Source organism: Ochlerotatus camptorhynchus, unplaced genomic scaffold (genome assembly GCF_037179485.1).
Source record: "Ochlerotatus camptorhynchus isolate MF236.1 unplaced genomic scaffold, CSIRO-AGI_Acam_v1.1 ptg000391l, whole genome shotgun sequence".
In the NCBI taxonomy this organism is placed as follows: domain Eukaryota; kingdom Metazoa; phylum Arthropoda; class Insecta; order Diptera; family Culicidae; genus Ochlerotatus; species Ochlerotatus camptorhynchus.
The window spans coordinates 1,793,543-1,927,551 of NW_027040878.1; the positions used below are offsets into that span (position 1 = coordinate 1,793,543).

Sequence of the window (134,009 nt, forward strand, 5' to 3'; positions counted from 1 at the left end):
GAATGACTCGAAAACTGCTTCCTTCGTTTTTTCCACTTTCACCTCAATTCGAGCTCATTCGACTTGTCACGCATCACGTAGTCAAGCAACAAAATATAGTATCCGCACAATATCGGTTGCCGATAGGGATGGCATCCGGATTATGTATAGTAATCTATATATATCTATATATATAAAAATGAATTTCTGTCTATCTGTCTGTCTGTCTGGGGTCAGGGGTTTTTGGGGCCGTGGAAGATTCTTATGATGGTTCGAGACCCCTCCCCCTTCTGTAAGGGGCGGCTCCCATAGAAATGAAACAGAAATTTCTGCATAACTCGAGAACTAATCAAGCAAATGGAACCAAATTAGGCATGTGGGGGCGAGTGTGGGGGTATAAGGAGATAATCATAGGGGGTAGCCCCTTAGATAATAGGGGGGGGCTACGTACAATATAGCATGCTTTTTTTTTAAATCGGCGCATAAACTCAAGCTAATATTGAATCCCGAGCAAGACCGGGCACACTCAGCTAGTAATTTATAATTTTATGTTAAACGAAAATTAAATTAACGAGGCCATTCTGGACTCCAAGATGGCGGCCATCGGGGTCAGGAAAAGTCTCAAATACCCTACAATATGGGTATTTTCGGAACGGGGACGACGCGAAGGTGCCGAAAATCGATACCCGACGCCATTTTGGAATCCGAAATGGCGGCCATCGGGTTTCAAAAAAAGTGTTAAATACCCTCCAATAGGATATTTTCGGAACGGGGACGGCGCGTAGATGCTGAAAATCGATACTCGACGCCATTTTGGAATTCAAAATAGTGACAATTGGTTTTCGGAAGTGTCAAATATCCTAAGATATGGGTATTTTAGGAACGGGCACAATGCGGAGATGTCAAAAATTGATAGTGTCAAATACAATATGGGTATTTTCGGAACGGGGACGTCGCGTAGATGTCAAACATCGATATGCGATATGTTGAAATCCAAGATGGTGGCCATAAAGTTTCATAAAACGTTTCAAATCCCCTAAGATATGGGTATTTTTGAAACGGGGAAACCGCGTGGATGCCGAAAATCGATATCCGACGCTATGTTGGACTCCAATATGGCAGCCATCGGGTTTCAGAAGAAGTGTCAGGTACCCTAATATCAGGGTATTTATCGGAACGGGGACCTTTCCGATTCCCACGGCGCGTTGATGCTGCAAATCGATAGCCGATGCCATTTGCAGGCCATTTGACACTTCTTCTGAAATCGGAAGCCACCATCGTGTATTTCAAGGTGGCGTCGGACATCTACTTCTGGCTTCTAGCTTCCAAAAAAACCCACATTGATCGGTATTTGACAGTAGTTCACTGTTTTTTGTAAACCAAAGCCGCCATCTTGGATTTAAAGACGGCGTGACATCAATTTTCGTCATCTACGTCTCATTCCCATTCTGAAAATAACCATATTGTAAGGTATTTGACATTTTTCCGCAAATCGGAAGTCGCCGTCTTGGATTTCAAAATGGCGTCGGATATCGATTTCCGACCTCTAGACGCCATCCCGTTTCCAAAAATATCTATATTGATGGGTATTTGACAATATTTCCCATTTGTTCTGAAATCGCAAGCCGCCATCTTGGATTTCTAAATGGCATCGCATATAAATTTTCGATCTGTAGACTTCATAGGGACTGTTCATAAACTACGTAGACAGTTTAGGGGGGGGGGGGGTGCTGAAAATTTTTCACGGCCCATACAAATTTTAAAAAAATTGTATGGACAATTGTCTACGCAGGGGGAGGGGGGTCAATAATCCCAAAAAAATGTCTACGTAGTTTATGAACAGCCCCATACTGATTACAATAATATCAATATTGATGGGTATTTGATAGTATTTCCCACTTTTTTTTAAACTGGAAGCCGCCATCTTGGATTTCAAAATGGCGTCGGATATCGATTTTCAGCCTCTAGACATCATCCCGATTCCAAAAATACCTTTATTGATAGGTATTTGATAGTATTTCCCACTTTTTATTAAACTGGAAGCCGCCATCTATGATTTCAATTTTCGATCTCTAGACGTCACCCCGATTCAAAAAATGCCCATATTGATGGGTAAACAAACCATCCAACAATGATAAATTTGACATCCACGTGCACAGACGGGGCCTTCCTTAGCTCAGTCGGTAAATGCGCAGCTACAAAGCAAGACCATGCTGGAGGTGGCTGGGTTCGATTCCCGGTTCGGTCTAGGAATATTTCGGGTTGGAAATTTTCTCGACTTCCCTGGGCTTGTATGATTGGACTTGCCACACAATCATATCAATGCAAAAATGGTACAGGCATCGAAAGCTCTCAATTAATAACTGTGGAAGTGCATCTAGAACACTAAGTTGATAGCACGCAATAAGCTAATATGCGATATGCCATAAGCTTGAAATGCGAAGAAGAAGAAGAAGACGTGCACAGATCTATGCGCGTACGCTTAAATGAACCGAGTGAATAATCAACTATGCTTAAATGAACCGAGTGAATAATCAACAATGCTTCAATGAACCGAGTGAATAAAAGTCATAACAAAACTGCGCGAATTTGGATCGAACAGCTTCCCTTCAATGCAAAAGTAAGTTCATTTGACAATGAAAGAAGAAATGAACACGAGTCAAGCCAAAAGAAACAGCATGAAAACTGATCGAAAGTGGTTCTGTTGATGTTGACGGGGATCTGCTCGAAGAGAAGACAGAATGACTTTCAATTGAAAGTGATGGTTTACAGCTTCATCGTCACTTGATGATTTTCGATTGAAAGTGACTTTGTGGGGCCCTGCTCGGAACATACCTGAAAAGAATAAACGGTTAACTGGACTTTTGTGAAATTCCCGAAACTTTTGAAGCTCATGGACAGTACCAGAATTTATAAAATTTAACATTTACAGATCTTAGCACTACTTAGTATCAGATGATTTATTGACAACTCTGAAGTTTCCTGGATATCCATGAAGTCATAACACTTCTTAAAAGTTGCTGCAGTTTCCTTGAAGCTGGTTGATCCGCCTTGAAGTTGAAGATGATAAACCCAAAATTTTACAAAAGTTCCTTACTATACCGCAGTCTATTCATGAAACTTCCCCGGAATCCTCGGTATTTTCTTCCATTCCCCGGAACTTCTTCGTACAGTTTTTGTGCACCCTCTTGAAGTTCTCGCTGCCCTGAAATCAATAAAACTGTTCTAAAGATCTCTTAACTTCCGGACAATTTCTTAATCTCCGTGAATTTATACAATTTCAGTGATGTTCCTGAAATTTTTCTTAGGACCTCTCCCAAGCAACAATTTTTGTTTTATTTAAGTTTTATAGCAGTTGATATAACCAAATTATAAAACCTTCACTGACGACCACATTGCTTTAACAATCTCCTGAGAACCGCAATACAGCCATGTCATGGCCAATTGGCCCAGTTTTAATGCAGTCATTAAAACTTGATATGCGAACTACTTTAGGAGCATAGAATTTATGTCAGTTTTATCACACTCTAGACGTGATTGTTAAAAATGAAAACATAAAACCTCCTCCAGGTCAGAAAGTTTTAACAGCCTTCTAATGACTACCATAAAACTATATTACAACCGCATAAATCGCTCCTGAAGAAGTTGATAAAACATGATACGCAAAACATTTTGACAACTTTGAAGGTTTTAAGTTGGGGTTTTTGGATGATAGTTAATATTGAGAAATATTTTATTGTGGTTTTATTCTTTCGATGTTTGATGTGAAATCATGATCCTTGTCATTTGGTAATAATGGCTGATATTATTGTACATTGAAAATAAGACGACTTTATTATAATTTTAAACCAATCTGTATATGCTTCACAGCATGCCGTGCAATATTTATGGTGATTATTATACCAAATAGGAGCATAACTTTAGTGCGCCATATGAATACTAAAATATAGGGATATTTTTAATTTGTCTGCATTAGCACCATGCATTAAAGAGTCATTCAAAGATTATCTATTTAGTACAAAACTGTTACTACTGTTGAGCAATAACCAAACACATATTATTTAATTATACATAGATGTATGAAAGTGTTTTATTGCCTATCAATTAAAGCGTAATTATTCATACTGTGTGAAATTTGTTCATACGGCGACATTTTTTTTCGTTATAACTTGCTACTCCTTAAAAATACCTCAATATAACATATTCTCCTAGATTGGAATTCTATAGCATAACATAAACCTAATGGTTGTATCTTAGCATTTCGTAGTCCAAATTGAGAGCGTTAAGTTATATTTAAGCTATATAACTAGCTTGCTGGTTTTATTCGGTACAGCGAATCAAAACAAAACAAAAACCATGACCACCTGTCAAAAAGTCAACATTCCAAGCGATCCTCCTATTTTCGCTTGTATCCAAGATGTAAGAAATGCTTATTGGATCCACTAAAAGCTTTTTCAATACAAGGTTTAAAGCCGTGATGTCAATACTGGCCATCTCCAAACGGATTTAGTGAAACTGTCGGCGTTGCTTTAAGAAGGGTTCGTGGATCTTTCGGAAGTGTATCGGAAAGCCGCTTGTTCAATATTTTTAAGAGCTCCTTCACCGCACTGTGCCTTATGTAGGGATCGTATAACTGTAGTTCCTCCAGGAGTTTCATATTGTCGATCGTCTCGTCTTCATCGTGTTCAGAAGCACTGAAGGGGTTTTCATTTCATATATCTGAATAGATTTGTTTTTTATAATGACAAAACATTTCAGAGTATTTATTGTTGTAGCAGTATATTTCTTATCTGTGAATCTTAGGCCTCTGATAAAGATGATAGTTGTAATGAAGCTTTAATGAAGGTCTAAGACTGCTTCAAGTTTTATATCGGTCATAAAAAGTGTACCATAAAACATAATTGTGTGTTTTGTTTTGGTTTTATTCTTCAGTTATAAGTAGTGATGCAGAACCACCTTACAGCTACCGTTAAAACTATGAAGTCTGAGTTTTAATTTAGTAGTCATAAAACAGTTTTATAGACGACTTGACGGCCTGATTTTATGACAAGCACACAAAACCGTAATACAACCACAGGCTGGAAGGGATGCTATGATAAAACAATGATAAAATAAGAATAAATCTTCCAAGCATTTAGATTGTTACTTGGGCTAAGCTTACCTTTTGTTCTCAGTAATTTTTAAAAATTTCTACGTTCCCACTGGCTTTCTGAATTCAATGGAACTGCTCTAAAGTTCTCGAAATTTACCTGGAGTTCTCAGAACTTCCCTAAAATTCAAGCAAAATTTCTCGGAACTACTCGAAGCTCCTTTAAGATCTCTTAACACGACTGCCCTGAAACTCCTCGATCTCCATTGAATCCAAAGAAATTTTCCTCAAATCTAAGCTATCGGAACTTATCTGATCTTTGATTTTAAAATTTGCCCGTAGTGTTGGCTGTTCTTGAAGTTTTCGGAACTACCCTTTATTTTTCAAAACTTCCTTTAAGTTCATATAAATTCCAAGAAATTCTCATTCTTGCAGGTTCCCGCTTTATTTCTGATGTTCATGGAACTAACATAAAGTTCGAAATTTTGTACATGTACATGAACATTCCCATTTGTGTGTGGGAAAAATATAAATTTAGATAGAATTGTAATATACTGCAAAATTGTAATATACTGTGAAATGCGCAGAATTATGGCAAAAACTCTATAAAATTCTTATCAAGATTTTCTTGGAAAACTTTTCCAAATTATTTGGGAACTCTTGTCGGAATTTCCTTCAAACTTTCCTAAGAATTGACTAGGAATTTCTTTTGAGTTATCCTTACAATTACTTTTGAATTGAATTCTGATATTCCTTGAAACTCTCCTAAAAATATCTCATCGCTCCAGACTTTAGATTATCTCTGATTTCTGCATAGCTTTCCTTTAATTCATTCACAGAATCGAATATATATTCGTCCATGAATCCCTTATCAATTCTCTTCATAAGACCATTAAAATTCGTCTGAAAGTGTAATCACAATTCAAATTTTCTTTCGTTCTCAGTATTTTTAAAAAATTTCTACGTTCCTACTGGCTTTCGGAATTCAATGAAACTGCTCTAAAGTTTTCGACATTTACATGGAGTTCTCAGAACTTCCCTAAATTTCAAGCAAATTTCTCAGAACTGCTCGAAGCTCCTTTAAGATCTCTGAACACGACTGCCCTGAAACTCCTTGATCTCCATTGAATCCAAAGAAATTTTCCTCAAATCTAAGCTATCGGAACTTATCTGATCTTCGATTTTAAAACTTGCCGTAGTGTTGCCTGTTCTTGAAGTTTTCGGAACTACCCTCAACTTTTCAAAACTTCCTTTAAGTTCATTGGAATTCCAAGAAATTCCCATTATTGCGGGTGCCCGCTTTATTTCTGATGTTCATGGAACTATCATAAAGTTTTTAAAAAAAAACTTCCTGCCTCTCCTGGAACTTTTTCTGACCTTCATTGGACTCCCAACTTCTTTGAAGTTTTCTGGACTTTTTACTTGGAAAGTCTACAACATTGTTTCCTGAAGTTAATTTAAGTTATATTTTACCTAAAGCTTTCGGAGCTTCCCTAAAGTTTCCACAATTCTAAAGTTCCTGAAATTTTCTTGACGTTAATAGAATTGTCGTGATGTTCTCTATTGTTCATGTTAGTTCATGAAATTTTTTTGAAGTCCATATAACAGCCATGTAATTTTTATAATTCACCCTTAAGTATCTTAAAGTTCAGAACTTTCCTCAAGTTCTCGAAACTAACCTGATGATTTCAAAAATTTCTTTGAATGTTTCGGATATTCCCTTAAGTTCTTGGAACATCCCTGAAGTTTTCTAAATTGGCCTAATAAGCTCCTACTTACTTACTTTGACTTCTGCGTGAAGTCAACGATTTACATAGTTCTTCTTTCCTTTATTTAACGTCGGTCTCTGTTCCGCAATCTAGTGCCAATCACCGACGGACATCGATTGCCATCCATTGACGGCAATCGAATGTGCAGGAAGGCAGCTTCCACACCTGCGTAGGATATCGCACCCATTCAATTCAACACGCATATGGGCCGGGACCAACTGCTTTACTTCCCTTCCGAAGGAAGAAGTGACCAGAGATTTTTATGCCTCAGAAAAATCCCACCGACCTCGGCTGGGATTGAACCCAGACCCATTGGGGTGTTAGAAAGCAGTCACGCTTACCACTACACCACTGGCGCCGGCTGACGATTTACATAGTCGAAGATGCTAATTTCAAATAACAGACTGTAGTGGTAATTTTTATACGATAGATGGAGGAGATGAAAGCATAGAGTTGATAGTTCCGTTAGAGTACGGCAGTGTGAAAATTGCATATAGATAGTAGATAGCGAGCTAGGACAACTTTTAAGGAAGGTACAAATCGGTTTTTCCATCCCTCTTTACCAAACTCCCCCTTTGGAGAGGGGACACCATCCCTCTCCAAAGGGGGAGTTTGGTAAAGAAAGATGAAAAAACCGATTTGTACCTTCCTTAAAAGTTGTCCTAGCTCGCTATTCGCTAAATTAGCATCTTCAACTATCCTACTTACTTGTTTTTAAGGTGATACTCTAAGGAAATCATACAATTCTGAAATTGCTACTCTCGGTTTGTTGTAGCGCAGCAATTAAGGAGTAGCAATAAACATATTTGTATATCTTGTGGAAGCTGACATTTATGCATTTCAAGTTTCACGCTAAGGCTATGACCTTAAGATCTCAAATCTTCCCAGAAGTTTTCGGAACTTCCCAGCATGGTCTTCCTTCATAGCTCCGGCTTTACCGACTGAGGCAAGGGAAGGCCCCTATTTTCACTAAAGTACTTAAAAGCGATTCCCTTCCTCCGTTGCGCAGATCTCGGGCCTCTTTTCACCGTCAAGCAATATGTCGATCGCCACCTACGAAGAAGTCCTGGACCTCCCGAACCATCCGGAGAAGCTTCTGATCGACGTTCGCGGTGCCGATGAACTAGCTGCCACCGGTCAAATCCCAACCAGCATCAACATTCCCCGTAAGTATTCCGATAATAGCTGGAGCCTGTCGTAGACAAGATAGCTTTAACATTCCACAATCCAGTTGAGCAAGTAGCGAAAGCATTCTCACCGAAGACCAACACAGAAGACTTTCAGCAGTTGTATGGAGTTCCGAAGCCCGCTCCCGATCACTACATCATAATTTTCTGCCGGACAGGAAGACGAAGTCAGATGGCAATCGATACCATCAACACCCTTGGGTACTCAAAGTAAGGCAGCAAACATCGTGTGGTGGTGCTTAGAGTCATCGCGTATTGTTCATTTATAACCCCATCATCCACAGCAACAGGCACAGAAAATCGCGATTTGGACAACCGCAGAATGTTACACCTAACCTAACCACAACTAATATTTATCATTAGTCATCAATCAAAATTAAGGGTTATTCGGCATGATAGGAGCTTTCCCTTTTTTTCCCTATTTCTGTTTCAGTTCCCACCCTGGAAAGGGCGTTAAACCTGCCGGCTGATGAATTCAAGGCCAAGTACGGCCACGATAAGCCCCAACCGGACCAGGAGGTGATCTTCCACTGCAAGCTCGGTGGAAGGGCCCAGACGGCCGCCGATCTGGCTACCCGCCTCGGATACACAAAGTACGTCTCGATGTGGTCGGTCGATGTTGAACCGCACCCCGATGTCGTAGTCGTTGTGTTCTGTCGCTTGTCTATCTAGGCATAACTCTTCTGTTCTATCTCGCTGTATCTATTTAATCTGTGTGCAAATAGTGTTTCTGAACTGGTGCCGGTTTCAGCATTCTCATTCGTATTAATTATGTTGGAATTGCAAATTTGCAGAGATTGATTTACACTTTCTTACGCCAATTTTAGCGCCAGGAACTACAAGGGATCGTGGACCGACTGGGCTGCCAAGCAGGGCAAGTAGGCTGAATAATCGTTTTTTACCACCACGCACCTCTAAATCTATAAGCTATGTTTACGATCGATGAAGTTGATTTGAAATAAATTCGTAATGTTATTTAAGTGTAGAATGTGTTTTAATTTTCCGGGAATGACACCACCCTTATTAGGTTAGTTTACGTTACTTTATTTTCCTGATTATCATCAGGGCGACTGGTTCGAGATGTGGGTTCAATCCCAGGCCCTGCAAACTCAGTTAAATACTACCTACTAAAGGAGCCATCTCCACATTTAATTTTCCTCCCCAATATTCATTTAAGATAAAAAAGCCGTCTCGTGATTAGTTTCGAAGAGTGTCTTTCCCTTTCAAAACGAAATCAAACTAGGGGAAACGCTCCTATAGTTGCGGTACGTTTGTAGCGTTAGAAGCCTATTGCTGTGTATGGAGGTCTCCATACACAACAATAGGCTCCTACCGCTTCTAACTTAACGCAACAATAGGACTGTTTCCCCTACGTTAAAAGCGTTAGGTTCCTATAGTTGTGCATGAAGACTCAATGCACAACTATAGGAACCTAACGCTTCTAACGAACCGCAACCATAGGAGCGTTTACCCTATATGTATCAAAATAAAATAAGAATGACTTGCGGCCAAACCCAAAGTCAGTGCCCTTGCATAAGCGTGCTGCGACATGGCTATCAAATAAAATATACAGGGGAAACAGTCCTATTGTTGCGATACGTTAGAAGCGTTAGGAGCCTATTGTTGTGTATGGAGACCTCCATACACAGCAATAGGCTGCTAACGTTACAAACGTACCGCAACAATAGGACTGTTTCCCTTACAGGTGATACTGTTCCTAGCGTCTAGAACTTAGGTTCTCTCAAGCCATGGTTCATCAGAGACGGAAGGCTCACTAATCCACAACGACCGTCCATGACAATTCACTGCCACGATATGAGCTAGAGATGCCGGCCATAAACCCACCGTCTCCAACGCTCCATTATGACATGTGATTACCCCCCCACCAACGTCAAGGTGCAAAAACTAGCCTTCATCCACATAACAGTTCTCACTTCGAAATGTAGGTGGCTAAAGCTCGCAAAAGTTTCACTGCAAGACGCCACAATTCTCTTTAAACTCTCACAAGAAATTGATTAATTTTCTCTTCAAAATTTTGTATAAAATATCCTACGGAAACCTGTACTGTACTACGGAAAACTTTCCTTAGAGTTGACATGGGAGAAGGGTCCTGAAATAAAACTTAGATTTGTCCCCAAGTTTCCCTAGAAGTTCTGGTGAACATTATCTTCGAATAAATCATAAAGTGCCATAATGCGGAGAATTATGGTAAAAAATCTATGAAATTCTCCTCAGGATTTTCTTGGAAAACTTTTTCAAATTTTTTGGGAACTCTTGTCGGAATTTCCTTGAAACTTTCCTAAGAATTGCCTAGGAATTTCTTTTGAGTTATCCTTACAATTACTTTTGAATTGAATTCTGAAATTCCTTGAAACTCTCCTGAAAATATCTCATCGCTCCAGAATTTCGGTTATCTCTGATTTCTGCATAACTTTCCTTTAATTTATCCACAGAATCCGATATATATTCGTTCATAAATCCCTTATCAATTCACTTCAGAAGACCATTAAAATTCGTCTGGAAGTGTTATCACAATTCAAATTTTCTTTAGGAAATTGGAATGTCAAATATTATAAACTCTTAATAATTTAAGAAGGTATTCCGTATTCCAATTTCAAAATCCAATCTATCACTTTCCACATTTCACATTTCTGTCGGTAGGTGGGATTGGGAAAACTTTGATTCTGTAACATTGGAAATGTCCAATTTAAAAAAAAATAATGATGATGATGATGATGATCCTTGCCTCTTCCCTGAAATTCCATCTAGCGACAGGAAGAATCTATGGCCAGCCGCTTAGAATATGTTTAAACTCTGAAACATTTGAAATTTTGAAGTTTTTTGATTTTTGAATTTGATTTTGCAAGACAGAAGGGGGTCTTATGAAGACCAAATCTCAAGTCTCAAGGCCACATTCCAGAACATGAGTGGAACATGGCTGGTAAACGGCTGGACAATGCGTACCATCGATACTTCGCGTATCCGCTGGTATAAAATAGATTCTAACACCTCTGTGCGCGTGGTCACTTGGTCACTTACTCCTATCCCTACATCCCCGCGGTGCCGGCTGGGGTACGAGTAACCATAGGAAAGATCTGGTAACCAACCCCGGTGGGACCTTGGTCGTATGCTGACAGGAAAGGGGGGACTTCTCTCTCCGGAGAGTGCAGTCTTCGAGCGTCTGTGCTCCATGTTAGGAGCGACTGATCAACGTCCTGGTGCCAGCGTGGTATTCTAAACAGTGCTGTGCACGATGGTCCTCCAGCGAGACAATGGGGGTTGCAGGCCCTACAAGCCAGCCGTAAAAAAAACTAAAGTACTGGAAGCAAGCAATGTAAATACGGACCGGAACAATCGGCATAGACCCAGGCAACGAAAACGGACTAACGACTGGAAACTGGAATGGAACATGGAACTGCACACACTTAGATTTTTTTGCCGAGATTGGCACCACCGAGCATGCTCGGCATTTATTTTTACTGAGATCTCAGCAAAGTTTATGTTTGTTAGCCGAGATGTCGGCAAAATTCCCGTTTGTTAACTGAATCTCGGAAAAAATTTCACCGAGATCCAGCAAAATAGATTGCCCAGCAAAAAAATCTAAGTGTGCAATTCTCTCAATTTCTTAGGAAGTACCCGCAATCTTTCCGATTTATTGAGGGTCCACAAGTTCGATACTGTAGCGCTGCCGGAGGTTTACTGGAAGGGATCGTCGGTACGGCGTTGTAGAATGTGCAAGTTGAAGATCAAAGGCCGTTTCTTCACTGTCAACATAATCAACGTGCACAGCCCTCACTTAGCAAGTGACGATGACGATAAAGACGCTTTTTACGCGCAGTTGGAACGGGAATACGACAGCTGCCCAAGCCATGACGTCAAAATCGTTATCGGAGATCTTAACGTTCAGGTCGGCCAGGAGGAGGAATTCAGGGTTATAGGAAAGTTCAGCGCTCACCAGCTAACGAACGCCAACGGCCTTAGACTCATCGATTTCGCCGCCTTCAAAGACATGCCCATACGTAGTACCTACTTCCATCGGTACACCTGGAGATCACCGCAGCAGACAGAATCGCAAATCCACCACATTTTGATCGACGGAAGACACTTCTCGGACATTATCGACGTCAGGACCTATCGCACGCGCAAACATCGATTTGGATCACTACCTTCTAATGGTACATTCGGTACCGACGCCCACCACGGTACAATTTGGAGCGACTGAAGCTGCCCGAAGTCGCAACTGATTAAGCGCAATGCCTCGACGCAGCGTGGCCGGATGAAGGAGGACTGCTGGAACAACGCGAAAGCAGACATTAACGGCGCTGCTGAAGGTGCCATTGGGTTTGTGGAGCGGAGGAGGAGTCAGAAGGTTTTGCACGAGAACAACGCAGCGCAGATGAGGATGCTGCACCAAGGAACCCGTCAAAATGTGGAGCGATACAAACAGAAACGAAGACAGCAAAACCATCTTTTCCGGGAAGAGCTGGAGTGCGAAGAAATGCAGCAGCTGTATCGTTCTCACGAAACGCGCAAGTTCTACGAGAAACTCAACGTATCCCGCAAAGGCTTTGTGCCGCGAGCCGAAATGTGTCGGGATAAGGAAGGGGGTATCTTCACGGACGAACGTGAGGTGATTGAAAGGTGGAAGCAGCACTACGATGAACATCTGAATGGCGCGGAGGCAGAGGACCAAGACAGCAGGATGAATGGCTTTGTCGGTACAGCGGATGAGGGGGACATGCCAGCTCCCACGATAGGTGAAGTTAAGGATGCTATCCGACAGCTTAATAGTAATTAAAATGGGCCCGGATAAGTTGACCACTTGTCTGCACCGTCTTATAGTCAGGATCTGGGAAACAGAACAGCTACCGGAGTAGTGGAAGGAGCGAATAATATGCCCAATATATAAAAAAGACGACAAGCTAGAATGTGAGAACTATCGAGCGATCACTATTCTCAACGCGACCTACAAAGTGCTTTCCTAGATCATCTTTCGCCGCTAGCAAGCAGATTTGTGGGAAGATATCAAACCGGTTTTGTGGACGGGCGATCTTATTTTACTTTTGACCGTGAAGAGCGATGGAAGATTATGGACGAGAACGGTTTTCCCGGGAAGCTGACCAGACTGATCAGGGCTACGATGGAAAGGCGATGGTCTTTCGTGCCTCCTGTTCAACATTGCGCTAGAAGGTGTTAAGAAACGTGTGGGCTTTAACATGCGGGGCACGCTACAGTCCAGTCAGTTGATCTGCTCCGCTGACGACGTGGAGATTGTCCGAAGAACGTTTCGGGCCGTGGTGGAGCAATACACCAGGATGAAACGTGAAACAGAGAAGGTTGGAATAAAGGTGAATACGTCGAAGACAAAGTATCTGTTAGTTGGAGGAACCGAGCGCGATAGGGCTCGCATAGGCAGAAGCGTGACAATCGACGGAGATTAGACGTCGGATATCAACTGCAGCAGAGAAAATCGTATAAGCAAAATTGCCAGAAGTCGTGCTTACTACGGACTCCACAAGACCCTGAGGTCACATAAACTTCACCCCGTACTAAATGTACCATGTACAAGACGCTGATAAGACCGGTAGTTCCCTACGGACACGAGACGTGGACGATGCTCGAGGAGAACCTGCAAGCACTGGGTGTTTTCGAACGACGAGTGCTTAGGACCATCTTTGGCGGGGTTTATGAGAACGGTGTATGGAGGTGAAGGATGAACCACGAGCTGGCGCAACTCTATGGCGAACCCAGTATCCAGAAAGTCGCGAAAGCTGGACGGGACACGTTTTAACAATACCGGACAACAATCCCGCAAAAATGGTGTTTACCTCGAATCCGGTCGGTGCAAGACGCAGAGGAGCACAGCGAGCAAAGTGGTTAGACCAAGTGGAGCAAGATTTAGGAAGTGTGGGACGGACAAGAAATTGGAGGCAAGCAGCCACGGACCGAGTTAGTTGGTGTAACATTGTGACGCAGGTGCAATCCTGAGGGACGTCGGACCAAGAAAAGTAAAGTAAGAGTGGAACATGGTGATCACGTCAATCTTTAATGTCTAAAATGAACCACAAAATACAAATGCAAAATAATAACCCAATGCAGGTCAATTGAATATGCCTAAATGAATTAGTTGCAATGATAGTATGGGGGTAGTTAACATCCATACCTCTCACGCCAAAGTCACGAGTTCAAATCTCACCTCCGGACAAGTCACGAATAACCCAAGAGGGTTAAAGTGACTATAATAATAATAATAATAATAATAAAGTATGAACAGTAAGGACAGAATAATATACTAATTGAATAAAATGAATCCTGTTAATAAAGATCAAGATTGATAAAAAAAAGTACGGGAAGTTGTTGATGATTTTACATCACAGAGTTTGACAATAGCGCGATGGTATGCTATTACAGGACTGGTAGCGATCAATGCTATCAAAACTAGTGATTTTAGTGACCATGTTGAAGAAATAAGTGACCAAATAGTAACTAAAAAGTGACCTAAGGGAAGAAAATTAGTCGTTCTTTTTTTTTTTCCTTCGGTTTGTTTTATCCGTCGATCTTGTTTTCCGTGTTGAGCACCAATGCTACCGACGTGCCAGGAAGGCAGCTCCCACACCTGGACCCTACCTATCGACCCATCAACTCATGAACCGGGGACCAACGGCAACGGCGAACATTTCAATAGAAAGTTTATGACTAAACCTTAAAAACCGGCAATTCTCAGGAAATTCTATAATTTTCTTACTAAGGATATTCCAAAAAAAATAATGCATTTTAAAATAAAAACGTTCAATATTCCTAATTATTTTCATTCACATATTGAACTTTATAGCCCCTTAATGGTTCTAGAATATGCATTATTTTTCATTAAATTCTATAAATTCTATACTGAGTCAAATACCTTGCACAATTTTAACGCTCATGGAATTTTATTATAATTTCTAAGGACCTCATTCCACGGGAGTTCTGGGAAAAAATCCATGAGAAAAATATCAAGTGCAATCTGCTTTCATGGTAGTTCTGAAGAATTTTAGATTTCATGTGAAGCCTGAGATAGTTTTGAAAAGAATTTCAAGAAAACCCGGAAGTGAATTCAAAGTATATTTTAATGAATATTCATAGGAATTTCTCCTCCTCTGAACTTCAGACGAAAACTCCAAGGGCATTCTGAGGATAATACCATGAAGTTTGTTAAAGACAACGAAATCGGAGCATAAGTCCTCGTATATATTTTTTTGGTAAATACTTAGGTGGTGAAGGGGATTCAATGTGAGTAGAATAACAATGGAAGGAGTGAGATTAAAATGGAAATCTGAAATGAATTCAATGAAAAATCTGAGAATCTTTCTATAAGATTTCTTACTGAGGAGAATTTCAAGGCAATTCCTAGGAAAATTCAAAGAAAATTTAATTCGGAGGATAGTTTCAACGACATTTTGAGGAATATTTCAATGAAATTGCGAGAAGTATTTTAACTATATTCATGTGGTATTCTTTTTAGATAATTCAGAGAAGCGTTCCAAGTGTATTTCTGAAATAATTCCATGAGTGTTTCGGAAGAATACGAGCGTAAGATTAGGAGAGCTTAATGGACTATTCTGAGGTCTTCTGAACAGCTTGAAAGTTCCCAAAATATACCTGAAGTTAATGAAGCTTCCTTGAAGTTCTTTTGAAGTTTGAGAAACTAACCTGAAGCTCGCAATACTTCTCATCAATGTTTTCAACTTCTCTAAACTTTTTCGGACTTCGTAAAGTTTCCACAATTTTCCGAACGACCATGAATCGTCTCTAAAGTTTTAACAATTCACTGAATTTATCAACTTTTTTTTTAAAATTTATGTTATTTCGCTGCTCTGGAATATCTCTGCTCTGAGGATATCTCCGGAGTGATTTGAGATTTGGGCGTAATTGCATTTGTAAACAAACACGTCAATCACTGATTTCTAGCGAATTAAAGCTCAATCTCGAAAAATAATAACGCTATAAGGTAGAGGAGTGATCCCTCTATCATTTGGTATAGTTTGTTTATGAGATTGAACTTTAATTCAAGAAAAATCGGCAATTGACGTCTTTGTTTACAAAAGCAATTACGCCCAAATCTCAAATCACTCCGACTGCTCTTTCTTGAAGTTGTTGGAGCTTTATTAGCGAGATCAATATCTTTCTTGAAGTTCTCGAAACTTCCCTAAAGTGTTTGCAGTTCTCATGAAGCTTGTTGTACTACCCTGAATTTAATTGAACTATTATAAAAATGTTTAAGCTTCCGTGAACTTCTGGACTAATGTGAAAACCTCAATAATTTTCTTAACATCTCTAAAGTTCTCTGAAAATTTGGGACCTTCTTGAAATTTCCCGCTAATTTAGTGAAACTAATGGAATTGAACTCTCTGAAATTCGCCTTTTTTGGAGCTTTACTAAACTTATTTGAAATGCTCCCGAAATGTCCATATAAGTTTCTGAAGTTCTCGGAATTTCCCTTAAGTTCCATAGACTTTTATGAAGTTCTCGAAATGTTTCTGACGATCTCGGTACTTCTGTGAAGTTCTCGAAGTTATTCTGAAATTTCTGGAACCTATTTAAGCTCCCGCAACGAAATAATTAAAGTACAAATTATCAAAACTAATTCATAACTTCTTTCACAGTCTAGAGTTTCGTGATTTTTTTGAAACTGGCCAAATATTTCTTAAAATTTTCTATACTGCCCTGAATATCTTAGTCCCACCATTTTACTGGAGTTGACTGAATTGCCTTTAAGTTCTACAATTTTCCTTAAGTTTACAAACGCTCACGCAACTTTGCATTAAATCATTAATTTTCCCTGGAAAGTCCAGTCCTGAAGTTTTCTATGCTTACCTTAATTTCTCTAAATTGTATAAAGGGTGATACGGTCAAAATTTGGTCAATGGAAAACGCGTGTAAATCGGTGAAATCGTTTATTTAAAAAATCAAATTAAATTTCTTTTTCAAGTTCAATTAGTATAAAATTCAGGAAAAATATTCAGTTAGGCTTCGGCTTTTCCAAATCCGAATTGCCGGGCCTTACGCTTGACCCCTGCCATCAGATTTTGTACAGCCACCTTGTCCACCTTCTTCGCCGCAGAAAGCCAGTTTGCCTTGAACTGCTGCTCGCCCTTAGCAGTTTTTTTGGTCTTCTTTAGGTTCCGCTTGACAATAGCCCAGTATTTCTCAATTGGGCGGAGCTCTGGCGTGTTGGGAGGGTTCTTGTCCTTGGGAACCACCTGCACGTTGTTGGCGGCGTACCACTCCATGGCCTTTTACCGTAATGGCAAGATGCCAAATCCGGCCAAAACAGTACGGAACAACCGTGTTTCTTCAGGAAAGGCAGCAGACGTTTATTCAAACACTCTTTCACGTAAATTTCTTGGTTGACAGTCCCGGAAGCTATGAAAATGCTGCTTTTCAAGCCACATGTACAGATGGCTTGCCAACCCAGATATTTCTTTGCGAACTTTGACAGTTTCATGTGCTTGAAAACATCTGCTACCTTTCCCCTTCCTTTTGCCGTATAAAACTCCTGTCCCGGAAGCTGCTTGTAGTCGGCTTTGACGTAGGTTTCGTCGTCCATTACCACGCAGTCAAACTTCGTCAGCATCGTCGTGTACAGCCTCCGGGATCGCGCTTTGGCCGTCGTATTTTGTTTATCATCGCGATTTGGAGTCACTACCTTCTTGTAAGTCGATAGTCCGGCTCGTTTTTTGGCTCGATGCACGGTTGTAGACGATACACCCAGCTTATTTGCGGCATCTCGGAGAGAGAGGTTAGGGTTTCGCTTGAAACTACCGGCAACTCTCTTTGTCGTCTCAGCGGCTTCCGGTTTTCGATTTCCCCCCGATCCAGACTTCCTGGCTGTCGACAAACGTTCCCCAAACACTTTAATTACATTTGTAACGGTTGATTTGGCAACTTTTAGCGATTTTGCCAACTTTGCGTGCGAGTAGCTCGGACTTTCACGATGCGCGAGCAAAATTTTGATACGCTGCTCTTCTTGCTTGGACGGCATTTTGACAACTGAAAAGTGAATTCCAAAATCAAAATAGGAGCAACATTCTACACACACACACCTTCAAAATGAGGGGTGTTCAGGTTTTTTAAATGCAAAATTGAAAGAAATACTTCAAGTTGATATTGACCAAATTTTGACCGTATCACCCTTTAAAACATATTTTTTGAAATTTCCAGAGTGGACTACCTCCTTAATCATAGAATTCTCGGAACATCCCATAATTCCAAGGAACTCTTTGGAAGTCACTGCAAATTTCCTTAAGTTAATGGGATTTTTCTGATGTTATCTCATCGTCCTCGAAATACTCGGAATCTAAAAATATCTAAATTTATTGGAAGTTCTCTGGCATTTCTTGAAAATATCGGTGCTTGCTAAAAGTTATCTTTTTTTTTATTAATGGAACTTCATTGATGTTCTCCAATCAACTTAGCTCAATTTTCGACTTTTTTTTAGATCTTGAAATTTCCATGTAACTCTCACATTTTCCGGATGTCCATATAATTTTTATTACGTTCCAGAAATTTTCTCTAAGTAAACCGAAGTTTCCGGAAATTCCTGGAAATTTTCTGGAAATTTTGTTAGCTGCCCTTTAATTCTATGAGCTGTCTTGATGTTTTCGGAGTTTCCCTAAATCTCTCAATTCAAATGAAGATTTCTGCTTTAAAATAAATGAAATTCTCGTGAACACCTCAAACTTCCCTGGGATTCTCTGGATTTCTGTGAAGTTCCTGAAATATTTCTAATGTTTTCATAAATACTGAATCTCTCGGAACATCTTAAGGGTTCTCGATTTAATTTCAGCACATCATAGAACTATCCTGAATTTGTCTAAACTAACGCTTATAGATTTTAAAACCAATCCAAAAGTCTGAGCTAAAGTTTCGGGGACTTCTCCTTAAGATCTCTGGAATTCTCGAAAGATCTCTAGATCTAGCTTTCCTGAGATAAATAAAACTTCTTAAAAGTTTCCAAATGTTGTGATCTTAGACTTACTAAAATGAAGTAAAGCTGTTTCTTTAAAACTGATTGTCATGGCTTAAAAACGCTTGCGTTAATTGTTGTTGTTGCTCTTTAACAAAAAAAAAACATATTTTTTAACGCATTTCATAAATAGCTTTACTATTATAAACCTAGAAATTATCCACCAAAGTTATGGAAAAATCTGGAAAACTCAGGGAATTTTATTTAGCCAAATGAGTGGACACCCTGTAGATAGAGAAAGACGATTAAACGTCAAAAAACTCTATACAAGGTCGTCAACTTCAAATTGTTCAAAAATTTGAACAAAATGTAGGTCTATCCTACACACTGCAAGAAAAAATCACTCTTGAAATAAATTCACGTTACAAGAAAAAGTGACTTTACTGACTTGGCCTTAAAAAAGGAGACTTTTTAGTGACTGACTTGAAAAAAGTGACTCGCTACCTGCCCTTCTATTATTACGTTGATTAGGCGAATCCTGGGAAGGCATCATCCTCGTCGTTAGAGAAACCTCTCAAATCCGGGATGTTCAGTTGATCATCGCTACTTGAATCACTGAGAGTATCTTCCGAGTCTTCGTATTCTGATTCTACCATTTCTGTGAATAATCTTCTCGTGGTTGCTTTAAACTCGCTTCAGTTATAAGCCACCTCTTGCCAATAATCCGCCGATCCTCCGCTTCATTCTACATCGTGCCTTGCGCTGGTATTCTATGTGAAGCATGGTCTTCCAATTTTCTTCTTCTCCGGGATCCCATACTAATCTGTTATGATGGTTCTGTTTTTATGAAAATAAAATGATGTTATATCCAACTATCATGGATCATGGCTATATGTTGATCCAGCGTGCAGATAGTTAATATCGTTGTCACTTCGTCGTCTTGATCTAGAAAAGAAAATCGCCATTCGATCAAGCCAAATTCAAAGGTAGTAGGTACCTGTGTTTTGTCGCATTCCAAAGATTTGAACCAAATAAATAATAATAAAAAATGCCGCCATTAGACTCAATGGTTTAGAAAAACAATTCAAAGCTAAAATCATAATTCTAAACTACACAATTATTTAATTTGACTTGTAGTTAAATCCCAACAGACTTATTGTCCGATACATCACAACTGGCATCACTAGTGTGCTTCTGTTCAAAATGTAAAGATACAGACAAGCCCTTCGACCTGGTTGCAGTTATGCAATCCTAAAGGTTATACCAATGCCCAGTGAACATTTGAAGTTGAAACAATTTTCTGAATTTAGAGATTTCGTATATTTGTTTAGGGGCCTCATAGCCTAGTTCGGGTTGGAAATTTTTTCGACTTCCCTGGGCATAGAATATCATTGTGCTTGCCACACAATATATAAATTCATACATTGGTATTGGCATTGAAAGCTCTCAATTAATAACTGTGGAAGTGCATTTAGAACACTAAGTTGAGAGCCCGCAATAAAGCTAATATGCGCTAAGCAATAAGCTTGAAAATGAGCTTGTTCAGCCTTGGGGTTTACAATATTTTCAAATTTCTAAAATTACCAACATATTTGAAAATTAGGAAAAATTATATTTCACTGAATTTTTGCAATTGAATACCGCGGTTGAGAAGCATGTAAGTGGATCGCTTGTTATCAACTAATGTAAAAGGGTTGAAGTATACTTTTACGTTTTGAGTTAACTGCTTATTCCAAGGTTTATTATTTTATAATTTTTTTTATTGTCCCTCCCCTCGCCAGATTCGAATGTGGTGTGACAAAAATAAAATTATTCATTTGTTCAGGCTTTATTGATAACTGCCGCAAGGGAAAAAAAAACTATGCTGCTGCATCACGATGACGCGTAGGAATTGGCGACACATGTCCTAAGGTTGAAAATAAGATATGGATTTGCTATAAAAAATGTAAGGTATTTGGAAACTCATACTATTCAAGCAATGAAAAAAAAAATATTACATCATCCATTCGATGACCGATGATCTTGCATTCAGATTTTCAATTACCCATCGATCTAAGTTATCTAGAGGTATCGGTCGTCATACTGCTCCTAAGAGCCTTAACCCTTTCCTTTCCAGAAAGTGTTTCGTTTTTTTTTAGATGCAAAAATGTGGTTTTGAAAAAATGCTAGAACAAGAGATCCTCCATATTGCTCTGTTTCAATAGTTGTTCAGTTGAGTTCTCGGGAGTACACATGGAAGAAAGCAATCAGCACACAGAGAAGCTTAAATAAGTACTGACAAACATGAGATGGACCAAAAAGTTCTGAATCTACCATGTGCTACCATGCGAAGGAGAGGGTTAATCTAGCTCTCAAGCATCACCGAAAATGTTACCAAAGGGTAATCAATCCCTAGTAATTTGCATAACGGTATACAATTGATAATGTATTCCCATCCCAACGCGCACCTGCACAGATACCGAAGACACCTAAAGCCAAAAACGACTGCCAAAATGGCCTTATCGCTTATCGCGCAAGCACACAGCCACACAACGGATAACGCGAATTGTATTTATTCGGCCTACCGCGCGCATCGTTAGCAGATTCCGATTCGTACCTTCAACCCTTGCACAGTTCTAGAGCCATTTATCACCGGCAAGCAGCATGTCGATCGCTACCTACGAAGAAATCCTAGACCTTCCGAACCACCCGGAGAAGGTTCTGGTCGACGTGCGTGGTGCCGATGAGGTCGCCAAAACTGGTAAAATTCCATCCAGCATCAACATTCCCCGTAAGTACCTATCTTGAATTCTGAAAAAAGTTTGTGGACAATGTTGTTTTAACGTACAAATCCAGTGGAGCAAGTTGCGAAAGCATTCTCACCGGAAACCAGCACGGAAGAGTTCCAAAGATTGTACGCAGTTCCGAAGCCAGCTTTCGACAACAACATCATAATGAGCTGCCGCACGGGACAGCGGAGTCAGACGGCAATCGATACCATTACCGCCCTCGGGTACACAAAGTAAGAAATTATCTGCGCTCTGCTACCTGGTACCTGGGCCAACTTAAAAAAAATTGCGCTTAGTCATCGGGTGTGGCTTTCAATATGTGTTCCCCTGCTATGCTGCAACCCAATCGTCCATTACCATCCTTCCTTGCACCCTCCGTGATAGGAGCTTTGTATGTTTCGTGTTCCATTTCAGTGCCTATCCTGGAGCAGGACTTGAATCTCCCGGTCGATGAATTCAAGGCCAAATATGGTCGCGATAAGCCGACCTTGGACACCGAAGTGATTTTCCACTGCAATCGCGGCGGAAGGGCTCAGAAGGGCACCGACCTGGCCGTCAGTCTCGGATTTATGAAGTAGGTCCCCGGATGATATGATCGTTAATTGCTTTATTTTTCATCCCAATATACTCATTTTCCGTTATCTATGTATTACTTTGAACGATTTAAGCTTGCCTTATTATCTGTATTGAGTTTGTTGATTGGAAGAGCACAGAGATTAAATTTCATGTTTATTCTATTTTAGCGCTAGAAACTACAAGGGATCCTGGACCGAGTGGGCTGAAAAGCAGGGCAAGTAAAGTGGTACGCTAATTTCGCAGCAAGTTCAAGTATTTCGATGAGGATAGGTAGGAACTAACGTGGAGTAAAGGCCTTTTAGGCAATAATCAATAACGGTTGTTATATAAATTAGAAACGATGACAGACCATTACCAACTGTTGATGAATTCAAAAGTTACCTGACCTATAACAAATATAGCATTTGCAATGCAAAATTAGACGAGTTCATCTTCCCTCGGGTGCAACGTATGTTCGTTATGAGTCAGGTGAGACAGTAGTGTGGTTCAAAATAACGATTTTGCTTCACCCAGTTGAAGCGATTTTAAATCTGGTGCTGATATTTCTTCGAAAATTTGAGCTTATTTGGTTCCGAACTTATTGTGCGCTGGCCCTTTGAAATTTTTATGGGGAAAGCTAAAGGGAAAAGTGAACTTTTTGTTGTCATTATCCTAGCTTTTCGCCATAAGGATTTGCGGGTTGGCTTTTGGAGAGCTAATGTTCTCGTGCCATAACGTTTCCAAAAGCTTGCAGATAGTTGCAACGAATGCTCTCTATGAAGCTTCAGTCTCCAAAAGACGCCGTTAAGACTCTTAACTTAACCTAAGAGTTCCAACGACGAGAGCCTCACTCCGTACTCTTCGTCGGCGATCTTATTCACGAATACCGTGAACACCTGGTAATCTGACCGTTTTAATTTGAATCCCGCTAATCTGCACGCCGAGCCAGGCATGGAAAATCATTTGCATTCATTTCATACATTCATTTGCCTCTAACTTTTTTCATCAACAGCATTCCGCAAAATGATGTATAGAGCTTTTGTAGGTTTTGTTATTGGCTAAAACTTTTGCTCATAATTCAAATCTGTATCTCTTATGCATCACGAACTAGAGCGGGCAGAACTTGTTACTGTTTTTCAGTGAATGTAAAATACATTCACTGAAAAACAGTAGGGGCTTCTGTTCGCTCTGGTTCGTCATGCATAAGAGATACGGATTTGGTTTTTAACAAAAGTTATTATAAGCTATAATAACTCATAACAAAACCTACAAAAGCTCTGTACATCATTTTGCGGAATGCTGTTGAAGAAAAAAGTTAGAGGCAAATGAATGTAAATGAATGCACGCAATGAATGCAAATGATTTTTCATGCCTGCGTCGTGCAAATAAAATGGCTCCAACGTTATTTAGATCAAGGAATGACGAAAAGCGAAATGAAGCATTGTTACAGCAAATAAAGCTACCAGAAACACGCTTTTCTGATGCTCATAGCATTACTAGAAGTTCAAATTAAAAATCAATACTGTTAATATGAATGAAGTGTCGTTCAGATAAGCCGGAATCTCCACGCAGATTGTTCGTCGCACACGGTACCGGTTTTAAATTACAAGTCATCGCAAAAGTGACAGCCAAAACAAGGCTTTCGGAAAGAAGCTAAAAGCTCAACAACTAATTTTTCAAACAGTGAAGTCAGTCTCAACTCATTTCATATATGTACATACCTACTATCACACTTGAATCTCCTCCATTTCACCCCAGCTGTGACCCATTTTCACCTTAACCTTCAGCGGCAAACTGAGCTTCGCACAGTTCTCCATGCTGGACTTGAGAATCTTCGCCACCTTTCGCACCTGATCCCGTGGCACTTCGAAAATCAGTTCATCGTGCATGTGCAACACCAGCTCGACCTGTTCCAGCTTAAACGTCTGCCGATACTTGCGCAAATTTCTCATCATTCGTAATATAGCATTCTTCAAAATATCCGCAGCCGAACCCTGAACCGTGGTGCACACGGCTTGCCGTTCCGCTTCGGAACGCTTTTTCGCATCGCTACTGTGAATCGCCGGAAGATAGCGTCTCCTACCGGTCAGCGTTTCGATGTAGCCTCGATCGCTCGTTATCTGAACCACCTTGTCCGCGTAGCGTCGAATGTCCGGATAGGTCCCATGAAACTGCTCCATCAACGTTCGGGCCGTATCTTCATCGACGTTAAGCTCCGCGGACATGGATTTAGCGCCCATTCCGTAGATTACTCCGTACACGATCGCCTTGGTGTAGTTCCGCAGCTCGTCGGAGACTAGACTTTCGTCTTCGATGTGATTCCACTTGGCAGCAATGCCTCGGAAGACGTCCTTCCCACCGTGCATTACTGCCAGGAGCTTCCGATCCTGCGATAAATGAGCTAGAACGCACAGTTCCAGCTGACAGAAGTCCGCCGACAGAAGAATGCGATCTGCACTGGAACAGGCGAATGTACTTCGACAGCTGAACAGCTCCACCTGGCCGGGATCGATTTCTACCTGGAACAGTATGAGGCATTTTTAAGAATATCCAAGTCTAAACAGACTACCTTTCTAACCTTGAAATCTTTAACGACTGACTGCAAATTCGGTTCGTGCATCGAAATCCTTCCGGTAGACGTGAAGCAATAACTGTTCCCGTAGATTCTCCTTCCATCGCGAATCGCTCGGCACAACGGTTCAATCGTTCGACTGAGATTACTCTCAATCTTCCGAAAGGCAATCACCAGCGCTGCCAGCGGGGAGTCGATCTTCTCCAAGACCTGACGGGTGGTTTTCACTCTACCGTTGCGTTCCCGTGGAACCTTCAGTGCCGCTGCCACTTCACTGGCTGAACCAAAGTCCAGCTTTCGCCCTCCATTCAGCGTACGAACCCGTTCCGAGATTCGATCCTTTGCCAACTTGAGCCGATTGATCAGGTGACCGAGCTTGATCGCATCGGCCGGGAATCCGACCAGTTCCATTCGTGCCAGCGCACCGTGAATGGGCATTTCCCGGTTGGTGAAGGTGCCGAGCATGTCCTGCGCCCGGTCAAGCTGATCGAATTGAGCCACTTGCGATTGAGTTAGGTGCGATACGAGGAAACTCTCCACTGTGCATCTGAAAGGGGGTTTTCAATTAAGTATTTAGTTAGGGTACATGTATGAAGGTGATTTACCTGATTTTCGCATCTATGGTGCTCATGTAGTTCAAACTCGGGCCGGAGGATCCTGGACAGCGACCGGCTAGTTGGCACAAGGAAGTGAGTTCCGGACAGTGTTGCTGGATCTGGTGATGTGCAAGAAAATACAGCTTAATCCCGCTAGCGGCAACACGTGATTTCGATCTGTCTAAGACGCATCTAGCCAGCTAGCTATTTAGCCACCTAGCCATTTTCCCCATTAACCCAGCCCATGGTAGCCATCTAATCAGATAGACATGGGGAGCTATCCATATAGCCAACTAGCCATCTGTCTATCAGCGATGTTCAACAATGGCCCTCTACCAGATAGCGCTGCCAGGGAACAAAAAACCAACCAACTCACCATTGCCAACAAAGGAATGACCTTATCTTCGGCTTGCAGCAGCCAGCAAGCCACCTTCGGATCGCGTAAATTTGCCATCAACTCCTGCTGCAGCGAGAGCAATCCACTTCGATAGGCCATTTTCAGCTGCTCCTTGGCGTCGAACATTTCCACCGTTGCTCCTTCACGCCCGAACAAACGCCTTATCGCACTTTGCTTCAATTCACACTTGATACTGTGATTTCTACGTAAATTCAAATAATACACTGCATTGACCGATTCCGACTCCGACACCTCGCCCACCTCCGGAAACCTGAACGCCACTCCGCTCAGGTAAAGATTTTCTCCGAAAACGTACGGATAGTTCCTCATAATCTCATCCTGTTCGCTTCGGACCTGCTGGTTGATCAGCAGATTACCACCGATAACCGATTTCGCCCGGTCGAATTTGCTCACAGCAAACGAAACACTGACCGAACGGCACTGATCCAACATTTCCACGAATTTTTGGAACAACCCTGAATCGGCACACAAATCGACCACATTTACACTGTCATACTTACCGCCTCCTCCTTGGGCGGACGATACCTTATCATCGTTCATCACGTGCGAAAAGTTCATCAGCAGAGAATTGTGGAATTGTTCGATTTCCCTATTGCTGTTCGCATCGGACACTTCGAATGATGTCGCCGATGGCGGAGATGGTAGCGCCTCTGCCACCGGAGAAAACAGATTCTCACTTTCACCGTTTCTCGCCAGGGGTGGTTCAATCACTTCGGCCTCCTCGGCCCTTTCCTCCCATTCCGGATTTCGCACCCCCATTTCCAGCTGGATGTACTCCCGAGCTTCCTTAACCAGCAGCTTGGCCGCCTCTTGCACCGTCAGGCCTGCCCTTCCCGTTACGTACAGATTACGCTGATTCAGTCTCCGTTGCGCGTCGAATTCGGCTTCCCCATCCCGCCGTTGTTCCGTTTCGAAGCTTACACAATTGTACAGGATCCGTTCGATGTCCAGGTGATTACTGTTGGCCAACTCCAGCAGTCCTGCAATGCCGGCATTGAACAACAGCCGTGCCCGTTGGCTATTCAGACTGGCTATCCGCATCAGATCCAGTAGGTCCGGTTGTACTCCAAAGTAGAGCCGTTCCCGAAACTGCTTGATGATCATCGCCAATAAGTTCCAGTTGAGCGAGGTGCAGAACGCAGTTACGATGCCTGAAGTGTTCAAGTTTCCTATGATTATTCGATTAAAAATTGCACTAATACGCACCTGCAAATGTGGACGCCACCTGCTGCAAGCCCTGCAGCACTCCCCGAGAGCAGTGGAATTTCTGCGCCACTCTGCTCAGCGGTTCCTCATCGACCAACTGTTTCAATGCGAGCGCCGTATAGAACCGTTTGTGAGTCAACAGAGCATCACGGTCCGCATCTCCGATCTTCCCTCGCAACCCTTTGACCAGGAAGGCATCCCGAATCCCGACCAACTCACCAACCCGTCTCATCGCAGCGTCCATGTTTTCCCACCGTTCAAGAAAATCCACCCAGCTGATGTCCTGCCACTGGTAGCTAACGGAATACGGTGTCACCAGATAGATGGCATGCAGTTCCGATTCCAGCACAAAACACTGGCGCGACTTTTGCAGCTCGCCAAACAGCAGAAACCCATCCCGAGGTGCCATCGAAGCCGACAGGCAAGCATTCCCCAGCGGGGTGGAAACCAGAAGCGATTCACCACTTTCCGCACTGTTCTGCAGCCGGATGAATTCATACTCCAGCAGGAATCGAACACAGCTAGCCACTGGATCGGCTTCGTCTAGCTGCTGCTGCTGCTGCTGCTGATGGTTCTGGACATTGGAGTCGGCTTTCTTGGGCCATGCCGTACGGCGGTGACTTTGTTCCAGCGAGTCCATACTGAAGGTGAACCGACACTTCTTTTCGCAGCTGAACAACGTACAATTGACGAACGTTTCCAGATCGACGGTGCTGCTAGCCACGCCGGATGCGATGATCTCCAGGATGGCTCGTTTCAGGTGGCTCTGGAAAGGGTACCGGAGAAAAAAAATTGCATGCGTCATTGAAATTTAAATGTGGCAGGAGTTTGACACGAGGGATTTAAAAACAACTGTTTTCGGTGCGAATTTCAAGTTCAATATAAATTTAAGCTGCTGATTTAGATGTCATTTTTTATGCATCATCTGGAGCACAATGTTATTTATTTCGAGCCAATTGGGTTGATTAGTTTCGAAAAACATACCGGTTTTTCTACAGCATCAGAAACAGCTGCGTTTCCTGAGCACAACGATATTGTTATCGATCCTATAGACATTCAGCTCGTTTTTTAAATCAAGATTTAAATTTTTAATGTTTGACACTTAATCTGTTAGTTGACAGCTTACTCCCATAGAAAGTCCCACAGAGGGGCTGTTGGCGCGTTTACCGTGGCCAACTCCGGTGGATTGGAAGTGAACTGTATTTCTTTTCGATTGAAAGATTCTACACACTAATCAAATTATCACCTTAACACTACTTTTATTCTAACTAGTTCACTATTTCTCTACAGATTGCTTTCTTACTTCACTGGATGTAACTTTGATGGCGGTCGGCATCGTGCTCAAAAAACGTTGGCTGGCTGGGGTCGCTTTTATAGCAGTCGTCCTATCGTATTTTGCTACTACGTGCGCTACGGCGAGCAGCAGCACGTTGAAGAGAAGTATATAGTGCTTCTCCCTTCTCGTCCAGTGTCCTTCAAATTCTACCTGGAGTGCGTTGTTGGCACGATGGGTGTTTTGGGTGACGATCGTTTGCGTTGTGTTTTTTGGGAGCTACTATGGCTTGTTTCGCACGGAACATACTCCGCCCGGTTGACTCGTAGATTCAACATCCACTCAGGGTTGGTGGCTCGTTGTCCTCAATCGGCAAAACTGCGATCCGGTGGATCGGTCGTCGGTAGGTAGCTCCGTTAGACGATACACCGATGGCACGGACCAATCCATCTGGCCCTGGGAATACCTGCATGATGCGGCCTAGCTTCCAGTTAAGTGTCGGTTGATTTTTGTCCTCCAGTAGAACTACCATTCCTGGGCGAAGGTTGCATGTCGTCTTGGTATTCTTTGACCTCGGTTGAAGGCTGCACAAATAATCTCTGGACCAAGATTTCCAAAAATTCTCACGCATCTTCTGTAAATGTTACCATCGTTTCAGACGATTTACTTGGATGTCTTCAAGGGATGGTTCCGGAACGGCTGTAAGTGGTCTACCAATCAAGTAATGAGCTGGCGTAATTACCTCTATGTCGGCTGGATCGGCTTCGATTTCGGTGAGTATGGTTGTTAGCTCTTCAAATGACAATTTGGAATAACCAACCACTCTGACCAAATGCCTCTTTGTCGATTTTACAGCGGTCTCCCGCAAGCCACCGAACTCGGGTCCGTTCGGTGGTATGAAATGCCACTCGATCTTCTTCGGCTGACAGAAGGACTGGTTACGTCCTGCGAACTGCTGATCCTGGAACTGTTGATATAGCTGGTGCAACTCGTGTTGTGCTCCTCGGAAGTTGGTGGCATTGTCAGAATGCAACTGTTGCACCATTCCTCTTCGGCTGATGAACCGTTGTAGCGCAGCTATGAAGGCGTCGGATATGAGATCAGACACGACCTCGAGATGCACTGCTTTTGTTACCATGCAAACAAATACTGCCACGTAAGCCTTGATGAGCCTGGATCGGTAATTTCCCATCTTGATCCAAAATGGGCCGGCGTAGTCGACACCAGTCACTGCAAACGGAGGTGCTGGATTTATCCTCGGTTTAGGAAGATTGCCCATCAGCTGCGTTGACATATTTGGATTTGTGCGGAAACATCTTACACAATTGCGGGTCACTTGCCGGATGGTTGAACGGGCGCTCAGCAACCAATACCTCTGGCGCATAGCAGCAATCAAGTCATTTTGCCCAAGGTGCAAATGCTCGATGTGCATTGTGGGGATTAGCTGCTTCGTCAGTGGATGCCTGTTCGGAAGGATAACCGGGTTCTTCGTCTCGGCTCGTAGATTCGAATGTTGCAGACGACCAGCAACTCGAAGCAATCCATCGACGAACACTGGATTCAAGCCTCCTAGCTTGCGGCACGGTTTGTTGGTTTGGACACGACGTATTTCGTCAGCTAGCTCTGACTGTTGAACCATCCTCATACTGGTGTAATTCGATCGAGTTCGGAAATAGTAACGTACCGGTTGAAGATACGTTGTGACCTGTTCTTGGTGCGGATGTTGGCGATGAATCGAAGCACCAATGTCATGATGCGTTCCTTCCTGAAGTCGCTGAAGCGGGAAAACAGTGGAAACTGTTCAACCACAGCCGAAGCGACAGTTTCGGTGCTTGTCATTTCGGGAAGCTGTTGGTTGGGGATATCGACTAACTCCTCTTCGTCCGGTTCGGTCCAGTCCAGTCCAGTCCACCAAAGATTGTTTCTGCGCAAATTGTGTGGTAGCTGACCTCTGGACACGATGTCTGCCAGATTATCACCAGATCGGATGTAGCACCAGCGATATCCTGCAGTGTTGGTATTGATTTCGTGAATTCGGTTTCGAACAAAAATCTTGAGGCGATCGGCTGATCGTTTCATCCACGCCAAGACGATTTGACTGTCCGACCAGAGGACCACGTCACGGAATTCCATTTGCATGGCTGGGATAATCCTCTGAATGAGTCGAGTTAGTAGCAATGCGGCACACAATTCCTTTCGAGGCGTTGAAATATCATGTAGCGGAGCAACCTTGGACTTGCTACTCAGCAACTTCATCTTGGCGGAACCGTTGGAGAACAGGCTTCGAACATAAACACATGCACCATACGCCAATGATGATGCGTCGGCAAAACCGTGGATTGCGTAGGACACGGCGTCTTTTTTTGTCGAGTGCTGGCAAGTTATTTGCGAATTCAACCCATCGCTCCTGCATCAGCCAATCTTGTGCTTCCACAGCTATTGCACTAGTAGATTTGCGACGACAATTCTCTGGTGACACAAGTCCTAACGGGTCAAAAAGCTTGGCCACATCGGAGTAGATGATACGCTTCGTTGATCGTTGATTCAAATCACATTGTGCCGGCCTTGCGATGAGGAAAAGATCGGCTTTTGGTTCCCAAAGCAAGCCTAGCACTTTGATGACTCCATTCGGTCCGTATTCTTCCAATGGAACGGGCTGTTCTAGTCGATCGTTCGGAATGTGGTCCAAAAACTCTTTTGAGTTGGAACACCACTTGTGCAGCGAAAACCCTCCTCTCTTCAGTAAGCCTTCCAGCTGCCTTGCTGCTTCGATGGCCTCCGGAAGTGAATTTGCACCGGAAAGTGCATCGTCGACGTAAAAATCCTCCTTGGCGATTTGCGCATCGATCGCAAAATCGGTTGATTCATCATCGGCGAGCTGCTGCCAGCACCTTGTAGCTTGGAACGGAGCCGATGCTGTTCCATATGTAACCGTCGTGAGCTCCAAGACTCACTCTGAGTCAACTCGAGGCACTGACGGCTGCTCACACCAAAAGACACGGAGATAGTGTGTGTCCCTTGGATGCATCTTGATTTGTCGATACATCTTTGGCACGTCGGCTGTGAATGAAACTGGGTACTTGCAGAACCTGAGTATGACGTCATAGAGTTCTTTCTGTACCACTGCACCGACTTGTAGAACCTCATTGAGTGAACGGTTGTTCGCTGTTTGTTTGGCGCTGGCATCAAATACCACCCTGCACTTGGTGGTCGAACTTGATGAGCGAAGTACCGCATGGTGCGGGAGGTAGTAGTTTTGCTGGTGCGGTAGATCGTCTTCTTCTCGTACTTCGTGGCAGTGTCCCAGCTCTTCATACTCACGCATGAACTCCAATACATTTCAATGTGGGAATCATTAATAATGTACTGGAACTTTCTACCAAGCTCATTGCTTGATTGACGCGTATTTAATGAGTTGGAAATGTTTGTAGTATCACTAGTACTCGGGAATTAAGTATGAAACTATTAAAAAGGACAAAATGGAACGAACTCACCAAATCTGACCAAGTAAACCCAACAAGCTGGCCTGACGTGTTAGAGGGAAAGGCGCACTTGTAGACGGTTCGCTTTACGGGGTAATCCAGTTTGTGGCAGAGTTTGCACGGAATGTCCCGAATGTAGTCTTGAAACACCTCTTGGCCGTCCGACACAATCCGCACACTGTGGAACTCGATTCAGGAAGTTCAAGTATCAGTTCGTCAATCCAAAAATTTGACGTGAGGAAAAATTTTCACTTCCATCTACAAGCACAGCACGATCTTTTTCACACTTATTCAGAATAGTGACAGTGTACCTAAATTGATGAAACTTTGGATTTCTGTTCCATGTTTAATGCAGATTACAAATATGCATTTACTTTAATACCCCTAAATAACCCAATTGGATACCCGTTAAACAAATTCAAAGTGAGCACCATTTAAATGCAATTTTAGTAATTCAACGGGGTAATATCAACCGGTGGAAACTAACGATTTTAAATTGGCTCACTACTTGACTAGCCTATTTGTCCCAAGCAAATCGATTAACGTATCCCATTCTAGTGGAAATTCTAGTACTACACTATGTTTGTTTTGATTCGCTATGAAAGTTTGACAGATAAAATGAGGGGTTATTGGTTTTTCCTATGTTTCGAGGGGTGCATCGATTAGCTTGGGACCGAAGAGAGTACCAGAGCTGAGCCAAAAAGTTGAGCACGTTCAGTGGGACCTACTAGTCTTAGAGTTACCTCTATGGTTCTACGGAATTAAAAAAAAATTCCTAGAAAATCGAAGAAATTTTTTTTGCAAATTCGACTAAATTTTCAGTTAATCTAATTGGCCGTGTACTATGAGACACATTCCTAGACGACCGGACGTCTCTCTCTGTTCTCTCAATAGTGATAGCAAGCGAGCACGTGATTGATTGAGGCCTAAAAGTTTGATCAATTTTCAATAGTTCACTAATGATAAATTACTGAAATCTTACATCAATTCTGAATCAGAGGGTGCGACAAGAATTTAAATCCATCAATAAATGGTCAAGTTATAAACGTTTAAAACCTAAAACTATTTCATTACACATTTTTTTATTCACATCCCAGTATAGTCCACAAGTACGTATTCCTACGTCAAAAACGCATCCTGACCAATAAACGACTTCATACTTTTTAATGAATAAACCATTTTTACACTAAGGCTTTGAACCATTTGGTGAATTTTCACTTAAATTTGACAGATGGAACATTTTTAAATAAACCTGCTATTGTTATTTGCTTATTTCAAATTTTAAAAAAACGCCTGAAAAACTGTAATTTGTAATTGGGTTCTTTAATTTTGAAAAATATATCAGTTTTTATATATTATCTGAAAGAGCTTCGTTTTCTGAGCACAGCGATATTTTTTTCGAACCCACACACTTCCATCTCGATTTTTAAATCAAGATTTAAAGCAAAATAATAACTTCACTGTTTGACACTAACCTGACAAACTGACAGCTCGCTCCCATACAAAGTGACACCGAGGGGCGCTAATAAAGTGATTTTTGCCAATGTAACAGTTCTTATTTAAAATAATTCCAGTGTACCAAAATTGATGAACAATTCATTGGCGTTTCAATGCGTTAGGCCGAGTTTGACGTCAAGAAGCAGTGTTAGACTTTTAACAATATCTCAACAATTTGTTTCTCTTTATCAAATCTTACGGTACGTATGGAAAGGTAAATAAATTTCGAAGCCATCAGTAATAATAACATTCCGTTTGGCGCTCAGCTGTGCTAGATTAGGAAAGACTAAGTGCGGGTTGTGCTTAATAGGCCGGAAATGGGGTAGTTAACCCTATATGCTGGCCTATCTCCTTTATTGAATGTTTGGGTGATAACGTTTTCAATTTCAAACCGTAAATGTAAACCATCCCCTGCATGTTTTGCTGTACGTCCAAGCCAAATAAAAAAATTTATTTACGAATTGATACGTAACCTACGAGCAGCGAGAAGCAAGAGAGCTCTTGCCTTCTGCAATCAGTGAAGTTCACTCATACACACTACCTACATCGGAATTAGGTGTGACCGTAGCTTGCGGACGGATTTCATCCAGCCAGGTTGCAATTGCAGCAGTTCAGTAAGTGAGGGTAATCACCGATGGAGCCGCTACTATCACGTAAGCAGCAACGGGCTACGGACATTCGTGAAAGTCTACAGGAGTATGGATCCGTGCGGAGACCATGGGGTCCGGAGTTTCGATCACAGGTCGTTTACCAGGGTGTTCAACGTAACAACGCTCGCCGGAACTACCGCTTCGAGGAGGAAGGCGAGCCAGCAGCTGGATGCTGCTGCTATTTGGGGAGGATACTGCTACTGGTGGCCGCCTTCGCATGGGCATGGTATACCTGGACCAGAGTGGCGCAGAACATATCGGCCCTGGAATTCGCAAAGGAATGCGAGCAAGAGGCTACATTTGTTCAGGCAGTAAATTGTACACTCATCCAATCGAGTTTGTTTGTGAAAACACTTGCTGTGCTGTACAATGAAGCGATGGTTGGTTGACGTCGTTTGTGGTTGTGATGATCAAATTTAGATTGGTTTGATAGTATAAGTCTATTTTGTGTTACTCAAGTGTCTAATAAGGTGCTAACAATTGACTGATGGAACAATTAAATACCATTTAAAATAAATACTGTCCATGAAAGCTCATTTCTTGTGTATAGAACGCTGTATCATTTTATTTTTCATTCGTGCATGTACAAACTGTGTTGAAATTTCTTACCGGCATTGACTCATCGATCCATGACTAACCTCCGTACGGTAATAGTCTACATTGCGTTAATTTCAGCGGTTTGCTTGACTTATTACTTTAGCTTTAGGTGGTGGCCGCTATTGATATTGCGTCGGTTGGATTAAAACACCCGCACTGATTTTGATAGCGGTTTTTATTAGCATTACAGCGTCAAAGCTAGGGAGGGTTACAATTAGTTTATGTCAAAAGTGTTCCTCAAGGGCAACTTTTAGCGATTTTGCCAACTTTGCGTGCGAGTAGCTCGGATTTTCGCGATGCGCGAGCAAAATTTTGATACGCTGCTCTTCTTGCTTGGACGGCATTTTGACAACTGAAGAGTGAATTCCAAAATCAAAATAGGAGCAACATTCTACACACACACACCTTCAAAATGAGGGGTGTTCAGGTTTTTTAAATGCAAAATTGAAAGAAATACGTCAAGTTGATATTGACCAAATTTTGACCGTATCACCCTTTAGCTCCTTCGATCATGTTGCCAGACGCTTACTCCCTGCAGCAACATCCATGATCAGGGTGGCAAGCTCGGCGTCTTCGACACCAACAATCTCCCCCGGGTGTAGTCCGGAGCTCCATTATTCTCATTCACGTCTAGCAATGCCAACCGAGCTACCGGCCGTACTGGCGTTTTCGTGCCGATCCTGACCACCGCTTGTCGATTTCGACCACCTGCTCCCGGAATCATCCTAATGATTCACCCGCGCTCCCATCCATTCCGCTTCGTCGGTTCTGCCACCATTACCAAATCGCCTGGTTTCAATGGTCGCACTTCGTCGAACCACTTCGGATGCCGACGGATTACCGGCAAATACTCAACTAACCACCGTGTGTGGTTGTGTCCAGTTACTGCTGAATCAAATCCCAGGAAACACCCAGGAGTAAACGGCGGACCAGATGGCTAGATGTTTGCGAAACACTTTCTTTTAAATTGTCGGGCTGCTGCTCCCCGTTTGAGCTTAGCAGCAGGAAATGATTCAGTATTAGAGCCACTGCTTCCTCGGACTCCAATTTCTGGAGCCCCTCGGAGTACGCTTCTCCCATGGAAGAATCCACGATATGTGAATATGGAATATGTGGCGCTCCTGGCGGGGTGAAGGTCCACTTGATGGTGTTGGCACTGTTTGTGCACGTTGAAATCATTGATATAATTGATCTTTTCTGATCGATAGAACGGAAATGGGCGATTACGACGAAGTAGCGCTCTACCCTAGCTTCTAAAAAAAATAATCGCCGTCTTAAGAAGGCTTCCCGAAACTATAAACTTTTGGGAGCGGGGGAAGAATGAAAACAAATCACGCGTAATTTTGGACTTTCGAACCGAGCCACATTGGATAGTCTATTCTAGAGTCGGTGTATAACGAGTCACGCCAAGAGCGAAGCCAAGTCTACCTATTGAATTGTCAAACCGGCTACCTATCGTAAACAATCATTACGGTGCTATGAAAGGTCCACGAAAGGTATTCCAATAAAATATAAAATATAATCAAAGAAATTATCATAAACACGCAGTGAGCATTAAGTTGTCATGGGATTCGTTTGGTAATGATCAGTAATTAGAATTTCTATTATTTTTTGTTAAGATAATTTGACGGGCCCCATTTTGTTTTTTTTTCGACTTGTAAAAATTTGGAAATAAAGGCGAAGTTCCAAGCTTTTTGAAATTCAAAACCACGTCCTTCTATGCAGGGGTTGAAACAGTTGACGTTTTTTACTACACTCGCTTCGTTGTCGTGCGCGACAGTATGTTTGTATTCGAACACTCATGCTCTACCGTCGTCTCTCTCACACAACACGAGCGGTAGAATAACATTCGAGCTAAAAGAAAATTATCAAAATAGCTATCATATGACATGTGTGATTCCGTTGTAATTCCTCAATTTGGTGTAAATCAAACCATTTCTGATCAGAAATATTATTATTAGGGCATCATTGCTTGCTATTTTCAGAATTCACACAAGCACACCATCAGCAGCTCTTATTATGAGAAAAACTAAAATACATACATTCGTGACGGTCTTCGGCGACAGTGTTGTATGACAGATCCTGTCATATGACATTTGAGTTTGGTACTGTACTATGATAGCTTGTTTTGCAAGTGTCGGAGGCAAAGGCAGTCAATTATCACAGAAAATGTGTCGACTACCGTGACCGTTTACAAGACTGCTTCTATGTTTTTTCAATGACCATTTGAATGAGAACCTCCCATTACACTTGAAAAAAAAATCATCTATTTGGATTGAAGTTGCAAAACGCATCGCCGTTCGATCAAATTGGGTTGTTTAGGGTAAAGCCCTACAGTAAAAGTATGGACGTCTGTCAAAAGTTGTTCCAATCGAACCGTCAAAATGCACCGCTTTGCTCGATTGGAACAGCTTTGTTCAGTTTTGTGGTGACAGTCGTCCATACTTTTACTGTAGGGCTTTAGTTTAGGGGTATTGAGGTAAATACCGAGGGGGACGACTCTATCTACGATGCAGAAAAGATTGTGTTTTGCTGTGGCTAGCTGCACGCACGCTGAGTAGATATAAGGAAGATTTATGTCGATTTTGAAGATTTCCTGCAAAAAGATGAAGCACGATGTAAGTAGATGCGAGAAATGAAAGATGATTTTTCGAAGATTGATTCGCTAGTGTGAGATTTTTTGAGCTTCTAGAATTGAGATTTAGATGTGTCGCCCCCCTCGGTAAATACTATAGATTCCATAGATAAGCGGAGGCATAAAAAGTTGTTTTGGCAACTCTGAAAAACAAATGATCTTACTGGATGTGGAGTGTGAAAAGCGTTTTGTGCTCATAATATTACAATACTTCTCCCTCAAACAACACTATGATGACGTCATGCTCGTTTGGCTACACTAACTGACAGTTCGTTTGGCTACATTATACTTTGCCTCCGCTTATCTATGGAATCTATAGTATCTATAGTAAATACATATTCGTTAACTGCATTAAAAATGAAACCGAAATCCTAAATTTCATCAATTTTGGTACACTGGAACTATTTTAAATAAGTACGATTACATTAACAAAAATCACTATCTTAGCGCCCTTTGGTGGAACTTTGTATGGGAGCGAGCTGTCAACGTATAGATTTAGCAAATAAGAATACTAAAATCACAGACAAACAGACGTAACTCTTCATTGTGTATCTCCGTTCACGCATTTAACGGTTGATTTGAATATTATCAGTTCCGCGAACTACTCGCCGCAGCGCTGGAATCGGATCACTTTGACGTTTCTACACATTCTATAGAAGTTTTATGCAATATTGTTTGCGAGTTAGCGCCCTAATAAAAATTGTATGGTTAATTTGCTTAACGACGTGTTCTGGGTATCATCCAAACCATTTGTGGAATAGTTCAATGATTTGGGTTATCGTTCGTTTATGGTTATTTTTTATTAGGGCGAGCAAGCTTGTTTTCCGCGAGAAGCCCGAGAGATGTCGTTACTGAGGTCCTATGTTTTGAGATACTATGTTTTCAAGAAAAACTTTTTCAAAAAGTTACGCCTGTATGTCTGTGCTTTTTTTTTTTTATCTAGTTCGTTTATTTGTAAGGCTCAATCGCGTTAGCTTTACGGAGCCGATAATTCATTGTTCACTGTGTGTAACAAAATTCACTTAATTCTATGTCTAGTAGGAGTTGGGCCGATTACTCGCGGCTTACTCGAGGTTAGAAGGGTACATTTTCGAAGGATAGGATCAGGGGAGGAGCTTGGGGTAGGGTTTCATTGTCTCATCAGAGCGTTGTCGCCAGTATGAACGGTAGTGCTGTTCTAGCTTCGTCCGGAGTTCGACCGGCTATGGTGGGTGACCAGTGGGCGACGATGAGACTCATCGAGACGGGGGGACAAGACAAACAAAAACTAATAAAGAGAGACAAAAGACAAAAGGAATTAAATTCTTATACTAGACATTTGAAGAAAAACATAAACGGACTGCATATAGCAGAGATCACGGGTTGCCAACACGTCTCTGATAGGAACATAGGGTTGTCTTCCTTGGGCCTCGAGGGTATTCAAAAGTCGCTCTCTGGCGGCGTCATTATCCGTACATTGCCAAACTGCGTGTTCGATGTCATCGTAACCGTTTCCACACCGACAGATGTTGCTGTCCACGAGGTTTATTCTATTGAGATGAGCATCTAGCGAGTAGTGGTTGGACATAAGTCTACTCATCACGCGAATGAAGTCACGACTTAAGCCCAAGCCTTTAAACCACGCTCTCGAAGAAACATTAGGAATAATTGAATGTAACCACCGTCCAAGATTTCCAGTGTCCCAATCGGTTTGCCAACTCGAAAAGGTACTCTGACGCACTAAATGGTAAAATTCATCGTGTGAAATTTGCCTGTCATACAATTCGCCTTCCTGCGCGCCCACCTTTGCGAGAGAGTCCGCCTTCTCATTGCCTGGGATTGAGCAATGTGAGGGGACCCATACAAAGGTAATCATATATGATCTTTCGACCAGCACACACATCTGCTCCCTTACCTTTGAAAGGAAATAAGATGAGTGCCTACCTTGTTTTATCGACCGAATAGCCTCAATCGAACTGAGACTATCCGAGAAGATGAAGTAATGGTCTGTGGGCATATTGGAAATCATCCCCAATGCGAAGTTGATTGCTGCCAGCTCAGCAACAAAAACGGAACAAGGTTCTTGAAGTTTGCGGAAGGCACTAGAGTTTTCATTGAAGACACCGAAGCCAGTGGATCCATTGAGACGGGACCCGTCTGTAAAATATCTTTTCATGCAATTGACTTGTTGGTACTTTTCAGTAAAAATACGTGGGATAATAATAGGTCGAAGTTGATCGGGAATCCCATGAGTTGCTTGTTTCATGGTCAGATCATATTCAATTGAGGAACTGCGATTGGTGAAGTGAACACGGTCTGGAGTATAACAAGGAAGACACATATCTGATGATATGTAGTGGTGGTAGATTCTCATAAATCGAGATTGTGTGTTCAACCCAAGAATTTCTTCAAAATTAGCAATTATAAGTGTGTTTGTCACTCCGCATTTGATTAGTATTCTGAGAGAGAGCTCCCAGAAACGGTTCTGGAGGGGTGTTACTCCTGCCAGAACCTCGAGACTCATGTTATGCGTTGAGTGCATACAGCCAAGGGCAATACGCAGACAACGATATTGAATTCGTTCCAATTTTATTAGGTGACTTTTTCTTGCCGAGAGAAAGCAGAAAGAGCCGTACTCTAGAACAGAGAGAATAGTTGTTTTATAAAGCGTTATGAGGTCTCCCGGATGAGCACCCCACCATGTGCCGCAAATTGAACGGAGAAAGTTGATCCTCTGCTGACATTGTTGCTTCAAATACGTAATATGGGCATTCCAAGTGCACTTTGAATCAAACCAGACCCCAAGGTACTTGAAAGACAATGATTGAGTAATGTTTCTGCCCAAAAGATTAAGATGCATTTGGGCTGGGTACCGCTTTCGAGTAAACACTACCAGTTCAGTTTTCTGCGGCGAGAATTCGATCCCTAGATTCATAGCCCAAGAAGACAAGTTATCTAAGGAATTTTGCAATGGTCCTTGCAAGTCCACGGCATGTGGACCTCTTACGGAAACCACACCGTCATCTGCAAGTTGTCTTAGCGTGCATTGTTCTGCCAAACAGTTGTCGATATCTTTGACGTAAAAGTTATAAAGAAGAGGGCTGAGACATGAGCCTTGGGGCAGGCCCATGTAGCTAATTCTGGAAGTTGTCAGTTGTCCAAGGGAAAAGTTCATTTGCTTTTCTGACAACAAATTGTACAAGAAATTATTTAAAATTCCAGAAAGTCCACATCTGTGCAGATTGTCTGACAGAATTTCAATGGAAACTGAATCAAAAGCCCCCTTAATGTCCAAGAATACTGAAGCCAATTGATCATTGTGTGCAAAGGCCAGTTGAATATCTGTGGAAAGCAGCGCTAGACAATCGTTTGTTCCTTTGCTCTTGCGGAACCCAAACTGTGTATTTGATAGCAAGTTATTTGATTCGACCCAGTGATCGAGTCTCCGAAGGATCATTTTCTCCAACAATTTCCTAATGCACGAAAGCATAGCAATCGGACGGTATGAGTTATGGTCAGACGCTGATTTGCCAGGTTTTTTAATGGCTATTACTTTGACCTGTCTCCATTCAGGCGGTACAATGTTGTTTTCTAGCAAGGAATTGAATAAATCTAGCAAGCGTCTTTTAACGATATCTGGGAGATTTTTCAGAAGATTGAATTTAATCATATCGCTTCCCGGTGAGGAGTTGTTCGATGAAAGAAGAGCCATAGAGAAATCCAGCATTGAGAATGGTCTATCCAGAGAGCCGCCGCTAGGAGACGCTTCTCGAAGAATATTTTGTGCTGGAACTGAGTCCGGACAGACCTTTTTAGCGAAATCGAATATCCATCGGTTGGAGTATTCTTCACTCTCATTGAAAGATGAGCGGTTACGCATGTTGCGAGCCACCCTCCACAAGGTGTTCATTGAGGTTTCTCGTGAGAGTCCCTCGACGAAATTGCGCCAATAACCGCGTTTTTTTGCTTTGATTAATTGTTTCAGCTTTGTCTCAAGCTTTGAATATTCCTCGAAGTAAGTGGAGGTTTTGTGTCTACGAAAAGCTTTGAAAGCATCAGATTTTTCTACATACAATTTTGTGCATTCTTCGTCCCAACCAGGTGTGGCTGGTCTCCTTTTAAAGGGTGCACTTGGAACTTTTCTTTTTTGTGCTTCCAGTGAGCTTTTGTAAATCAAATCGGCTAGGAATCGATATTCTTCCAATGGTGGAAGCGCATCTATTGATTCGACACCGATTGTCACCGTCGTTGCATATTTCTGCCAGTCGATGTTCCTTGTAAGATCAAATGAAACCCGAGATGGTTCTGCAGAGTGAGGGCCACACTTTATTGAAATGATGATTGGCAAATGATCGCTACCATGGGGATCATTGATAACCTTCCACTGACAATCCAATGATAGCGATCTTGAACACAAAGATAGGTCGAGTCGGCTTTCTCGAGCCGGAGGTTTTGCTATACGTGTCGCTTCACCAGTGTTCAAAATAGTCAAATTGAAATCGTCACATAAATCGTAAAAAATAGCCGCTCTATTGTCGTAATATAGATCGCCCCACCCAGTACCATGGGAGTTCATATCACCCAGAATTAATACTGGGGATGGAAGAATCGAAACTAGATTCCAGAGTTGACTACGGCTAATGGAGGTTCTTGGTGGAACGTATACTGAAGCTATGCAAAGATCTTTGTTCTTCACATTTATTTGGCAAGCAACGATTTCGACGCCGGATAGAGCAGGAAGGGAAATTTTGTAGAAAGGGTAGCACTTTTTGATCCCTAAAAGTACTCCTCCATAAGAATCGTCTCTATCCAAGCGTATAATGTTAAAATCGTGGAAGTTGAGTTCTTTATCGGAAGAAAGCCATGTTTCACAGAGAGCAAATATATCACAGTCAGAATTGTGAAGTAAAAATTTGAACGAGTCTAGTTTAGGCACTAGACTACGGCAGTTCCACTGTAGCACAGTGATCATATCTTCAACCTCGTTCGACGAATTATCCATCGAAAGATATGATTGATGCAAGGAGGGGCCATGAAACAGTCAATTGCTTAAGATATGATTCTAACGTTGGAAGCAAGGCAGAAACTAAGCTTCTTAGAGGGTCTTGTATGTTGAACATGTTTAATATGAATTCCACAATGTCCGAAAAAGCTAGCAAACCTCGTTCGGACTTGGATTTCTTTTGAGAAGTTTGAGGAGCAGCTTTTTTATTTTTTTTATCTTTGTTGGGCAATGGCGGAAAATTCTTGCTGCATCCAGGGATTGGATCAACAGGAGCCTTCGGTTTTGTTTTTTCATCCCCATTACCCTGGGAATTTGGCAATCGTCTGGAGGTGACTTTAGTTTTCTTACGGCGCACTTTCGGGGAGGGGCATTTTCTTTTTGAGGAACCGTCTATTTTTGAAGGTGCGTGTACCACCGTAGAATTACCTTCATCGGATGAGTCAGAGTCCGATTCTTCAACTGACAAAACCGAAAATTGGTTTGCATCTTGGACGGCTGATGCAGCCTTCAACATTTGAGCATATGTCTGCTTGGAGCGTCCAGAGATTGAACGCTGCACTTTATCGGAGTGCTGTTTGTACATCGGGCACTCCTGCAAGGGGTGAGGATTCTCGCCACAGTAAGCGCATTTTACTGATTCTTTGTGGCAAGAATCCTCTTTGTGGTTTCCACCACATTTGCCACAACGAGTTTTGTTGCCGCAATGGCTGGCCGAGTGTCCCAGCCTTTTGCAGTTGGTACAATTATATACCCTATGTCTGTGCTTTAGCATATATATTGAAACAGTCAGATGAAAAAAACATTCTATTTTAGTGTTCTCTTTCACGGTCCTAATGAAAACCCCGTATGCACGGTGTTTTTGTGGTTATGCTGCCCCCTCGGTAGAGTTGAAATTTTGCGCTTTTTTAATCAAAACAATCACACCCGAAATAAGAGATGTCCCATTTTTTAAGTCCTCGATTAACAACTAATCAATTTTTTTTTGTTCGCTGTGCTGTCATTTGTCATTTGGAATGCAGAACATGTTTGAAACGATGGGTAATGAGCCTTTGGAGAAGTTATTGCTTATATCGGCATGATATAACCTATAGTATAACACACACACTACTAAAAAGTCATGTAAATTTTGGTTACCTGAGACCGACACATGTAAGCGGGCCTATTGACATAAGAATCAGTTTAAAGAGACGTGAAAATCAATTCAATCAAACCAAATATTATAAATTAACAATATGGTTCACTCTTCTATTATCCCCAAGACACGATTTTTCCCGACACTAGCGGCTCTAGTGACGCGAAAGGTGACTAGTACACTGTAAATTGAGCGTGACAAGGCTATAAAAAACAACTCACTGTTGAGTAAAATTTAACCACACAGTAAAAAAAAAATAGTCAAAATTAAGTTTATATCTCAAGCGTCGCCGGGATTTTCTGAGGTGCAAAATCTGATCACGAGGGGTGGGTGTGAGAGCTGCTTCTCAGGCGTCGGTAGCATTGGTATTCAGTACGGAAAACAAATCAAGGAAAAAAAGTTTATTTCACCCAACTAGGTACTATGTGGGAAGCCAAAAGTAAGTAAAGTCCCATGTACTCAATTAATCATGTTTTGTTGTTTTTGACATCATCCACATGCAGAGGGCCAGTCACTTTCGAATATATGAGAATGGTAGGAAACCATTTGGAAATGCATGAACATTTTCAATTTTTATTCATTATCGTCTTTATGAGCAGTTTGGCAGTTGTCACAAATGACATCAAGATGCCTAGCCGGAGTTAATTTGTTCTGAATAGTTTTCAATCCGATAAGTAGGCTTACTCAGATTGGGCTTTTCCGCTTTTTGCGCTGCAGTTCCCCATCCGCTGTAATTGCGTAATAAATAATAAAGCGGAATGAAACGATGCAAAATAGAAAGCAGAATCAAAACAAAACCGCAAATAAGGCTACCAGAAACTCAAATTTCTAATGGTCATAGGGTTACAAGAAGTTCAAAATACAAATAAATCGCCGTTAATATGCACGAAGTGTCATTCAGATTAGCGGGGGTCCACAGTATTGTACACGGTAAGAAAAGAGTACCCAAAGGCCAGTTCTTTTTTACCTACTTTTGACTAGTTTGTCTACTTTTCTCCTTATAATGTTGTCAAAAACGGAGGAGCAAAACCACCCAACAAGGGTAGTAAAGTGTGGGAACCCAACGTTGAGTATAATCATATTTACTTACTTTGGGTACAACTAACTTACTTTTGGGTAGAAAGCGAGTGGATAATTCCATACGAACTGCACACAAGTAAGTGAAAATTACTTTGAACCGCTTTACTTAATTTTGGGTTCCTGCACTATAGTGCAGAGATGAGTGAAAAGAACTTAATGTTGCGATTTACTTTTGTACTTTTTTCTAACCGTGTAGGATATTTGGACACCGCAAAAATTTCCCTTTTATACCTGCACCATTCTAAACATGCGATTATAACAATTTCCCCAGAATTTGGGTACATTTTACTCATCGTACTGGTACTGGTTTACTCAGATTCTGCCAACTCCTTACTGCACATAAGAATGGGTACCGTCTACCCAGTCTCAGGGTATAATCAGAATAGTGTGTAGAAGAAGTAAATTCTACTCAATTTAGAGTTGTTTGCATGGACCGCGTACCGGTAACATCTGTCAATTTCTCTGTTAGCTAAACATTTAAACTATCTGGATCGTTTTGGTTAATGATTTTCTTTTAACGCTATGGGTCGATCATTTTGCTCTGTTTCTGGATGTTCCAGCTCGAAAGAAGGCCCTTCTAGGTTTTCTTTCTTCCGGATTAATGCTTGTTTAACAGATTAACAGGTTAACAGATTTGGAAATATAGTAAACTTCAAGCCAAGCCATACCAAGTTTACAAAATTTTAGGGAAGTGGATGCCTGGACAAACTTCAGTCGCAACCCGTTACTCAACATTAGCAGTCTAATTTGTTCTTTGCATTTTCAATATTCCGACTTCTGCAATCCGAACAACAAAACTCAAGGGTTAGTATATACGCTAACGATTTTAAATTGTATTGACTAATTGATTATATAAGGTAGAAACGTGTATGAGTTTTTTTTTATTTCTGACAAAATATTAACACCTGTTTGCATACTCAAAATGCTGATGTCACCGTCTGAAATTATAAAACTTGAAAAAGGCTACATATAATAATAAATAACTTAATGTAAAAGAATCTAATTACCGTCCAACATTTAAAGCAAGCGCTGAGGAACTTTGAATCTTTGAGGAGTTCTTCCACCACAAACGTTTGTGTCTTCCACCATGCTCGGTGACGCCATATTGATTTTTTTGCGTACCTGAAAATCACGTAAATCTCGTTTCATGGAAATATCCAATTTCCAAACACACAAACACCAATACACTAAAAACTGTTTACGTGAATGTACGGTAAATTTCACCAACATTTTTAGTGGACATGACGTGTAATGCAGATCAAAGTTACAAACGTCACGTAACATTTGAGATTTTCTAAATACAAATCAGCTACGTGATATTTCACGTAAATCGGACGTGAAGATTTTTTAGAGTGTAGTACCAGAACTGAGCCAAAAAGTTGAGCACATTTTTTCGGGACCTTCTGGTCTTATACCCCGTTCACATTACAGCCTATATCACGTAATATAGGCTGTCTTGCAATTAGCACTCATACATAGGAACTTTGATGAATTTTAGAGATTTTTTCAGCGCTGGGTAGGCGTCCCAAAAATCGGTAGGACTACCGATAAATTGGAAGGTACTGCGGTTTTTGAAGCCGGCGAAGCTATATCAAGCTGAACATTGCATTAGGTCCTAAGTAACATTAATCGATTCTCTTCGTCGACTTTCTCTTTCGTTAATAACTTGAGCACATAATCGTTTCTTGTTGTGTTTATCGTATTAGATGCTAGATAAAAACTAGTTTTATCAATCTGTGTGCTGAAAATACCTGGGAATGTATTGACATGGCCGTGGGGAGAAAGACGATGAAAATAATCTGTCAATGTTACTTAGGACCTAATGCAATGTTCAGCTTGATCTTTTAGGATTTAGCACCATCAATTTTCCGGCCGTCGGTACATCCCCGCTGGACAGGGGCTCCCACGGACCTCCTACATAGGAGCCTTGTTTTGTCATGGGTTTTCTTAATTTGTACCTTTTTGGTCTGTCTTTTTCGTATGCTGTTTACTGTGTTATTGTACTAGTTGTTTAAACTTTTAGTTAAGTAGATAGTGGAATGTTGAAGTAGCATGATATTCAAGCAATATGGCTGGGGGACGTCTTTCTAAGGCTTCCCATCTTTTACCGAGATGAACTAGTCTACGACTAAAAATCTCTTTAAATAAAGTCATTTTCATTTTCGTTTTCATTTTCAAGCACAGAAGGGGGTCATAGGGCCAAGTCACCAGCGAAAAATCGCTGTCCATACTGCACCAGGGTAGAGGTATAGATTTGGCATCACAGAATAATAACCACAGGGGTCAAATGAATCCTGTTTACGATACCGGATAGTAAGGAAAGCTGTTGAACATAGGGGATAGTCAGAGTAACAGCAATAATAGTGAAAGTTAGGAAAATAAGCAGGTAGAGATGGTTGATTTGCAATGGCTATCGACTCTGTTATATGGCCTACCGTATCAGATTCAAATTTAATGTCGTTTAATATTGCGCTTATTACTTTTATCTTTATTCTAAGCAATCTCCTTTCATACTTGTTTGTTTTAAAATGAACTGGATGAAATGATTGTTTTATCAAAATTATGTTAAAGTTAACTACTATTCATATTTGCTAATTAAAACCTAAATGTAATTTTTAATTTTATGAAGATAAGTTGCTCAGAATAGCAGCCTGTAATTCCGTACCAGAATCCGCCTCCAATTTAATGTCTTTTGTGGATTCGTAGTAGCAAAGTTTTGCTAAAAGCTAAATAGTTACCTAAAAATACTACCTAAATCGTTCACAATCAGAGCCGGGCAACTGATGAAAACCAAAACTACAACCCTGAAAAAACGAATCGATATTTTCGAAGGCGAACACAACCTATTCTTGCTAGTGATTCTGTCCAATTGTTAGGTATCCAAATTATAGTCATTCGTAAATTTATTATTGAATATATGGATGAATTATCTATTATTGAATAACTATTATTTACGATAATTACATGAAAGAAATAACATATAAACTACAAACAAAACGTGACTACTAAAATCTCAAAAAGATATTCTCACAAGTATATTTCACGCAACCAGGAATCTCAAAACCATTAGACGCTATAATGATACTCTGCACATGTTAGACACAAGAAAAGGCCAAAAAGCAAGCGTCCGATACACAAAACCCGCCAAATCCACTGGCAGTCACAATCAACGATTCTACGAATCGCGAGCGCTCACGAATCATAAAACCGCTGACTGCGACACTCTGAAAGCGAAATTGACAGGCTCTATGCGTCAAACACCCGCCCTCCAATCTCCTCCCGCATCCAACAACACAAACCTCCATTACAACATCTAACGAATTCAAAACTCCGAAAATCACTCATCTATAGAAAGTGAGTGGAAGCAACCCTGCATGCAACTATTCTTCATGATACGCTTTGTCTGTCTATCTTTCTATTAGGTCTGTGGACATGTGTTAGCTTCAAAACTTCTAACCAAACTAGGAAAATTTTGAAATCACAAAAAAAAAAATTCAAAGGTAATTACAAGCAAAATACATATTGATTATTTTACGCAAAACCGAGCAAGTAATATTAAATCTCTTGTATTGTATGCTAATGCTAATTGACTGTAACAAAAATAATATGCTTGAATAAAATAAAATATTAATAAAATTATATTCAAAATTTACTAGAAGGTCATTACTTTATTGGTGAGAAGTTTCTAATAAGCCCTCCCAGTTCCTCTGTATACAGAACAAATCTGATACTATAATCAGAATTGCTCAGTCTGCATGAAGCAGCCGATTGCATCAAGGAAGTTCTATTAACAACCAAGAATTAATCGTTTGAGGTATACTGAAGCATTAAGAAGGTGATATGTGTCACTATGGGAAATCATCATCGTTGCAAATATAAAGAAATTAAACATAACCCTTTGCTTCAGTACCGTCAACCTCCATGTCCATGGGGAGGGACTAAAAATCTCTTTAAATAAAGTCGAACAAAAAAAAACAATACAAAATAATTTTTTTATGTTATTATATTTTTTTTTAATATTTAAAATTACCTTTCATTTGATATTTTGATCTTTGAAATTGGCCCAGTGGTTCAAAAGTTATGACTTTTTTGAAAAAAAAATCATTTTTGAAACAAAAACTTTTTGGACCACCCCGACATGGAAATGGTCACCATAATGACAAAAAAAAACGGACCTAATATTTTGCGATAAGGAACAAAACAACCCGGTCCGATCTAGGGATTTTACAGGTTGAAAATTTTCTTGTTTTCCTTGATTTGTTTTCCGTCGATCTTGTTTTCCGTGCTGAGCACCAATGCTACCGACGCCAGGGGAGGCAGCTCCCACACCTGGACCCTACCTATCGACCCATCAACTCATGAACCGGGGACCAACGGCTTTACTTCCCATCGGAAGGAAGGCGTGATCAGAGATGTTATGCCTCAGAACATCCCGGCGGCGCCGACTGGGATTGAACCCAGGCCTGCTGGGGTGAGAGGTAATCACGCTTACCACTACACCACCGGCGCCGCTATGGTTGTACTTGCCACACAATTATACTAATGCAAAACTGGTACAGGGATCGAAAGCTCTCAATTAACAACTGTGGAAGTGCCTCTAGAACACTAAGTTGAGAGCACGCAATAAGCTTATATACGATGTACAATAAGCTTGAAATGCATTGAAGAAGAAAGACTATATCGTTTTGCTATGCAATGGCTGTATATATGGTTCTGAACTACGTTATCATTGTTAAGGTTACGCGACGCCACTGATCCGGGTACCTCCGAAGAAGTGGTTAGTTTTTGACTGGGGCCAAAACTCATCTTGCGGGACCTCAAATTGGATCAGAACGCAACAATTATATTAATGACAGCCAAATCGAGTGCCTAGGACCACATTGGACACATTCGGATACCTTGGCGAAGTGGCCAGTTCATGACTAGGACTCAGAACTCAAAAAAAAAAGATCAATGACAGTGAAATCGATTAACCAGGCCCACATTAGCCACAGTCAGCCATGCTGCGGGTACCCTGAGGAAGTGGCCAGTTTCTCACTAGGACCAAAATCCATCATGGGACACATCAAATCGAATCTGAATGCGAAAACAAGATCCTGATCGAAAGGAGACATATCGAGTGTCTAAAATTGCATTGGTCACATCCAGGGTTTCCCATCATACGACAAATAAAATTACATTAGAACTTTAAAACAAGCTCATTGCTGGCCACATAAAGAACTCTGGACCACATTGGCCTTGACAAGTTCCGACGACATCACCAGGAAAGTTGCTCAAAACTTGACTAAGTAAGAAGGGTCAGATCTCACCATAGGTGAATAAATTCAGGCTGCTCCAAATGGGAAGGATCAGGTACTGGACTTGAAATCTACTATCTGACTACGGACGCTGTCATACAAATCCGGATGTCGAATCAAGCCCTTTTCAATGCACTTGAAATCGACGCTTATTTTTTTTTTGCTGGGGCATTTCCTCTTACTAAGAAAATTTGCGAAACATTGAAAATTATTAACACATAGGGAAATTTTAGCTCTCACCCTGAAAAATGTCTAGCCTCAATTTTCAGTATATAGGACATATTTTATGAAAACCATCAAACATCGTGGCAAAAGTTGTTTGTTGGATCAAAATGTGTATTTCCAAACTTTTGCACAACAATGTAATTGCTTCACAGTACGCGTATTGCACCACTTTCCATTGTCCATGTATGTCTATTATTTAACCGATCGAAAGCGCTTCACACACCGCATTCAGTTGAATCGAATCCATTGGATCGACCATTTGTGTTGTAAATAGTAGTACTCTCCCAAAAAAAATGGGTTCCACAGAGTCGCGCCCGGAACGAGTCGGTCTACTCCGAGGATATTACGACATCGATGAAATTGGCCAAAGTGCATCGTCCGCCCATCTGAGCCGGATCCGCCGGCAAGCACAGTGTGCCGTGTGCTGTTACAACTTCTGCACCAACTGCCGACTGGTGTTCACCTGGAAGTTGATTCTGGCCCTGATCATCATGGCAGCCATAGCCATGATTATGTGGTTCAACAAGGACACCCTGGAAGAGTACTTTTACCGCAAAGACCACCGCGGTGTGCCCGTTTGAGCAGCGAAAACTCAAAACTTTGTGTACGTGCGATCGAATGAATAATAATTGTGATGATATGACGATAATTGTGTGTAGAATAAAGACAATGGATCTGATCTTTTACGTTTGACTTTGAGTTTCGGTACTTACATAGCCATCTCCATCCAGACAGGACGCAATCGGTTTCAGCTCCGTTTTCACCAACTCCCAGGCGGCTTTTGAACTCTGTCCGTCGCACATGAGAATCGATTCCCCCAGCACGTCGCGACCCTTCCGCCCGGCTCGGCCTATCATTTGCCGATAGGTCAGTGAGTTCATCACCGATCCTCCGAACATGGGCGTCCGAATAATCACCCGCCTAGCCGGCAAATTCACTCCGCTGCTCAATGTACTGGTTGCCACAATCACCCGCAGGGTCATGTTTTTGAAACAACTTTCAATGATGTCCCTCTCGTCTGCCGTCAGCCCCGCATGATGATACACACACCCGTAACGAGCAGTTTTCCCTAACACCGCGTCCAACCCCGTGGGGCAGTTCCTCAGCAACACCAATGCTTCTTCCAACTTTTCCCGATCAATTTCCTTCCGTAGCCGTTCGCCCAGCTCACTCTCACTTTTCAACGTCCGATAGACAAACTCGGCCAAATGCAGCGTCAACTGTTCGCACCGATCCTTAGAAGGACAGAACACAATCACCGAACAACCCTCCAGAATCGTCTCCAAGCACAGCTGTGCCACATTGTCCTGATCGCGCATGACCTCCTGATACTGATCCGCATCCAACTTCCTCACCAATTTCTTCTGATTGTCAAATACACACGTCCCCAACTTAACCATCTCCCTCAGCTCGATCGGTCGGTAATCCGTTCGAAATTGTTCCGCCTGCAGCCAGTCGACCAGTAGTTCCATATTCGGCAACGTGGCTGACATGCCCACGATCTGAATCCGTTCGCCCTTCATTTGGCACACAAAGCGCACCTTCGTAAGCAACAGCTCTAGGATGTAACCGCGGGACTGATCAGATATCAGATGAATCTCATCAACCACGATAAGTCCAATGTCGGCGAGTTTGCGCTGTTCCAACAATCGATTAACAATCGAGTTGGCCTTCTCTATAGTGCACACGGCGACGTCGACGGTGTCGAAACCACCCGGCGGATTGTGGCCACCGAAGAAACCCTCAACGCGTATTCCGGCCGGAGAGAGGATTTCCTGTGAATGTGTAGGTAATTAGCATTTGTTAAACTATCAGATCTCAAAGAAAGGGCCTGGAGCCCCCATCACCCACCTGCATGTAGAACATCTTCTCCCGAGCAACCGCCACGAATGGGAGTATGACGATCGCCTTGCGTTTCCTCTCGACCACCGTCTTCGCCACTAGAAACTCACTGACCATCGTTTTCCCACCGGAGGTCGGTGCACTGTAAACCAAGTTGGCACACTCGAGAATCACCCTCGGATTAGCCAGGCAATCCGCTTGCCACTGAAACAGTTCCGTTATGCCTTTTCGGGCGTAAGCCTTCGTGATCGGTTCCGGCAGACCCCAGTTGGCCACCAGGCGAAGATTTTTCGACGTGTTGAGGGACATGGATTCGTGGCCCGCTTCGGGAGATCGTGCTTGTCGTTGAGTCGCCCTTTGCCTCGGCATCATGAAGCTATTTGAAAACGTGTGGTTCTGCGTCATGGAGAGGGTTGTACTGATACTTGGAACTTGGGATTCCATTAGAGCTCCAATAACCAACTCCTTAGAACTTTCGATTCCCTTTGTTAAAAATTTATCCATTTCATGCCCCATGGAATCCATCGAAGGCATTTGTGCGAAGGTAACATTTTCCACCGATAGAGGAACTTCAATCCGCTCCGAGGGGTGTTCACTGTCCGACTCGACACGAAGCGATTCTTGAAGTTCGGAGAACTCCCTCAACTCTTCGTCACCTAAAGCTTCGCGGAAATAGCTTACCACCAGTGGCTCCACCGCTTTCGGTTCGTCAGGAACGTCCATCGTAAACGCACTCTGCTCAAACATGTTGGAATTTACCACACTTTGACTGCGTGGCTGTAAATCCAAGGAAAAGTCAGTGCTTCCAAACATGTCCTCAAACTCGTCGCTTCTACGGGCAATCTTTGGCTCTGATGGATTACCTTGGACCTCCTGGTTTTCATTTTTATGACCAGATAGTTTCTAGAAAAATACCAACATTTACTACTCCACGCAACTTAACTCATCCCAACCGATCTTACCGGCACTTCGAAGCTCAAATCCGACTCCAACAGCTTAGAGATATTGATTTCTTTCTGCTCAATCCCTTCCTGTGCTCGCCCGGACAACCCATCGAAATGGACATCACTCCTCAGCAGTTCAGAGTCGATCATATCGATCTGATCGCGGCTTTCACTGCGTGCCTTCGATTCCGGCAAACTCCTCTGCCGTTCCTCTACTTTTGACACAATCGAATCGGACTTGTTTCGGCGGAATCCTTTCCGCGATCGCGAACGCGATTGTGTTCCGATCGTTTTCAACCGCTCGCGAACACTTTTCTGACCGGTAACGCTACCTCCGAAGCCACGGGTGGCATTGTTCGTCGGAGATTCTTCAATCACTTCCAATAGCTGCTCGTCGCTGCTTTGGCGTGTTTGGACTTTGGTCTGGCTAGAACGGGTCGTTCGCCGACTGGCGGCCCCGGAAGACTTTTGGGGCGGCGTAGATAGCGGCCCAGGTTTCTGAGCTGCTTGCTTTTCGATCGTTTCCAGGGTGTTTTCACCCAAGAAAAAGGACTGAGAGAACTCCGACATGATTTTTTAGGTCATTACACAAAAAAGGGTATCACAAATTAACTATTAGAACGAGTTTTGGTTGAAAATTTACCAAAATAAAATAACTGCAAAAATCCCAACTGGCGACGGCGACCGTTAGCTTGATGTGCTGCACTTGCTTGTTTTCTGTTTTGATCCGGTTGTTCGAATTTGTGCGCCCACTGTTTCGGCCCTTCAGAAACTTCATCGAAAAAAAAAACAGTGCTGCCGAGATCAGCACCGTTGGCGCATCCACTGTTTAAAGGGCAAAGGCCATTCAAATATAATGTACACGGAGAAAAAATACTACCCAAAATTTGAGTTATTTTTACTTAATATTGACTTTAGCCTCTCACTTGCACTCGTTATTGTTGTCAAAAAAGGAACAAGAGATTCGACCCAACGATATAGTTCAGCCCAATAAGTTACTCTTGAGTAAATTGCATATTCTCAAATTTACGTGAATTAAACTTAATTTTGGGTAGCATATACTTAAGCGTAGGTATTTTTTTTTGCTGATGTTAAATGGAAACTACTAGAGTCGGTGTATAATGAGTCACGCCAAGAGAAAAACAGTTGAACTCGCATCACGGTTTTCGAAAGATTCCCTTTCTTTTCACTTGGCAACAGAGGACTTCTACATCAACTTCAAATGACTTCTAGCGAGAAAAAAAAATAGCGGCTGTAGTAAATCATTATATCAGTGATTTAGTCAAATTATCTCAACCAAAAATAGTAGAAATTCTCATAAGTTATCATTACCAAACGTATCCCATGACAATTTATTGCTCACTGCGAGTTTATGATCATTTCTTCGATTATATTTTATATTTTATTGCAATAGCTTTCGTGGACCTTTCATAGCATCGTAATGTTTGTTTACTCTGCACGATAGGTAGCCGGTTTGACAGCTCAATAGGTAGACTTGGCTTCACTCTTGGCGTGACTCATTATACACCGACTCTAGAAACTACTATATGCGATTTACTCAAATTTAGCTTATTGGGCTGAACCCCGGAATTGAGGGAAAAGTACTTAATTTTGGGTAGTTTTTCATCTCCGTGTACACTGAACTGCAGTCTTTTTTACACGTTTTTTTTTTACGCGGTTTTTTTACACGGTTATTTTTACACGGTTTTTCGCAATTTACACGGTACGTTTTTAACGATTTCTCCGATACAACCTATCGACTCTATTTCAATCACATTATCCGTTTAAAGCTATAGGTAATCGAATGGCATACTTAGAAAAAAAAAATCACAATTTTTGGTGTAAATACAGAAATTTTTAAAATATGTATATATGGACCATAGCATGCTATAATTACAAATAGCATCAAAATCCGATTTTTTAAAAACATTTAAGCACTAGGGGCATCCCACTCTAAACTTTAGACCTAATATCAATCAAATATTTTTAAATCCCCCGTAAGTATTCTTAAGTATTTTTCAGTATTTTAAACCAATATTTTATTTTCATCGTAGTAACACTTGTTTTTCATGTTGGGTTGCTAGTGTAGTTGTTTTTTGTTGACTTGTTGTATGCTAGATAGAGCCCTTCGTCATGCATTTTTACAAATTCATATGAAATTTCATGTTAATGGGTAAGTACTTTTATTATGTCTACAAATATAATAACTTAATTTATATTTTTCAGCGATTCACAATGTAGATGTGAGGAATTAAAAACGTGTCGCAAAATCATCCGAAGGAATTCAAGCTGACCAAACAAAGTCTTCGTGAAGGAAGCGCTGCTAAATCGGCAGGAGTGCGAAAACGTCTGATCGAAAGAAGGAAGAAAGTTTGACGGTCTTCAGGGTGTCTCTATTGACGAAAATGTTCCATTAATATTATAATAAATAATGTTAAACAATGTATTGCTTGTTTTGGATTATACGTAGGAAAAACATAATAGTTAAATCGGATTATTTTAAACATTCCCATAATAGTTTCATGTTATCGTTTGACCATACCGCTACCGTTGTTTCGAAACCAACGAACAATTTTAGCTGAAGGTTATGTAGCCAATTGGCTGATACAGCTATTTTTTACCTGTATAAGTTAGTCTGCAGCTAAAACTGTTTGTTGGGTAGTCAACCATTATATCATACGTCCAAACCGTATTTTTTTTTTACAAAAACTGATTAAGAGATCATGGAGTTCATAATCGATAAGGGATATAAACTATATACTCCCGGGAAGTTAAAAGAGAGCTCTGCTGAAAACATAAAACGGTTCAAAATAATTTCCACCTTTGGATCAAAAGGACATCTCGCTTTGATCGTATTCAGGTAAGATGTAAATGTACTCCATTTAGAAGGTGAAAAGCCAAGAACGATTAGTTACAAGATTTGTCTAATTTTTATTTCGCTTAGATTAGGCTATAACCACGTAGTCATTGTCACTCGGGCAAGAATCTAGCGGACGAAAAAAAAAACAATTATATCCTCCATTATAACGAGATAGGAAATAAAAATGTCAGGATTCTAATGTCTATCAGACCAGAATGAATTCCTTCTGGAACAGGACGAACAGATTATACTGAAAACGGTCCGTGACATATACCCAGCTGCTCCGCTCACGCTGTTAATAAAATGAACGTTAATTTCTTAACAAATTTTCCAAAATCCACACAATTCTCCTGACATTAGTAAACAAACAGATGAAATCCTTATAGCAACCGAACAAATAATAGAATGCTAGATATTTTTTTTAAGTATTTGTAAGTATTTTTAGGTATCTTAGATATCACTGAGAACTTTTTTGGTATGCGGGAAAATACAAAGTTTAGAGTGGGATGCCCCTAGTTCAAGCATGTGAAAAATCAAAATCTCGTAGGTTTTTTTTTACACGGTACGTATCCCCCGTGTAAAAAAGACCTGAGTGTAATACAAAATTGCGTTACACGGTATTCCCGTATAAAAAGGTATTGACACAGTTTTCATTGTACCTTGGTTATTTTTTTACGTTACCATAAAATACAATTTATTCCATTTACAATAAATCGTATTGTCTCCAACGATAAAAATAAACATAGAATTTATAGTTTCCACAGTAGTTTCTATGGTAAATTTGGAAATCTACAATAGATCAGAGGGGTTGTTACTAAGGGCACGCAATAACCTTTAGCTTGGACGCAGGGAACGGCTGTAATTAAATTGATTCCATTAACTCCTGCTTTAATTACATTAATTACACAGTGTAGAACATAAACTACTTTTTAAGTCCATTAATTACAGACGAAAATTTCGTAATTAAAGCGAGAGGCGAACAACTTCATAAATTAGCTGAATTATAAATACACACTGCAAAAAATACACCAAAATATACATAAAATACGTTTATATGTACACGTTAAAACTAAAATACCTTAAATGAAATACAAAAAAATACCTCGAAAATGCTTTGTACACAAAAAAAAAACATTTCACAATAAATTTAATACACTTCAATACACAAATACACACAGCCTTGGATTTATATTAACTGAGTAACATTTGAAAGCTATGATAGAACTTAAATCACATCTTGAAAACTCGACTTACGTATCCTGACGCTGATCCATATTGAGGAGCTCATACTAGAGCTCATATGCCAAAATCAAACCAAGCTGCCAGTGGGATCACTGCTTAATTTTTGTCTCTTGGAGCTTAACATCTAGGGCAGGACTCGGTTGCTGTTGCTTTCTGATACTTTGAGAGTGTTCTTCTGTGGATCTTTGTACACTATTTCTCATTTGATCCCGAGCGTGATCCCATTGGTCAACTGCACATATCAGCCAATCTGTGACTGGTTACAAAGCTGTTGGGTCCTACCCAAGCTTATCATGCTTGCAACGCCGTTAATTGTTAATAAACTGAACTATTCAGAATTGCATTAAAAAAAAATAATAGTACCACTTAAATATTTAACATATGTATCAATAATTACCACTAAATTAAACAATTAAAGAAACCATCAATAATTTAGGTTGTTTTTATTATTGTGGTATGGACGTGATAGTTTAACCATAGAGATAACTCTAAGGCTGGTAGGTCCCGAAGAAACGTGCTCAACTTTTTGGCTCAGCTCTGGTACTATCTTCGGTCCCAAGCTAATCGATGCACCCCTCGAAACATAGGAAAATCCACGAACCCCTCATTTTATCTGTCAAACTTTCAAAACAAACATTGTGTAGTACTAGAATTTTGACTACAATGGGGTACGTTAATCGCTTTGCTTGGGACCAATAGGCTAGTCAAGTAGAGAGCCAATTTATAATCGTTAGATTCCATCGGTTGGTTTAACTTCCAGCTGATCAAGTTGTCATCTCGGTTGTCATGGTCAAGTAATATATGTACAAACCGAGGTACAAACACAAAATGCAAAGGGCAGGAACAAAAAGCTGCACCCGTTTATCAAGATTGCGCCCATGACAGTGTTGAAATTATTTTGTTCGGTGAATGATTAACTGAGCTCTCTATTATAATTATTTCTCTAAGTCTAAATGCATATATGGATGTACCATACATATTGTCGCTGCACTTTTCTTTGTGTACAATTAACGGAAAACAGATTATACGTTGTTTCTGATAGACGTCACCGCAATCTACAGCAGTGGAATCTGATGGAAAATGATTGACAAAATGGTTAATTGGACGGAATTTTGTATGTCACCTTTATAGATAACTATCACACGACCCAAGGGGTAATTAACTCTGCACACTGTGCCAAAACACAGCACGGCACACTGTTCGGCACGATAGGGCAAACTTTGACTAGTAGCACACAAATTATATAATATAAAATGACATCACTGTTGAGTGTTGACGTTTTGCCAATCGTTGCTAAGGTTGGCTACTCGGTTGAATACTTTATTTACTCAAAAGTGAAGCTAGTGAGAGAATTTGTTGTCATATATAAAAAAAGTAAGACAACGATTCAATCAAGAATTTAAGAACGACAAACCGGTTTCAAGGATCGCTCTAAAAAAATCTGTGAGTATTCTATGACTTATTTTTTATGTTTTGTGCTAACGTAAGAACTACACGACATTCACAAGACGCGACGCGAGACAAGACACAACACTTATCGTTCTTACAACTTTAAAATAAATTAAAATTTACCTTACTGTCGACCGGTTTCGGGCGTGATGCTGCCCATCTACGGGACAATGTCCGACTGATTACTTGGATGTTCATACGTTGTTCCGTACACGTCCAAAAAGAAGAGTAGAGAAGCTACTGGATTCTCAGATTTGTCAGGTTGAAAAGGCAGGATATAATGGGGGGTTCATCTTCATTCATTAATGGTTCAGCAGCATTGGTGATGAATGATGATTCCCAGGCGTTTAGATGTGTAGTTTTTCTGACGGATTTAATGAGTTTTGCACCTTTCCAGTCAATGTTATGGTTTAAGCTAATTGTGTGTACTGCCACAGCTGATTCATTTGATTTTCTGTTGTCTACAGCATGTTTATGTTCCTTTAGGCGGACCTTTACTTTGCGGCGCGTTTGTCCAATATAGACTGAAGGACAATCCTTGCATGGAATTTGATAAATTCCAGACTGTTCATCCGGCGGAACTTTATCTTTCAAATTACACAACAGGTCACGCAAAGTGTTGTCGCTCTTGTGAAATACCTGTAGTCCTTGTCGCTTGAGTGTGGATTTGATTGGATTCGTAATTTTCGGATAGAACGGCAGGCTGATTCTTTTTACTTCCTCTCCCATTGGTTCTAGTGTGGTTATATTTTGTCGGTGCTTCTTTCGTTTGTGTTTTCGGAGAATTTTGTCCACGAACTCCTTTTCATACCCATTCACTTCAGCCGCTTTGTAGATACGAATTCTTTCCTCTGCAAACTCGTCATCCTCCATGGGTACATTGTAAACACGGTGTGCCATGGAATGAAAAGCGGCTTGCTTTTGAGCTCCAAAGTGGTTGGAATCGGAAGTAATGTAGCGATCGGTGGACGTCGGTTTGCGATAAATACCAAATTTCAGGGTGTCGTCCTCCTTTCTGGTTATCATTAGATCCAGAAAGGGCAATTTCCCATGCACCTCGTTTTCTACCGTGAATTTTATTGAACTGTGCCGGGAGTGAATTTCTTTAAATCTAGCAAAACTCAGTCCGTTTCATCATAGAGGTAACTCTAAGACTACTGGGTCCCGAAGAAAATCATTATTATTTTTGGCTCACTCAGTACCAGAACAACGGTCCCAAGCAGTCCCAAGCTATTTCACTCACCCCTGCATGTTCTGCATGAATCCACACACCCCTGATGTTATCTGTCAAACTTTCATAGCGAATCAAAACAAACATAGTGTAGTAATAGAATTTCAACTAGAATAGGGTACGTTAATCGTTTGCTTGGGACCAATAGGCTACTAAAGTGGTGAGCCAATTTAAAATCGTTAGTTTCGTATTGATTGTTGGTTTCATGCAATTCAAAGCAAAAATTCCAGTGGCTCGTGATTTCATCCAGAACAGCTTCTATTCGGGATTGACTTCAATCTAGTTCATCCACACCATGGCCGGTCGAGAGGATCTTGTCGATACGGCAGTCAAGACGGCTGAAACTGATTACCTCCATCTGCCTATGGTGCAAACTAGTTGGATCCCGTGATCATGAAATCCAAAAACAAACCTGAAAACAATGAGGCCCTTATTACGAGTGTCACTTCACGGTGAAAACGAAGTGAAGTGACCACTTTTCGCTCACGGTGAAGTGATTGCCGTGTAAATCAAATGAGAATCACTACACCGTGAGTGATAAGTTGTCACTTCACCGTGAAGTGACATCGGTAAAAAGGGCCTGAACGTCAGTTTATCACGGATACGAATTTTGTTCATTTAAAACAAAAATATAAATGTTTATACTCTAAAAATATGAATTATTCAAAGTAAATTGAAAGCATGTTTAAAACTAAAATATTTATGTTTGAATTAAATTCAAAAGCATGTTCATTTCAACAATATAGGATTTGGGTAAACGGTTTTTTAGCGTGTCATGCCTTTTTATTTCCTTCTTGTTACATTCGGAAAAAGTTGCCCCAGCTTTGCTCAACCTCAACAGAAAATGGCCATCCATTCCGAATCCATTCCGGATCGAAGGGGACGACTCTATCTACGATGCAAAAAAGATTGTGTTTTGCTGTGGCTAGCTGCGTGCACGCTGAGTAGATAGAAAGAAGATTGATGACGATTCTGAAGATTTCCTGCAAAAAGATGATGCGCGATGCAAGCCCTAATAAATTTGTTATGGTTATTTTGCTTAACGACGTGTTCGGGGAATCATCCAAACAATTTGTGGAATAATTCGATCATTTGGGCTATCATTCGTTTATGGTATTTTTATTATTAGGGAGTAGATGCGACAAATGAAAGAAGATTTTTCGAAGATTGATTCGCTAGTGTGAGATTTGTTGAGCATCTAAACTTGAGATTTAGATGTGTCGCCCCCCTCGTTCCGGATCCTCCTCCTATACCGAACATGGAAAGAAACCGGTATGAGGACCAGTGGCAGAAACCGAGGCAGAAACGGCAAAATGACGCTAATAACACAAATTTGCACCGGTTTCACTGAACCATAGAGGTAACTCTAAGACCACTGGGTCCCGAAGAAAATCATTATTATTTTTGGCTCACTCAGTACCAGAACAACGGTCCCAAGCAGTCCCAAGCTATTTCACTCACCCCTGCATGTTCTGCATGAATCCACACACCCCTGATGTTATCTGTCAAACTTTCATAGCGAATCAAAACAAACATAGTGTAGTAATAGAATTTCAACTAGAATAGGGTACGTTAATCGTTTGCTTGGGACCAATAGGCTACTAAAGTGGTGAGCCAATTAAAAATCGTTAGTTTCGTATTGATTGTTGACTGAACTGGAACCCCCGGACACCCACTCCGACGGGTCCTCGCATCCCGGACCAGGACCCCAATACCCACAGGTCACCCTTAATCACACCCGCACATGAGAAGCATGTTTTAAATAAACATATTTATTATTGTTCGCATAGCTGTCAAACCAAACAAAAATAAATACGTTTATTTTCAACACGAATATTTTTGAAATAAACGTAACATTATTTTTATTTTAAACATTGATTTCACATGACTTCAAACATGGAATACGTTTGAAATCAACCTTATTTATGTTTGTGGCCAGAACAAACTGAGTTTACGTTTAAATTTACCTCAAATATTTTTGTTACGACGATAGTTTTTTCTGCGTGATTCACGTTCGCAGTCATTGGTCACAATTGATATTGGCTACGATGGGATATCCACAGGACTTTATAGGGATGTCCGTATAATTTTGAATGAAGTCCCAGTACTGCTGGGGGAAGTAAATAGGTATTAACCTCACATATTCCATCAGACCTGGATCGGAGTACGATTATCTTAGTGCAGTATTATAGGATTTATAGGAACGGATCATTGCAGTTAAAAATGTTATTACATAAGGGAAATGGCTCTAATGTTGGCCTATGGATCGAAGATTGGTCTAAAAATCTGCTATTTATCAATTTTATCTAGATGAACGTGTCATTGGGACGGTACTAATGGATATTTTTGGATCCTATTGAAAATTTAGTCGATTGTTGTCTTTATGTATGGGCCCAAATTAGGGACATTTAGGCCGACATTACATTCATTTCTCCTACTATTCCACGAGTCCGTCAAGCATATCCCCTTTACCAGATCCGGTAATTTTACTGATGCATTTCTGTTATCATTATTTCTGCACCATCTGTAGAACTAGTTCGTATCAAGGGACGATGGGTGGTCTACCGATCGGTCAACTGTAAGGCCTTGCTCATTACTAAAAATTTGGTTTGAGGCTTTATTAAAAACTGGCCCGAGTCGCTCCTAGCGTGGGATTGAATTCTCGCCCGTTCAAATTCTGAGTTACTTTAGTCGTTAATAATTTGACAGGGAAAAGGTGGCAATTTCACCCATCATCGATCGGGTTACGCCTTCGTTTCTGTACATCTTCAAGGAATCGGCAGCAGATTAATGTGTGCAGAGTTGAATACTCCTTGATACGACCTATTATTTTAAAAGTAGGGAACGACCAATAAAGATTTTCAAATGTATACATCGAAATCACATAAACCTAAAAGTAAAGAATTACCAACATAAATCCACAGACAAACAGACATAACACATTGAATATTTCTTACTGTAAAACATCGTCGCTAAAACATTACCGCCATCTGTTGAGTACACTGCACAGTGGTACAGAATGCAGATTTAGCTGGAATGATATGTTTTGAGCCTGAAATTGAAACTTTAGACTAAAAGTCTCTTCTACAAAGTTGTTCCTTATAGTTAGGCCCTCATTTTTATGACATTGAATTCTAGGGTGGTTCCTATTATCATTAAAATCAAAAATCTAACTTTTTTGTTTGAATAAATTAAGGTATACATTCTTGGGCAAAGTTATAGCTGAGCTAATTTCAAGCAACTGTGGTGAAAATAACTTTTTTGTATCTCTTAAATTGGCCGATTTAGAGCTATTTTCTTGAATTGAGTTAGGGTGACTCTTAAAAAAACAGTTTTTTTGCTCTGTTTTTCTTATTTCGAATTTTTCAGCAAAGGTGTCTTGAGATAACTTTTAGATCTTAAGAAGACGCAAATTTTTGCTACACAAAGCTTGCCAATATCTTTCGCCGATCAAGAGTTATTGATTTTTTTATACTAAAATTATGCACTTTTCAAATGTTAATATCTCTGGTTGGGGCAAACAAAAAAAAAGTTTTTTTGCAGCATTTGAAAGGGCGTATGTTATTCTCAATAATATGAAAAAATTGGAGGTATGTTATTTTTTAAACTCGTATAAAATCAATTTGAATTTATTCATATTTTTTACTATATTTGGCTATATCTTTTTTATTAGAAGAGATACAGGCAACAAATTCAGCTATAAAACATTCGTCTTAAAGAGTTTTAAAATGCTCTCCAAGATAACTTTCATGTGGTGGGCACTATGCTGAACAGATGGCAGTAGTGTGTAAACGTCAAACGCAAGGGAATTGACTATGCGCGCCACAGGTGGTGGTACTACCAACTACGATACTTTTAAATTGTCCGTTAAATGCTTGTTCGATGAACAGCTTGCGAGTGTTATGTCTGTTTGTCTGTGATAAATCTATATTTTTCTAGAGGCTGCTTGAGGGGCTGCTGAGCCAGAATTTTTATGTTGTCTGCTATTTTTCACCCATACGCTTAGAACCAACGCAAAACAAACACTTGCGGCTTGACTTGCGGTGTACAAGCGACAACTGTAAAAATATGCAATATTCTTTGGTACAAGTAATTTAAATATTTACCTTATTGGACAAAACCCAGGTAATCATGTCGTTTGATTATTGAAAACAATTTGAATAAAGAAAACTACAAGGGACAGCCCTATGGGGTTGTTCGCAATGGTGACGTAGGACTACGTGGTCTTATATGATGAATCTTATTTGTTAACTGCAGCAGGAGCTTGTGTTTTGTGGAGCAATAGGAATTTGAGCGGGGTTCTCTCTGTTTATACTCTTAAGTATGACGCGCTTGACATATATGGCCAACAGCGACCCACGAAGAGCTACTGATTCCGATTTGCGGTGCGGCCTCTTCCGCCTTCTATGAATGATCATGTAGGCTGCAGCTCGCTGCTTGCAGGCAGCCTTTCGTTGTGAATTGGAGAACACTTCCACTCCCCAAGCGGTGATTGAATAAACACCGTTTGGTGAGACCGGAAGCAATTCAACTTTGAAATCTGTGTTAGGGAAATCGATTTTCGTAAGCAATCGGTAATTATTTCAACTATCATAGCAACAGTTGTACCATAGAGGTAACTCTAAGACAAGTAGGTCCCGAAGAAACGTGCTCAACTTTTTGGCTCACCTCTGGTACTATCTTCGGTCCCAAGCTTGTCGAATCACCCCTCGAAACATAGGAAAAACCAATAACCCCTCATTTTATCTGTCAAACTTTCATAGCGAATCAAAACAAACATTGCGTAGTACTAGAATTTCGACTAGAATAGGGTACGTTAATCGTTTGCTTGGGACCAATAGGCTACTAAAGTGGTGAGCCAATTTAAAATCGTTAGTTTCATATTGATTGTTGGTTGTACATTCGTTCAATTTTCAATGGTGACATTTTGAAAAAAAAATTAAGTTTTAACTTTAACAGATGCCAGGGAATATTTCTGATCGATTAGTGATAACATTATTGAAACTGGTCCAGGGGCAGCTGAGTTATTAACGTTCAAAATCTTTCATAATTTTTTTACTTGTTCCATTTTCGGTTTCCACAAAGTGTACCCCCATATAGAAATCACAGACGTAGTCCTACGTCAAAATAAAGAAAAGAGACCTACTGCTGTCATGATTACCTGAGATTTTTCAAATAATGTAAATATTTACACCGATTGCATCGAAGAATATAGCCGCAAAGTTCGTATGCGTTGTTCAAGTTTTTTGTGGGCCATAAATGTATAGATCAGTTAAGAGGGTACTGTCAAATTTGTAAAATCCCATAGTGAAAGAACTTTGCAAACGTTTCACGGTCGGGGAGAATCGTTTTCCAGCGACTCTACTGTGACAAATAGTTTTTCATCGAACGTTTCTGAAGGGTACGGCCATTTAAATTTGACATTTTTCTCGTTGAAAGAAAACAACAAAGAGGAGAGAAGCTAAAGGGGAAACTTTTTCGCAATCGTTCGTTTCCCGTCATCATCAGGTCAGTCTTGTGCGTTCTTCCATCGTGTTTAGTCGCGCAAAAGGTGGTAATTTTTTTTTGTTTCGTAAAAGTGATATTGTACCGTTTTCTTTTTAACCGTTTACCATTTTGGTGATTACCTATTATTTTTGAATTTATTTCACTCGCGTCGCGCGCGTTTTTCGTCGTTCCCGTTCGTGTGTGGAAAACGTCAAGGAAAATTTCCTCCCTTAAACAACGAAACGATTCTGTGTTCCCTATATTGTCCGTTTTTTGATTGATTATTCCTTTGTGTGCTCGTGTGTGTCATTATTTCGGAAGAAGGCAGCAGCAGCAGTGAGTGGTGCGATACGGAACGTGAGAAAAACAAAAATAACATCCTCTGGCCATAAAAGGTAAAAAATAGTTAAGGTGAAAATTTTTGAGCAGATCCAGATCTATTGCAAAAATCTTCTTTCTTTGGAGTGTTGGAATTCGTCTTGATGTCTGTTCTTATTGCCCGCGAGAAGAAAGGAAGGCTTGTGCGTGTTGGTGAAGAGGTGCATCAAGTTCCAATAAGAAACTGGATTTAGGTGAAAATTTTGTTCCATCGTTGCATCGGAATTTTCTCCGGAATTTATGCGGGCGGAGATTTGGGGAATGAAAAACGCAATCGTAGACATTTGAACGTGGAAAGTTGTAGGAAGTGGAAATGGATATTGTTTTAGTTCGAGAAAATTATTCCAGAATAAGAACAACATCCCAGGCATAAGAAGAAACGGATGATGTCAATCTGATATTGGTTCAAAGAAGAAGGAAGAAAAACGGGATGGACAGTGAGTTTGATGTGCTTCACGCGGTGGTAAAAATTCGCTAAGCCAATGGATTTTAATGTTTGGATCTATAAATTTAATAAATTTTGTGTTGAAACTGAATCAGTACCGTGCGATTGCTGTTCAGATTATTAGCAGCGCCGGTCTATTTTTTAAAACAGGTTGTAGTTTTGTTTTAATCTATTGAGCGCAAGGTTTCGGCTAAGTAAGAAAGTCTTAATGCATTTTTGTATCATCACATTTGTATCTCTTTTTCACATCCGATAGGTAGCTTCGTGGAAGCTAAAGTCAAATTTTGCGCGACTTGCTTGAATCTCGATTTTACGCGCCAACTAGTCACGTTAGGACCGTAATGATCCGAATACCGGATGGTGTCATGTTAACATTTAAATGCTATTTTGAGCATGGTAGGCAGTGATAATCAACTTTAAAAATGGTGCGGAATTATGGACTAAGTGTCCGAATTTCGCTCCATTATGGATGGAAACAGAAAAGCCAAAACAATCAGACGACCCATCATGTTTGGCATGTTGACTATGTATGAAACTTTCCAACCTGGCACAAGCTCTACCCTATTTGTATCGCTATTGTCAGGAGCAATCTTGGATTGGTTCCAGCTCTGTCTGCTGCGGATCAACGACCGGATTCTGGGTCGAATGTGTGCCATTTACTATACGGTGTGTGCTCCAGTTCTTCTGCTAAGAGCTGGATAATCAATATTCGATTCCCGTATGAGATGAGTTTACTAACTCGCGTCATACTGGCATAATAAGCGTGTCGAACGTAATTTACCTAAGTACATATAGGAATAGTCTACTTTGAATGCAAACCGAGCCGAGATGGTTTCGCTTTTCGAAGCTTTATTCGCTCTCTCACCACACGGCTGCGGCTCTAAAAAAAAATCGCACGATGACAGAGTTTCTTATCGAGAACCGGGTTTCAGTGTTTACATTTGCACTGAATGATTACCGCACCATTTACCTATACGAACGACGTCTTTGGCTTGTTGAATTAAAGACTCAGCCGTGTGAAAGATAACGAATAAAAACGACCGACACAAAGTCACCTTTCCAAACCGGACGACGACGACAACGGCGATTCATAATCGGTGTTCTTCTATAAATAAATTATTTCATGTACACTTCTACTTACCTTTGGCATCGGTCCGTTGAAGGCATCGCTCAAACTCACATCATCCCCGCACGCTGTTCCAAGGCTGCTGCTCGGCTTCGCCCTAATAAAGGTCGCTCCGTCACAGATTTCGCTATATACCTACAGCTTCTAAGTGCTTCTAAACGATGAAAAATTACACATATTATAGTTCGCGATCACCTACGCCTTGGCATCGAGTCGGACGTAAGATCAGCAGCACACGAAGAATAGCAGATCATAACAGTGACTGATCGTTACCGTCATTCGGTAGTTTGGATTCTCCTTCTGCTTTGATTGATCAGATGTTTATCTTGTTGAAGTGTGTTGTGATCGAACATAATGGATTCAATTATAATCGACTGTGTTGGTTCGCATACTTTCGATTCGGTCGAGTTGGTCAAATGTATGCACTTAAGATGATCTAACGGTAAAGCTATTGTGGAGAATTCCATTTGGTTTGCCACAGATCGTTATGCCTCGGATAGTCTCGTCAGTAAAGGCACCAAGCCGGAAGCGGTGGGTTCGACTCCCAGTTCGGTCGAGGAAATCTTCCGGGTTGGACATTTTCTCGACTTCCCTGAGCACAAGAGTATCATTGTGCTAATACATTGGTTTGCATATAAGCTTTCAATTAATAACTGTGTAGAAGTGCTTAAAGGACACTAGGTTTGAGAGCAAGCAAACATTTAAAATTTGTGAACAGAATTCGATTAGATTCGAAATAATTGTTGGGTGATGTAAAAATTTGAGTATCTATCTTCGTTCCGCGGAGTTTTCAACGACGCAGAGTCTGTCAAATGGCAATCACGTAGGTATTTTCAACCGATTAAACTGCTATGCTCAACGAACTGCTTGGACCACTTCCAATTCATAAAAAATAAAACAACGTTCGCAGTCAAGAGAAAGATCTCCCGCTTTCGGTAACCTCGGACTCCCACTCGTTACGGTATTACTACATGGCGAGCGTAGGTGTACGTTCAGTGTCGAAGACAAAAGAGAATACGGGGCCGATTTGTATTTAAATCGGCGAACGTGCAAAGCAGTTGGTGTGATAATAAATGATGGCGTCATCAGCGAGCGCCACCACCAATTCTCAGCCAGCAAATCCATATGGTTCGTGCTTGGATCTCCGGTTTTTATGACGATCGGATCGTTTGCCGTCGTCGCCGTACGAATGGCGTTGGTGGGCTTAAATTGAACTGAACGGCCGGACGGGCTATATGTCAACGGCTTGCGGTCGGTGTGAACGCTGAATACATTGACCTAGGCGGTGTCGGAACGTAAAGCTAGCGTGCAAGGTGTAGGAGGATCAATGTCAAGTTCGATCGCTTCGAACATGTTAATTTGTAATGGAACGCGATCTTATACCGATCAAGGGTCAAGTCTCCAGAGGTTTCCATTTTTCGTGGGACACCTACAAGTTGTATACGCAGTAGAGCAACATCTCACCCGGAATCCGTGGAATTTGGATTAGTAAACCTCCGCGAGACCGAGCTGATGTGAGGGGGCAGCCAGCAGGAAGTCTCGCACGATGCCGTCATCGCTTTATTAGTGAATAAGCTCACCGCAGCGATCCGCGCTCGACTACAGGACCGGTAAAACGCCGAGTAAGGTGTGAAGTTGATACGGTTTGTGGTGACTTGAGAAATGGACTGAAGAAAAATGAGCCGATAGGTAAGCCATATGGATCGGTGAGCGGACAGAATAGGCGACGCAGCGGCGAAGATTGCGGCGGACTGTTTGTTGTGAATTCATTCAGACAGAGCGCTGCTGCTGTTCGTTCGTGACCATATTTGACCGGTGACGCATTAATATTTAAATTGGATTCTATGTAGGTCTACGAAGGTGGCTTATCATTAATTTTTATGGAGGATATCTGGTTAATTCGATTAGGACAGAGATTGCCAAGTACCAACTATTTTAAATGCAATGGATCGTAAACTGCGCACCAGTTAGTTGATGGCTTGGTGGCAGACAGTGATGAGTTTATTTGCTTTAATCAGCGCATCCTTGGAGAAGTCGAGTAAACAGCGCATAACAAAACAACAACCGGTTGATGTCACTGACGGGCTTCCAAGAGAGCTCTTGATCTGTCTGGGCGGTGTAATTAAGATTGATGATGCAGTTTTAAGCTGCATCAAGCAACAGCCAGAAGCAGCTACAGGAGTCACATTTCAAGATCGGTAGCAGAAAGAAGCGGTACAGTCAGTGGCCAAGCGATCATTTACATTGCGGTTTTCGCTGTGATGTAACTGTAAGTTGCTTTTCCTAAAGGCTGAGCTGCTTATAAACATCTAGGAGATGGATGATCTGTGTGTTCTAGTTGAGTAGTTGACAGCGGTGAGGTTGGGTTTATTGGTTTACACTATCTCTTACGTTTAGACTAATATCGATTTTACCAATTGTCCAGTTAAGGCACAATCTCGTAAACACAACGGTACCAGTTTTGGTAATACATATCCCATTTCAATCCATAGCTGGTGTAATATTTAAATAAAGGGTGTCCACGATGAAATTGCCACACACAAAATTGATTCGCAAAATTCGAGTTTTCATCCGATTGCCATCAAATTTTCAGGGATTGAGAAATAACTATTAAACTTCATTTTACCATTTTACTCGTATTTTATTTACAGTCCATACGCAAATGCCCGCACCTTGGCCTTAACCCCGGCCATAAGATTCTGCACAACCTGTGAATCAACCGTTTTTTGCATGTAAACCCATACTTTCTTCAGTTCCTCGACTGTCTTCACTACCTTAGGTCGTTTAAGAAGGTGCTGCTTCATAATCGCCCAGTACTTCTCGATGGGGCGAAGCTCCGGAGTGTTGGGAGGGTTGAACGTTTTCGGCACGAAATTGACCTTATTGTCCGCATACCACTTCAGCACGTCCTTGGAGTAGTGGCATGAGGCCAAATCCAGCCAGAAGATTGTTGGGACGTTGTCGGCCTTCAGGAGAGGAAGCAGCCGCTTCTGGAGGCACTCTTTTATGTACACCTGTCCGTTCATCGTGTCCTGGGTCACGAAAGGTGCACTCCGCTTCCCGCACGTGCAGATGGCTTGCCAAACCAGGAATTTCTTCGCAAATTTGGACATCTTCTGAGTGCGGACATGCTCCGGAACGCTGAACTTATCCTTGGCCGTGAAAAACAGGTTGCCGGGGATCTGTTTGAAGTCGGCCTTCACATATGTTTCGTCGTCCATGATGCAGCATTCAACTTTCGTCAGCATGTTGAGGTACAACTTCCTGGCACGGGTTTTGGCGGACTTGTTCTGCTTCTCGTCGCGATTAGGGGCCTTTTGTACCTTGAACGTTCGAAGCCCAGCCTTAGTTTTGGCCTTCTGGACAAAACTTCGGCTTAGGTGCAGCTTCTTAGCCACATCCCTAACGGAGGCGTTCGGATTTCGGTTGAAGGCCCCAACTACGCGTGTGATTTTTGGTGTTGTACGGAATACTTTTTCCTTCACTTCTGGGCTTCCGATCGGTGGTCAACCGTTCCTCGAACCGCTTAATCACTCGCGACACCGTGGAATTCGCGATTCCCAACGTTTTAGCGATGGAACGATGCGAGAGATCCTTGTTCTCGTGATGAATGCGCAAGATTTTATCACGCACGAGCTGTTCTTTCGACTCCATTTCCGCGAGTTTTGATCACAGGACTTTAAAACTTGCAGGATGTTAATAATGCACTATGAACTAAATCCACCCAAATTTTCATTAAATTCTACCCAACGGTTAAAAAGTTAGAGCAATTTCATAGTGTGGTAATTTCATCGTGGACACCCTTTAGTAGTACCATAACTGATGCACTTCCCATATCAATAATTTCCAGTGATAATTTAACGGGCGGGTGCTATCGGGATTCCAAAGGAAGGCTGAAAGCTCATAAGGCAGAATTCGAAATTTGAAAATGTTTCATAGGGCTGAAATGATGAAAGGCTAAAAATTCGAATGCTGAAATCGAAAAGAAAAAATTACGTAAGGATTTCGAAAATGATTTCAAAATAAAAGGACAAAACAGAATCCCGGTATGTGCAACCCTTTCGACTTACAGTAATTATTATCGGTCGAGTTAGTTATCAACTAGCAACTTATCTTGCTGTTCGTTTTTTAAACGCGTCTATGTATTAGTTTATAAAATACAGTTATGGTAATTCAATATCAGTTTATTAACTCTAGTAACTAAATAACATAGTAATTAAAATCGTCCTTGAATAAAAAAGTAAACATTATGATTGTCGACTCTAAGATGCTAATAGCAACGTCATTCCTTCAATAAATTCGAATTTCCACAACCAGCTGTGTGGGGTATTTTTTAAAATTTATATTGTAGACCCTTTTTGGATTTATTAGGGCCTTATACTGCCGTTCTACGCATAACTGTCCCATGTCCTATGCAATCCTTATGCATCGTGGGACTCTTATGCGTATAACGGCAGTATATTAATTACAATACGTTTTCATTATTGAATCGTTATCACGATTTTTTATTGGTCTTCTTTGGTGGAGTTTGGCTCGTTCTCTTCAATGCATCGTTTCGTTTTGGCGGAGTCCTTCTCTTCTTGATTGTTATCTTGGCGTTCATCCTGGCGGTCATGTTGCTGGTCTTCTTGTTGATGATTTAGACTTATTGAATAGTTTGAAGCTGCACGGTTCCAATTGTACTTTGAGACGGTAAATCCTTGAAGAATGCATAATATTTTTTCCCTCCGCTGCTCATTCATGAGCTCACGGATGAACCTGGTCATCGACAGATCACTTTCAAAATTCGTTGACCGTGACCGTGATTGGCAAATCAAAGTTGGCACTCGTGGAGAATAGAAGAACTATGAAAGTGATAATGGTTTCAAAATTTTACACGGTGAGGTATACGAGTGCAATCTTAAAATGCTTTTATTTTGCAATTTGAGCATTTTATTTAAATCTGGTTAATGCTACGTTAGTAGAAAACTTAAGGACTACTCAATAGACATATAATATAAAAAAAAAATATTTTCAGATTTTTAGGTGTATACCTACATAGATTTCAGCTTTCCTATCACTGTTGCAGCAACCAGATTTAAATAAAATGTTCCATTTGTAAAATAAAAGCATTTTAAGATTGCAATCGTATACCTCTCCGTGGAAAATTTTGAAACCATCATCACTTTCATAGTTCTAGATAGAACTAGATTTAGGGTGTAACAGCCCTTGTAATCAATGACTTCTCTCGTTGATTTCTAGGAACTCACGGCACGCCAACACAAAACAACATATCCATCGCGTAGGAGAAGTCTTCCTCTACTCGATGGTGATGTCGTTTTGCCAGGGAGAGGCATGACTTTCGAGAAATCATCGAGAGAAGTCATTGTTTACAAAAGCTGTTACGCCCTAATACCAACAATCAATACGAAACTTACGATTTTAAATTGGCTCACTACTTGACTAGCCTATTGGTCCCAAGCAAACGATTAACGTACCCCATTCTAGTCGAAATTCTAGTACTACGCAATGTTTGTTTTGATTCGCTATGAAAGTTTGACAGATAAAATGAGGGGTTATTGGTTTTTCCTATGTTTGATGAATGGTGAATCGATTAGCTTGGGACCGATAATAGTACCAGAGCTGAGCCAAAAAGTTGAGCACGTTATTTCGGGACCTTCTGGTCTTAGAGTTACCTCTATGCTAATACCAGCTCTACCTAGAGTTCTTCTATTCTCCACGAGTGTCAACTTTGATTTGCCAATTGTGAGTCTTTTAATAAATTATAGTATGGCGGCCGCCATAATGCGCAGGTGATGATAGCCGCGGGACAGCCGCCACGTCAAATGCATTGGGTCCGTTCAAGTAGTATGTAACCAAAATAGTGAATTTTTGAACACCCCCACCCCCTTGTCACGCACTTTTCGTATACCTAATACATGGTGGCTAACACATTTCCAGACTACCCCTATTCTCTCTTGCGTTACGTAATATTTGAATGGGCCCTTACGACAAATTTCCCGCGCCAAATATACAAGTATATTTCTTCTACTGTCATTTAGCTGGCTCTAGTGTGCTCACTTTTCACTGCTGGAGTCACTCAAAGTTAACAGAGTATGCTAACTGTCAAATTCATGTGGTTTTAACTACACTGCACCAAACCACCATCCTCTGTTCGAATGAAATCTCAGACCTTTCAAATCGAAACATCGAAATCGCCTTTTCGAGTGATAGCTGCAACCGGATGACGGTTGTTTTGAAATCAGATGATTTTCCTCTCGATTGTTATGAAAAGGGATACACGGAGGCAAATAATCTTAAGAATCCGTCAAGCAGTTTAGTTCGGTTTGAGCTCGCTCTCTTGAGTTATTCGCTCGCGAAGCCCGGCGAAGGATCAGGACCCCGGTGAAGGAAGCTCCGGTGTGCCTACATCGAACAGGTTTGCTGTTCTTCCCATCGATGGGCAGCTGTAACAGGAAAGCGCAGCAAGAAGAGGAAGAAGAATCGGGGCCAGTCCGATTGCACGATTTCTCGTGACGATGCCATTGCGACGAACGGCAGTGATGTCGGAGATTTCGGTGACGTTGTCGACATAAGCACCCTTGGTCGTCGCCCACCTGAGGACTTCCAAGGTGGAATTCTTCACCCACGACATTCCCGGTGAGAAACCATTCAAGGGGTCTACCGAATTTTGACCCGAAGTTGATTGAAGCGGAAATCAAAAACCGCTACAAGCTAGCCCCAACTGCCGTCTATCGGATGACAAGGAGGGACGAGAACGTCAAGAAGTAGCCGGATTGCCTCTTCCTGGTACATTTCCAGAAGGGATCGGTAACGCTCAATGCGTTGAAGGCCATCCGCTCCATCAATACCATCATTGACCAATGGGAGCCATACGACGTCACCCAGTGTCAGCGATGCCTGAATTTTCGGGCACGGCACCCGAAACTGCTACATCTAGCCGCGATGTGGCAAATGTGCTCAAAACCAAGTCTCCTCCGAGTGCGTTGTCCAAATGCGCCAACTGTGGTGGACAGGAGGACAAAACACCGGCATTCAAAGTGGAGGACTTCTCGCCTCTTCGTGCTACGCAACACGGTCAAGCAAATCCGCGGATGCAATCCGGCCCTCGTCAAGAAACGTCTGGTGATTCTGCTGCACAAAGCTCCCCATCCCCCCTGGATTCTGGAGACAACCATCAGCACAAAACGTCTATCCCGATCTCTTCTCTGCGGATGAGCTGATGAAGATTTTCGTCGATATGACCAGCGCTCTTCGTCAGTGCCACAGCAAGCCCGAACAGATCCAAGTGCTCGGAAAGTTTATTATTCAGTATTTCGTGACAGCTTTTGGTTGCCTGATCACCACATTATCCAGCTTGATCGTATCGACTCCAGAAGGGGGGGGGGGGTGTTGCGATCATCATCAAGAAAGGAATCAAGTTCTGCACGCTGCACCATATCCGCACTACTATCATCGAAGCTCTTAGTGTGGAGGTGGAATCCCCAACTGGAAACGACCGGTTCATCGCCGTATACTGCCCTCGTCAGTGTGCTGCCAGTAATGGATTAGGCATCCAATTTAAAAATGGCCTGACCACCATCACTCGCACGAGCTCACGATTCGTCATTGGGGGCGATTTAAATGCCCGCCACGAAGCATAGCGGAACTATCAGCGGAACCAGAACGGTAGCCTACTATTGGACCACTTGTAGCATGGGCTGTATACAGTGCAATTTCGGGATGAGTCGACATTCATCTCTCCGGCCGGAAACCTTTCCACGCTGGACTTCTTCCTGACGAACTTCGGGCTATCCAAGCCGGTGGCAATCAACGATTTAAGCTCCGACCACCAACCGGTGGTGGCTGAGGTCGGCGTCAACATAGCTCCTGCTCCAATCCTACGAAAAGACTACCACCACGTCAACTGGATCCAGTTTGGACGTGTGGTTGACCGAAACATCGACGAAAATCTGTGAGGGGTAAGTTTGTTGCCGTTGATTCCCACGCCCAATTATTGATTCGTTTAAGAAATGTTTGTAGACGCCAGCTTCAGAGCACTGGTGATCTGTGTAAAAAAACGTGAAATAGCCACAAGGAAATTGCTTCCAGAATGGTCTCCCTCCGAAACGAAAGTTTCAGGCACGTTGTCCAGAATTTGGACGACCGCTCCCGTACATTCTGGAAGGTAGCCAAGGTCTTGAAGACTTATCCCAAACCCGTTCCACCTCTTAGAGTCGAAAATGATGACGATCGACTTTTAATCACCTCACACGAGAAAGCAAATGCGATCGGTGAGCATGTCGCTTCATCGCATTTGCTTGGCTCGACTATCCAAAGTTCGCTCGATGATCAGTACAACAGATTTGCTTAGCGCTGAAAAACACCAAGAACATGAAGGCTCCCGGGTTTGACGGTATATTCATTTTGATATTGAAGAAGCTGAGCACGAAAGTGTACTCGCTTTTGACTGCTATCTTCAACAGATGCTTGGAACTGCACTACTTTCCAAGTATCTGGAAGATAGCAAAAATCATACCAATCCGCAAACCCGGTAAAGATCCATCACTACCTTCCAGCTATAGACCAATCAGCCTCCTTTCAGCGCTGAGGAGCAAATTGTTCGAGAAACTAATTCTCAATCGTTTGCTCAAGTTTGTCGAGGAGAACAACATTCTCCTACCTGAACAGTTTGGGTTTAGGAAGGGGCATTCCACAAATCACCAGCTACTTCGGGTGATGAATAACATTCGAAGTAACAAAGCTGTATCCAAGTCCACCGCCATGGCATTGTTAGACGTTGAAAAAGCGTGTGACAATGTCTGGCACAACGGACTTGTGTAACTTCAACTTTCCACCACATCTTGTAAAAATCACCCGAAACTATCTCCAGCAAAGGTCGTTCAAGGTATCGTTCAAACACATTTTTTCATCCCAGCAGGTGTTCCGCAAGGAAGTTTGTTAGGCCCTTTGCTATACAGCATCTACACTTCCGACATTCCTCCCTTGGGCAACGGTTGCGTGTTCTTCCTGTTCGCATATGATACCGCTATAACCGTCAAGGGACGGATGCCTCGTGAAATAACAAACAAGCTTCAACGATGTCTTGACGCCTTTGCTGATTATCCCAACACGTGAAAAATCAAAATCGATGCCTCCAAAACCCAAACAATAATGTTCCTCCATCGGCAATCTCCTCAACTAAAACCGGCTCTCTCTTGTACTGTAATAATGGGATGGCAAAAGGGTTGAGTGGTCCACCGAAGTAACATATCTTGGTATGTTATTTGACGAGAAGCTCCTTTTCCGCTCGCACATAGATAGGGCAGTAGATAAGTGTTCCAATTTAGTTAGGTACTTGTATCCACTAATTTTCCGCAGATCTCGTCTCTCTAGGGTGAACAAACTGGTTGTCTACAAACAAATCATTGCGCCTGCGATCTTCTACACAGCTCCGGTGTGGGAATCATGTGCACAAACTCACAGGAACAAAATACAGGTAGCGCAGAACCAGGGTATTGAGGATGATCCTTGATCGTCCTTTCGATACCCGCATTTCCGACCTCCGAGGCTAACATTCCGAAAGTAGATTTTCAAATTAACGAAACTAGGAACAAATTTGTGCAGAAATGCAATACATCAGAACATGCTTTGATAAGCAATCTGTATATAGTAGGTTAGGTGTATATAGTAGTTGTAGATTAGTTGTAGTTGTAAATAGTAGTTTTAAATAGTCTCCTTTTTCTAATTCAAAACAAACCAATCCCACCAAGGTGGTCATACTCTAACAGGCCTGATAGGACTAGGAACTGTAAATAATAATTAAAATTTCAAAATAACTAAAGTTGAAAAGATGCATCTGCAAATTCATACATGTAAACCAAACAAATACAAGAAATAAAGATCATTACAGTATTGTCTATTTGGCGGTGGAGGAAGTTTCCTCTACCAACAAGCAATTTTTGTATCTATGATGAATGGCTGTTCATGGCCATTCAATATGGAAATGTAAACAATCGAATAAAGCATTTGCAAGTCATCCTATCCTTAAATTGTTGTCCTCTGAGCCCTGTATGTTTTACAGTCAATTTTCAAATAAATATTCTTTATTTGGAGGGCAGTCAAATGGATGCTCATTTTGGTCCTTTTCATCAGGTTTAATTCACTTTGAAGGAAGGTGGCTCCGAATTTCTTTAGAATGCTCCATCCTGAAACGCCTTTCTATTTGCTTTAGAGACCTCTGGAATTCTACTCATGATCCCTATGCGTCTATGCGGGTCATTTTCAATCCATTTTTGGTATTTAAGATGACCATTTTAACTCATCTTGAATTCCTAAGATAATCATTTTAACTCGTCTGGAACTATCCTACTAGATCAATCGGAGCTTACGGGATATCTAGAGCAACGATATAATCTTTTTCTGCTTCTTCTTCTTCTTCTTCTTCGCATTTTAAGCTTATTGCTAGTCTTATATTAGGTTATTGCCTGCTCTCAAAACTTAGTGTTCTAGATTCACTTCCACAGTTATTAATTGAAATTTTTTGGTGCCAGTATCATTTTTGCATTCGAATAAGAGGCTGTTCATAAACTACGTAGACAGTTTTTTTGGATTCTTGAAACCCCACCCCCACCCTCCGTAAACAATTGTCCATACAAAAATTTTAAAATTTGTATGGGCCGTGGATAATTGTCAACCCCCCTCCTCCCCTAAACTGTCTACGTAGTTTATGAACAGCCCCTAATTGTGTGGTAAGTACAATCATACTCTATACCCAGGGAAGTCGAGCGATTTTCCACACAAAAAAAAAATCCTAGACCGTACCGGGAAGCGAACTCAGCCACCTCCAGCTACTTGGTCTTGCTTTGTAGCTGCGCCTTTACCGACAGAGCTACACACTTAGATTTTTTCGCCGAGTCCGGCAAAAAAAGTGCTGAGAATCCTACAGCCGAGCCTTCGGCAAACATCTCGGTAAAACATTCAATTACCGTTAGATCGGCAAAGTACAATTTACCACAACTGTCAAATTTTTCCAATCCTTCGGAAAAATTGTTTACCGTTTATCGGTATTTTTTTTTGAATCCTGGCTGTTTTTCATTTTTTTTTATTTGTTTGCTTGATTACAATTGCGATTTTAAAGGGAAATAAAAATAGTAGGATACAATTTTATAACAATGTTTTTTTTTTATTCCACGAAAAATAAAACACTATCAATCTAGCCATAAATAATCAGAACTTACCATGCATCGTCGGAGAAGGTTTGACCAACGTGACCAATGAGAGTGGCAAATTCGGGTGATCCGGTGCTTGGTGCTTGCGTAGTTTTTCCTCTTCGGTTCGGACTGAACTCGTTTCGAGCCTAGGGAAAGCCGTGGCTAGTTGGATCAGATAAGTTGCTTTGACTTTGCACAGATCGGACCGGACAAGGGCGTTGAACAGGGAGTTCTTGCCAACGTTGGAGTTGTGGATTTTAGTGATCAGCTGTTCTACTCCGTAAGCGGTGGTGACCGAGATGAGCGACACGTGTTTGGTGTTATTTCTGGTGAAGCCAGCATCCAGGAAAGTTGTTCCGAGTGTTGTTCAGATAGCCGGGGCAGTCCCTTAGAAGAAGGTCGACTTTGTTCGCGATGACGATTATCGATCGTTTGGGTCCAAGAATTTCCGACAGGCCCGGCCAGATAGAGCACGGGAGATCGAGGAGATCCACCTGAAAGGGATTAGGGTTAACTACCCCATTTCCGGCCTATTAAGCACAACCCGCAATTAGTTTTCCTTAATCTAGCGCAGTTTGGCACCAAACGGAATGTTATTATTACTGATGGCTTCCAAATTTATTCACCTTTCCGTATGTACTGATATATTTGATAAAGAGAAAACAATCATTGAGATATTATCAAAAGTCTAACACTGCTTCTTGACGCCAAACTCGGCCTACGGATTCTAAACTCGGCCTAATGCATTGAAACGCCATTGAAACGCCAATGAATTCACTTCGGCCTGTCGGATGAAGATAAAATTTGATTCGGTCGGAGCGCTTCTTTTGTTTTTGGGAATAATGGGTACAAACCTTCATATCACGAGTTCTCATTGACTTTGTTCCGTAGCTTATAAACTAAAGTATCGTACCAAACGCATAATTGACTTGTTAAATCTGAAATCATGGATTTATTCAAAGTTTTCTGCTCGATAGGCCCAAAATGTTCTCTGCCCTACAAGAGGAATTAATAACATTTTTTTTTATTAAACAGAAGTCTAGCAAAATGGTACCAACCAGCAACAGGACGAGTGACTTCATATCCTTGATGGAGGATATAATCTCGATGTAATCTGGCATCTCGCAGATGGTTCATTACCAGTCTTCACGTAAACATGCACGGCGCTGAGCGTGAGTTCAAATTTCAGAAGTACAAGTTCATTCAAAGCGCGTGTTCTCTCTCAGGCTCATGTTTACACACGCACATCGAACTTGAGACTGGGGATGAGCGCAGCGTAAATGAACTCAGGCTTGATGTTTCGTGCTTGCGCCTGTGCTCGAACATCGAGGTTGCACTCGGAGGTTTTACGTGAATGGTTGGTTGGTGTTGGCGAGTGACTAGATGTTAATTGGGGCTTAACGTGTGTAATTTAAATAGAAATTTTGTCCGGTTTTGCGACAATTGTCAACACCAATATCTTTCTGACTGCGCGTTGCCAGTAAATCATTAATTAAAGATTGCTTTTAAAAGACTTAAAGTCAGTCAAGCATTGCGCAATGTTTATAATGTAGTTCAATTTTAATTTAGTAATAAAGAAGGATTGATAAAGGAAGTGGATGCAGTATTCCGAAATAAAGGAATGTCGGACAAAAGCTGCACACAAATTTGGAAAATGGTTGGTGGGTTGTTTTCTTCTATTATAGCTAAGTAATATGCTCATTTTATAGTTTCTATCTATCAATTGAAAATCAAAATAACAAATAACGACTGAACCGAATAGTCAACAAATCATTGAGCATTTGTGAGGACATTCGCAGCCAATGTTGCTCCAGCTTGATTGCCGAGAAGCACCGCTCAACTGAGACTTGCGTAGCTGATGCGGACAATAGAATCACTGATAGTGCATACAATTCTTCTTCTTTTTCGCATTCCAAGCAACCTAGTGTTCTAGATGCATTTTTATAGTTATTAATTTTGAGGTTTAAATGCCAGTCCCTCTAACATTTCGAGAATTTTCCCTACTTAAAATCACATGCTGTTCTTTCCATAAAATAAACATAATGTATATAGTGTAAAGTTAAATATAACTATGGAAACAAGTAAGCAGGTGCTTAAACATTTAGAATAATACTAGGCTATCTGAGGCCCCTGCAGTCACTGTGTCCCAACTGGTATCGCATAAGAATGTTATATGTTTGCCTCCGTAAATCGATGTTGCTACGTACCTCAATGGTTGTATTTGTCATTAAAATAAGTATATCCATTCACACAAGAAATATATAGTGCATTTCAAATAAGTCTGACCAAAATACAAATACGACCTATAAAGAGCTTTCTTATATAAATAAGCATTCTTATAGAAATCACCCCCATCAAGAAATTGTGCGAACAATACAACACAAAACTTTTTTTAGTTGCAATTTGCTTTGAGAATTTTTGAATGGAAATGGCTGCCATATGAAGTAGTGCGCGGATCACTACACTAAATATGCTTCTGCTGAAATATATATTTTTTAACTTTACAGTCTTACTTACCAACGATTACTTCTTGTGATAAAAGATATCTGAATATGAAGAGCTTTGTGTGGGTTGGTTTATTTCCTTTAAATTCCGTTATATTTGCTTATCTTTTGAAAGATACGCGTATTTCGTCTAATACTTGCGGACTTCATCAGTGCCAAGTACTCAACACCACTGTTGTTAAGTACTTGGCACTGATGAAGTCTGCAAGTAGTAGACGAAATACGCGTATCTGTCAAAAGATAAGCAATTATAACGGAATTTAAAGGAAATAAACCAAACCACTCAAAGCTCTTCATAAAGGGATTCCGTTAAGAGGTTCGACAAATTTAAAGGATATCTGAAGAGGTAAAGCTACTAAATCAGAGCCAACATTTCAAAGGGGCGTAATTGCATTTGTAAACAATGGCTTTAGCCGACGATATCTCGCGAATAAAAGCTCACTTATGAAAAATAATGACACCAATAGGTAGAGGAATGTTTCCTCTACCATCTAGCATTGTTATTTTGAAGGAGTGAGCTTTAAGATGCGAGAAATCGACAGCTAAAGCCATTGCCAGCAATTACGCCCCTATGAAATATTGGCACTGAAATCACCACTAAAATATTTCGTGTTCGACACACACCCCGACCATAAGGGAATAACACATTTATTACAGCTTGTGTTATTTTGTTTCACTATAATTTGTAACACAGCTTGTTACACTTAAGATCCCGGATGTAGTTAAAATAACAAAAAATGTAACAAAAATTTCCTTTAGATACAACAAAAATATATTTCACTATGTTACTTTCATAACAAAAACATAACAAATTTTGCAACACAATTCTGTTGTGCTATTACAAAATTATATCAAATCGTGTTATAATCATATATTTCACTTTGTAAATCAAAAACTCAGATTGATTAACAGAAATACAAAACATTATCAAACTCATAGAAAATATAATGCTTGAAAGACACAAGAAAAAATATATTTGATTTTTTATTGGGGTTTGGTCAATAATATCTGGTTGTGATAAAATCTTGTTAAGAATCAGTTACAAAATCATAAAAAAATCAATGCATTTAAATTTGTTTAAGATTTGTTATATTATTTTCTTGGTGATAAGTTTCCTTAACTTAATTACATCATAATCAGTTATCCATAACAAGGCTTGTTAGAATCTTGTTATTTTATTGTTATACCCTTCTGGTCGGGACACCACACGTTTACTCGAAAACAAAATGTTGGAAAAGAAACCAGCGTCTGCGCTTGGGTGCAAACATTGATGTTCGAGCGCTGAAGAAAACGAAGTGCGCGCATAAACTTTAAACATACGCTCGGGCTCATGTTCATTTGGCTGGGTGCATGCGTGAGCACAGAATGAATGTTCTTGTGAGTACGAAAACCTATTTGCTCACAAGCGCGATGCTGCACCTTGAAGACTGTTCATTAGCTGCTGCTTGGATTTATAAACAGCAACTGGGCAGGTACCCGGAAATGCACGGTTCGGCGAATTGCAGCAATGCACCACAGCCACTGCAAGGAATTTTAGAAACTGATTGCTTCGGATCTAGCGTTCCGTAGAAGGTCGTTCGATCGTCTTCTTCATCCTCTTCGTAGTACTCGTAATCGGACATCTGATCTCCGATTGTCGGTGCTGCTTCTTCCGTCGAGGAACATTCATCCCGGGGCACCCGTTCAATCATCCTCACTGATTTTTCTGAACTACGACGCTACTACTTTTAAATTTTTATGCGCACCTAACCTAATTTTATTCTGACAGTTATTTATGTGTCCGTCTTCGTTGACAGATATTTTAAGTATTTTCGGCTAAGCAAAATGAAAATGCCGTATAGTTTGTTATATTATTTTGCTGATTTCGGCAGTTTGAAATTTTTCCGATTTGATCAGTGATTACAATTGACGAAGCTTGGTAAATGATTGTTTTTACCGAAATTTGGCTAAAACCAGATAGGAATTTCAGTGAACTATTATATGTTTAACAAAAGTTCGGAAAATTTTCAGTTTATTGAACTGTTACGGCAATATATTTCACCGAGGACAGATTTTGATTTTAAGTGTGTAAGGGAGGCCCAAGCAATGATACATGTCTAAGAAGATTAATAGAAACTATGCGCATCAATTATGTTCCACTCGCACGAATATAAACTATTCAAGGTTCAGTAAATCGTTCTCCAAGTTCAGATCTTATGATTCAATTGATCATCCAGAAAAGGGACGATGGCCTTATCAACGGTACATGCCGTCTTTAAGCCTGATCGACTGATCTACTACCCAGGGCTTAACGATTTATGTCCACGTATTTGCAAAGACTCTGTGCACATATTTCAGGTTACGCGTCCACAGATGTGAGACATTCTAGGTTCCCTAAATCATATTCAAGTTCAACCGGGACTAAAAAAAAAAGATATGAATCACTCAGGGGTTCTTCCAATTTGTTCTTTGGGTTCCGTCGTGACGCATGCCAGTTTAATACCAATTTAACCAAAGTGAGCCCTCGAAGCAGAGGGTGAAAGAGGTTTATGATTCATTCACAACCACCGGCACAACCCGGCGAATCATGTTGTTGCCTTTTCATTACACAACCAAGGGAAGAAGATTTTCGCCGCTTAGAAAGTCATACCGATTTGCATCGTATCTATCGACAATAACCATTTGTTTTCTTCCACCTTCCAGACCGCCGGCTGTAAATTGCCATTCACAGGAGGTGGACGGGCACCCTGGAGAAAAACGCCGACGTCCGGCTGTAGGGCCGAGTAGTGCCAATTGAACAGACGTCGACAGGAGCAGCATCACTAGTAGAAGGAGGAACAAACCTGGAATTTTAGTACAAAACTCATATTCTACAAAAACACAAACACATAAAACAGCAAGATGCCTGTGTTCCACACGAAAACGATCGAGAGTATCTTGGAGCCGGTTGCACAACAGGTATGGATTGTGGAAACCACAGTTTTTCTTTCTATACATACATGGGATGTTATGCACAAGCATATGCGGGAGTTCTATTTTCGTTAGTTTGTTGATTTCCTTCCCCGGTAGACGCCCACAGTCTACGGTTTCAACCTTGTTCTTTCTTTTTTACCGCCGGCCGCATAAACAGCAGAATCATCTGTGTTTCCTTTCTTATAAATGTACAGGAATCCCCCGAATAGCGCTATTTCGCGGCAGTCCTTCAATTTTTTGTATGTGATTAGTCATCTGCAGAAAATCAGCTCAATTCGTCGGAGGACAGCCGAACCACCCACCGCGCTATTGGGGGGGGATCCCTGTAGTCAACTTGAAAAGTCGGGTGGTGGGCGATATATAGGTACGTTAGGTGGGGTGTGAAGAATGGCTTGTGTATCGAATGGACCTGTCGGTCCCCCCCCCCCCCTACCAGTGTTCAGAAGTAAACCATAAAACGGATTGAAAATCCAGTTTAAAATTAGATCGCAAACATATGCGATGCGTCGCCCAGTTGAGCGATGGAACTATGTATCGGATTTGTTTTTCCTCTATTTTCCTGTACGTAAAAAGTTCATGTGGTATGCTTTACCGTACAACTCGTATTAGTAATCATGGCGTCTGGAAGCTGTAAATGTTACTCAGCTGGTATTTGGTAGCTGACGTAAGGCTTAGTGTACGTTTTATTGGATTTAGATTGCAGTTAGTTGCTTTGATAATTGATGTTTTAACGATGTCTACATAAAAAGGACAGTGTTGTCACGGCTGATGGCCATTGGTGCTTCATTTTGAAAAAAAAACATCAACCCCTACACATGGCTTGCTATGATCTTTTTACCGAACTTTTTGTTTAAAATTGACTTTCAGCATCGTCGCTTTCAAGAACTCTCGCATAATATTTCAAAGGGGCCTATCATCTTTTGTAAACAAAACTTGTAAGCCCTTAATCGCGCAAACCGAAATAAGCCCATAAACCAAGAACACTATCGGGAAGGGGTGAATTTTAGTTCCCACGTAATTGGCCTTACAAGTTAATATATTTTATACCGTAAGGTTGCCATCCACCGCTCAGTTAGTCTCCCTTCACCGCACATTGTATGATTATTTTTATCATTGTTCTCTTAACTTTATAGCAAATGATGGTCAATGATACTACTGGTATTGATTGTAATTATATTATACGTACGGTATTTGTTGTGAGCGGTAAAGACTTTATGTTATTTCCAAAATATTAATATTGGATTTGAGCCTAATTAACTAAGCCTGTATGAAGTCTGAGCAGTTTTGTAACACGCTCAATTTGAAACTTTTTTCGTAGTAAACGGATTTCAGTGAAATATGGTGCATATAAAAGATCGTTGATGTTACTACAAATAAGCAAAACAAAAACAAAATGTAGATCAAAAAGTAGGGGAAATGACGGCTTCGGCATGACAGACTATTTTCGGCAACCCAAATTGAAACACTATTTTCACTGGATTTTCTTACGAAAACACTTCGCTGAATGCATGCAAACGATTCTTTATGCTTTCAGCTTCAATTTGACTATATTTTTACCACTGAGAAAAAACAATCTAGCAGGGTTTTCTTGAAATGAAACACGCACTACAAATTGTAGCTGATTTCGAGTTGCGGATAATAGAACAGCAGATTTACATGCAGTTCAAATGGAACGGTTGCCGAAGAAAAACTGGTTGCCGACAATACTCGCTCTCACTAGAGAAGATTGGAGCTTTGTAAAAGCGTTTCAAAACAATTCTTTCGACTGAAATTGTTAGAGCAGCTGGCAGCAAAAGATTGTAAACAAACCAATACTGCATATATGTGCGTTCCATAGAGAAAAAGGCTATAGAAAGTAGGTCGCTGCTTAGGTTGCCGAGAATACGTAAATTCCCCTAGTAGTTATTTTGTAAAAGGGAGTTTTCATTGAATCGATCGAACTTCAAACATACGGAACCAATCAAGCACAAAACTATACCAAGCAATCGTTAGTATTTGATGAACTCGCCATCTATGGATGGTTTAATAATTTCGTTCAGTTCAATAAAGTATTGTAAATATCTGTCACTTCGATGCACATAAATGGAGCGTCATATATCATACAAATTTACATGGTAGATCTTTCAAGTTTCTAGTTTACGTGAAAAGGATGTTTACATGCATGAATGTTCGCATGCATGGATATTTACATCAACAGTAAAATTCTGAATTTGTTTAAAAAATTACTCAAGTCTCCTTACCCATCAAGTGAGCTAGGCAAAGAAGTGTGCATTTGATCAGTATTATCGCATCAATGACCCTTCGCTCAATTTCAACTCCTGTTCAATTTACAAACTGCCGTACTCTAACGGGACTATCAATCTATCCTCTTCAGAACTTTCTCTATCTAATTCATTATCGCACTAAAGCTTCATGTTGATATTAGTATCAGCACTTTCTCCTAACTTTATAATTTGTTTATTACTGAGGATGCGCAGCAATATTTCAAATCAGTTTCCTAGTACACATCCGCATTTATATTTGAATATTTTAAACACGGCATAGAATACAATATACGGTACTGTATAAAAATGACCAAGTGGTTGTAATCGAATATAATCAAGCGATCTATTTAGTTGAAATGTACATCCGGCTTTCAGCAAAAATAGTCCTTGTAGCGTTGCAACTGAGGATAATTTTATTCAAATATCGAACAGAAAAATTTGCACCTAGTAACTTTTGTATGCGGGAAATAATTGAGATTAATGTGTGAAAGTTTCAAAGTGTATGTATGCGATTTTCAGAGTTGGGTGGAAATGCTATCTAACATGAAGCTTTTTGTGTGATAATTTTTTAGCTAGAGAATGGTCTTGGAAGAGAGTAGGTAGATAGTTCCGTAATAGTACGGCAGTATGAAAATTGAATAGAAGTAGAAAATGAGCGAAGGGGCATTAATGCGACAGTGCAAGTCAAACGCACACTCTTTGCCTAACCCGTACGATGTACGCGGAGATTTGAAGCATGTCTTCAAATCTACAGGCAAAAAGTGTGCGCTTAACTTTGCTCAAATACTGCCTGCGGCTGTGGAATAGTTCTAGCGACGTGTCATCACTACCGAAAGCCCCGCGTTGCCGAAAGCATTTCCAGTCGATGGTGTGTTATAATGCAATTCTTGCCCACGTAACATCTTCGGAAAGAAAAGAAAAGAAAAGATCGTTCTTTTGGCGTAGCTGGTGACTAGGGTGGTCCTCTTTTTCCTATATTATTTAAAGTTTAAAGGAACACTTGCTTCTACAAAATTATGAATAATTTAATTTCAAGCAACTTTTCGGAAAAATAAATCTATCTCATCAACATATCATTCTATGCACATTTTTTGAAATTTAGTTAGGAAAATAAAAATAAAATGACACTTGAAAACTGACAAAAATTGTAGAACAAGGTCTTTTAGTAAAATTTTTGAACTTTTTCCTCGTAGGATCTTTTCACAGGAAATGCTTTAAAATGTCTCAAGGGGGGATATCCTCACCATCCCTCTCCAACTGGGGAGTTTGATAAAGAGAGATGATCAACCCGATTTATACCTTCCCCAAAGTTGTCATTGCTCGCTTTCTACTCTCTATATACAATTTTCACACTGCCGTACTCTAACGGGATCTATAAACTCTATTTATTTATGACTAAACATCAACAGGCGTCATTGGCCCCAATGATGTAACCTAAACTAAACATCAAAAGTACTAAAACTAAACATCAATAAGTCAATAGACATCTCGTAAAAAAAGGAACATTGCTAGACAAACTAAACTGATCTAGAAAAAACGAACTAAACCTCCGGCGAAGCAGCTGGCAAGTCAGGTCAAAGTCAAATATTGCGGAGACCCTATGGAAGTATCTGTAAACCACCGATTGCGCTGAACATGCTATAATTAGTTCGCTGTATGGGCAGGCGCAGCATTGGATTATTCCGTAGGGCTCTGGGTTGAACATTGGTGTCAATTTGCTCAAGGTGAACAGGGCAATCGGTGCGTCATTGCAAAATATCCGCAATCAGCAATGCCCTTGATGTATCTCTTCGGACCAACAGGGGCTCCAGATGGATCAGTTACAAACGACTTTCGTAGCTAAGCAATCGGAAGGGATCCGTCCACGACAGTTTACGTAGCGCATATCTCAGGAACCGTCGCTGAACAGACTCAACTCGTTCGACACCGTTGTTGTTGTGAAGAATCCAGACAACCAAGCAGTATTCTAATATGGAGCGAGACAAGGAGCAGTACAAAGATGTAAGGCAGTGGATATCCGTGAAGTCTTTCGACACCGACTTCCTGAAGATAAACTCTAGAATTCTGGAAGCTTTGTCGACGGCATACGAGATGTGCTGCTTGAAAGAGAGTTGTGTATCCAGAATCAAAACTAGGTCCTTAATTTTGCTGACGCGCTTAATTTCTGTGCATAACAAAACATACTTGAACATAATAGTCTCTTTCTTGCGCGAAAAAGAGATAACCGAGCATTTGGACGGGTTAACCTCCATATGATACAGAATACACCAATCACCAATAGTATTCAACTGACGTTGAAGGAAGAGTTTAAGGTCATCTGCGTGAGTTAATCGTGGTTCCTCAATTACTAGATTAACGTCGTTGAAGTAAATCAAGAAAATCAGTGGTCCCAGGTGACTACCCTGAGGTATGCTTAGAGATGAACTAGCCTAAGGCTAAAAATCTCTTTAATAAAGAATTAAAAAAAAAAAAAACCTGAGGTATGCCGGACGTGGCAGTGAACATACGGGACTGGTGATCACCAATGACAACAGTAAGATAGCGATCGGTGAAAAACGACTGAAACCATAGTAACCATAGCGGTGATTCAATTTATCGAAGGCTGCATATAAGTCAGTATAAATGACATCCGTCTGAGCACGATCCGACATACTGTTAGAGATGTAGGAAGTAAGGCACAGCAAGTAAATGGCAGTGAAGCGACCAGCCATGAAGCCATGCTGGTCCATACTAATATATTATACATTCATCTCCTCATCTATCGTATAAAAGACCACTTTAAGTCTGTTATTTGACGCTTAGCATCTATGTAAATCGTTAACTTCACGCAGAAGTAATACAAACAACATAGTTAAAGAAGGGAATTCAACTTTCCTGAACTTGATCCCCGTATCGTGGGTAGATCACCTTTTCGTGGTAAGTTACGGGATGCAAGATCTACCACCGATTCCTAGTCCTGACTACTTTAAACTAGGGGAACAGGATTTTTCAGTAATCAAAGGAAAACATCTTTTTATGCCTTGTTAATACTGATAAGTCCTCGGGTTGCTTGGACCGAGGATGATATTGAAAGAAGGAAAAAATGAGTTAGTTAGTCTTCATCTATGTGATCCCTAAGCTTCTATTCGTTGTTCCTTAGTTTGCATGGTCATTATCGGTCTCATTCATTAATTTTGTTGCTAAGGAATCCAATTTTGACTGACAAAGGGGCGTGCCTTTGGAGGCTGTTTCAACGCTCCGAAGGGTATAAATAGCTGGACCTTTCAATTAGAGTCGGATCCTTGCGGTAAATGCAAGAATGACAACTGTAAAAAATCGAATACTTCATCATTTCTCAATAGTGATGGAGTAATACGACGTGCACTAAACTAAGGACTTGACTTGACTTGATATACTACAATAGATCTAATTACTGGTCGCAGTGGTGTTAGGTCCCGAATAGAGGAAACAAAAAAAAAATGATGTAATGTGAGGGGCTCGATGGCCTTAGAGCGACCGTTTTTGATTACTGAGCAGAATATCATGAGTGCGCTCAGACCCATCCACATTCAAGATTCGTAAATTTATTTGTAAATATGGCTACATGACTACAGCAACACGATGATTACAATTTTTGAGTAGAAGACCATGGGTTCAATCCCAAGCTCCTTCGTGTTATATGATCGTTAGGACATCAATTCAGCTTATCGTGTATCCAAACGAACCCTGCTGCAAACCCAACCCTCTTACCCAGCATCCCAGTGATTCCTCGTGGAAGTGCAGAGGACTCCTCGGCTTCCATCAAAGCGAGTATCACGTCAACACATTCCTACCCATTCCTTTCTTGACCTGCGTTTGGGCGCGGTCAGCACTGGTATTGCCTAGTTTGAGATTACCAGTTTTTACACATTGAGGATGAATGCTAGTCCTAAGCACCCGTCTATTGGTTCTCTGTGTAATTGGGTGCATATTCGTTATTTGCATTAAAAATGCATCCGAAATCCAATATTTCATCAATTTTGGTACACTGGAACGATTTTAAATAAGTACGATTACATTAGCAAAAATCACCATCTTAGCGCCCCTTGGTGGGACTTTGTATGGGAGCGAACTGTCAACGAATAGAATTAGTATCAACGATCAAAAATTTAAATCGTGATATAAAACGAAGCTCTATCAGATGATGAATAAAAATCCGTATATTTTTCGAAGTTAAACAACCCAATTGCAGCTGATCTGGCAATAACAGAGTAGCAACCATCCAAAAAAGTTTAAAAATTTGATTTGGGCTATGTTTTGCTATTCAGGTCTGTTTTCGGATTTTTCACCCAAAATTACTAGACATTCTGAATCGTGTAGATTTCTCCTGAAAAGCGATGATTTTTTTCTAGCCGCAGACGTCAACCATGTACTATAAACTTGAGAAGATACCCTGAATAGGTGGTTAGGCACTTCTTACGGTTATTTCCTATGCGGGAAATCATCACTTTCTAAATGTATTAGTAAAACTCAATCAATTCAATCTCGTGTAACCTTTTTACTAGGTGGGGTGAAAAGTTACCTCCTTGACCGCCAGAATGCGCTGCTACTGCAAAAAAGGTTATGGTGCACCATCAATGTAGAGTGCGCTAACCGTTTTTGAGAGGAAATTTCATCCAATCCATTTGTTTACATCATAATGACGATTTTCAAAACTCAAAATAATGTACATTTTATTGCACAACTTGCAAATTTCCATCGGGAGTGGTCTTATTTTTCGATTATCTACAGATCTAAACTGATTTACAGCTGAAATAACCACACATTAAAAATCCGGAAGATCATAACCGCTGGGACAATTTTATAAATCTTAATTTTTCTCACCAAAAGTATATATAAGCACCAGCTGGATCACTGCAAAATCGATACAGAAGACAAAATAATCCACGTGGATGCCGATTTCAAGCACCTGCCTGCGGTGGATAAATTAATCAGGAAAGGTGAAAATGTTTTCCTCTTCCTATGCTTCACGGTGAAAATTTCTACCCTCATCACTCTTTTCAGGGTTCCCCTATTCATCGCCAGATGATGAAATGATCGCTTAATTTCGATTGGAATCGCCTATATTAAGGCAGACATGCCAACTTTCAGTGCGATACTGTCTTTAGTTTTGTTTTGACAGCTGATTATTGTTGACGTGTTTGGCATCATGTTGAGTATGGATAAAAACGATTTTCGTTCTATCACAAAACATTATTTTTTGAGAGGCAAAACGGCGAAGGAAACAAAAGAAAAGTTGGATAAATATTATGGGTCTAATGCTCCGTCAAATATTGGTTTCGAGAGTTTCGTGGTGGCCACAACTCCACTACCGATCAAGTCCGCAGCGGCAGGCCCTCCGATGCGGTTACAGACGACAATGCAAAAAAAAAATACATGAAATGGTGTTGGCTAACCGGAAAGTGAAGGTGCGCGAGCTAGCAGATACGGCAAAGATTAGTACTTGAGCGCACACGCCATATTTTGGGCGAGATTTTGCAATTGAAAAAGTTATCCTGCCGCTGCGTGCCGCGCAAGCTCACTCATGACCAAAAACACGAACGCGAGAACACTTGGAAAGAGTGTGTGGACTTGCTGATGCGGAATCGGGTGAACTTTTGACGTCGATTGGTAACTGTTGATGAAACCTGGATCCAGTATTACACCCCAGGGAACAGAATGAGTGCCCGGCAATGGACTGAAGCCGGCACGAGTGCTCCGAAGCGGCCGAGGGAGGCTCGATGGGTCGGAAAGATTATGGCGTCGGTTTTGTGGGACTGGCTCGAAAAAGGAAAAACCATCAACAGAGCGAGTATTACTGTGCCTTATTGGAGCGATTGAAGGCCGAAATCGCTGCAAAACGGCCTCACATGAAGCGAAATTGTGTTTTGTTTTTGCAAGACAATGCGCCGGTGCACAAGAGCATCGCAACCACGGATAAAATCAATGACTTACGGCTCCAATTGCTTCCGCATCCACCGTATTCGCCCGATTTGGCTCCCTCAGACTATTATCTTCTCACAAACCTCAAAATATGGCTCATCAATAAAAAAATTCAGCTCACGTGAGGAAATCATCGACGCCGCGGAGGAGTATTTTGCAGACTTACCGGAAAATTACTTTTCGGACGGGATCATGAAGTTGGAAATTCGCTGGAATAAGAGTAGAGCACTGTAGGGTCAGGGGATTAGAAGAAAATGATCAATCAGAGTAGGCATAGAAAGACGGGGAGTTGGATCTGGAGTGAGAAGGTGTTGTGCAAGAATTGAACGTTGGGTTCTGCGGCTACAATCCTTTGATTATCAAGTCGTGCATATTCCGGGACCACAAAATATAGCAGACTGTCCTTCTCGTTTGGCCACCCTTCCGTCAAATGCTTTCGATCCTGAAGAAGAATTGATTTTAAGAGAGATAGCAGAGTTGGCAAGTTCGGCTGTCGTTTTAAAATGGAACGAAATTAAAACAGAAAGTCAAACTGATGAGGAAATATCAGAAGTCGTCGAAAAGATAAAAAATGGACAAGAGCAAGAATTGCCATTATCTTATAAGGTAATTGCAAATGAACTGTGTATCATTGACACAGTTCTGTTACGAATGGATCGGATTGTGATTCCTGGCAGTTTGCGAGCTCGTGTACTACAAATTGGACATGAAGGTCATCCAGGAATACGGATGATGAAAAGCCATCTACGGACAAACGTTTGGTGGCCCAAGATGGACAAAGATATTGAAAGATTTGTGAAGCAATGCAGAGGATGTATGTTGGTGTCTGCTCCAAATCCACCAGAACCAATGATCAGGCGAGAACTACCAAATCAACCATGGGTCGATGTTGCAGTAGATTTCTTGGGTCCTCTTCCGGAAGGACAATATTTACTAGTGGTGATCGATTATTATAGTCGATTTATGGAAGTTTGTGAAATGACAGAAATTACCGCATCCGAAACTATCAAGGAGTTAGCAACTATTTTCTGTCGTTACGGTCTTCCTGCAACATTACGAGCAGACAACGGTCCTCAATTCAGCGAAAAGTGCGAAAAATTCCGGGAATTCTGTGAAGCGAATGGTATTATTCTTGTCAATACTATTCCATTTTGGCCAGCAATGAATGGAGAAGTTGAACGGCAGAATAGATCATTGTTAAAGAGATTGCGGATCGCACAAGAGTTAGGAAAGGACTGGAGAACAGTAATGCAGAAATATCTGTTGACATATCATTCCACCAATCATAGTACGACAGGGAAATCACCCGGAGAACTTATGTTTGGAAGGAGAATTAGGAGCAAGTTACCAGTTGTCCCAACAACTGCATTAAATTATGGAGAGGTACGAGATCGAGACAGAATGATCAAGGAAAAAGGAAAGATGTATGCTGACAATAGAAGAAAAGCCTGTGAAAGTGATATTGAGGTAGGAGATTGTGTGCTAGCAAAAAGGATGAAGAAGAACAATAAACTGGACACCGATTTCTCAACAGAAGAGTTCGAAGTCATTCGTAAAGTAGGTGGGGATACAACAGTTCGTTCACGTAAATCTGGGAAGGAGTATCGACGGAATGTAGCACATTTGAAGAAGATTGAGGTGTCGGATACTTCGGTTGCAGAAACGAGTTCAGGAGAAGAGCAACATAACGGAAAACGTGTTAGAATGGAACCAGCCAAAAATAAGGACTATGTTCCATATTAATAGCTACATTATATTCTAACATAATAAAAGCTAAGGGGGATTGCAGGGTCCTACACCTCAGGGGATTAGAAGAAAATGATCGATCAGAGTAGGCATAGAAAGACGGGGAGTTGGATCTGGAGTGAGAAGGTGTACGGAAGTTAAAGACAGTGTGGGCGTGAAATAAAGACAAATTGTGTAACATTAATACTCCACTTTTATTATAAAGAATCCTACAAGCACTACTTCGACATAAGCGCCCATTTGCGTCATATTGAGCAGACACATCAAATATATCAATGTGAACGAATTAGTTTAGTTCAAAAGCTACAAAAAAAAGTCTATAAGAAAGCATAATATGAATTTTTATATAAATTTTTCTCAAAAAAAAAGTAGCTAATCATTTGTTTTGCCTTCATCCGTGTGCCGAAGTGAATCCAATGCCATCGAGACGTGGTGTATATCAGCGGAGAACACTCTCAAATCTGGACTGGAGGTCATCATCACCCGGTATATAATTCGTGCCCGGATGCCTCACGACTGGATCTCGAATGCTGAGCTCCTCCATCGCCGATGTCATCAGAAGTCGATGTCAACAGAAATAAAAAAAGGGGCTGAAACTAAATCTACGAGCAAGTGCTGGTTTGGAACCCGGCAGGAAATTGTAGATTAGGTAGACCCCGGGACTCAAGGCGGTGAAGCGCCAAGGGGGGGGAGGTGGCTGTCAAATACGAACAATCGTCGCCTACCTCGCATAACTGGTTCCGAACGTAAACAAGCCATAAGAAACCTACAGCGTTTGTTTACGTTTGGAACCAGTTTCATACAAGAATGATCAGTAGGTTGATTTGACAGCACGTCCCCCCCAGGGTGAAGCCTCATCAAGGAAACAAAGAAAGTCGACAGAAATTTTGCCTGGGCCCAACGTGGAAATCTTTTACGTTGGCCCTATGCACCACTAGGGGTGTGAGTGAGTGTGTACACAATGCATCACGGAGGTACTGGCACGTTGATTCGTCAAAATAAAGAGGAATTAGATGTGCCTCCCAGATGTTGACCGGGCCTGATGATCATGATCACATGTATCAATTGACTTCAATTATTTTTACATCAATCATACTTTCCAGTGAAAGATTCACTACCCATCCACCTACGCTCAAGTGCAGCTCGTGGTTCGTATGCATGCAGACTGTGGAGCAAACAACAAACAATGCCCAACAAATGTACCTTGAAGTGTCAAAAATTCCACAAGTACCTATGTACCAATTCAAGGGCACGAGCGTTAAGGGCTCACAAGACTGGAAGCATTTGTAACTGCCAAACTGCTTGTCGGTTTGTGGTGGCAAAGTACTGTATAATGTAAACAAATAAACACCTCACACGGTCTGTCCTTGTCTGTGGCTGTCCATCGCCGCTTCGCCGCACCGCCTGCTGATGTTTGGCAATTAAATTTATTGTTATAGACACGAGTTGACGCGCTTCGCGGGTTCAACGACGACGTGACTAAGTTCGGTAAGGTGGTCGCGTCGTGCGTCTACCGCTTGTTCCTTACCTCCGCCCCCCATTGGTACAAAGTTGAGGTGGGCTCTTGATCCGGTAACGGTCACATCAATCTTTTCGCACTCACACGGCTGCTTTGAAGACGACACTGGTAGGGCAACTAGCACCAGTAGCATCGAGTAGTACATACCAGCGAGAGTGTGATGGATGGATTGGCGAAAGAAGCCAGTGGTAGGCGCGTGGGCGATGAGAAACCACTGTCTCAAGTGTGGGTACAGCTGTTAGGGGTGAACAGTTTTATGCCATTACTGTAAAATTCTTACACAATTTGTTGCTGTTAATGACACGAATGGCTTATGTGAGTGGATCATAGAATCATCAAACACCTATCATTTGCATGATGGGAATCAAGAACGATCAGTAATCCAGGAACAAAGATTTTTCATAATATGAAACAACTTTAAACCAGTTAGTTTACACAGTTTTTTTTCCTGTTAAATCCATGTTGATCTTTTTTAATGAATAAGTTGATTCTAAACAATTAATTGGATCTAAAATGTCATCCAGTAAAAGTTTTGAGAATCAATACCAATTCATTTCACCTAGCAAATTTTTATGTAGGCTTCATTTATTTATTTGTCAGCATCAACAGACTCGATATGGTCCCAATGATGGTTTAACTTAAAATTAAAATTAAAGTCATAAGTTAAAACTACAAAACATTAAAACATGATCATTGACTGTTTCAATTTCTGGAGAAGAATGAAGAGAAACGTCTCCGAAGTGTTAGTCGTGGCAGCTGAAAATCGAATACTGATGAAACTCGGTTAAATACTTGCTGCAGTCCGCCTATTGCACCGTTGATTGCATAGTTTGTTCTACGTAGTGGCATTCTCAGCATAACATTGTTACGAAGCATTCGGGGTTGGACGTTAATGTTTACTTGCTGTAACGTGTCCGCGACAAGCAGGGCTTTTGAAGTATCTCTTCTGGTGGGAAGAGGCTCCAAGTCGATCAGCTGGCAGCGACTTTCATAGCTGGGCAAATGAAACGGGTCTCTCCAAGGTAACATTCTCAACGCGTATCGCAGAAAGCGGTGTTGAACGGACTCGACTCTCTCATTACCATTGTTGTAGTTCGGACTCCAAACCACAGAACAATATTCTAGAATGGAACGTACCAGGAAACAATACAGCGACTTGAGGCAATGGATGTCGGAGAAATTCTTAGCTGTTCTGAAGATAAAGCCCAATGTCCTTGACGACTTGTCGACGACGTACGAGATGTGTTGCTAATATGTAAGTTGAGAGTCCAGGATGACACCTAGATCTTTTACATGGCTCACACGTTCAATAATGGTGTCCCGGAGAGCATAGTGAAAAATTACTGGTTCTTTTTTTCGGGTAAAAGTGATGACTGAACACTTCGCAGGATTTACTCATTCGGTTCAAATGGCACCAGCTGGCAAACGCTTCAAACTGACGTTGGAGGAATTGACAATCATCGATCGAGCAGATCCGTAAGTAGATTTTGAGATCGTCTGCATACGATAGTCGTGGAGCTTCGATAACTAAATTCACGTCATTGAAGTAGAGTAAGAAAATCAACGGTCCCAGATGACTTCCTTGAGGTATTCCTGACGTAGCTGCGAAAATGTCGGACTGGCAGTCACCATGGGCTACCACCAACTGACGATCGGCGAGATATGAGCAAAACCATCTCAAGAGATTTCCGCTAATCCCAAGTCTATCCAATTTGGCGATCGCGATGGCGTGATTTATCTTATCGAAGGCAGCAGACAAGTCAGTGTAGATGACGTCTGTTGGTGACCTTTCAACCATACTTTGCGTGATGTACGATGTCAGACACAGTATATTCGTGGTAGTAGAACGACCAGAGGTGAAGCCATGTTGATCTTTATTAAGATACTGCTTGCAATGGGAGAGCAGAGGCTCTATGATGATTAACTCGAATAACTTCGAAATTGCGCACAACATGTAATTCCACGATAATTATTCACATTCCGTTTACTACCCTTTTTATACACAGGGAACATATGCGCAAATTTCCAGTTCGATGTAAAAATGCCACACGATATGGACAATCGGAACAGATGTTGTAGCGGTGACAGTAAGTTAGCGATATGCTTCTTCAGAAAGACTGAAGGGACACCATCCGGTCCAGGGTTGATAGAAGGCTTTAGTTTTAGTGCGGCAGTCGTTATCACTTCAGCGTTGACAACCATTCCACCCCGAGATTGACCGGAAAGTGGAACGTTGCTTGCTGCTAGAGTCACGTATTCGTTGGTTAAGCTCTCGTCAGAGAAGACACTTGCAAACTTGTTGGAGAACAGGTGGCGGACTTCCTGTGGAGTGCAAGCGACTTCGCCGTTCAATATCATGGATGATGGTAGACTGGACTCTCTGCGCTGCTCCTTCACGTACTTCCAGAAAGACTTCGGGTGTGACTTGAATTTCCTTTGAATCCCTCGCAGATAATGCAAGTAGCATTGACGGCTGACTCGCTTGAACTGATAATTGAGCTTAACGTACTGACGTTTCAGTGACATCATTCGATATTTAGTGAATTTCCTCAACGCGGCTCTCTTAATCGATTTCAGCTTCTTCAATTCGTTCGTTTGCCAAGGGAGGTGCGATGCAATCTTGTGAACGCTCTTAGGTACGTGTCTGTCAATGACATAAGCCAAGACATGTGAAAAAGTTTGAGCAGCGGTTTCGACGTTATCAGAATCGAGTATGTTTTCCCAATCAATGCTTGACAGCACATTGGCAATGCTACACCGTAAGACACCGTAGTGGAGATGTCTTCGAGATCCCGAATGTGATTGTCTTCAACAGCAATAACCAAAGGAGGATGATGAGGAACTTCCTTTACGAGTGGAGAAGGAGCCGACGAGATGAATGGAGCCGTATCCTGAGCGCTTACGAAACACAGGTCTAAGCTACGATTGGTTTGAGATAACGTCGCTGCGCTATAGCGGTCGAGAAGGCTAACTGATTCAGAATGGAAAGCAGAACCAGCGGGGTCCGGAAAGAGAAAGCCACTGTGGGAAGGTTTCCACGAAACACCAGCGAGATTAAAGTCGCCCAGAACAATAATCTCATCGATAGGTGACGCACAATCTAATAGGGTGGAAACGGATCGGCAATAAGTTTCGAAAAGTTCAATGTCGCGAACTCGGTCGGGTGCAATGTATATCACACATAAGTACAGTGTGTGATCGCTCAGCTTGACAGCTATCCATGCCTGTTCAACGCAGTTCCACATGTCGTGCTCTATGGCTCTAGCATTCAACTCGGACCGAACAGCAATCAGAACACCACCACCAGTGGACTTTCGACTATTGGTCGGGTCCGTAGCGTAGAGTTTTTAAAACCGAATTGAACCTGGTCAGACAACAAATAAAAAAAAAATCCATGTTAAGTTTACCACAGCAAATAAATTAAAACCAATAATTTTGATTACCTTCGCTAGGTCTATTCCGCAAATAGGGCAATGTGGCCATCCGATTAAAAATCGACTTATTGAACATATTTTACAAAAAAAAAAACTTTTTCAGGCTTAATGCCTACTTGAACTATCAATTTAATTTTAGGTTAAAACATAACTTTTCTCTTGTGCGCATATACGAAAACAGTTAGACTTGCTTAAAATATCAAAAAAAAAAAAAAAAGATTTCTGAATCAGAAAATAAGGTCTATCAGTAATTTCTTATAGCTTATCGTTAATATTCCTTCAGCAGCTAAATAAATGGTCATTGGTTTCTTATATGTATATTATCATGTTTTCAATAAACATTAATGTTTTTCTCAACAAAATATTACATAGGGGAATTTACGTATTCTCGGCAACCTAAGCAGCGACCTTCTTTCTATAACCTTTTTCTCTAAGGAATGCACACATATGCAGTAGTGGTTTGTTTACAATCTTTTGCTGCCAGCTGCTCTAACAATTTCAGTCGAAAGAATTGTCAAAAACTGTTTTGAAACGCTTTTACAAAGCTCCAATCTTCTCTAGTGAGAGCGAGTATTGTCGGCAACCAGTTTTTCTTCGGCAACCGTTCCATTTGAACTGCATGTTAATCTGCTGTTCTATTATCGGCAACTCGAAATCAGCTACAATTTGAAGTGCGTGTGTTGCATTTCAAGAAAACCTTGCTAGATTGCTTTTTCTCAGTGGTAAAAATATAGTCAAATTGAAGCTGAAAGCATAAAGAATCGTTTGCATGCATTCAGCGAAGTGTTTTCGTAAGAAAATCCAGTGAGAATAGTGTTTCAATTTGGGTTGCCGAAAATAGTCTGGCATGCCGAAGCCGTCATTTCCCCTAATAGTTCTTAAATTTAATTTATTCTACAGAAAATAATTGTTTCTTTTAAATCTTGTTATGCTAAAACTGTTCATTGTCTACCGTTCTTAAATTCTCATGAAAACAATATTCTTACCGGATGTTTACTAGGGCGCTCAGACCACCTCAATGGGGTGCTCATTTTACCCCAACGGTTTTATTTCGGTTGCGAAACGATCATTTAGATTTAACTTCTTTCATAAGTTTCAAAAGTTTACTTACAATATTCAATTTGTAGTCATGATGTCATCATCATGGCTTGAAACTATCACTTTGGTTTTTTTCCTCTGTTCGGGACCTAACACCACTGCGACCAGTAATTTGATCTATTGTAGTATATATCGTGTCCTTAGTTTAGTGCATGTCGTATTACTTTATCACTATTGAGAAATGATGAAGTATTCGTTTTTTTTTACAGTTGCCACTCTCGCATTTATCGCAAGGATCCGACTCTAATTGAAAGGTCCCGCTATTTATGCCCTTCGGAGTGTTAAAACACCCTCCAAAGGCGAGCCCCTTTGTCAGTCAAAATAGGATTCCTTAGCAACAAAATTAAGAAATGACACCGATAATAACCAACTAACTAACTAATTTTTCCTTGTTTCAAGATCATCCTCGGTGGAAAAAGCCGAGTCTTGTCACTATCAAAAAGGCATTACTGAAAAATCCTGTTCCCCTAGTTTGAAGTAGTCAAGACTAGGAATCGGTGGTAGATCCTACATCCCGTAACGTACCACGAAAAGGTGATCTACCCACGTTACGGGGCAATTTGGTTAAAAATCATTCAAAATTTCCCCTGAATTTGGTATCATTTTCTGATAATTTTCTTAACTTGGCTGATCTGACCCACTTTTCCCTATGTTAGCAAAAAGGAGTGCCAAAAAAATCACATTTCGCGACATTAAAACACTGAACTATCAGCAAAGAAGATCACTACAAACGGGAAAAGTAAGAACACACACAACAAACCAAATCCATCCAACTCCCCCTATAAACTAGGTGTGCTTGCTTACATACGAAGCGATCCGGCTGAACTGTTCGCCCGAAATTAAGCCATGTGGTGGGGTTTGTTTGTGAGAAAATTTGGTTTTTCGCAGACGCGTGCCAAAAATAAAACCATGATTCATGGTGGATCGACGACTGTGTGTTCGAGCGAGGTAAATTACAAAAGGTCGGTCCTCTTGGACGACAGGGATGGCAGCGCTCTTTGGAGCATCGTCCATTCTTTTTAATATTGAAACCTAACGTTAAGTCGGATTGGATTTTTTGTGTTAATCTATCTAAAAATAGAATAGATCGATTAAAGCTTGTATTCTTCCAATCAAAAATCAAAATGTTCGCACCGTAGAGGGCACACTCCGTGTTTTCACCGAAGTTACCCCGTAAGGCGCTCTCGGGTGCACCTTCAGTGAAAAAAACGGAGTATGGTTCTACCAAAGATGTTCTACCATGCAAAAATTGTGTTCATTGGGAAAATACTACCGACAATCCAACATGAATGATCATACAAATTACAAAGAAATTTCTGATCAAATCTCAAAACTGACATCTGCCACCGTGTTCGCGTAAAATATTTATCCTTGCCACGAACACGCGTCCAACATTTATGAGTTGGTTCGTATCTAACCTATTTCGGGCAAATTATTTCTATCTAGATAAAACATTTCTATGGTTTTTACAGATGGGATCGCTGCACATTTGAATCGGTCGTTATGGATTCTCGATCAAGAGTTAAGTTTAAGTTTAATGTCGGTTTGTCGGTGGAAATACTAGCTTTAATCTATCTATTTTTCTCCCTCTGTTCAGGTCATAATCACTGCGACCAATACATTGATCTTTTGTGATATGTCCGTGTCCTTTGTTTAGTGCCCTGGGCTGGTTCGTCTCCGTAAAATACCTTATTACTATGAAAAAGTAATGAGGTATTCTGCCCATAAACGCATAACAGTCTCATGTGGTACTATGTTTGTACTACAAATTGTGAAATAAAATATCAAACTTGGTCTGTGTGCCGTTGCAAATAAACGCATAACAGGCTCGTGAGGCAAAATATACTATAATACTATATTAATAATCAAAAGACTATGTTTATAAACAAGCTTTAATCGGTTTCACTCAATTTAAGACGCATGGCCCTTTTGCCCTATTGCAGTTTCAAAAAAAGATTTGAGATGACATTTTGAAAAAATCGTAAACTACTTTTGACGAGATATAATTTGCATTACATTGCTGATGTATGAAGGTAATAATATGAAGTTGCAATACGATGTAGAAACTCCTACAAATATCCACTATTTGGCATATATAGAACGTACAATTGTTAAGGTGGCACTCTTGTCCCACACGACCCTATGCATGTTGTTCATCGGATGCATGTCCAGTACTACCACGTTCTTCACTGCAACTTTGTAACTCTACTGTCTGTATCCCGGTAAAAACGCTCAGTAGCAAGAAACCTCTCGAGCTGTGTCTCATGGTCGGCTTACTACTGGGTAATCTGGAGGGGCTTCGCGATCCTAATGTGCAGTACTGTCACCTGACTAAAAGCTATGGAAAGTTTAAGCGACACAGTAATCATTTAATTATTTATTAATAAAAGCTATAGCAGGTGTGGATTGGATTTCTAATAGTAGTTCTATTGAATTTTATGGGTGTACAGTGGGTTTTTACTATGGGGGTTTGACGTACCGGTACTGAACAGCTGCCGTTGATTCTGCTCCGCCGAAGACTACTGTGCCGATGTGCGAGCGCTCGCCGATGATCCTACGTACGACGAGCTTGACGTAGGGCGAATCAAGCCTGACAGGGTGGTGATGTTGGAACAACAGATCGACTTAACTTGATGGCGATCTGCGGTCTCCTGGCGTCTACCCTCGTTGACGAGAATCACCAGAGTCCAGGCAAGGCCGGAGTGACTCTGCTGAGAGGTGTCCTCTTTTGCGTTTAGAGCCGCCTTGGCCCGAGGAATGCGGCGATTTTGACCTTGCAATGCCAAATCGAAATGATGTCCTTTACTGTTAGGATTAATATCCACTAAGGACCAATAATCCGACTCGTGTGCTTCCTGACCGACTTAGTCGGTTGGTACACAAAATGGCGCTGTACCGAATGGTACCAAAAAAAGGTCCTGTGAGGGCAACGGGGTTTATTTTTATTAATTATCGTACTAGTCTATGGTCATTCGATTAATGTTAGCTATCGGTAATTAATTAGTCAAGCCGTATTACCTGATTGAACAGATAGGTATTCCCGCGATTCACCACTCACTTTTATTACTTTAAGGACACTTGGTTTTAACGATCCGAAGCACACGAACGCCAGATACTGATCTTCTCGTGAGACGTTATTTTCCACCCATTTTGAATTCATAGTTTCGCCCGAATGTTGTTGTACCCACTGATAGAATACTCATACCCACGTACTGTTGTACGGTTTTATACAATTTTCAAATTTAAAAACAATTAATCCTACTAACAAATTAACAATTTTTTACAACGACTACTAACCCTACTAATCCAACACCAAATAACTTTAAGAGACGTAACGGTACATTTAACAACTATGCACAAATTAAAAACCTAACATGTTTTGTAACAAACGGTTACAACTTGCAATACATCCTCAAAGTCGGGTGATCGGGCTTTCATGGCTCTCTCAACCGCCGCATGATAACTGTCCGCCGCCGTAAAGGTGTGTCCGGACTCAACAAACTTCATGATAAGTTCCTCCACTTTAATATCATTGGAATTAATCAAAAGAATTAAGTGAAGAATCAAATCCCAGTTTTAGTTCTGAGACGCATAATTATCAAGTCACAGTATAATCTTTTTGGTGTCTTTAAATCTCCGAATTACGCGATGGAATGTGCTCGTGATATCGCTCGCAGATCGGCCAGATGTTGATTCATCCGATATACACGCTTTAACCGGGAAAGGTCTTGCATATTTGCCAACGGCAGGGCTGGTAGCAGGTCACTTTTTAGTGACTTGGTCACTATTTTCAAGCCAGTCACTAAAAAGTCACTTTTTTCATCAAAAGGTCACTAAAGTCACTATTCCTTAAAATTTAGTCACTAAAGTCACTTTTTTACGACCAATGTTTAGAGTAATAAAATTTACATTAAAAACTCACATCAAATCTCAGATTAATTTGGTAACAAATGTGTGTTAGAAAGATCCATTAAAAATCCGTATGTTAATTCTGTCGGACAAGAAAAGTTGCGAACAGACGGAAATGTTAACTGTCCAATTGTTGTTGACGAAATCTCCAATATTTTGATTTTTTTGATCTCGAAATGATTATAGACCTATCACAATATGTCAGAGGTTTCGAAAAAAGTTCTAGACCCAATAGCGTGGTTATTTTCCTTCGAGATCTTGCATGTTTTCCAAGTCTAAAATGTCAAAAAATAGTCTAGGAATGTGTTCAAGCTCTCGACATTTTTTTCTAAGGTAAGAAATTTGAATAATCTCTGACACCCGGTAGCTTTAGCATTTGTCCAAACTCCGAGAAAAAATCATGTCAAAAAATCTGGAGTTTGTTTTTAAGTCCATTAAATTGTATTGCATTTTAATTGTAATCCAGTACTACGAAAACAAATTTCCAGGTCTAGGTTTTATAAAACAAAATATGTCCATGATCATAACATATTTTCTATAGTTGTAGATACTAATTTCAAATAACAGACGATAGTGATAGATGAAGGAGATGAAAGTATAGAATTGATAGTTCCGTTTACTAAACATATAGTCTGATTACTAAACATATAGTCAAAGTCAAAATATTTTCTATGTTTCAGAAGCATTTAAATTGTTCAAGGACTGTCAACTTACATTCTATAAGTACAAAATATACAAAATTATTTCAGGCCTTACAATTTTCTCAATTTGGTTGTCTTAGAGATTTCGAATTTTTAAGTCCAGCAAAAAAAATGGTCCAAAACTCTAAAATGAAACCCTAAATCCCTAATTTTTCTCGATCGAGATTTTAAGTCCTAGACGCATTCAAATTTAGTTTTATTTCCGTGACCTTTCCATCTGGGATAATTTTCTTCGTTCCATAATACTGAGATGTTTTTTTAAACTGCGATCTACAAAAGTTGTCTAGGTCCCACAGTTATGAATTTGTTGCTATGTGTGTGTTACATAAGATTCTCTTCTTGGAAGGAATGGAGACGACCAGTGCGCTATAGTGGCTACAAAGAAGAGAAGGATTTTTTTATTAAGATACTAATCGCTAATCGCATCAATTCATCTATATCCTAGATATTTAAAATTGACTGTCCTAAAATTGTCCATATTTATCTAAATCTTTGAATTTGAACATTTTTCTCACCAATGTGTGATTTGGATCTAATATCAACTTAGTAAAAAGTTTGTTTATAAAAATTGCTTATTCAATTTATGCTTATTGTTTTTAGGGAAAAAATTATGGGATCCTTAAACCGTTTGTTTTATTTTTTAGAAACATGAAAAATGCGCATGATGGGTTTGTGAGTTTATAAATTTTCTCGAAGTGGCAATCGCAATCAACGGAAGATTGAAACCATATCTCTCTGATCAATAATTGGTCACTTTTTTTATTGTTTAATAGTCACTATTTGGTCACTATTTTCGTTATTTTAGTCACTAAAGTCACTACTATTAAATCACATACCCACTACCAGCCCTGCAACGGGAGCAAAGGTCTGATTAAATGCCAGCAGTCGTCGCGAAAAGATGATTGTTTTTCAGGCTTTCAAGTCTGGGAAGCTGAATAACCTAACTGATTGAAGCATATTTGATAAGATAAATTTTCACGATATAATGAAATACCTTTTGAAGATCAACAGCTAGAACGAAAGCATTCGGCAGCACTTTTTCCCCGTCGGTTCGGTGAGCATTCCGCAACATTTTGGCAATCCTTAAGAGGGGAAACACAAGTAAATTTTTTTTATTGATTTTTTTTATATTTTACTTTAAACATTTTTAAAAACTGCTACGAGCACGAGGAAGGAGTGATCTATGGTCCCGGTATCGCCGATTAACCGTAAGTTCCAGAAATCATGTTTTTACACAACCCAAACGCGTTTTTCTCGAAACGGTGTTTTCCAAATTGGCGGGAAAGATAACTCAAAAAGTTCTCATCCAAATGACTGAAAACCTGGCGCATCTTAAAGGAAATAGATTTTCACTCTATGTGAAAATAATTTTCAGGTCTGCCTAAAATGAAAAAAAAAAAACTGGGAAAAAAAAAATTCAGATATTTTTTTCTAAATTTTTAAATTGTTTTTTTTTGGGTTTTAAAGGTTCACATAGAACAAAAATCTTTTCTGAATAAGGTCCAATTGATATAAGTAAGTTTTGTCCATTTTTCAGGTCTCTAGAACGCCCGCCAATTACCAATCCCCACCGGGGGCGACCTCCTTCCGATGTGACCCCAAGGAGCCACAGAGGTCACACACCAATGAAAAAAAATCTCAAATGTAGAGGAAGATTTAAGCAATTTAATGCAAAAAACCCCAAACGTTTGCATAGGTAGCTCCATTTACTTGTTGAAAAATGTTAGCAGCAGGTGTTGTTAACAGCAGAGAAATTAGTACCTGATCGGAAACGTGGAGCGTTTCCTACTTATCGCTTAGAACGAGATTGTAGGATGCTTTGCGAGTCTTACATTTCCAAAAATTGGACTTGTGGTTTTTATCACAATTTGAACATTTAAATTTTTTTATGATCTTTCTTTCACAGGACAGGCATCCTTTGCGTGAGAGGAATCGCCACCATGCATGCATTTCGCTGTCATGTAGCAATTTTTGCTCCGTGGCCCCATCCCTGACACTTACGGCACTGGGTGAGGTTTTGGAAATTTCCTACTTCACTCGGACATGGAGCATAAGGCTAGCTTTTTCTAAGGCCTTAAGGTTGTTTAGATTTGTAGTGAACTAAATACAAATCATTAGAAATCTCGTTGCGCGAATCGCCAGGTCGGGATTTCATTTTCATTTTGATAACTTGAAATGGCATGGCTCCAAATAATTTTCTCAATTCATCTTTGATCTGATCCAGGATTTACCACACCAAGACAACCTTGAACAGACGTTTCAGTTTTGGTTTCGTAAGTGAAAAATTTGTGCTGTTTCTCAGTAAGATACTGGAGAAGATATTTGAATCCGTCCAAGGTTTGAGCCAATCACCCCGACGGCCAATTTGAAGTAAAAACTGGAATTAACCGAAGTTTACAAGTTCCGTGTGAAAAGTGTGGAAATCGGAAATGGTAATCATAATAGGGGGACTTTTTCCTTCTTGGCATTAAGCCTGGAATGTTTAATGGAATTTTGCCTGGCTGATGGATCATTCTCATAATCCGTGTGCATATCAAATCGATTGCTCAAATGAATTTTATCGGAAAGGGGGATCAAGCGATTGCCCTTTTCGTTTGCGTTAAGGCACCATGGTATCTCCAAATCGACTTCCAAGTAGATTACTATAAGAATCCAGTAGCGTCGCGTCCACATGTGCAACCTGTGCACGACACAGGTGTAAATAATTTGAAAAAATGCGTTTAGATTTGTATAGATTTTATGGTCACATTGTAGCTGTACTTCTTTACTCCAGACCACAAGTGATCATGAATACACTATTTTATAGTGTGGCTCAATTAAATCTTCCAACTTGGTTTGCTTCAAAAAGGATTAAATTCAGTTGGGATGGTCTGCCTAATCCCTAATGCATTGATTTCTAAGCATGTCGATATCACTACCATGACAAAACTTGTTAAATAGTGCACCTAAAAGCGAGCTTATTTGTGTTGCGGGTGGCAAGTTAGTGAATGGTCAAATGCATGATGTAAGCTAAGCAGACCTTCTATCAGCTCTTACATACAACAAATTTTCCATAATACATAGCGGTTTGCACCACTAGTTGTAATTGAAACTTTCAACAGTCACGCGTCAAACGGAAGCAACACGGAAACAGCAGTCTGGTACGCTTTGAACGTGCACGGTAAGAAAAAAGAACCCAAAAGTAAGTTCTTTTCACTCATCTCGGCACTTTAGTGCAGGAACCCAAAAGTAGGTAAAGCGGGTTAAAGTAGTTTTCATTTACTTTATTCCACTCGCTTTCTACCCAAAAGTAAGTTGAAGGGTGTCCACGATGAAATTGCCACACTATGAAATTGCTCTAACTTTTTAACCGTTGGGTAGAATTTAATGAAAATTTGGGTGGATTTAGTTCATAGTGCATAATTTACATCCTGCAAGTTTTAAAGTCCTGTGATCAAAACTCGCGGAAATAGAGTCGAAAGAACAGCTCGTGCGTGATAAAATCTTGCGCATTCATCACGAGAACAAGGATCTCTCGCATCGTTCCATCGCTAAAACGTTGGGAATCGCGAATTCCACGGTGTCGCGAGTGATTAAGCGGTTCGAGGAACGGTTGACCACCGATCGGAAGCCCAGAAGTGAAGGAAAAAGTATTCCGTACAACACCAAAAATCACAACCGCGTAGTTGGGGCCTTCAACCGAAATCCGAACGCCTCCGTTAGGGATGTGGCTAAGAAGCTGCACCTAAGCCGAAGTTTTGTCCAGAAGGCCAAAACTAAGGCTGGGCTTCGAACGTTCAAGGTACAAAAGGCCCCTAATCGCGACGAGAAGCAGAACAAGTCCACCAAAACTCGTGCCAGGAAGTTGTACCTCAACATGCTGACGAAAGTTGAATGCTGCATCATGGACGACGAAACATATGTGAAGGCCGACTTCAAACAGATCCCCGGCAACCTGTTTTTCACGGCCAAGGATAAGTTCAGCGTTCCGGAGCATGTCCGCATTCAGAAGATGTCCAAATTTGCGAAGAAATTCCTGGTTTGGCAAGCCATCTGCACGTGCGGGAAGCCGAGTGCACCTTTCGTGACCCAGGACACGATGAACGGACAGGTGTACATAAAAGAGTGCCTCCAGAAGCGGCTGCTTCCTCTCCTGAAGGCCCACAACGTCCCAACAATCTTCTGGCCGGATTTGGCCTCATGCCACTACTCCAAGGACGTGCTGAAGTGGCATGCGGACAATAAGGTCAATTTCGTGCCGAAAATGTTCAACCCTCCCAACACTCCGGAGCTCCGCCCCATCGAGAAGTACTGGGCGATTATGAAGCAGCACCTTCTTAAACGACCTAAGGTAGTGAAGACAGTCGAGGAACTGAAGAAAGTATGGGTTTACATGCAAAAAACGGTTGATTCACAGGTTGTGCAGAATCTTATGGCCGGGGTTAAGACCAAGGGTGCGGGCATTTGCGTATGGACTGTAAATAAAATACGAGTAAAATGGTAAAATGAAGTTTAATAGTTATTTCTCAATCCCTGAAAATTTGATGGCAATCGGATGAAAACTCGAATTTTGCGAATCAATTTTGTGTGTGGCAATTTCATCGTGGACATCCTTTACTAATGCTACCTAAGTCAAAATCATCCAAATTTCGGTTAGAATTATGTTTGTTAGAATTTTGATTTCGATTTCTACCAGTTGAAATAGCAGCATAGGTAGCTCCTTTTACTTGTTGAAAATTGTTAGCAGCAGGTATACATGAAGAATTTTAGCTGCTTGCACCAACATCGAAAATCGGAAGTGGTTATCATAATTGGGGGGACCTTTTCCTTCTTGGCATTAAGCCGAGAATGTTTAATGGAATTTCGCCTGGCTGATTGGTCATTCTCATAATCCGTGAGCATATCAAATTGGTTGCTCAAATAAATTTTATCGGAAGGGGGATCAAGCGATTGCCCTTTTCGTTTGCGTTTAGGCACCATCTCCAAATCTCGAGATCTCCAAATCGACTTCCAAGTAGAGTACTATAAGAATCCAAACGTGCATTTGCCAATCGTCTTTTGGGCCAAACGTGGCACAATCGACTTTTCCTAGAAGTCCTGAAGTTTTGGTTTAAGATCTGACCTACCCCTATATTTTTTTCTAATTTCCTGCAAAAAATCATCGAACCTTCCTCTAAGAAGACCTCCGATATTTCCCCACCGCCCATCTTTCGGCAATATTGATCTCCAATTTCTGTTCTCCCTCTATTTTTCCAACAGGTCTCCCGGCTGGTGATACTGCACGAGGAAGCCGAAGATGGCAACGCGATGCCCGATCTCAGCCGCCCGGTGCAGGCCGTATCGCTGGCGGTCACCAACCTGGTCAGAGTCGGACGGGAAACGATACACAACTCCGACGACGACATCCTCAAACAGGACATGCCCTCGGCGCTGGCACGGGTGGAGAATGCGGCAGAGCTGCTGGAAGAAGCGTCCGGCATGCTCAAAGTGGACCCGTTTTCCGGACCAGCGCGCAAGAAGCTGATCGAGGGATCGAGGGGTATTTTGCAGGGAACTTCGTCGCTGTTGCTGTGCTTCGACGAGTCGGAAGTGCGGAAGATCATCAGGGAGTGCAAGAGGGTGCTGGATTATTTGGCCGTTTCCGAGGTCATCGATACCATGGAGGATTTGGTACAGTTTTTGAAGGATTTGAGTCCGTGCTTGAGTAAGGTTTCGAGGGAGGTCGGAGCTAGGGAAAAGGAATTGACTCACCAGGTGCACAGTGAGATTCTGGTGCGATGTTTGGAGCAGGTGAAGATTTTGGCGCCGATTTTGATTTGCAGCATGAAAGTGTTCATACTGATCGCCGAGCAGAATGGAAAGGGCTCGGATGAGGCGGCGGAGAATAGGAACTATTTGGCTTCGAGGATGAGCGAAGAGATCCAGGAGATTATTCGGGTGTTGCAATTGACGACCTACGATGAGGATCAGAGCGAGTTGGACAATCTGACGGTGCTGAAGAAGATTCACAATGCAATGAACAATAAGATGGAAGCAGCTAATGATTGGTTGAAGAATCCATATGCGCTTCGGGGTGGAGTAGGGGAGAAGGCTTTGCGGCAGATTGTGGATAACGGGTTGAAGGTTGCAGATCGCTGTCTACCGCAGGATTCGCATATTATCCGAAAATTGGCTGGAGATATTACAGCAATGGCCAATACGCTGTGCGATCTTCGACAGGACGGAAAGGGAACTACTCCCCATGCGGATGCGATTGCACGGGATATCCGTGATAAGCTTGGGAATATGGAGCAGTCTGTGTTGAACGCGATCATGGGAGTCGACAAGGCAGGGCTCCAGCAGACGGCCCATACTGTTCAGGGTCGTCTGGAACAGGCTTGCCGTTGGTTGCAAAACCCCGGTCAGGATGATCGTGGGCTCGGACAACGGGCAGTTGCATTGATCGTTGACGAGGGTCGCAAAGTCGCTGAAGGTCTTGGTGGTCATCAGAAGGCCGAAGTTATGCAGCTCTGTGATGAAGTCGAGCAGTTGTCGCATGACTTCGGGCAGATGTGTTCTAATGGCTTGGGTCACACGGCTCAAGCTCAGGAGGTATCTCGTCGTTTGAACGAGAAATTGCATGGTTTGAAGAAGCAGATTCAGGACGCCGTTGTAAACCGCGTAGTGGAAGACTTTATCGATATTTCTTCCCCGTTGAAGCAGTTCATGGAGGCGGTTGCTCTTCCGGAAGGAACTCCTGGCCGGGAACAGAACTTCAACCAGAAATCCAATAAGTTGCAAAATTTCAGCGATCGTGCTTCCAAAACAAGCCGAATGGTCGCCGCCGGTGGTTCCGGTGGAAACAAAAAACTCGCCGAAGTCCTTCTGTCGTCTGCTTCGCAGGTCGACAGCATGACTCCACAGTTGGTGTCTGCTGGGCGCATCCGTATGAACTACCCAACCAGCAAGGCAGCCGAAGAGCATCTCAACAATCTCAAACAACAGTACGCGGATACGATCCTTCGGATGCGAACCCTCTGTGACCAGGCAACGGATCCGTTGGACTTTATCGCGGCTTCCGAACGGCAAATGCAGAAGCATTCGATTCTCTGCGATGAAGCCATCCGCATGCGGCAGCCACAGAAGATGGTGGACAACACGTCTAGCGAGGCTCGTCTTGCCAATCGAGTGCTTCTGGTTGCAAAACAGGAAGGCGACAACTCCGAGGATCCGGAATTCATCGCAAATGTCAACGACGCGTCCGATCGGCTGCAGGCTTCCATTTCGCCCATGGTGCAGGAAGCTAAGAATGTCTCAACCAACATTACCGATCCGATTCATGCTTCCAACTGGAGGGAAGCTAATAAGCATGTACGTATATAATTCAATAGCTCAAATCCAATCTAATATTTGTCGCAACCTATTTCAGCTTCTTCAAAACGTGCGCAACATTCGCAGTGCCATCAACAATGTTCCTGAGGTGCCGGAAATGCCGGATCTGTCTGCTTTGCATCTGCAGCATCAGCAGCAACAGCACCAGCAACCGCATCATGAGGCTGCTCCTCCGCGTCCACCACTGCCACGGGAAAACATTCCTCCGGTGCGTCCCCCACCGCCGGAGACCGACGACGAGGATGAGCTGTTCCAGGGAATGCCCAATGCCAACCAGCCCATTCTCATGGCCGCCCATGGTCTGCACCAGGAAGTGCGCCAGTGGTCGTCTAAGGACAACGAAATTATCGCCGCTGCGAAGCGGATGGCCGTACTCATGGCACGTCTCTCGGAGCTGGTCCGGGCTGATTCGAAGGGCAACAAGAGGGAGCTGATTGCCACGGCGAAGAAGATTGCCGAAGCCTCGGAGGAGGTGACCCGGTTGGCGAAGATTTTGGCCCGGCAGTGCACCGACAAGAGGATTCGGACCAATTTGCTGCAGGTCTGCGAGCGGATACCGACGATCGGAACGCAGCTGAAGATTCTGTCGACGGTCAAGGCCACGATGCTGGGTGCGCAGGGCTCGGACGAGGATCGGGAAGCGACGGACATGTTGGTCGGCAATGCGCAGAACTTGATGCAGAGTGTTAGTATTACCGGAATTCGGAATTTCGACGGTTAATGGATTTTTAATAATTTTTTTTTTAGGTCAAGGAAACTGTCCGCGCCGCCGAGGGAGCCAGCATCAAGATCCGCTCGGATCAGACCAACCACCGGTTGCGTTGGGTGCGCCGGCAGCCTTGGTATCAGTACTAAGTAAATCCTTCAAACGGGGAATGCACAAAGCGCTGCCTTCTTTACCTACACCAGGCAGGAGGGTAAATTCACCTTTTTGAACACACACACACATTAACACTTTCACAACAACGATAAGGATTTTGTTGTATTCGCGAAACTCGCGAATGTTTAGTAGTGACCGTAGTTAGTAAGGATGTTATCACAGCGGTTTTATATTCTTTACAATTTGTGTATTTATTAATTATTAACTTTCAACATCCGTCTCGTTTCGATGGAACTTCGCAAATCAAGTGTACTAATGATTCTTTAAAAAAAACTACCTGTAGTTGTGAACGAAAAAAAAAACTAACAAATTTTGACAACAGTCAAGTTTAAAACAGTCGCGAAAACGCGAATGTTTGGATTGAAAATTTTCGAGGGAAAAACAAAAAGTATTTAACCGGGGGAAAACAAATTGTTAGGGAAACGTTGCCAAAAAAAAAAGTTTGAAAGTAAAATATTTAATATAGAAAGCGGGAAGGGACAGCCACCATCGTTGAATCGTGAATAAATTTTACCGGAAAGCTGTTTGACGCGCAGCAAAGCGGCGTGTTTTTAGAGGAATTTGTCTATTTTTATCGATGTTGAATGAAAATTTTATAATAAGGAAAAATGACGTAAAAGAGATCGTTACTATGCCTATAACTAATAACGGAAGCGATTAGAGAGAATCAGTGTCGCAACGGTTTATATTATCACGCACTGCTAGAACTGTTTCAGAAGCAATTCTACTCTACACTAGTTCGGTTTTCGCGTAGGTGCAATATTTTAAGTATTCCTAACGTGCAACGGTAGCAATGATTTTTAGTTTTTCTAACGTAATGTTTACAATGATAAAATGAATCGATTTAACTAATTCAACTGATGATAGGTAGTTTACGAAACTATATAATTGATAATGATACAGACAAAGTTGATTGATGTAGGTTATAGTATATTTCTCACCCGAACTAGGCCTTTTGCCCTTTTCTTGTTGTAACTACCGCGCTTAACTTTTACTGAAACAAATGGCAATTTACATACATTTCTAGTGTTGTTTTTTTTTTACGTAGAGCAGGACAGTAACCATGTAGGGAAAACTTATTCGGAGCGCAGCTATTTTTAAAGCAAATGGTAGAAACGAAATAACTACAATCATTGTGGAAGCATACACAAATGGAAGAAAATGGATAAAAACATGTGTTGTAATAACAAGTGCCTATTTATATTCATTGTGAACAGTTTTTTCTTGTTCGAAATCTTTCAGGTGCTGACTGTTTTCTTTGGGTTGGTTTCGTTGCATTGCTTAGTTGAGAAATTCCTTATGGTTTGGTTTATATTACGTTTGATGTGTTCTTTCTTTATTTTGTTGGTCCTTTGTTTGGTAATTTTTGACCTGTCAACGCTGAATCTTTGTTAGCAAAGATCTACATCGTCAGTCGATTGTATACAATGAGAATCATGTTAAAAAAAACTATTCTTACCGAAATCGATTCCGAATGTAAATTATATGATAAATCAAAGGGAGGTACTTAGGAAATTAAAAGAAATAATCCCTCAGCACTTTCTATTTTCGGTGTGTCCTGTAAGGATATCTCTTCCCCATTCCGAATGGCGATTCGCACTGGTTTGATACTTAAGCTGATATTACACTGTTATTTACTAGGCTCAGTCGTGTGTGACACTTTGCGGAGGCAAAAATCCATAATTTTTTATTTAACATTTTAAACAGCAGTAAATCTAGGTTAGTATTAGGTACCAATTACTCGTGGCGGACTCGAGGGGTAACAATTTCGATAGGAAGGATCTAGGTAGGAAACAGGTTTCTGAAGCCTCCTTCAGATACTACTTTCGAACGGTTGACCAAATGCTGGCTGGGCAGGGGCAAGTAGCACAGAAACAGGAGGATAATCAGGCTGGGACACAATGGTTGGAAAATGTTTGGAAAGGAGGGGATGGTCACATCAAACTCTAACATCAGACAAACAAAGGAATTCGTAGATCGCCTGCATGTAGGGATGATCACGGGTTCCCAATACATCTCTTACTTCACGGAAGGGCTGTCTACCGCGGGCCACTAGGGTATCCAACAGTCGTGCTCTGGAGGCGTCAGTACCCGGGCAATACCAAACTGCGTGACGGATGTCATCATAACCGGTTCTACACCTACATATATTGCTGGCAACGAAGTTTATCCTGTAGAGATGTACGTCTAGTGAGTAGTGGTTGGACATAAGTCTTGACATCACGCGTCCCGACTTACATCCAGACCTTTGAACCACGCTCTCGAAGAAAAAATTAGAGTAATGGAATGTAACCACTTGTTCAATCGTTTTGCCAACTTAGAAGAGAACTCTGACGTACTAATGGGAAAAAAATCATCATGTGAAATTCTTTGCGAGAGAGTCTGCCTTCTCATTGCCTGGGATTGAACAATGTTAAGGGACTCATACAGACTAACAGAAGCATGACTGTCGCTATTCCCGGCCACGCCCATCTTTACCATAACTAGGGATAGGGAAGGAAATGTTGATGTTGCACTTACTTAACGAGAGGCCACCGACTTAGCGACACCCTCATAAGTGCTACGGAGTTGGAGGGTATTCGGTTAGGATTCACCTCAAGTTGGCGATGCAACCAAAAGTATGTATTGTTAATTTGTTGTTTATTTAATCTCTCGATAGCCGGCTATCTAAAGAACATATTCATTTTGTTTAGTGATCATGAATTTTAAGAGTCATGACGGAGAGCTTGGGATTGAACCCATGATTTTCTACTCAGTAAGCAAAAACGATCCCTTAATATTTTTATTGAGAGCTCCCAGAAATTGTTCTGCAGGGGCTTTACGCCTGCTAGAACCTCTAGGCTCATTATGTGTATGATATTTGGCAAATAATAAACCAAAAATTTTTTGACCAAATACTAAAAAAAATGGTTTTTGACCAGCTAATTATCAAGATATTCAACCTTCGAGTAGATTGGTACGTCCGCTCGATCCAACAAAAATCAATCCCTTGAGCGCATTGGAGCGCCTTTGAGTAAAGAGTTATGCTGGGTTTCGACAAGGCAAGTTATTGATCAAATCAGTTGAATTAATTATATGATTTGAGTAGAAGCTATACTGAAGATCCGAGAGATGTCGCCCCTTCAGTGGTAGGAAAATCATTTTTGCAGTATGGAGAATATCAGAAAATCCACGATTTGTGACTAAACATGCTTTCACAGAAGGAACCAAATAAACGAGTGTTTACCTTATCACCATAGTAATGTACTCGTGCAATTTTTGTGCACCAAAAACTGCCCATAAAGACGATAATGAATAAAAACTGAAAATTTTCATGTATTTCCAAATGGTTTCCTACCATTCCCATACATTCGAAGTGACTGGCCCTCTGGATGTGGATGATGTCAAAAACAACAAAACATGATTAATTAAATTGGCTTGAAGAGTTGAGCCTGGTTCAACTTTTTTTTTTCAATTCGTTGAATGGCATGGCATGGTTTCAACTGAGTTTATCAATTGACTTCCCTTGTCTAAACCCAGCTTTAAGATAAGATGATGTTTTTTTTCTGAATACTTCTATCGTGACCGCCCCTAATTGTGCGCATTTCAAGCATTCGTTCTACATTTTACGAACATTACTCAATGTTATAACCACAATTTTATTTTTCTCTGAATCACTGTTGAATAACATATCTGAATTCACAATAATATTTGCATTTTACAGAAATTAAGTGAAAATAAAATAAAACACAATCACTGAGGCTGTGTTCCGTTTGGTGAATTTTCACTTAAATTTGACAGATGGAAAATTTTCAAATTAACCTGCTATTCCACCAGACTTATTTCTGACAGACCAGGAATAAATTTTGACAGACACCATCTAAAAAATCAGACGATCAACAACAGAGGGATTTTCGAACATTATAATTTATTTTCGAAATGTCAAATTTAAGTGATAATTCACCGAATTCACCAAATGCAACACAGCCTGAAAACGTCAAAAAATCGGCTCCGTTAGCTTGAACGTTTGCACCGCGTTCGAAGTGTTCTTTTAAGGCTCTTAACCATTTGGTGGATTATTTTAACTTTTGGTTAAAATTTGACAGATGGAAAGTTATCGATTAACCCTGCTATCCGAGCGTGGTTACTTCTGACAGACAGGAATTTTCGAACATAGAAAATAACTTTCGAAATGTCACTTTTAACCACGAGTTAAATTTAACTCGGCAAATGGTTCACAGCCTAAATATCGAACTGAAACCCAGTAAAAGAATTGGAATATTTACCGCAGTTGGTAAGATATATTTGCATCAATCGTATCCTACTCAAAAACTAGCGGTTACATACATATTTTTTGTGCAAAATTACGATTTACCATTGCGCAGAATTAGGCACCATTGTTTTTATTTATGTTCCTAATCATGCGCAGAGTGTTCCAAGATCAATCGTGGCCGAAAGGATGTGCAGTACAACCAAAATCATATGGTTCTGGCCATGGATATGGTCAGAAGAGGATCTTTGGTTCGTAGAGTCGCAAAAGTCCATGGAATCCCGGAGAGCATTCGGAAGTAATGCGTCCAGGAAGCCCAACTGCTTTAAATAAGCAAAAGGAGGACCGCATCATCCAGTGGATAGTCGAGATGGCTAGGGCTGGCTTCTCAGTGGACTCCCAACGTCTGAAAACGTCGGTCGCATATTACCTTAAATCCACAGGAAAATCAAGTTTCCATAAAACGCATGCTCCTGGTCGAACATGGTTAACACTATTTTTGAAACGACATCCCAACATTTCCTGAAGAATCCCAAGTGCTCTTTCGAAACAACGGACGTATGTCACTGAGGGTAAAATTAGGAGCTGGTCTGAAGAAGTCGACCGGCATATTGAACAAGCTAGCTTAAAAGATGCCATGAAGCATCCGACTCGAATTTTCTATATGGATGAAACATCAATTCGACTTGTGCCCACAAAAGAATCTGTTTTTGCCGAAACCGGCGAAAAGTATGTGCACACTTCGAATGCTAATTCGGAAAAAAGAGTTATACACAGTTCTATTTTCTGCTAGCGCGGTAGGTGTACTTGCTCCACCGATGATCTTATTTCCGTACAAACAACGTCTTCCAGCAGAAATCCGCCCACAGCGCTCCGGATGGTTGGTCCATTGGGAAGAATGCCTCCGGGTGGATGACACAGGAGACATTTTTTGAGTACCTAAAAAATGTTTTTCACCCATGACTACTACGATCAAAGGTTACGTTACCCGTTATAGTTTTCGTAGACGGTCATAAGTGTCACTTTTCTCTCCAGACCACGGAGTTTTGCCGGGAAAATTAAATCGTATTAATATGTCTATACCCAAACTCAACGCACGTTCTGCAGCCTCTTGACGTCACATTTTTCAGAGGACTGAAAGTAAAATGGAATAAGCGTCTTATTGAGTTTTCGAAAAGGCATGAATTTTCACCACTATGATATGGTCAATACATGTACAACGTTGACCAACGGATTCCGGAAGTGTGTCTTTATCCGTGGAATCCTAATGCAGTAAACTATGCTATGCTGTTAACAAAAGAGAATCAGGAGAAATCAACCTCAGCGGTAATGGGAAGCAGTTCAATGGAACCGGCAACCATTCAAATCGAAATATTAAAGCCGACGAAGCCAACACTACATTGCATGGATTAGAATCCTACCTTAAGGTTGCACAATTGAAAAGATTTGAAGATAATTATTCAAATGCTGTTTGGTCTGGACCCATAAGTGATACGAACTTATTTTATGTGTGGCGCGAAAAGACATTTCGCGGATTTGAAGAGTCGGATATGAATGGTAATGTATGATATATTGACGGTAACAATGCGTAATCAATATTCAAATATCAATTATGTTCCAGATGATCGTCGATTCAAGATATGCATCAGTCGAGCAACAGTTCACCCTGGGTCCTGGAACATCAATGCAAAAGCAGCAAAAGCCGGAAACCATCATGCATGATGCGCCAAGTGATATCTTACAGCCAGGGCGTCACAATATCAGCTTCAATCGACCAAATCGATGCGACGAAGAGACTGCTGGCTTTCTTTTTCTGTTAAAATCGAACAGCTTCGCAGCATTCTAGAACCTCAGTCGGCGTGCACAAACAAATGTTCAATCGCTCGACTTTGATAGTTTTCTCTATCATGAAACACTTGAAGATTACACGTAATATGTTTAATTTATCTTCCGTCCACATATTTATCTAGAAAAAAATAACGAAAATGGGACATAACGCATTTTAAACCAATTGAAAGAGCGGTGATAGAGTGTTCGTGAAAGGGGATTGAAAGCCATAATGAGGTTTCGTTTAACTAGAAAATCGACGTTAGTTACATTGAAAGCGATGAGCAAAGCAACGACGAGAAGATCCACAGCCAGCCTTTCCTTCTAAGCGTCCTGCTTTTTTTTATTTTCGTTTCTTGCTGATAGTCTAGCTAGGCGTTATAGAAATGAAGCGTCGAACATTTTCATTCAGTTCATTTTAGAGCATCGAAATTGTAGAGCCCTGCTTACAGCAATCCAAAGAGTCTACCGAAGATTCTTTTGAAAAGGCTTTTTTCAAACCGTCGGTGTCAGTTCCATCAACAAAACCAGTGAAAAATTATCGCCCACGTGCACCTGTCGTGGCCACCAGTGAAGAGTTCAGAAAATATTTCAATGATTTGGAGCAAGTCAAAATCAACGTGGAGCAGGAGAGATTGGAGAAAAAAGCTGACCGTGAAAAGAAAAAGCAAATGCAACAGAAGGATAAGAAGCAGACCTCAAAAAGAAAGTAAAATTATCAATATAGAGTGTAATTACATTTTGCTTTCCTTTTACATGCAATAAACAATATATTCCAACTATTTATTGCTATTTTTTAGCTGCGCACAATTAGGAACAACAGTGCACACTTATGTCGTTTTCGTTTTTGCGGTGTAGCACTGGTGTAGTGTAAGCAGGAATAAGCGCGAGTCTTTGACAGCTCAACAGCATTTGCTTGTAAACAAAGGTGCATCCTATATCTACACCCTAAAATATTTCGGTGTACGGCAGTGTAGCACCGGTGTAGCTACACCGCAAAAACGAAAACGACATTAGATTTTTTTTTTTTGCCGAGATGGGCACCACCGAGTAGCTCGGCAATCTATTTTGCTGGATCTCAGTGAAAAATTTGCCGAGATTCAGTAAATAAATGGGAATTTTGCCGAGGTCTCGGCTAACAAACATAAATTTTGCTGAGATCTCAGTAAAAATTAATGCTGAGCCTGCTCGGTGGAGCCAATCTCGGCAAAAAAATCTAAGTGTGTGCGCATAATTAGGCACCCAATATCGGTGCATAAAATGATCGCTTTGGACACAATGATCGGTATACCGGGAAAAAACCGAAAGATGACAAATCTGGAAAAATATATCTCGTCCTGTCTTCGGAAATAATTAGATTTCAAGACCCTTGGACTGGCATTGATTTACCGGATACAGTCACTTTGAAGAACTATTAAGAGAATTTTAGATTTTTTTCCAAATCAAATGTGTGCAGATTTTAGAATGAATTCTAGAGATAACACCAAGGTATTTCAGAGAATATTTTCTAGGGAGCTTTAGTAGAACTAGTCAAGGGGTAAGTCATCACGCAGAAAAAAATATTGTTGAAACAAAAATATTTGAGGTAAATTTAAACTCAGTTTGTTCTGGCCACAAAAATAAACAAGGTTTATTTCAAACGTATTCCATGTTTGAAGTCATGTAATATTAATGTTTAAAATAAAAATAATGTTACGTTTATTTTAAAAATATTCGTGTTGAAAATAAACGTGAATATTTTTGTTTGGTTTGACAACAATGCGAACAAAAATAAATATGTTTATTTTAAACATACTTCTTATGTTCGAAAGAAACATACTTAATTTTAAATTATATTAGCATTTGAATGTAAGATAAAGCAGAAAAAATGGATTGCCAAGAGATGAAAAAACGATCTGCCAGGAAGATCCCGAATTCAGTTTGATTGCAATGCTCGTTGCAATGTAGGATTGGAAATGCAGGAATCGGAAGAAGATGAGGATGATGAGAAACCGTTGAGTTCGGTAAGGAAGGAGGATGAATGCAGCACTGATTTTAGTAAGAAGTTAATCCAACAAATTAATCAGTCGAGTCAGGATTGTGTGAATATGATAAAGCTAGCTGAAGTTTCGAGGCGAATGGAAAATGAGCGGATGAAGTTGGAGCAATTACGGAAAGAGCAAGAACACAAGGCAGGTGTAAATGAGGAGCATGTTTCGGATCTGCTTGTGGCAGGAGAGAAGATCAAAGACAAAAGCTCGAAGCAAACAGGAAGAAATTACTTTTTCAGGGGGGGGGGGGGAGGTGCTGGAGGATCCGGAATAGATTCAAAATCTATTTCGGATTTTCGTTTCCCTTTGTTAAGATACTTACCTAGGTGGGTTTTCGCATCCATGACCATGGTTTTATTGCGGGCCGTTTTCAGTTGATTGGCAAAGCTGGGACAATTTTTTTCCGAATGTAAACAAGAAGGAAAAAATGCAGGGCACGCTAAAAATCGTTTACCCAAATTCTATATTGTTGAAATAAACATGCTTCTGACTTTAATTCAAATATATATATTTTTGTTGCAAACATGGTTTTAATTTATTTTGAATTATTCATATGTTTATAGAATGAACATTTTTATTTTTGATTTAAATGAACAAAATTCGGTTCCGTGATTCTGCACATTGTTCCGAAATTAGATTCGACACAGCTTGGGCACATCCATCGGCATTCCTTCGGCACAATCTCGTAGGCATTGCATTGTTGAAAATAAATTGGGAACACTGCTGGACAACTGATTGAAGTTGTTCACAACATTACGTGCTGTTTGACTGTATATTCAGGACCATCCTCTAATTGAATATACCAGAGAAACTCAGACCAGCAGCTCACTTATAGATCTAAATACGAAATGTAGGTTCTAGAGTTAGTTCAAGCGAAAGAGGCAGTTAATCAGACCCCATTAGTACCCTTAATTCAAATAATGCTGCAAATCACACAAAACAAACTAAAGAAGTCTATTCATCATTCTCTATAGTAGGTCTCCAACAATGCTCCGCACCGGTTCCAATTCTTTCCGGCCGCTGATAGACCAATGCATTTCACATCACGAAAAGCTAGGTTTCTGGTCTGCCTTTGAGGGCACTATAAAACATTAAACACAGGACTTTTATTACCATATGAACACAAAACACCAAAATTTCGCACACCCGCCACTTCCTGCGTCATCCTCAATCCGATTTATCATTGCGATTTCAAACCAAAACATTCAAGGTGTCAGATCAGGTCGGGTTGTCGGGATGGGTATTTTACAAACAATCGCAGCTTGCTCTATGACCTTCACAATCGGTACACCTGCGGCACACTGACAAAAAATATGACCCAAGATTGGTGTGCGGAGTGACCTACCCCTTGAGAACTAGTAGTTTTTAATTGAATTCCCAAGAGCGAAGAGGATTCCAGGATTCGTGAAAATACCAAGGGAAGCAAATTTTGATGGTACATGATGATCTATAAGGAAATTGCTAGAATAATTCTAAGCCATTTTGAATGGAATTCCTAGAGAATTTTAATGAGAATTCCATCCAATTTTCAAAAGAATTCAGAGGAGAGCTCCAAGATAATTCTGAGCAAAATTGAAGGCAATTTCCGGGGGGAGAAGTTCCCTTGCTCGATGGTGTTGGCAGGGAAGGGGGATTACAAGTTTTGATCATAAAGGCTAAAAGGCCCTTTTCAATTGTTGGTCGAGAATCTAATATGGGAACATGGGAACTATACGGACAATTTCAAGCAAATAAAAAAAAAAATTGATGCTCCAGTGAATTCTTAGACAGGGTTTTAAATTCGAAGAGATTCTAATGACGAATTTTAAGATTTTTTTGTAGTGTTATACAGAGAATTTCTGGACTGTTATAAAGTCATTTTCAAGGGGCTTCCAGAGAGAGAGAGAGAGAGTTTCAAATTTATTTTAGAATAATTCTGAAAAGAACCTCTCAATCAAATGAAAGCCTCAGTTTTAAGCGAAAACCTCGAATCAAATTCAAGATCCAGCAGTCCAGTGCTGCTGTCTAAGAAATGACCCATTTAACGTTCGTCTCAATCGCATTCAGTTTTATGCTTAATTCAAATGTATATCGAAAAACCGGAAACATTTCCAAAATTTGTTGCTGGAAAATCAGGGAATAAAGACTGGAACGCGCAAAAATTGGGCGACAAAAAAATCGTTTCTTTCTGTAAAAAATCATATCACAAAAATCTTCTAATTTTTCTTTTGGCAGTTCAATTCATATATTTAAAGGAAAAAATGTACGTTTATTCTTTTGGTTTGCCAAATCCGAGCTACCGTGCCTTCCGCTTAACCCCTTCCATTAAATTTTGCACAGTGGTCTCATCGACCTTATTCGCCGCCGAACGCCAGGTTGATTTAAACTGCTGCTCGTTTTCCATGGATTTATTAGTTTTTTTTTGAGATTCCGTTTGACCAAGGCCCAATACCGTTCGATAGGGCGGAGTTCTGGGCGAGGGTTGTGGTTTTTGGGTACCACAACCACGTTGTTCGCATCGTACCACTCGATTGCCTTTTTCCCATAGTGGCAGCTAGCCAAGTCCGGCCAGAACAGCACAGGTCTATTTTGTTGCTTTAGGAATGGTAGCAGCCGCTTTTCCAGGCACTCCTGGACGTAGATCTCTTGATTGATGGTTCCCGTAGTAATGAAATTGCCTACCAGACGAGATATTTTTTCGGGAATTTCGATAGTTTGATGGTTTTGAAAATTTCAGTCACCTTCCCTTTTCCTGATGCGGTATAAAACTCCGGTCCCGGAAGCTGCTTGAAATCATCTTTCACATAAGTCGAACTTTGTGAGCAGATTCGTATACAGCTTTCGAGACCGCTGCTTTGCTGACGTGTTTTGTTTGTAATCGCGGTTCGCCACCCTTCACCTTCTTAAACGTCGACAACCCATATAAATTCAAGAATGAATATCTCCAAAGTTGTTCCATATAGTTTAAGCTACATATGCTGAAATTCTGAGATTAATCGATTTTGCTGAAAGAATGTTATTTCTCCATATATTTCAACCAAAATTCCCATATGAACTTTAGACCTAAAGCGCCATTTCGTGTAACATCCGAATGTGCTGAAATTTTCAGAGAGTGGTTTTCTCACCTAATGACACAAAAAATTATAAAAAAAATCTCCCATATAAATGTGGGCCAGTCTATTCGACAATGTACCCCTCTAACCTCGGGTAAGCCGAGAGTATTCGGCCTAACTCCTACTAGACATAGAAATAAGTTAATTTTGTTACAAACAATGAATAATGAATTTTCGGCTCCGTAAAGCTAACGCGATTGAACCTTCCAATTAAACGATCTAGATATAAATACCACTCTTTTTCAATTTCCTGGGCTTGAAAAAAAAAATATTTCACCTCAAATATATTGACGTAGGTACACTGGCATATGTCCGAAAACACGAAACAATAGTTTCGGATTTCAGGAATGGTCATAGAAACCACAAGCAGGGTTCGGTGTTCGTTAAAATCCTGACACGAAAATCTTGTTGGGGTTTAAAAATGCGTTTTATTTTTCATAGTTCAGCTTTATTAAAGTATATATATTCTGCTTATTGTAAGACCATTCCCAAGCAACACACATCCATCTATATTGGTTGCTGGAACTTATTGTGAGTGAAATAAGGTGCACACAAGTAACCACAACAGTTAAATGACAAGTGTGCTGCTAGGGTTGTTTCTTACCATAGGCCATTGCTCGAACTTTTCTTCGTACACGGCCCAGTTTGCATTTCCGCTTGAAATCCTTAAAGTCAATTGCAGTTCTACCACAAACGAAGTGACAGACGGAGCGGCTCGAAAACTTTGGTGACTAACCTGCTATTGCAATTTTTCAGTGTACCACATGGCAACACCACTACTACTGGATTGTACCACATGGCAACACTACTACTAGATTGAACTAGCAGTTTCACCAAATGTACTAGAATGTTTTGGTTCTATCTCTTTCACTCTACTCAAAACTGAAATGCATAAAAAAATGACAAAATGATACGCACTCTTTGCAGACTGTCAAAGAATCATTGTACACAAAATCAACTTTGTTCAAATCAAAACAAAAAAACTAACCCATCTGGTGGATGATGGCACAAGCTTCCAAGAAAATTCTATTACAGTGAACCACATTATTTAAATGGATTTCTTCGCCAGTTAGTCGTCTGTCACTTCGTTTGTGGTTCTACCAACAAGCAATACGAAACTAATGATTTTAAATTGGCTCACTACTTGACTAGCCTATTGGTCCCAAGCAAACGATTAACGTATCCCATTCTAGTCGAAATTCTAGTACTGCGCAATGTTTGTTTTGATTCGCTATGAAAGTTTGACAGATAAAATGAGGGGTTATTGGTTTTTCCTATGTTTCGAGGGGTGAATCGATTAGCTTGGGACCGAAGAGAGTACCAGAGCTGAGCCAAAAAGTTGAGCACGTTATTTCGGGACCTTCTAGTCTTAGAGTTACCTCTATGGTTCTACCCTTTTTCTTCAGTATGTGCTTCACAATTGACCAGTATTCCTCAATTGGCCTTAGTTCCGGAGTATCCTCCTTGGGAACCACTGTGACGCCAGCACACTTTTTGATGGAGTTTGTGTAGTGGCAGTTTGCCAAGTCCGGCCAGATCGGCCAATCCACCTCATGCTGCTCCAGAAAAGGCAGTAGTCTCTTCCGTAGGCACTTCTCCTGGTGAATTTGCTGGTTCATGGTCCTAGAAGTAACGAAAGTTTCGCTTTTCAGCCCACAACTGCAGATTGCTTGGGAATTTTGACTTCTTTTTGATTTTACATTCTTCCAGAGCACTCTTCCCGCCAACCGAGGTTTAAAATTCTTGCCCAGGAATTCGATCGAAAATTTCCAGAAGCAGATAGACCGGGATTTTAGCACCAACAAACCGACATGAAACTTAAACTTAACTCTTGATCGATAATCCATAACGGCCGATTCAAATGTGCAGCGATCCCATCTATTAAAACAATAAAAATGTTTTATCTAGATAAAAAAAATTTGTCCAAAATAGAGTAGACACGAACCGTGCACGCGTGTTCGTGGCTAGGATAAATATTTTCCGCGAACACGGCGGCAGATGTCAGTTTTGTGCTTTGATCAGAAATTTCATTGTAATTAACCACTTCATTCGAGCAGATAAAATGACGTTTACTACCACTCGAACTTTGAAATGAAACATTATTTTAAGATTTTTTCTTCTAGAACCTCGAAAAAAGTAGCCAACATTTGTGCGTTTCACATAGAAATTAGTTGGTTCAGTTTTGTGAAATCGCTGGTAGAAAGTCACGCCAAAACTGCTTGACAAAGTGGTCAATTTGTATGATCATTCATGTCAGTTTGTCGGTGTTTTAGTTTCGAGCGTGCAGGATCGAATCGCGACGTCTTAGCAGGCACGTGCCATGATGGGAGCTGGGTGATGGGATGGGAGCAAGGGAGCCATGATGTAAACAAATGAACCCCTCCTGACAAGCAATGCCAACTGTGATCGATCTAATTTCATACATGTTTTAGGTTAGTCAGTGGAAAATAACAAAAAATTTTACACGGCGATGCACCCGCTAGTATAACGGCGCCGGTGGTGTAGTGGAAAGCGTGATTACCTCTCACCCCAGCAGGCCTGGGTTCAATCCCAGTCGGCGCCGCCGGGATGTTCTGAGGCATAACATCTCTGATCACGCCTTCCTTCGGATGGGAAGTAAAGCCGTTGGTCCCCGGTTCATGAGTTGATGGGTCGATAGGTAGGGTCCAGGTGTGGGAGCTGCCTTCCTGACACGTCGGTAGCATTGGTGCTCAGCACGGAAAACAATATTGACGGAAAAAAAACAAACCAAAGGATGCACCCGCTAGTATACGTGTTTTAAACATCACTTATCTCTATAACCCAGATCTGGTGCTCCATTCTCAACCTGTCACTAAGGAATTGGTAAAAGTTAAAAAGTAAAGTTGACATCACACTGTTTGACAAAACGTCAAATATTTTGCAAATTTTCTGGCTAATTGAAAAATGCATTCGTTTGGAATTTGTCTTATACACATTTTACGACATTTTAAAATCTTCGGTGAAGCTCGCTTATTTTCTTTGAACTTACGTTAGGTTACCACTTGAGAGGTATTGTATGCGTTGAATTTTATGAATCGCGTACGTCTTATCGGATGTGGATTTTCAGTGATTGTACGAAACCCAATCAATTGAGGTCAACACCTCACCTGATAGCGGGACTCATGTTAGGATTTATGATGGAGACGCATTTTAAAATGTTTTATGTTTTTGTTTTATTGAGCATTTGATTTCGTTTTAGTGCATAGGTTTGTATTTCCTTTGATTATTTGTACGCCAATTGTTTCCCTGCAACAACCTTTACAAACCGGAATGATAGAAAAATCGCAATGTTTATAGCTAACATAAAACCAGACTCTTCTATGTGCAAGGATCTACCAAATCCAATGTCAAATAACTTATACTAAGAAGCAAATCTCTTTGTTACCACAAAAACTTTTACCAGGAGAAACAAATAGAACACAGGAAACGGCACTAAACACATTGAACTAACCTCAGCCTCTTTGTTAGAAACTATTGAACAGTTTTGGAACTAATCGTTCTCAAAGAAAGTCCAGTATTACCAAGCATGAATAAAAGACGAATTGTTATACTCAGTACTAAGATTAATGATATATTTATTGAACACGATTAACACTACTCGATGTATAAATGTTGCTCTTACTAGTTTACGGTAAGGAAGTATTCAGCTTTATAGGAAAGTTACTGGTGTGCGCGTGGCGAGCGGATAGCGAGATCAGATTTATTGCATATTTGTACGAATAAACTTTCAAACCAATTTGCGAAATAATTCCAGCTTTGATGAGTTCCGTGTATCACTTGCTTCGAAACCGGAACAGTGCTAACCGGACCAGATCGATGACAATCCTTACGACTACTGCGCTGTTGAGTCCGTGGAAGAGTGCGATTCGTTGCGCGTGGTAGACCATGAGCCCGACCTGGACGGCTGCCAGCCGGATTCGGGAGGGTAACCTGAGCAGACTGGCCAATCCAACGGTGCACCGGATGTTGAAGGCTTTCAGCTCGGCCCGGGCCGATGGGTGGCCGAGGATGGCATCACGAGCAAACAGAATCGCCAGTCCGGCTGCGGCTCGTGTCGATAGCTCCAGCACTAGGCGTTGCGTCTCGCAGCTCATGTTGACTTTGGTGAACTGAATTAGCTGGTACGTTCGGCGGCTTATCTCTCGGCGCCTATCGGCTATAGCGCGCAGTTGGTCAGTCGGTCCAATGTTACGGGTGCGGGTGGTGTTGGATTAGGGCGTGCGATTTGCCAAAAGATGATAAACTGCGCTCTCGAGATTAGATATAATGCAGAACAGATTGACGCGGTGTTTGTTATGTGGGATTCTAAGGATCGACGTCAGTCGTTTGGTTGGAGGTGGGATTGGGAGTTGACCGAGATATTGGCAGGGGGTGTGGAAGGCGTTGGTTGTGGGTGATATTTTAAACAGGTTGTGCGCAATGGCGTAGTTATTTTTCGTTGACCAACTGTATTTTAGAGGGGCAATGGTAAAATCTAGAGCCTTTTCAAGCATTTGGACCACAAAATTAAATATAGAGAACTTGAGGAAATTTGTGGAAACTTTTAAAAGGTTTCAAGAACCTCAGAAAAGCTAGATCTAGAGATCTTTCGGGAATTTCAGATATCCAGACTTATGGGGCAGTTTACAGATCTATAAGCGCGAGTTTAGAAAAAAATCGGGATAGTTCCATGATGTGCAGAAAAAAAACGAGATGATGCGAGAATTTCAGGGAAGTACAGAGAATTTCAAACACAGAAAATTTCTGAAATATTTCAGGAGTCCGTAGAATTTCAGGGAAGCTCCGAGAACCTCAAGACAGATTATAGAGTCAATGGGCAGATCAAATAATTTATAGGAAATTGCTCAGGAAAAAAACTCAAGAAATTTCCGGAAACTTCAGCAAAGCTACGAGAGAATTTCTTAATAGCAATAATAATTATATGAACATTCGGAAAATGTGAGAGTATTGAAAAGGGCGTTATATTATGTAAATTTTAAGAACTTAGAAAAATTGCGAAAAATAAGCTAAGTTGATTAGAGAACATCAAGGAAGTTCCATTCATTTAAAAAAAGCGAGAACTTTTAGCCAGCATCTTTACATACCTTAAAGAAGTTCCAGATGACTTCTAAGAAATTTAGATGTTTATAGATAGTTTCACCACACACAAACAGACATAACACATTGAATATTTTTCACTGTAAAACATCGTCGCTAAAACATATCCGCCATATGCTGAGTACACTGTGGTGGGTAGTACGCTGAACAGATGGCGGTAGTATGAAAACGTCAAACGGAAGCGAATTGACTATGCGCGCCACAGGTGACGGTACTACCAACTAAGATACTTTTAAATGGACCGATAAATGCTTGTTCGATGAACATCTTGCGAGTGTTATGTCTGCTTGTCTGTGGTTTCACGATATTCAGCGAAGTTCCGAGTACTTCGAGGACGATCAGATAACTTCAGAACGACTCCATTAACTTAAGGGACTTTGTAGCGACTTAAAAGGAGTTGCGTGGAATTATGGGATATTCCGAGAATTATATGATATATGTATGATAATTCAGTGCCAACATTTTAAAGGGGCGTAATTGCATTTGTAAACAATGGCTTTAGCCGTCGATTTCTCTGAAACACTACACTGAACGCGGCCTCGGTCACCGAGTCGAAGCTTCGAGCGAGAACGTTCTCCGGGGAGGCACTTCCAATTTCCGACGGGATAATAACTTCTACTGGATTGGAGTATGCTGAGGACACAGGTGACGGTGGTAAGTAGACGTAGCGAGCGTGCATCATCAGAGGAAACTGGTTCAGATGCTCTTCAGATTCCGATGAACGCTTTCGGGAGGAGTTTCTCCCGAAAGCCATCAACTCAGTCAACGATGCATCGCCAGCGTTCTAGTGGGAGTTTCAACCGGAATCAGACTTCCCTGGTAGAAGTGGGGTTTAATATGTCCACACGGTCAGACAGTCCAACGTTCGGACAAATGGAGAGAAGTATGATGTCTCTGGCAAAAAGCAGTGCCGGCTAGATAACTCCTGTAAAAGCTGGGGCACTGTCGATGGTAGGAAAGCAAAGGCCGGTGAAGATTCTACCTCCGAACATGGTCCGAGTGAATTCATCGATGTCAGTTACGATGAGGAACGAATCATGAAACTGAATGTCAGTTGGCTGAAGCGTTACGGAATCAAACATGATGAACCACTGATAAAATTACTACGATCAGATGGTGGCCTTTGTATAGACACCGATACCCTCACAACCTTATGTGCGGCTCGGATTCCATAACCAATTCGTACCTCATAGAGTTCCCAAAGCTGCGTTCGGATAAGTTCTACGAGGATTATTGCAAACATCGCGATGTTGAAATACTTAACGAACCATAGAGGTAACTCTAAGACCAGAAGGTCCCAAAGAAACGTGCTCAACTTTTTGGCTCAGCTCTGGTACTATCTTCGGTCCCAAGCTAATCGATGCACCCCTCGAAACATAGGAAAATCCACTAACCCCTCATTTTATCTGTCAAACTTTCATAGCGAATCAAAACAAACATTGTGTAGTACTAGAATTTTTACTGGAATGGGGTACGTTAATCGATTTGCTTGGGACCAATAGGCTAGTCAAGTAGTGAGCCAATTTAAAATCGATAGTTTCGTATTGATTGTTGACCGAACTGCTCCAATCGCTGGGCGTGACTTCTTTTCCGCCAAGCCTAAAAATATTCAATTTCAAGCGCTGGGTTACCAGGATCGTGTCCGAGAGCTAAACCTATCCTTCAACCAACTTACCGATGCCGACTTTCAGAAGCTCACCTTCAAGCCCAACAACTGACAAATCAGCATCTTACAACTCCACTTAACCTCCTTCGGCTGTGATTTCAACTCTGTCACGAACTTATGGCATTATGACCAGTAGCAGTCCCTTTTCAATCAGCTTCCGGAACGATGCCACCCCCTTCCCAACTTTGATCAAACTGTTCTGAAACACCAAAGCCTTCCGCACCAGATCCTTGAACAGCTCGACAGTCTTGAGTGGAGTTTCTCCGATCTCGAAGTCTTCCGGTAGCGACTCCAGCACCATCCGGAAGAATTCCGGTATCATCCCCCAATTACAGTTGTACCCGCCTTCCCGCAAGCATAACGCGTTGACTTTTGACCGGTTTTTAGCTAATGTTTTGAAAATATGTGCGCTGTGAGTAATCCATGGCAGAATTTCGCCGGAAATTCACGGATGAAGTTATGAAACCAAACATTGGATTGTGTTAACAACAATGATTAACATTTTGACACATGCACAGAGCAGGTGCAGATATAGTACAGTGCTGTCAGTAACTTTAAATATTATGAAATTTTCTAATCATGGGTGCCAATGAAAGTGCCCAGGTGTGCCCATCTACACGAAACGAAAATCAATTACTTTATTCATGTGTTTCACTTATACATTTTTGCCAAAACATCAGCCTTATACCAACACTTATACATTCCACAAGACAAACCACATAGGTCCTATAAGAATGCATAAAAGCTATGTGTGACCGCTTATACATTTCATTTGACACATGATCTTCATTAACTTTTTGCAAGGCGTCTGCTTATTAGTTGACTTATACATGTTATGGATAATCAGTAATAGAAATTTGCCAAAAGGTATAAGGAGATTTCTATCCGTGTATGTTTTTGGCTCACGTTGTGGAGTAACCAACCCCTTGATTTTGGCCCAATGTTAACCCGTCTTACGGTAGTTCTGGAGACCTCAGAATAGTCCATTCCATATTCAACGAAGATTTGTCATGAACATAGGCTCTTTTCGTGTACCATGAATGTAGAGTGCGCTAGTCGATTTTGAGAAGAAATGTCATCCAATCCATTTGTTTACATCATAATGACGATCTTCAAGACTCAAAATAATCTACATTTGATTGCACAACTTGCAAATTTCCATCGGGAGTGGTCTTATTTTCGATTATCTACAGATCTGAACTGATTTACATTTGAAATAACCACACATTAAAAATCCGGAAGATCATAACCGCTGGGACAATTTTATAAATATTAATTTTTCTCATAAAAAATGTATGGAAGCACCAGCCGGATCACTGCAAACCTGATACAGAAAATAAAATATTCCACGTGGATGATGATTTCAGGCACCTACGGTGGATAAATTAATCAGGAAAGGTGAAAATATTTTCCTCTTCCTTGTTTCACGGTGTAAATTTCGACTCTCATCCGAGGGGGGCGACACAGCTAGATTATTTTCATTTTATTGCTAATCTCACATATCTTTTATATATTTATTTACCGTACACTATCTGTTTCCATCTGTGACATCTATTTTCACCTCTTTCGCATTTTTCCATATCGTCTCGCATCTTCTCGCGATCGACCAAACGCTGAACGAACAAAAAGCAGCAAGCGAGGTAGCGAACCAAAGTTGTTTGTTTACATTTTGCTGTGAATTGGAGGTTGAGTAGTGACCGTAGTGATGAAATTGTAAATCGTCAACGCCGGAATTTGAGTTTCATTAATCAGAGATGATCTGTTCGACGAGTGCGCTGGTGTCACTGATCGATTGTCCAATTGAGAAGCTTTGCAGATTGTAAGATGCTGTGTAACGTTGAATTACTTCCAAGTGCTTTTATTTTAACCAAGACCCTTTCAGTGATACGACATTCGGTTTGTGGAGATGAGTACCCTGTTTTGGAAGCAGAGAATGGAAATCATTACCTACCCTTCGACTTATGCCGCATCATCAGAAGTTCCTGTGGAATATCTACGGGGGATCAGGTACCGTTTGAAAGTGTTAAAACGGTTTCTTTTAGAAAACAATGTGCTCTCAACACAGCTAGAAGTATTCTTCCACTCAATCACATACACCTATTCCTGGAGGTGGTATGGAAGAAGAGCATACGAGCTAGAATTTTACTTTTGTAATGTACATATTTTCTTTCAGCCGTCATTAGAGTGCTACGGTGCTACTCTTCGATCGTGTTTGCCGCTATCCTGTCCGATGACGAAGAACTGGGAGTTCAACAACGAAGAGCATACGGGAGAACAAACCACGAAGAGAATAGTTAATTTTCTGGTAAAGTGTACCGATAAACGTTGAACTTATTCGGTGAATGAGTCGTGCAGTACGTGATCATGGAATTTTGGTATATATTGCAAGACGAAGAACTTTCCATGCCGAATGATAAGGAGAAAGTGAAACGATGGAATTAAACCAGTACAAGTTCTTAAACTGAAACGTTAGTATGATAACAATAGGAGATTGCAGATATGGTTTTGCCCTATCACGTCGTATTGAAAGATTTATTACTGGACGTTCTGTTCGAAGTTTTCGATAAATCTATCGCGGATCACAACTTCGGTCAGCAAAATACCAAAAGCTCCTGTTGTACATCCTGTCGTACTGTCCAATAGCAAATTTCTTGATATGCAAATAAAAATGAAATAATTTTCGATGTTGTCCTTTTAAACCGTACAAAGTCCAAAGAAACAATTTCCGTGGTTCTCAATGAATTAACGCTGACAAGGACGAAACGTGATTCCGGAAGCGATATCGGGATCTGACCCTCAACAGTAACGTGTGGAAACTATTATAAAGCTACACTAATATATAATTACTGGACGAAAAAAGAAGCTAAAATAAACAGGAACATTATTTTGTACAAATGACTGTGTTTTCAATAATCGATTAATAAATCATAAACAGATGATATATAAAAAAATATAATAAATCTATGAGGACCATTCGAAAACTATTCGTAGATGTCAGATAAATTCGGGAACACTTCATGATGGAAGAGATCAATCCCGAGCCGGATGTCCGTACTAAACCTAGAGAGTGAAGCAAGTCGGTATTAGCCAAATAAATCACATTACATCTGTGTTTCACAACAAACCTGTGTACCACGCTTTCCTTGATGACATTTTGAAAAACCTGCCGAGCTCTTTGGAGATATTCTACAGTTCCTTCGTCAGCAGGTAGGCTTTTGAGTGGTGAACGTCAATTGCAATTATTCGGTGGTTCTTAATCTTACCCAGTTCCTCTTGCGGACATGGTACACAACTATGTTTACGGAGCTGCTTTGGACCCTAACTTAACTGATATTGTTCTTGGAAATGTTCATCATATTCACAAACTTTTCGCAAACCAGGTCCGCTAGAAAAGTTTTGACGCTGTTGGAGTCACTATAAACAATACAGTATTCCTTATTTTTAATAAATCACTACTAATAACCTGTTGGCATTACACAGTATATTACGAAATGTAATAAAACAACACTCATCACACTTAAATATAATTTCTCGTTTCTTGTTTTGCCATTTACGACAAAAACTACGTCTATCTTCTGTATCTTTTGTAGCATCGAAA

General features: G+C 41.0%; 4 protein-coding genes across 6 annotated transcripts in view; 3 read left to right on the top strand and 1 right to left on the bottom strand.

Annotated features, from left to right (window-relative positions):
- LOC135710562 (rhodanese domain-containing protein CG4456-like) overlaps positions 1–8,955 on the top strand; it is an 11,802-nt gene extending 2,847 nt beyond the window's left edge. The window contains exons 2-4 of one of the 2 annotated variants that reach the window (XM_065233174.1): positions 7,847–8,003; positions 8,458–8,617; positions 8,852–8,955. In XM_065233174.1, the coding sequence (XP_065089246.1) occupies positions 7,847–8,003; positions 8,458–8,617; positions 8,852–8,906 (372 nt within the window). In that variant the 3' untranslated portion in view covers positions 8,907–8,955. Of the gene's footprint in view, positions 1–7,846; positions 8,004–8,068; positions 8,254–8,457; positions 8,618–8,851 lie in introns of those variants that run through there. The other variant, XM_065233175.1, reaches the window with a different exon arrangement.
- Positions 8,956–21,530: 12,575 nt separating this feature from the next.
- LOC135710563 (rhodanese domain-containing protein CG4456-like) lies at positions 21,531–22,562 on the top strand. 2 transcript variants are annotated; one of them, XM_065233177.1, is made up of 3 exons: positions 21,531–21,739; positions 21,805–21,970; positions 22,481–22,562. In XM_065233177.1, exons 1-3 carry the CDS (start codon positions 21,613–21,615, stop codon positions 22,533–22,535), a joined length of 348 nt encoding a protein of 115 aa, XP_065089249.1. In that variant the 5' UTR covers positions 21,531–21,612; the 3' UTR covers positions 22,536–22,562. The 2 variants fall into 2 exon arrangements, with proteins under 2 accessions (XP_065089249.1, XP_065089250.1); XM_065233178.1 differs by lacking the exon at positions 21,805–21,970 and adding an exon at positions 22,152–22,311.
- A 1,457-nt stretch (positions 22,563–24,019) lies between these two features.
- On the bottom strand, positions 24,020–53,346 carry DNApol-theta (DNA polymerase theta). The gene is made up of 8 exons (XM_065233138.1): positions 52,741–53,346; positions 51,788–52,681; positions 50,650–51,711; positions 27,085–27,850; positions 25,837–27,029; positions 25,470–25,579; positions 24,871–25,411; positions 24,020–24,811 (listed from the first exon to the last, which is right to left on the bottom strand). The coding sequence occupies exons 1-8, from the start codon at positions 53,290–53,292 to the stop codon at positions 24,020–24,022; spliced, it is 5,910 nt and encodes a 1,969-aa protein (XP_065089210.1). The 5' UTR covers positions 53,293–53,346.
- An 11,688-nt stretch (positions 53,347–65,034) lies between these two features.
- Positions 65,035–113,670, top strand: Vinc (vinculin). The gene is made up of 5 exons (XM_065233145.1): positions 65,035–65,386; positions 83,319–83,573; positions 109,438–111,528; positions 111,587–112,234; positions 112,297–113,670. The coding sequence occupies exons 2-5, from the start codon at positions 83,517–83,519 to the stop codon at positions 112,402–112,404; spliced, it is 2,904 nt and encodes a 967-aa protein (XP_065089217.1). The 5' UTR covers positions 65,035–65,386; positions 83,319–83,516; the 3' UTR covers positions 112,405–113,670.
- Positions 113,671–134,009: the final 20,339 nt, after the last annotated feature.

What these genes read in the sequence shown, in the direction of transcription:
- LOC135710563 (XM_065233177.1), top strand. Translation starts at nt 21,613, where the DNA reads ATGTCGATCGCTACCTACGAAGAAATCCTAGACCTTCCGAACCACCCG. An exon ending in ATCCAGCATCAACATTCCCC is followed by an intron (nt 21,740 to 21,804) that starts GTAAGTACCTAT and finishes GTACAAATCCAG; the next exon opens with TGGAGCAAGTTGCGAAAGCA. An exon ending in ACCGCCCTCGGGTACACAAA is followed by an intron (nt 21,971 to 22,480) that starts GTAAGAAATTAT and finishes ATTCTATTTTAG; the next exon opens with CGCTAGAAACTACAAGGGAT.
- DNApol-theta (XM_065233138.1), bottom strand. Translation starts at nt 53,292, where the DNA reads ATGTCGGAGTTCTCTCAGTCCTTTTTCTTGGGTGAAAACACCCTGGAA. An exon ending in GTCTGGATGGAGATGGCTAT is followed by an intron (nt 27,851 to 50,649) that starts GTAAGTACCGAA and finishes TACCCTTTCCAG; the next exon opens with AGCCACCTGAAACGAGCCAT. An exon ending in CAGTCGTTAAAGATTTCAAG is followed by an intron (nt 24,812 to 24,870) that starts GTTAGAAAGGTA and finishes ATACTGTTCCAG; the next exon opens with GTAGAAATCGATCCCGGCCA.
- Vinc (XM_065233145.1), top strand. Translation starts at nt 83,517, where the DNA reads ATGCCTGTGTTCCACACGAAAACGATCGAGAGTATCTTGGAGCCGGTT. An exon ending in GGAGGGAAGCTAATAAGCAT is followed by an intron (nt 111,529 to 111,586) that starts GTACGTATATAA and finishes AACCTATTTCAG; the next exon opens with CTTCTTCAAAACGTGCGCAA. An exon ending in CGCAGAACTTGATGCAGAGT is followed by an intron (nt 112,235 to 112,296) that starts GTTAGTATTACC and finishes TTTTTTTTTTAG; the next exon opens with GTCAAGGAAACTGTCCGCGC.